Here is a 144,179-nt window from a genome sequence, read left to right on the forward strand (position 1 = left end):
TGCGATAGTGAAGGAGACATTCTCGCCCTTTATCGTCTTTAGATCTCTTCTTATTGTCCGAATCGTCATCTGGTTTTCGCTCCCCCGCAGCCCCAGCTGGGCCGCAGCGGACGCGAGGAGAAGGGTCTTCTCTGACCCGTCGTCAAGGACGGCGTAAGTGTCCATGACCTTGTCTTGGTAACTCAGTGTTACGCGGACCACCTTTAAGAGCACTCGGGCACCCCCGCTGCTGGCGGGGTCAATGTACATAACACTTGCCTTTGTGCTGCTTGAGGGTGCAGGCTTTCTTCTGTTACTGTCGTGTAGGACATCTAGGTGGGCTCCGTCACACCGACTACACCTCTTCTTTAAGCGGCAGTCGGCTGCCATGTGACTGCGCGCACATCGGTAACAGCGTCGGTTGGACTTTATCCATTGACCCACCTCGTCGGCGGTCATCTTCTTGAACGTGTCACATTGTGACAACCAGTGTTCTTTTTCGCAGTACGGGCACACCATCTTCCACTTCTCTTTCATCGAGGGGGTACTGTGGTTCTTGCTGCTCGGTACTGATTCTGATTGGTGCATGACGGTCACCAATCTTCGGCCATCGTTTGCTCTCCTAGGTCCCTCTCTGGAGCTTGGGGTGCTCCGCATGAACGTATCCAACCGTAGGCTGTTGACTTCTCTCGCCAGGAAGTCGGCTAGGTCTAGGAGGGATGGCTCGGGACCGTTAGGATCACGGTGGTCTCTTTGCCGCCTGAAGCGCTCTTGTCGGGCGGGCGGAAGCTTCTCTAAAATCCTCTCGACATTAGAGTTTGCGTACAGTTCGTGCATACCCTTTTCTCTTTGCGCCCCCAGCATCCCTACCAGGGATTGTACCCTGATAGACAGGTCATCTAGTGAGCGATTGTCTGTGGCTGGGGGTAGGCGGTCAATATGCCTTATCTCTTGTATTACGTAGTCCCATATGCGTCCATATCTTTGGTCGAGTGCTGCTAGAGCCGCTGTGTATGGGGTAGTAGAGGTGGCATAGGCCAGCGCTATATTGTGCGCTCGGGGCACCTTGAGGTGCTTCAGTAGGATAGCATACTTGTACGGTTCATCAGCTACATCGGACATCATTGTCTCTAAGCACATTCGTAGCTCCGTGTACTGTGCTCTGTTCTCGTGGGTGAAGTCCGGAAACGTCGGTGTGCCAATGTATGATGCCATGGATGGCTGGCACATCGGTGAGCGTTGGAAGAGAGGCCTCCTAGGCGAGTCTCCTCTTACGCCTCTTGGTGGGCTGGTACCTGCTGGGTACCATGGCCCGCGTATCCAGGTGCTATTCCTCGGGGCTGGTCGTGCGTCAAGCTCACCCGTGAATTGAGTCGGGGGTCTGTAGCGCAGAGCCGCGGGGGTAGAGCCTGGGCTGTACTGGACCTCCTGGTCCTGTGGAGTTCTGTGCTGCTGTCGGGCTTGACTCTCCTCCTCTCCCTCTTCTTCTTGCTCTGGCAGGTCCTCTAGATCCTGTAGTCGTCTATTTAGCCTCTCTGCGGTGTAGACCGTTTCTTCCTTGTAGCTGGTCCTCGCGTGGACCGGTCGGGGAAGGAGTTCGGAGGGGGGTATAGGCTCTCTCTGGTGGACGGGCTCAGGGTCGCTTGATCGGGTAGGGGAGGGTGCCCTTGACCCGTGTCTTGACGAGGCCCTGGAACCCCGTGCGGAGGGAGGGGGTGTTGCCCTGGCGATCAGCTGCTCCATTATCTGCGCTTGTAATCGGTCGCGCTCGGCTTCGCGCTTGGTGAGAGCGAGGTCGCGCTCCGCTTCTCTTTGGGCACCGGCAGCGGCGCGCTGGGCTTCGGCGGCGGCGCGCTCTGCTTCTCTTTGGGCACCGGCAGCGGCGCGCTGGGCTTCGGCGGCGGCGCGCTCTGCTTCGGCCCGGTCTCTTACCATATTCTCTTCCGCCTGAAGGCGTCTAATCTCTAGACGTATACGATCTTCGTCGCTCCGTTGCTGCGCTTGAAGGCGTTCTCTTTCCATGGAAGAATGTTCGCGCTCACTAAGCGTCTGTGCTTGGAGTCGATCGCGCTCTGTTGAGGCTGCTAGGCTGGCGAGGAATGCCTGTGCCAGCATCTTGTCCGCCTCGCTGGGGGAAGACGCTGGTTGAGGTGATCCGCTCCTGGCAGTACTCGTTGGAGATCTGTTCTCCTGTGGCGAGTCCTGGAGATCCATCTCCGGGGTGCTCTCCTCTTCTTGTAGCGGGTAGAGTTCCATCCCTGGAGAGCTGTCTTTATCCTGGAGCTCTCCGGGGACTACTTCTTCGGTCTTGGCGGGGGGTAAAGTCGTGTCAGGTCCCTCCTGGTCCCTACCGTGAGCTTGGTCAGTTACGTTAGAACCCACTAGGGCCTCTATTGGCGGGGTAGCCTGGGCGATAGGGTCGGACATAATTTTACTATCTACTTTTTCCGCGTTTACCGTCTGTAGAAGGCTAGGTAGTATATTGGCAACGTAATCCTCTAAGTACTGAGGTGTCTGCCGTCTACGCTGCGGGCGATCTACTTTAGGAGAACCGTTTTGTGGAGTGTTCATCATAGGCCATGTCAATATTAATACCACTATATTAATATTACACTAGTTACCATCCGGCTCGAAGGACCAATTGTAATTGAGGGGTACAATTCCCTGACTGTATTGATAAGTATGGTATCATTAAACCACTACCGCTTTATGTACTTTAATTACTGGCCATACAGTACACGATATATGAATATGATGAACACTTCCCACAATGAAATCGGTTCCAAACAAAGGTATAATCAAGTATTTAATGGAGCAAAAGGTACATAGGATACTTTACATTATTCTTTGAATGCACTTGTAAGGCAAAGGAATGTGCGTAGGCAAATCAACAACGAATGTCCATTCTCTGGTTACGCAGGAGGTAATTATACAACCTGAATCTTAGGGAATTATATCTATGGTACACTAGTAATATAGCGGGAGATACTGGAAGGGGTTCCCCCTGGTTGTAAGCCAGCAGGGGTAGAAGATCTGTCGGTAGTAGAACGTCTGGTCAACGATGACTAAGGAGACTCCAGGTACAGGAGCCGGTGCAATAGCCTCTTGATCCACAGACGAATACAGCTGTTCTCCGTAGACTGTAGCTCCACAGTGAAGAAAGCTAGTCGGCCTCAGGCTCTCTGAGGCGCCGACTCGACTTGACTCCTCGCGGGGTAAATCCAACACGTGCAGGCGTCGGCGATTATCCGCTCCATAAATCACAGGACCAAAGCAAATATATTCCAGCCGCAAAGGGCTATGTAGTCGTCGGGTAGATTAATCCAGTGTACATGTCCATACGGTTCTCGTCTAGGTCTCCTCGGGTGAAAGCGCCATGTGGTCAGCCCAGCCTGGATAAGAACTCTAGCTAATACGAGGAAGCGTTGGAGATGCTGGTCACTGTAGAACTTTAGCCGCACGATACACTATACACAGATAGACTATTAATGACTTAATAGAAATATGTCGCACTCGACGGTATAGCGCCAAACTCTGACAATTCAGTTATTAATTCGCACGCGGTCTCAATGCTCTATTCTGGGGCCAAACAGGCCATACTTCACCGCACGTTGTATCGTGGGTGAGGCTTCAACTTATTGGGTAACATACTAAGGCTAAGAAGGGGCTTCTATATTCACCTGCGCCGTATTTATACGCACGGTGAACAAACTAGTACCTATCTCATTTCTGTCGCGTATCCCTGGGCAAGGCCGGGCATGTCCAGACACGTCTTGACGGTGACTTTGAACCTGACTCCGGAGGCCGGTCCCTGGCGCCGGTGGACCGCTGTCCAATAGGAGAATGAACTATTATGGTCTGGGCTAAAGGGGTATTCCGTGTATATGTACAAGGAATATACAGGGGATATCAAACGATATACAAATACTATGCAATATATATCAATAAATAAATATATATATTCGGTTTAATCTGATCCTTTGTAACAGGGGGTGTGGCCGGCCTTGGCTGAGCGATGATGGGTCTGAGGTTGCTAAGTGTTACAGTACGTGCCAGGCCAAGTACTTTACACCCCTGCACTTTGGAGATGGAAGTATCTATTTTTGGTGGGTCTGAGTCTGACTAATAATGTAGTTATATCCTTTAATGACTGACAGTTAGGCACCTTCTGCCATCAAGCTTTTTTATATGCTGGTCTGCTGCTCAAACATGACCTCCACCAATCCTGCAAGAGGAATTCAAAGTGGGGCCCCCTCCTACTTTTGAGTGGTTGGACATGGCGGATCTTATTTTAATCTACCGCAGTGGAGATGGGGAGGGGATCTAGGCGAGCTTGTTCCATGCCTCGGAGAGGGAAGACAATATGGTGCTGCGAGATGTGGAGGAGAGAGAGAATTGAGCTCTCCCACAGCCAGCGGCCAGGCTTTCCAAGTCCTTCTAGGAAGAGATTTGAAGAGATTAACACACTAGCATTAGCTCCCATATACAAGCCGAGGATTGAATTAATTAAAGATTGTGTCGGTGCCTGTGCGCTTTGCTCACGTGGTGTGTAGTAGCATTGAAATAATCGTCCCTGTTGGAAGATTGGAACCTGTCCAGCTAGTAAGCTAGCGGTGAATGCTCTATTTTTACCTTGTTGCTGCTTGTTTCGGTCGAGCTCATGCTATAATGTGGTTTGCGAAATAATATCCAAAGAATTTATTTTTGGCCGGAAACTATAGTTTACACGTTCTGCTTGAAATACCACCAAGAAGTTAGTTTCACTCAAGCATTTGATTAAGAGGCTCCTGTTCTTGATCCTGGAGAACATGGTTTCAACAAGAAGCCTGTTAAATATAAACTGCAAAATCAAGAGCTGGAATTGATTAAAATTCAAGTGTGGAAACAGGATGTTGTAGCCTACGTTCGCATGTGATAATAATATAGAAAATGTGTGTCTCTCTTGATTAGATTATGACTGAAGAGGCTTTTGACGTGATGGTGGTGGGCTCCTGTATGACTGACTTGGTGAGGTGAGTAAAGTGAACACTTGTTTAGCAGCTAGTATCAACCATTATTTAAATAGTATCAACTCTTATTTTATTATTATCAACCCTTATTTAACTATTATCAAACCTTATTTAAATAGTATCAACTCGTATTGTATTATTATCAACCCTTATTTAACTATTATCAAACCTTATTTAAATGGTATCAACTCTTATTGTATTATTATCAACCCTTATTGAACTGTTATCAAACCTTATTTAACTATTATCAACTTCTATTGAACTATTATCAACCCTTATTTAACTATTATCAACCCTTATTTAAATAGTATAAAATCTGGGTGTGACTGATAATAGACCACAAACTCAACTGGAAACCTCATATCAAATATGTCTGGACTAAATTAGCATGGAGTGTTGGTGTTTTATGCAAGATAAGACACATTCTAAACCAAAAAACACTGTATACACTGTACTGTACACTCTTCCTACCATATATGAGCTACTGTGTGGAGGTGTGGGGTAATACCTATACAAAAGCACTCTACAGCCAATATGCACCATGCAAAAAAAAGCAATAAGAATCAACAATGTAGGATATTATGAACACACCAATAACTTATTTATAAAGCTATAAGCATTGAAAAAAAATACACATTAGAGAAATACAGAAATGAGTAATGAGGATAAACAAAGTTATGTTATATTGTGTTATGTAGTGATGTACTATATTCACTGCTGTCAAGTGAATAAAGTTTTTTTTTTTTTTTTTTTTAATATAAGTAAAAGTATATTCTATATTGTAATATACTAAATTATGTTATATCTAGTAAAATGAATGGAAGAACAAACATAAATGTAAGGGGGTAGGGATCAATAAGCTTAGCTTCCCTCTACTCCTTTTTTGGACATGTCTGCTAACCAAACACATTGCTCTTGACCTTTTGTTTATAATTCCTTTTTTTATGTTTTTTAATTTGTTGTTATGATTGTTTGGTTTGACGGAACAAGATACCGTGATTTGTTTGGAGAAATATGGAGAAGTACATGTTCAAAAATAAACTTTTCATTCATTCATTCATTCATTCATTCATTCATTCATTCATTCATTCATTCATTCATGACTATTATTAACCCTTATTTAACTATTATCCACCCTTATTTAAATAGTATCAACTCTTATTTAACTATTATCTAAACAACTTCCACTGTGTTCTCACAGGCTCTCGGGTCAAGGGGTACAGCGTTGAATAGCAAGAAATAATAAAATAACTGGGTGTATGCAACACAATGTGTTACTGTGTCAGTTTGGAAAATGTATTTGTGGTACTCGTTTGATACAGTGATGGGCTGTATGGGCAAAGGGGAATTACCCAATCAAAGAGGTTAAGTCAAGCCACTAACCAGGAAGCACTGTGACATTTTTGGGGGAATGCCCCCTCCTCTTTCTTCTGCATTCCACCACAAGGCCCCGTTTGTTATCTTCAGCTAAATCTGTGTTCAGGAAACTCATTTGCTTCCTCAGGTAGTTTTAACAGGAAGTAACGGACCGGACACACTGCACATTAGAACCTGTATTTGAAAAACAATTACCGGTAGTATACTATTGCTACCTATCTCATTATTAGCCAATTCATATCTAAATGTTCAGTATTATATATATATATATATATATATATGTGTATGCCCATATTACCACCATTAAAAAAAAAATAACTACTATAAGCCGCACCTGACTATAAGCCGCAGCAGCTAAATTGAACAATGTGTACATATATAAGCCGCGCTGGACTATCTTCAACCATTATCTGAATTAAAAAAGAAAAAAAAAAAAAAAAAAAAAAAATCTAACCCTAACTAACCGTACTGTCATGCACTTGTCCTAATAAACTAACCTACACTGTAGCACTCAACACTTTGATGAACATTGTTGCTCAGCTGATAGAGTTGTGCCCTTCCTGATGGCTTGTCGTACAGAACTTGTAAGTCGCTTTGGATAAAAGCGTCAGCTAAATGACTAAATGTAAATGTAAATGTATAAGCCGCAGGTGTTTTAATGTTTAATTACCATATGTAATTAACATTGGGACACAATACTGTCGGACAAATAACAAGAATTAACTCATTTACAAGTTGTATTAAGTTTAGCAAATAAGGTAACAGATAAATAACATTTCAATGCAGTCAAAAAAGCAATATTTAGATTTTTACATTTTCGGGTTTGGTCACGTCGAGTCACATATAAGCTGCACCGTTATATAAGCCGCAGGGTCGAAAAATGGGGGGAAAAGCCGCGGCTTATAGTCCGAAAAGTACGGTATATTGTTTTTTACTTTTTAACAAGCTTGTGGAAAATATGATCATATTGGCTTAAGGGTGTTTCCATCAGGGCTTGAAATGCCCATCCCTGTCCAGACAAGGATAGGGGAAGTGAGCTTGGCTAATGTTGCCACTGCCACTCACCATAGTACTCTCATGTTGTCTTGTCTGGATGACTTCAAGGTAGGCTCACTGGAGCTATGATGACCAAGGCTATATTATGCCAATGTTACAGTAGGTCAAACACCTTTATATGAATAGGCTCAATATATGTATAATATATATATATATATAATATATATCAAGACAAAATCATTTTTGGAAAACACAATGGAAAATAAGGGACATTTATGAAAAAAAATAACATGGAAACCTTTGAATAAATCATGTGGAATTGGGGTATTGTAGATCCCTCTCTCCAAAGTCTCAGGAGATGAGGAAAAATAAGTTACTTTTCAAAAAAATCTCTCCTCTAATGGATACTCCCATAATCCTGGCTCCTCCAATTACCAATGACGTCTGCCAATTAATCTTTTTCTATTTTATGTCATACATATAATGTTTTTTTTTTATTCACGTATTATGCCTGAATAATGTAGCATTATGATGACTACATTATGGACCACTACCGTAGTCTCAGAATTAACAGCACATTAGAATTACAGTAAGGGGGGGTGGCTACGTGGCGACCGTGGCGTAGTGGGCAAGCCGCTCGCCACAAATGCGGAGACGCTGGGCTCGCCTGTTCGAGCCCAGCGCTCCACATTGCTTTCAGTTTAGCTGGTCGTTCATACTAATACACATTGGCCGTATTAGGGGGTGGGAAACTGATGGGTGGGGATCGGGCGTTGTGGACAGCGACTCCTACAGGTTGGTTGGTGCGCCTGCGCAGTAGAATCAGGAAGTGTCGGGGGCAGCGTGAGCCTCCCACGCGTTACTCCTCGCCACTGAGAGATCGAGCTGCGCAGGTGAAAAGATGCGACTGCTGTTACCTCAAGTACCGGAGGGGACTTGTGCTATGTATGACTTAGTCCACATTGCAGCCGGCTTGTGGGAGGCAAGAAACAGCGTTCGTGACAGGGGAGGGTTGAATTGGATGATACGAAATTGGGATGGAAGAAAATATAGAAAATGGGAGAAAAAGTGGATAAAAAAAGAAAAAAATTACAGTGAGGGGAGGCTTTCAGGCTGGAGACATTGAGTATAGGTTATACTGTATCCTTGTGCAATTTGATGAGGAATGTTATGGAGAATAATTTCCCAAAGAGTGTGGGAACCCTATGATATCATGATTTATTCACTTTATTTATTTAATTGTTTCGTAAATGTATCCATCAGTAGACGCCCCCACCCCAAATACAGACCACATTTCTTTTCAACACTTTTATTTTAAAATTAATTGTATTATTATCCTTCATAATAATAATTAAATTCCTGGACTAAGAAACGGACCGTTGCGAATGGATTTTCGACAACTCCATCCGAGTCATCCTTACTTGTAGCATGCAAAAACCCCTAGAGCCTCCGGAGACCTCAGACTCACGGTTCCGGTGGTCGCTGAGGGCACGGGTGATGTTGAGGTGTGTTGTTGTCATCATCGTCGTCATCATGATCACACAAATAAATCCCGCTCAGGCTTCAAGGATCCCAAGCGTTTCAGTAATAATCCAGTTTAAAGACTGTTTACTAGAATGCCGGCATTGCATCACCACCCTCGCATGCGGTGAGATTCGTGGAGCCTGATATGATCCCTTTTTCCCACAAATCGTTAGTCATCAATCTCCAGTACAATGGCTGTGTTTAAAAAAAGAAAAAACGTGTCACCTATTGTGTATGTAGCGTGTGACCCCTGACCTCTGACCTTTGAAGAATGTACTACAGGTTCTTTACCGAGTGCATAGATTGCCAAATCATTGTGGAACCTGGCCAACGTAAAGGTAAGGTTCAGATTATTATTATTTTCTTTCTTTTAAGACATATTACTCTATTGATCCTTTTCGCATCTTTTGGCAATGCCAGCACAAGTAAAAAATAAAGCAAAAAGCATTTCTCTGCATTAATTTATCTCCACAAGCTGTAGTAACACAGAGAGAATACGGTAGGTAGACAGTTTGAGAGAAAATGAGGCTATTTTGAGAGAAAATGGTTTCATACCTCATTGATTGCACTGAGCATTGCTAAACAAACGCAAGCGGGAGGCCAGTGCCTCAGGAACATAAAATGCTTTGAACGTCTTTAGGACGGAGGGTTTTATCAATGTTTCATAGGATAGGTTTATCAAAATCCTAAAACCTTACTTGAACTTAGTCTAGTCTTCTATAAGCAGACAAAATGTATAACTATAAGTGAGTGCCAGAATAACAATTTTACAGAATCCATGCTGCGAGAGAACCTTTTAATAATCTTTTCTCGCAACAAGTAGTCAAAAAGTCCCTATAGTTATCAAAACCATATGGAGCACGGTCAGGGACACTTTGGGCAAGCTTTTATTTGGTTGCTCGTTAGGAATTCAATCATTGAGTTTGTGCTTTGAAGGGCAGGAGCTGTCAATTAGGGCCCTGGGCTAATATGCTAACGGGAAATGCTCTTTTTTGTGGGGAGGGGGTGTTTTCGGTGGGGGGGGGGGTGTAGATGGAGGAAGGAGTACATTCCCAGGCCATCAAAGTGATATGCATGGCTTTGAAGTCAGAAATCCAGTTGTCTCAAAGTACAAATGTTTGAGTGGCTGTGGCTGTGTGACAGTGGGACACAGTTCTGCCACCATGAGTATTTCCTGTCTCTTTCTCTCTCTCTCTCTCTCTCTCTCTCTCTCTCTCTCTCTCTCTCTCTCTCTCTCTCTCTCTCTCTCTCTCTCTCTCTCTCTCTCTCTCTCTCTCTCTCTCTCTCTCTCTCTCTCTCTCTCTCTCTCTCTCTCTCTCTCTCTCTCTCTCTCTCTCTCTGAATCTCTCTCTCTGACTCTCTCTTCTCTCCCACCACCCCCTAATAGATGACACATATGCATGCACAATGGTACTGTATATTGTTTATCCTACCATTTTACATTTGTGACACATGGTTTTACAGCGAGAGGGTTATCTGAACTGTCTCTGCAGTCCGAGCTCAGAGGAGAAGTGCTCTTCTCTGTGCTGAGAGTCTCTCGATGGGTGATGACGGGGCCAAAGCCAGACAGCACCCCCTGCTGCCACAGCTCCCAGTGTGTCTGACTGACTGCAATGCTTGCACCTGATCTGCTATACCGGTGCTTCTTATTAAACCATGGCTCAGAGCTACAGTTGTAGACCCAGTAGACATATTGTGGTATTTGTTGTTGCGATCATAGTGAACCATACGCTGACCAGCCATCAGGGGTCTGGGAAAAGGATTGCATTCTGATTTACCATACCTTGCTATGCTCGCTCATGCCTGTATTTTTTTACTGTTGTGAAGCACTTTGAACTGCAACCTCTGTATGAAAAGTGCTATACAAATAAAGTTATTATTATTATTATTATTATTATTATTATTATTATTATTATTATTATTATTATTATTATTATTATTATTATTATTATTATTATTATTATTATTATTATTATTATTATTATTATTCTGAAAAGGAAAATGTGTAGAAAAACCCTGCAACCATTTCACATAGTCAACAGCCTCATAAGTGGCCCTTGAAAAGAATGGCTACTTGAAAGTGTGCCTTTGTGCAGGTTAGGGAATTATTACTCTTTTGATAATAAAAAAAGATTATTATATTCTTTTAACACATTGGGTGCCACGCCCCTTCCGGGAAGTGCATCTGGCCTTGCCGTCCATTAACCCCATGTAAACGCTCACCTTGTTTGTAGAGCTAAACCTATATTTTATATTATAGCTATGGGTCTAATAACGCCGTCGATTGTCAGTGAGTTGCTTCTGGTCAATGTGCAAAAAACAGATAATTTTTTCATCCGTACATTTCCGTTTTATACCGTTTTGAATATGAATATAGTTTGGGTGCTTCTGAGTAATTCCAGAAAAAAAAACGCGAAAATTGCGTTTTTGTGTAATTCACTTATCACATTGTCATTTTTCGCCTGATTATCGAATCTTCCTGAAATCAACGCTAGATTATCATTATTATGTCTCCTCGTGCATACATGAAATGGGCCCTGGAGCGCGGCGCTCCCCCCCCCCTCCTGCACCCAACGGTAAACAGCCACACACAGCACACACAGATAGCTTCAATCGCGGGAGAAAGAAATATCAGATCAACGCAAGATTGGATTATATAGAGTCCTTACCTGGTCTCTGATGTAATGCAAGAAAAATAATCCAATTATCTGATTGCCATTCCAGTTACCCACAGCGATCCTGTCTCCGACGTTATTGGGCATTGCACATGAACGGGCGGGCGGGGTCAGTTGTCCAAGCTATCCCTACAAGCGCGTGTTTTGCCGGAGTGTTTAGGACCTGCCCCCACGCCGCAGCTCGGTAGAGAAACGAAACTACAACGTTTCGAATGGAGTGCAATAGCGGCCGAAGGCATTAGAGGGCGGTATAAGACCGCCTGCCAGCTCAGAACAGCATGCACAAGGTGCCCCGCTGAATTATGAATGGCAATAGCGAATAAAAGAAATACTGTGGGAAAAACGTAGATCTACGTTTCCGGCACTCAACCGTCGGGCGACAGAAACGTAGTTCTACGTTAACGGCACCCAAAGGGTTAATAGGGGAATTGTTTTGCCTTTGTGAAATTATTTTGAAGGCGTATCTCAACATTTATTTGACAATTTGACTAAAATTCTTGTTTAAAAACAAAAGAAACAAAAAGCCCCATGATAAATAATAATAGTTTATTGTATTATTGTTTAACACCATCAGAGTATCATAATACTCTTTTTTGTTGCACTTAGTTGTAATCCATATATCAGGGACGACTTCTGAACGTCCAGGAGTGTCCAGGGCTTCAATTAATTTCTTACCCTGCATCTGTGGTCGGTTTGTATTGGTAATGTTGCCTAGTTGATGACCATCTCAATTAGGCATTCTTGTGATTTATTATTAACAGTACATACAGTAGATAAAGGGTAGAGTGTGTTGTACACTAGTCTACTAACAATGTACACTGGTCTACTAACAGCGACAGTGAGGAGCAGTCGTCTGGTAATCAGAAGGTTTCCTCCTTCGATTCCCACTCCTCCCGGGCAGCGTGTCGAAGTGTCCTTGAGCAAGACACTTAAGCCCTAATTGCTCCCGATGAGAAGGTTGGCTCCTTGCATGGTTGCCTCTGCCATAGGCGTGTGAATGTGTGAGTGAATGGGTGAATGTGAGGAATCTTTTTTAAAGCGCTTTGGATAAAAGCGCTATATAAATGTACCATTTACCATTTACCACTTAACAAATAATCTCATGAACACAGTTACACAGAAGTGTACAATAGAGAGCATCCTGACTGGCAACATCACCTCCTGGTTTGGGAATAGCACTGCACAAGACCGTAGCAGACTACAAAGAGTGACACGTTCAGCCGAACGCACAATTGGAGGGGGGCTTCCCACCCTCCAGAACATTTACAACAAGCGGTGCAGGGGGAAGGCTAAGAGAATCATCAAGGACTCCAGCCACCCGAACAACTGCCTCTTTGAACTGCTGCGGTCAGGCAAGCGATACCGGAGTCTTTTTTTTTAAAAACTTTGACCAGTCAGCTGGTTCTTTTAGCGTTTATCGCTTTTTCTGGTCAAGCATGACCGACAGAAACAGGTTGAATGGGGTATAGATCGGGGGAAAGACACTCTGAGAAAATACGGCGAGTCCGGGAGTCGCACTCGTGTACCCCAGATCCGTGACGCGCACGGTTGTCCCCGACGCCGAAATAGCGTCCGAGGTAGGCGGTGAGCTACTGGAGCTCCCCTCGATACCGGAGTCTTAAGGCGAGCACAGAAAGACTGAATGAATGAATGAATGAAAACTTTATTTAACAGATTGCAGAATGGGTACAATACAGTACGGCTCAATACATACAATTGTTAAGGGGATGCAGACCTGAGAAAGACGTTTGTCTTGTTTCCATCAGGGTCCCCCATTTTCAATTCATATAGACATTTATGACATACACAACTTACATGACATTTATGGCATAGGGATATATAGGTATTTAGTACTGATACATTTGTGACATAAACGGTATTCAAATATACAGTACTGTTACCCCTAGATCCTGACAGAGTATATACATATGATGGGGAGGGGACTGTACATTAGGAGGGGGTGGGTGGGTGGGAGAGAAATATACATACGGCGGGGAGGGAATATATACATGCGGTGGGGAGGAGACTGTCTATTAGGAGGTGGTGGGGGTTTTGGGCATTTACGGTGGCCAGTTTCGAATTGCAGCCTCCCGTAGGTGCTCTTTAAGAGCGGTTTTGAATGTGGGCAGGGATTCACATTCCTTTACAGCTTTGGGTAGGGCATTCCACATTGTTGTGGCATAATTGCGAAACGTGTTTAGTCCCTTGTTTGAGCCGAATCTGGGTTTAACATGATTTGTTGAGCTTCCTCTGGTGTAGTGGTTGTGGTATTCACTGACCTTTGGGAAGTATTTTGACATGTACATGGGCACCCCGGTCGTATAGTGTATCTTGTAGACCAGGCCCATTGCAAGTTGCTGTACTCTGTCGTCTACTCTAAGCCATCCTAGGTTGTCAAAGTGGGCAGGGGTGAGGTGGGTTCTGGGGTTCAGGTCAAGTAGTAGTCTGACCAGTTTGTTTTGTGATGTTTGTAATTTTGTTTTAAGCGCCTTTGAGGTGCTTTGGTACCATGAGGTGCACGCATAGTCATAGTACCCTTGAATGAGTGCTCCTGCCAGAGTCTTCAGGGTATTCTTGTTTACCAGAGAGGAGATCCGGTACAAGAATCTAGTTCGTTGGTTGACTTTTTTTATTACATTGGATGCCATTTTGTCACAGGAAAGATTTGCCTCTAGGATGGATCCCAGGTAGGTAATTTCGTCTTTCCTTGTGACAATATTGTCACCCACTGTAACAGAGAAGCCGTCGGTCTTGCTGAGTTTGTTATTTGAACCGAAGAGAATGGACTCAGAAGAAGCTTCTATCCCCAGGCCATCAGGCTGCTCAACGAACAATAAACACTATGCAACAACCATCAAATGCACACAGCACACACATCCACACGCACACACTCACTTTAAACAAACAACTCACTGCAGCACCCACTTTACACACTTTAGAACACCTAAACACACTTTACACTTTATATTTATTGGTAAAGGATTTGCACTACAACTCGTACACCTACTGTAAATTGTACCTAAATTGTACCTCATCCCATTTCTGCTCTGCACTATATAGTATTGTATATTAGTACATTGCATAGTATATTGTATATTGTATGGTAACTCAGTTACTTCTATTCTGCATCGAACATTGTACATATGTCTATACTGAACACTGTGACCTCTATTTTTACTTCTATTTTACATGCTATACTATTTTATTTCATACTTATCTTGTCTAGCACAGTCTCTGGAGCGTAACAGTAAGAAGCATTTTGTATAAAAGTATTCTGTACTTCTGTATGACAACTATTAAAGAAACTTGAAACTTGAACTTGAAAGTGATACAACCACATAAAGGTTACCCAACATCCTACTCCTACTACTCTGCGCTTCATTATTTGATGACTCAGCTTGCCGTGCCCATGTATGGCCCTTCCTCCTTTCCTTCCCGACCTCCTACTTGTTAAGCTCCACCAGAGACCATGGAAAGCAAGACAAACCAAGTCCTTCTCACTACCACATGTCTCCTCTGTCTGTTTAGGGAGGGTGTAGACCACCACATGTCTCCTCTGTCTGTCTAGGGAGGGTGTAGACCACCACATGTCTCCTCTGTCTGTCTAGGGAGGGTGTAGACCACCACATGTCTCCTCTGTCTGTCTGGGGAGGGTGTAGACTACCACATGTCTCCTCTGTATGTCTATGGAGGGTGTAGACTACAGTACCACATGTCTACTCTGTCTGCCTGGGGAGGGTGTAGACTACCACATGTCTCCTCTGTCTGTCTATGGAGGGTGTAGACTACCACATGTCTTCTCGGTCTGCCTGGGGAGGGTGTAGACCACCACATGTCTCCTCTGTTTGCCTGGGGAGGATGTAGACTACCACATGTCTCCTCTGTCTGTCTAGGGAGGGTGTAGACTACCACATGTCTCCTCTGTCTGCCTGGGGAGGGTGTAGACCACCACATGTCTCCTCTGTCTGCCTGGGGAGGGTGTAGACTACCACATGTCTCCTCTGTCTGTCTAGGGAGGGTGTAGACTACCACATGTCTCCTCTGTCTGTCTAGGGAGGGTGTAGACTACCACATGTCTCCTCTGTTTGCCTGGGGAGGATGTAGACTACCACATGTCTCCTGTCTGTCTAGGGAGGGTGTAGACTACCACATGTCTCCTCTGTCTGCCTGGGGAGGGTGTAGACCACCACATGTCTCCTCTGTCTGCCTGGGGAGGGTGTAGACAACCACATGTCTCCTCTGTCTGCCTGGGGAGGGTGTAGACTACCACAGGTCTCCTCTGCTGGTCTGGGAAGGGTGTAGACTACCACCTCCTCTGATACATGTCGCCAGCCACTTCTTTTCACCTGACAGCTAGGAGTTTCCCTGGAAGAGTGTAACGCAGGGGTTCATGCTATCTCCCCCAGATCCCCTCCCTGCTGAACAGGCGCCCCACCAGTTGACCAGGACTCATACCCTCACTGGCTTCCCAGTTTCCACTCGCGAACACTGCCAATTGTGTTCATTGGAACACCTGGCCAAGCCGGAGGTACCGCTACCGGGAATTGAACCCAGGTCTTAGACCTCTACACCACCCACATGCTCTGCACACTACGCCACTTTCAACTCAGTCTGGTGTCAGTGCGTTATAATACTCACATGCATCTCATCTCATACTGTATCTCATATTCGATACAGTATAATCATCTCATGGTTCACTGGTCCTAATGCAGTACTGGACACTCACTACTAGGCTTGGGCGGTATCATTTTTTTCATACCGTCATACCTTGCTGACATAATACCCCGGTATATGACGGTATGACTTTCATTTTCATCAGCGGGGGGGGGGGGGGGGGGGGGGTGACGGAGCTAACAATATACTCGTTATCACCATAACGCTCGCTTATATTGAAACACGTTGAGATTAGGGCCGTTCTTTCAACCTGAAAGTGCACTTTCTTCAACCTCGAAGTAAACAAATCACAGAACGGTAGCCACTGCCGGCACCATCCAGGTATCAACGTGAGCTAACGGTAGCTAGTTAGCCGGCACCATCCAGGTATCAACGTGAGCTAACGGTAGCTAGTTAGCCGGCACCATCCAGGTATCAACGTGAGCTAACGGTAGCTAGTTACTGTTAGCCGGCACCATCCAGGTATCAACGTGAGCTAACGGTAGCTAGTTAGCCGGCACCATCCAGGTATCAACGTGAGCTAACGGTAGCTAGTTAGCCGGCACCATCCAGGTATCAACGTGAGCTAACGGTAGCTAGTTAGCTGGCACCATCCAGGTATCAACGTGAGCCAGTTGCATTAGGATTAAAAAATGTCAACACTCACTCACCCCGTTTTATATTACATTCCCAAAGAAGTGCCTCTGTCTCTCGTTGTGCTGGATGAAGTCACTGGCGAGTCGACTCGTGGCGAGGGTTTTGCTTAAATCCAAACAGAGTCCTTTAATTGTCCAAATGCGACAGTGTGTGCAGAAAAGTTTAGCTCTTGTTTGACATGCTGCCGCCATCTTGCTCAGCTCAGCTCTGTGCGGGAAAGTCGGACTGCCTCCCCTGCCCTCTGCTGGTGCGTGCCGTGTGTGTGCACTGTGCACTACAACCAATGCCGTCCCTGTCGAAACTCCGTTTCAGTGTAATAGAAATGGAAACCCAATGCCGTCCCTGTCGAAACTCTGTTTCAGTGTAATAGAAACTGAAACCCAACTGTGATTTTGACGGTATTGATTTTCAATACCGTCGGTATTTCTTAGGGATGCCCCGATCCGTAATACCGTCATACCGCCCAAGCCTACTCACTACACATCCCTACACAGCCACAGCCAACCGTACTGTATGCCCCACTGCTAAGACTAATGAAGATAGTACTGTGTTGAGAGTGTACATACTGTACAGTAGTAATACATATATGGAGAGTGGATGCACAGTGATTATGATACTATCTATCCCTGCGCTTTGTACGTGAGGTCTCATCCTATGGGATTGTGGACATTGTTGATGGTGATGCTCTTTGCACCATTCTCACAACATTGTCAAGACAAATCCCTGCACATCCACTGCACTCGACCAATAAAGTGTTTCTTCAATTCTAATTCATAATAAAATTTAAAAAAAAGGAGTGTGAGATGAGAACCATTCATTCATTCATTCATTCATTCAATCCTCTGAGATTATTGAGGGTGGACCAGGAAGCAATAAATGCCTATTTAAATAATCTGACAATAAGACACAAATATTAGCATCGGTTAAAACAATTGCATTCAAAATCATTTAAGCATATTTTAACCAGCCTCACAGTAAACACTCCTCGTCACTGAACACCTGTTATGGCCTTTCGGTGTGGTGGGAGAAGTCGTAGGGCGGTTGCACTTTGGCACGTAGCTGTGGTGCTGTTTGTTCAGCGCACTCAGACAGGCAACAATGACCAATGTGTCTTCCCTCAGAGAGAAAGGGGAAGAGAGAGAGGAGGCGTGGGCGGGTTTATCACACCTGTCAGTCATCCCGTCTCCAAGCTGGCTGTCGCCCAATAGCAGAAGCTTGATTCCAAAGCAGGTGGGCGGGGATTACAGTGCTACCGTAGCGACAGAGTTTGATGAGCTTTGCTGACAGCACTATAGTAAGAGAGGAGAGTACAACTATGTGTGCGTGTGCGTGCGTGTGTGTGTGTGTGTGTGTGTGTGTGTGTGTGTGTGTGTGTGTGTGTGTGTGTGTGTGTGTGTGTGTGTGTGTGTGTGTGTGTGTGTGTGTGTGTGTGTGTGTGTGTGTGTGTGTGTGTGTGTGTGTGTGTGTGTGTGTGTGTGTGTGTGTGTGTGTGTGTGTGTGTGTGTGTGTGTGTGCGTGCGTGCGTGCGTGCGTGCGTGGAAAGGTTTTCTTAACGGACTCTGAATACTTAGACCCTACTCTTGCAAGTAATAATAATAATAATGCAGGACCTGTTCAGAGGTCTTTAATTGGCATGCAATTATCCTCAATGTTTAGCGGTTAGCAGACACGGTTAGCACACACACACACCGGAACACACACGCATGCATTGTCCTTGTAGGATCGCCGATGCGATTCGTCTCTGCGCTTAACCCATCGACAGGGCCACCTGATTTTGCCACAAATACAATATGGCTGCCAAAATATCACTCATTTGAGATTTTCTGCAACCATATGCTAGACAAGTTGATGATATAGTGAGTTTATTGTCTTTTTTATTTTTTTGATCCACTTTTTCTCCCCATTTTCTATTTTTCTCCCATCCCAATTTCGTATTTCCAATTCTTCCCTCCCCTGTCTTGAACGTTGCTAGACTATGCCTCCCACAGGTCGGTTGTAGTGAGGACAGAAGCCTTGCAGCCTGTCGCATCTTTTCACCGCAGCTGATCGAACTCTCAGTGGCGAGGAGTAACGCGTGGGAGGCTCACGCTGCCCCCGCTACTTCCTGCTTCCGTCGCACCAGCGTCACCAAACCGACCTGTAGGAGTCGCTGTCCACAACGTCAAATCTCCACCCACCGGCTTTCCCACCCTCTAACACTTGCCAATTGTGTTAGTATGAACGACCGGCCAGCCGGTAGCAACGCAGAGAGCTGGGCTCGAACCCAGCGTCTCCTGCGTTAGAGGCGAGCGCCTTGCCCACTGCGCCAATCAGCCACCCTAGTTTATTGTCTTTTTGATAATAATGGCATCATCTTATTTAATAATGTCCACATTAGTCTGGCTAGAAATGACTGCAATCTTTATTCATATTTTAACAATGCATTTACAGTATGTGGCCATCAGTTGTACCACTGAAGATGGATCAGGCATATCGAGGTCGCCATATGTGGAGCTATCAGACCTCTATTTCACTCCATGTAGCATATAACAGTAGCATCGTCTTATTTAAACAAGTCAAGAAGAAACATCACAATAAATCAAGAACAAAACAAAAACACCATGAAATCCAAAATAAAATGTAAAATAAATAAATGAATGCAACACTCCCAGACATACCCCATGCGAAGGTAAGGAAAAACTCACTAAAAACCTAGCAATAGGGCGCCCTCGTGACGCACCACGTTAGTGCATCGCACACCTATGCGGCCGTCCCGGGTTCGCTTCCCGCTCCCGGTGACGGTTGTCGCGTGTCTTCCCCGCCTCTTCTCCCGTTCATCCTCTCCTCATCTGTCGGTCATGTCTGACCGTGAAAAAGCAATAAATGCACAAAAAAAAAAAAAAAGCACCACAGGCAATGTGGAGGGGAGAAACCTTAGAAGGGCCGTTCAAGGGGGGATCTCCCTTCTTAGATGTCGGTGATAGTAGTGTTGCTATGAAACAGGCGAAACAGTTGGTAAGCATGTACATAATACGTGTAATGAAACACAAATAAGTGCATCTAATAGCAACTGGGGTACATAAGAACATTTTGAAAGATTGAAAATAGAGCTGATGACGGATCCATTTGAGGTATGGGGGCGGCGTAGAGAAGATCACATCATCACGAGACATCCACTCACAGGGAGACGAGGAGAGGCGTTAGACAGTTTGCGTGTTTGTGATGGGCGGACATAGCAATAGATACATGTAGTAACCATATAATAATAATTTAGGACCTGCTCCGAGGTCATCAATTGGCACACATGCGATGCATGCATGCAATTCGTATCTGGGATTAACCCATCCCGTCGTCCTTCCCCCCCAAGGGCAGCCGGGAGCAGACAGGCGTCAACGTGAGCCGCGCCAGGGGACCAATCCAAGAGCTCCTGTCCGTCTTCGTCAAGGACGCCACAGCGTTAGCGATCTTGTTGTTGTGCATGTTTTTCCATTGGGTTTATCTTATCGGGGGGGAAACCCTTGCGAGCACGGGGAGAACATGCAAACTCCACACAGAAAGGCCTGGGAGATACCCCACCTGGGTAACTGGCATCATGGAAACCTGGTCCCCAAGCGGGAATCGAACCCTGGACCTTCTTGCTGTGAGGCGACAGTGTTAACCACTACACCACCGTGCCGCATGTATATGTGAATAGAATAGATACATGTAGTAAGCATATAATATGTGAATAGAATAGAAGTACTTAACCCAGCAATGAACTAGAACAGGCATGGTTTAGATAGACGTTGTAGGTCGGACAGAAGACGGTATGAAGCTGATCCATGACCTCAATGGTGCACATAACCAATGTGGGGGTAGAACAGGCACTGCAATCTTGGCCATCACACCGAGACATCCACCACCTTGGTCAACACTACGAGACTACCACTTAGAGAGATGGGGAGATGGGGGCAGGGGTTATAGAGTTCCCATGTTTGTAGTGGGCGGAGTTGGAGCAATAAATACATGTAGTGGGCATATATATGCATACATGGTGACAATAGAATCAAAGTATATAAGAGAATTGTGAAATTAAGTAATGGATAGAACTAAGAACTACTACAAGCGTATGTAAACAGGATGAGATACAAGACGATGGCTCAGGGCCATATGCCCCGGGGGGCAGGAGAAACCACTCAGAATAGGTCAAGGCAGAGCAGGTAAGGTTCAATGCTGCAGGCCAGACAGGAAGCGGTATGAAGCTGTTCCATGGGACCGGTGGTGCTCATGTCCAGTATGAGGTAGAAGGTCACTGGAATGTCTATATAGATAAATTCACTGTATGGCCTCATTCATTGTCCAGTCATTGTCTATGGAGCAGCCCCAGAATTTACATCCCACTTATATCACCGGGTAGAGGGTTCTCACTCTGCTTCCCAGCCTTGGGAGAGAGTGGTGCGTGTTCACAAATACTGGCTCAATTGTCCTGGGGCACAGGGAGAACATGATGTGCAGTCTTAAAATGGGTGGCATTCCCCTTTAAGCCACAGCTGAGCCGGCCACTTATCATAACCGTGCGAGCCTTGCTCTTTCCACAGCGTTTGTCAGTGCAGTACATTTAGCAGTGCAGCACGCAGGCTCACATCAGCTGACTTCCCACGTTTTTGGTGGGATCCCAACCCCCTCCCCCAACAACAAGCTCCAATGTTTCCATCAATGTCAAAGTTTACTGGAAGTTCTGAGGAACTTACTTACTGTAATGCCACACCTGCCATGCACATGCAAACACACACACACACACACACACACACACACACACACACACACACACACACTGACACACACCAACAGGCATGGACAGGCCAGAAGAAAGATCATGACCACATTTTGCCATCCGCAAAACCCTCTGTCATTGAGCAGTGCTGTTGGCCGGTGGCCAGACCACAGCCGTCTGTTAGACGTACAGAATAAAGACGTCTGGAACCCTGTTGTCTCGGTTACTCACCACCGCCAAACCATCTCTACTACCCCTGTGATTCGAGGGATTGAATAAACGGACAGCTTACACCCGAGGGCACCCACCTGTGGCATTTAGCAGCCCTGAGGAAAGGGGCGGGACTAAGACCCAACCCAGATGAGTCAGTGTGTGTGTGTGTGTGTGTGTGTGTGTGTGTGTGTGTGTGTGTGTGTGTGTGTGTGTGTGTGTGTGTGTGTGTGTGTGTGTGTGTGTGTGTGTGTGTGTGTGTGTGTGTGTGTGTGTGTGTGTGTGTGTGTGTGTGTGTGTGTGTGTGTGTGTGTGTGTGTGTGTGTGTGTGTGTGTGCGTGCGTGCGTGCGTGCGTGCGTGCGTGCGTGCGTGCGTGCGTGCGTGCGTGCGTGCGTGCGTGCGTGCGTGCGTGCGTGCGTGCGTGCGTGCGTGCGTGCGTGCGTGCGTGCGTGCGTGCGTGCGTGCGTGCGTGCGTGCGTGCGTGCGTGCGTGCGGTGGCACCCATCAAGATGAGGCAACTCTGGCATCGTCGCTGGTTGCATCATTGGTAAACTTGGAAAGTCACGACAAGTTTAATAGCCTTATAATGAAGCTTCAGCGTTAGTTCAAGCAAGACATCATAGTCATGTGCACAAAGTGGTCAAATATAAACGTTGAAAAGCCTTTGGCGTGAAAAGGTTGTTACTATGACAGAATGGAAGTTCTATCATTAGCATGTGAACTGCAGTTTAATGTCCCTTGTGAAAAAAGTGAGAGTGAATGGGAACCCACACACTGCGACGTATTTCTTTTTTTTTAACCATGCCAACCCCAAAGTGCTGTGAGTGAAAGAAGTGCTAAAGTGCAATTAAAAAGATACAGACATTCCAATCATATCATCACCACCATTGTACTGCCTAGACGCCTGAATTCTTTTACTAACGGATTTCCAGTTCCGTGTTCGCGTTCTGTGCTCTGATTGGCCACTGACGTTTCTGGTCGCACCAATCGTGTGACGGCAAGTTCTGCCACCGGTTAAGCTTAGGCACTCTTTCAAAGTTGGTTATGGTTAGAGTTTGTCTTAGAGCAGGACGATAGAACACCAGCCCTGATTCCAAACTCTAACCTTAACCAACTTCGAAAGAGTCGCCTAAGCTTAACCAGTGATAAACTAGGCGTTAGGTAGTTTGCTGCTGTTCGAGGCGGAAATGGGCGCGTCACGCGATTGGGCGCACATGTCACATGACCAGAAACGTCAGTGGCCAATCAGATCGCACCAGAAACGTCAGTGGCCAATCAGATCGCAGAACACCAACGCGGAACTGGAAATCCGTTAGTAAAAGAATAGACGCTACCTAGACAGACAAACACCCCTGCTTGTTGAGAGAATTAGCAGGTGTTTCCAATGGGCTTAATCAGAGTCCAGCTTAAGCCGTGTTTAAAGAGACATACGCTCAATAGTATAACCTTATAATTAGAATACATAGAGCAAAATATGTGTGACAATAATCTTACTATAAAGGAAGGAATCTGCATGTCTGTCTGTCTTGTGGCTAATCTTGGAAACCGTTCATCCGATCGACTTCACACTCGGTGGGTGTATTGCAGAGAGCCCATGGGAGTGCAGTGGCAAATCTGGTGCCATTTGGCCAGATGGTGGCGCTATAAGAACAAAGCTTGCATTTCACGCGTTCCGCATGGGCATACGCTCCGAACGGGCACATTATGAACGTCATGACTCTGCAAGAAGCACTTCCCCGGGTCCGAGCAATCGTCCAGTTCCAAATGAGTTCTGGGTGGTGTGGGAGAGATGAGTTATTCAGCTTCGGCTACTTTCCACCACAATTGCCACGTTTTCAACAGCAAACCTAATTCCAGAACTCTAATTCTCAACAATTCTCAAAAATATAACATGGAATAGGCCTGTAAATCTAAAAGAAATATACAATATTATGTGCAGAATAGATTACCCGACATATCTGCAAATGTCAGGCCAAATCAGATCAGATGCCAAATCAGATCAGACCAGTTCTCGTTCAAGCCTCCTGGCTGAACACATTTTAAATAGAGAATCCATTTGCACTCTTTTTGAAGGAGTTTGGTTTCCAAGTGTATACTGCTTGCACCTCTAGGTGCATTCCTGACTTGGTGGAGTGAGCCAGCTTCACTGAAACGTCTCGCTGTGGTGGATCTCTTCTTGTGCTCGGTGATGATACGCATTTTGACACGTCTAGACGTTGGAGAGCACCTCCGCAAGTCATCAGGTAGAATTACATCACAGGCTGCTGAATGGTATACTGCTTGTTGGATAATAGAACTTATATACACTCCTTTGATTTCTTGGGGATTTGGCACAAGCTGTCAGCCTGTCACGTCATCTAGGCAGCCACTGTGCTGCTTGGGCGAGGTGAAGGAATCTGATGCTTTGAGATATGTAGTAAGATAATAAGAGGAGAGTCTTTGAAGATCTGGGCACACCCAGGATCAGCTGACGAGACATACCAGGGTTTCTCATGATATCTCAAACTTGCTCAATCGTAATTGAAATTAAAACTTGATTAATCGCACCGGCCCTAATGTGTAGTGGCACACGTTTTTTTTTCTTTTGCTTATGAAAAAGTATCATAGTAGTTTGATGTTAATTTCAGTTTTACCATGGTGCATTTCACACCATGGTAAAAGTTATGTAGCGCCATGGTAGCATTTTTATTTAGCATTTTGCAGAGAGGACAGAAGAAGAAGAAGAAGAAGAAGAAGAAGAAGAAGAAGAAGAAGAAGAAGAAGAAGAAGAAGAAGAAGAAGAAGAAGAAGAAGAAGAAGAAGAAGAAGAAGAAGAAGAAGAAGAAGAAGAAGAAGAAGAAGAAGAAGAAGAAGAAGAAGAAGAAGAAGAAGAAGAAGAAGAAGAAGAAGAAGAAGAAGAAGAAGAAGAAGAAGAAGAAGAAGAAGAAGTCTTTATTTGTCATGATGCAGATTTAACACACAATGTCTGCATTTCTACTCATTGTACTTTAGGTTGTACTTTAGTTGTATATTGTATATTTGTAGTGTTGGGACTTTATTCTTCTTTTGACCTTTTTACTGTATGAAGCACGTTCTCAGGGGCTCATACAGAACCAAGCATTTCACTGTAATGTACACGTTATACTATGTGTCACAAATAAAACCAAACTTGAACCTGAACTTGGTTCTGTCATCTTTTGGTTGCAGTGACCAGAAAATAATGGAAATACCATCAAAGGGGTGCATCTGTAGTGTGTTTGACTGTGTTCAGTTAGTCTCTCTCTCTCTCTCTCTCTCTCTCTCTCTCTCTCTCTCTCTCTCTCTCTCTCTCTCTCTCTCTCTCTCTCTCTCTCTCTCTCTCTCTCTCTCTCTCTCTCTCTCTTCTCTCTCTGCTCTCTCACCAGGCGCCGAGGCTTCCCAAGGCTGGGGAAACCATCCACGGCCACAAGTTCTTCATCGGATTTGGAGGCAAGGGGGCCAACCAGTGCATACAAGCCGCCAGACTGGGGGCCAGGACCGCTATGGTCTGCAAGGTATTGGAAGTTCATACATTCAGATCCAAACCTTCATTTAAAGCTCGATAGATCATTGAGGTTATCCTCATTTACAATGATGTCGAGGGATATAGACAAAGAATAATGATCAGTTAAAACAGTTACACACTGAAACAGAGTGGTGTGATCACGGTCCTAAATTGTCCAAAGGTTATTCGAGTATCGATCTTTAGGGTGTGTTGAAGATCGTTCAATGAGTTTGGAGCACTAGAATTAAAAGCTGAAACCTAAATACACAACCATACAATGTTCCTGACATGTTTGTATGTGTGTGTGTGTGTGTGTGTGTGTGTGTATTTGTACTGTATGTATGCATGCCATTGTTGTAGTTCTTGAGACAGGTCTTTTCTGAGTCTATCCTCATTTCTGCTGGATCCGTCTTGATTTCAGACAGATTGATCTCCTGTGGTTCCTGTGGTCAACCTGTCAGAAGGCTCCCGTTGCCGTTCATTCGGACGTTTCAACCACATTGGCTTTTCTCAAGATTAAACGTTGAAATAATATTGGCAATGGGATCGCTCTGAATCTTGCATAATGTATATATTTTGTTTGGATGTGTGTGATTGAATTTTGTTTCCTGTGGCGATCAATGAAGCGTTTCTTCTGACACGATTCACGTTTCCCGCTGCTTCGAGAATGTATAAATGTATTCCCTAGTGGTGTAACGTTAATATTGCAATATTAAAAACTTGCGCTCCCTTATTTTCTTCTTTTGTTTTGAACTTCTCATGTTCTCTGGTCTTGGGTTTGGGGCTCGACTGCAGTCTTGATCTCACTGTAACAACGATGGCGGCTTGTGCGTTGTAGTGAAACTTTGTGCACGAATGGAGCGAGACACTTTTCACTTTTACCGCTGCGCTCCCAGTAACGCCGGCTCCGGATAACCCGATAGTCTACGCAAATGTACCGTAGTCCGCTAACCAAGCGAAGCCTCCCGGTGTAAACCCTCCAGCCCTCTGTAACCCAGTCAGTCGTGTAAGTACCACGGCACCTCTCTTGATCAATACTGTACCGCATGCATACGCCCACCCACGCTTCCCTCTCTTCAAACAGGCCTATTCCCCTATAGAGCACCGAGTCTCCCATCTGTAGGCACGGAGCGACCCCCCCGACCCGAGCACCAAAGCGCGAGAGCCCCACCTCTGTCAGAACAAAGAGGCCTGATCAATAGCAGCCGGCGCGGGAGTAGCTCTCCGGGCACGGGGAGAGAGGCCCAAAAATAGATGCCCAGGCTTGTCGAAAAAGATCCAAGACGGAAGGCCGCTCTTCAAAGAGAAACGGGGGCCAAGCAGCCACTAACCGAGCGCAACCCAAAACTTCACCGGCGGCTAGGGCGTCCTGCGTTTTGGCACGTTTTCTGGGAAACGTGTGGGATCGAAGCGGGCGCCCCGGAGCAAGGTGGGGACCCCCATCCCGCCACCCCGGACTCATTTTAGATGTGGACATCCTTGTGTGGATGAAGGGAAGAGGTTACTGGGGGTATGGCAGAAACAGCGGGAAGGTGGACCCGAAGAGGCGTTGGGGTGGGGTCATGTATCTTCAAGGCTTGGCGCAGCTTGGTCATGTATGTGTATGTGTACGTGTGTGCGTTGACTGTGTGTGTGTGTGTGTGTGTTCGTTTACACGTCTTTCATGGCGGCGGCACGGTGCCAGCATGCCGGGAGCGGTACCAGAGAGTCGAAGCCAGTCGAGAAGTTGCCGCTAACCAAGTCTGACCCCGCTTGACTGTTTTTCTTCCTTTTAATCGTTTTGCGTTTAAATTTTTTTGTTCTAGGTCGGTAAAGACTTCTTTGGAGACAACTATATCCAGAATTTCATGGCCAACGGCGTTCACACAGGTGAGACAGGCTGTTGTTTTCTCATCATACGCCAAAACAGTTGCCGTTTTCACTCTGAGCAGCACAAAGGTTATTTTGAACAAGAGCGAAGCCCCCCCCCCTCTCGAAAGATTTCCTCGGTACAAAGGGTACCAACGCTGGTAAAAGTTTCTTTGTTGATGAAATGTAAAAGAGCTAAATATTTTCAGGTTTCTTCAGGGGGGGGGGGTCGAGGTCTTTTGCCGAAAAGATGTTTCTGCGGTACATTTCAGACCGGAGATGTTTGAGGCCTATTCTATCTTCACAGCACTGACCTGAGGTGAAAGTGTATTCGCAGTGTGTCGATTTGTTGTCTTATACTCGGTGTGTCTGGTGGAAGTTGCATCAAAAGTTTTCAACTCTGAAATCACACAAAGTCTTGCCTTAACCCTTAACTTCCAAGAACAAGAAAGCAATGAAGTAATTTTGTTCGAAAGAAAAACAAATACACACGTTCAACTTATGCCGTCTGGCATCTCTCCAGTGGTGGAAAACATTGCAGAAAAAATTTTTACTTAAGTAAAAATAGAAAGACTAGATAATGTCTTTTTTAGATAGATACTATCTAGATAATAAACCTTTACTTTACTTAAAAGTCTTCCATTAAATTTTTTTTATAATTATGTAAAACTACTATATTATAGTAGTTTTACTCTGGTAAAAGTAAAGTAAAAGTCTTCCATTCAACATGTTCTACCCAAGGGAAAGTATAAAAGTATTTAATATTCACTGTTCTTAAGTGTCAAAAGTAAAAGTACACCTTCTGTATGACATTGTGGTATGTCAGTGCTTGGGAGCGTTCAGTCCTCGATGCATTGACCTCTAAAGGTCACAGGTCCAGTTACGCTGGTTCTCAACCGCTTGGATGCATTTCATGGAACTCTAACCTCATTCTCTTGACAGTGCCTCAAAATCCCACACCATTAAGGCAATTGGCCAAGGCATGATTTCACGTATCATTGTGTGTAGAATTCAACACACTAAACACAGTTGTCAGTCTAGATGAGCAATTCTCATTCCACTTTCGCATTCCAGTCAAAACAGTTTTTTTTCTTCCAATTGGCTATGTACATTTCCCATTCTCATTGATACAGTTGTTCATTGGGTAAATCATTGCATGCAAAATACTATGTACAACGAGCATTGCGTTTCTACAAAAAACAAGGCCAGCATGATGGGTGATTGGAGTGAGTAACCTCCCTTCAACACATTTGAAGAGTAACGGAGAACACATGCTGTAAATTGTGAACACTATATTCACAAACATATATAAATGCTAAGGATTCCAAAGCACTGTTTCTACGTGAAAAATGGAGCAAGAGGCAGGTGTCAATCGGGGATCGTGCAAGAGGTGTCAGAGTGCGTGGTGGTGGAGCAGGAGGGAGACGGGCGCAGAGAGGACGGGTAGGCAGGGGAAGAGGCAGGAGGGAGAGGGGCGCAGAGAGGACAGGTAGGCAGGGGAAGAGGCAGGAGGGAGAGGGGAGCAGAGAGGACGGGTAGGCAGGGGAAGAGGCAGGAGGGAGAGGGGAGCAGAGAGGACAGGTAGGCAGGGGAAGAGGCAGGAGGGAGACGGGAGCAGAGAGGACGGGTAGGCAGGGGAAGAGGCAGGAGGGAGAGGGGAGCAGAGAGGACGGGTAGGCAGGGGAAGAGGCAGGAGGGAGAGGGGCGCAGAGAGGACGGGTAGGCAGGGGAAGAGGCAGGAGGGAGAGGGGAGCAGAGAGGACGGGTAGGCAGGGGAAGAGGCAGGAGGGAGAGGGGCGCAGAGAGGACGGGTAGGCAGGGGAAGAGGCAGGAGGGAGACGGGCGCAGAGAGGACGGGTAGGCAGGGGAAGAGGCAGGAGGGAGACGGGCGCAGAGAGGACAGGTAGGCAGGGGAAGAGGCAGGAGGGAGACGGGCGCAGAGAGGACAGGTAGGCAGGGGAAGAGGCAGGAGGGAGAGGGGCGCAGAGAGGACGGGTAGGCAGGGGAAGAGGCAGGAGGGAGAGGGGCGCAGAGAGGACGGGTAGGCAGGGGAAGAGGCAGGAGGGAGACGGGCGCAGAGAGGACGGGTAGGCAGGGGAAGAGGCAGGAGGGAGAGGGGCGCAGAGAGGACAGGTAGGCAGGGGAAGAGGCAGGAGGGAGAGGGGAGCAGAGAGGACGGGTAGGCAGGGGAAGAGGCAGGAGGGAGAGGGGAGCAGAGAGGACAGGTAGGCAGGGGAAGAGGCAGGAGGGAGACGGGAGCAGAGAGGACGGGTAGGCAGGGGAAGAGGCAGGAGGGAGAGGGGAGCAGAGAGGACGGGTAGGCAGGGGAAGAGGCAGGAGGGAGAGGGGAGCAGAGAGGACGGGTAGGCAGGGGAAGAGGCAGGAGGGAGAGGGGAGCAGAGAGGACGGGTAGGCAGGGGAAGAGGCAGGAGGGAGAGGGGAGCAGAGAGGACGGGTAGGCAGGGGAAGAGGCAGGAGGGAGAGGGGCGCAGAGAGGACGGGTAGGCAGGGGAAGAGGCAGGAGGGAGACGGGCGCAGAGAGGACGGGTAGGCAGGGGAAGAGGCAGGAGGGAGACGGGCGCAGAGAGGACAGGTAGGCAGGGGAAGAGGCAGGAGGGAGACGGGCGCAGAGAGGACGGGTAGGCAGGGGAAGAGGCAGGAGGGAGACGGGAGCAGAGAGGACGGGTAGGCAGGGGAAGAGGCAGGAGGGAGAGGGGAGCAGAGAGGACGGGTAGGCAGGGGAAGAGGCAGGAGGGAGAGGGGAGCAGAGAGGACGGGTAGGCAGGGGAAGAGGCAGGAGGGAGAGGGGAGCAGAGAGGACGGGTAGGCAGGGGAAGAGGCAGGAGAGAAGACGGGCGCAGAGAGGACGGGTAGGCAGGGGAAGAGGCAGGAGGGAGAGGGGAGCAGAGAGGACAGGTAGGCAGGGGAAGAGGCAGGAGGGAGAGGGGCGCAGAGAGGACGGGTAGGCAGGGGAAGAGGCAGGAGGGAGACGGGCGCAGAGAGGACGGGTAGGCAGGGGAAGAGGCAGGAGGGAGACGGGCGCAGAGAGGACAGGTAGGCAGGGGAAGAGGCAGGAGGGAGAGGGGCGCAGAGAGGACGGGTAGGCAGGGGAAGAGGCAGGAGGGAGAGGGGCGCAGAGAGGACGGGTAGGCAGGGGAAGAGGCAGGAGGGAGACGGGCGCAGAGAGGACGGGTAGGCAGGGGAAGAGGCAGGAGGGAGAGGGGCGCAGAGAGGACGGGTAGGCAGGGGAAGAGGCAGGAGGGAGAGGGGCGCAGAGAGGACGGGTAGGCAGGGGAAGAGGCAGGAGGGAGACGGGCGCAGAGAGGACGGGTAGGCAGGGGAAGAGGCAGGAGGGAGACGGGCGCAGAGAGGACGGGTAGGCAGGGGAAGAGGCAGGAGGGAGAAGGGCAGTGATGTACGTTCAATGAACGATCGTTTATGAACTCGTTCATATTTTGGGCGAACGTGAACTGAACGTACTGTATTTCCGCTAGATGAACGTAATTGTGAACGCGTTCATTCTCGGCACTCTATCACAGTATAACTTTGTTCAAAAGTGTGCCAGATTTGGGACGGGCGCACACACACACCGAAAGGTTTCGGTGTGTGCATGTTGTGCGCGGAGAGAGAGACTCATTACACGCAACGCGGGCCGCCCCTTCAAGGCAATGGTAGGGGAAACACTGATAAATAATCACAGTGTGATGGAAATGCCAGTATTCTGATTGCTGTCTGTGGTTCTATATGGGTTGTGGCAATAATTTTGACAAATAATAGCTTGCAGCAACGTATTGAAAAAATAACTATAAACTAGTTCATTTTTGAAACCCTGAACTTTAGTTTTGAATTATGAACTATGAACTGAACTAGTTCATTTTAAGATTTGTGAACTGTGAACTAAACTAGTTCATGTAGAAAGTGAACTTTCCCAACACTGGAGAGGGGCGCAGAGAGGATGGGTAGGCAGGAGAAGAGACAGGGGAAGGAATATTATGTATGAATGTCTCTCTCTCTCTCTCTCTCTCTCTCTCTCTCTCTCTCTCTCTCTCTCTCTCTCTCTCTCTCTCTCTCTCTCTCTCTCTCTCTCTCTCTCTCTCTCTCTCTCTCTCTCTCTCTCTCTCTAGAATTTGTGGGGCAGACTTGTGATGCAGCCACCGGAGCTGCCTCCATTATAGTCAATGACGCAGGTAACCACTTCAGATACCAGCCTACTAGCCTGCTGAGATCCTAAAAGCCCTTTAAATATTCATTTCACACACACACACACACACACACACACACACACACACACACACACACACACACACACACACACACACACACACACACACACACACACACACACACACACACACACAAATTCACATGTACCTATAAACACAGGCTATTTCTCTCTCTCTCTTTCTCTCCATCTCACTAGCACACTCATGCACCCTCATTTCATTCACTCAACCCTGGTCTAAGTGACTGGAATAATCAGATGTACACACATACACATACACACACACACACACACACACACACACACACACCATTAGTACCATTTCACTGTGACATACAGGAAATGCTTTTAAAAGAAAAGCAAATAAAAGAGTAGTAGTACACTCACGCATGCTATAATTAGTTGATTTTATTAGATGTTTAATGATACAATTGTTAGCAGAAGATTGAATGACTTTAAGTAACTTTTGGACAGCATGTGTAGGAACGCTCCAACATTTTGGGAAATTGTTGTTGCTGCGTCCAGTACAGAGAGAGAGATCCGGTTGCACGCTAGCCTAGCTTAGCATAAGAACTCTAGGCACTAGGCAGGTTACCACGGCTAGCCTAGCTCCGTCAACAACTCCAAAACTGTCTTATTTACACATTGTTCTGTATGTTGTATCACGTGTAGAAATAACAAAGTAAGTTCCAACAAAGTTTGTAACAAACTTCCAAGCAGAAGCAGATACACGGTTGGAGCTATTTCCTCGACAAACAACCATTTATGTTTAGCTTAAAACAACAACAGAGGTATTTTTGGCCAACAGCTAGGCTAGCTGGTCCGTATCCGCTTCCATTAATTTGTGCTAAGCTAAGCTAGGCTAGCTTGCAGCCGGATAGCTTTCTACTGAATGCACAGAGAGGATTCTTGTCCGTCTCTGGAGAAGATGGTGAGCACATTTCCCATAATGTTGGCGTGTGCCTTTAAGCAGAACTCACAGAGACCTTTTCATTTGATTATAAAATATAATGGCACTTAAAGGAACACGCCAACATTTTGGGAAATTAGCTTACCGTCTTCTCCAGAGAGAGACAAGAAGATAGATACCAGTTTCCTCTCTGTGTGTTCAGTAGAAAGCTATCTGGCTGCATGTTAGCCTAGCTTAGCACAATGAATGGAAGCGGACAAGGCCGGTTAGCCTTCGGGAGAGGTGTTAGTTGGACAATGCCTAGGCTTACCGGCCATGTCCGCTTCCATTCATTGTGCTAAGCTAGGCTAACGTAAGCTAAGCTAGGCTAAGATGAGACCCCTGTGGCTCCATGCTCACCATTCATAGAAACAATATAAAAACACATGATAGTCTCTTACGTCATGTGGTCGTAATTAGTCTAATTACATACTCCTGCGTACTCTCACATCAGCGCGTTGCCAGCTGTTGTGTTCTCACCATTGTCCCGTTTTCGGTTTGTGTGTCCCCCGTTTCCATCATGGCAGGGGAGAATGCCATCGTGATCGTGGCCGGTGCCAACTTGCTGCTGGGCGGAGAGGAGCTACAGCGGGCACTGCCAGCCCTCCGTCAGACTAAGGTGCTGGTGTGCCAGCTGGAAATCAGCACGGAGACGTCCTTGCGGGCGCTCCGCTTGGCGCAGGAGAACAACGGTCAGTGTCTGTCACAGCATTGCCCTCCTGTGTTCATTCAACAGTGGTGTGAAAGCTTCTATCTCTATGGTATTTTCATAACTGAACGAACAACCTGCCTTCAATTGACAATATTGGGACCCTGGAACAGGTTTCAGGTTGGAAGAAGACGATTACTGGGTGGCAGGGTAGCGCAGTGGACTAAGCGCTCGCCTACCACCGCAGAGACTCTGGGATCGAATCCAGCTGTCAGTGGTACCTCCGGCTTGGTCGGTCGTCCCGACTAACACAATTGGCAGTGTTAGCGGGTGGGAAGCCGGTGGGGTATGTGTCCTGGTCGTTGTAAACAGCGACTCCTACTGGTCGGTCGGGGCGCCTGTTCAGCAGGGAAGGGATCTGGGGGAGATAGTGTGATCCTCCCACATGTTACATTCCCCCAGTGAGAGTCCTCGCTGTCAGGTGAAAAGAAGCGGCTGGCTGACTCCACATGTATCGGAGGAAGGCATGTGGTAGTCTTCTCCCTCCCCAGGCCGACAGTAGGGGGAAAATGCGCGCAACGACCAGGAAGGGAATTGGCATAACGACAAAAATTGGGATGGGAGAAAAATACGGAAAAAAAGGGGGGGGGGGAATAGATAAAAAAAATAAAAATAAGAAGATTACTTTGTTGTAATTGTACACAAGGCAATTCAAATGTGTCTTTTCGGCAGTGGTGGAAAGTAACTAAGTATTTTTACTTAAGTACTGTACTTAAGTATAATTATGAGGTACTTTACGTGAGTATTTTCATTTTAGGGAACTTTATACGTTTACTCCATAAATATTGTACGTTTTACTCCAGTAAATTTTTCTGAACCCATCAACTACTACATTTACATTTAGTCATTTAGCTGACGCTTTTATCCAAAGCGACTTACAAGTTCTGTACGACAAGTCATCAGGAAGGGTACAACTCTATCAGCTGAGTTGAAACTACTAGTTACTTTGAAGACAAATATTTTGCATAGCAGACCTGTCAAGAATTGATGAAGATGATATACTTTCAAATTTGAAGCCTGTCAACTTCAGAGTTGTTGAATGTAATCAGAGCAGCATAACTGGACCACATACCACTTTTACCTTTAGAGGTCAATGGTTCAAGGACTGCATTATCGAATAAAACTCGAATTTTGTAGGTGATTAATACCGAACAAAAGAAAAAAACGATGAAAACGATAGAAAACCAGACTATACTCGGGTTTTGGCGCTCAACGGTTGGCGAGATAACCCGACTATAGTCGTGGTTGGCCGTGAATGAGTTAATACCTGCAAAACTACTTTTTGGTCATTTTTGGGACAGATATTGGCGTATAAGTGACAATCAGTGCCAGACATGTGTGATGAAAGAACATAAACATCTATTTTCCCATACGTCGTCATTCTCTACCGTTCGGCTAGCCAACTCCAAGTTTAGTTTATCCTAATGTAAAGGTCCAGTCCGAATGCTCTTTTGTGATCTTTATTTCAAGCTGCAATACAAGTGCAATACAGGTCCATTGCAATGCACAGCTGTTACTCATTATCCTACCTAAGTAGGACCCGCATAGGACCCTGCAGGTGAAGGTCTGACTGCCTGAATGAAAAGTAACCCACATTATAACAGATTTCATGGGGCCTTTAACAATTTTCCAAACATTACCAATGTGTACTAACATATTACAGCCACAAAACACTGCAAATACAAGTAAGACTCATATTGCCCAGTGTTGGTCCTCGTATCAACTAGGGAACGAAGACGCATCTCCATTCTCATCTCTTATTTTTTGGGGTGGGGATACCCATTTGTTTACACATGAATCACTAACTCTCCCCATTCTTTTCAGAGAAGAGGGTCCCTTTGGATTCAGACACCCCGACTTTAATGACTATTTATTATTAGAAAACCCTCCACGTAAACTCAGAGCCTCCCGTCATCCGGCCTCGTTGTCAGGGGGGGGGGGGTCGTCGCAATCACGCGAGCGTGCGCGGCGGTGAGATGCCGGTGAGATGCCAGAGAGAGAGAGAGGGAGAGAAAAGTCTGCGGCGTGTGGCAGCTTTGCAGATGGGACACCCAGATGGTCTCGCGGAAGCGCCATATTCTCTCCAGAGATCCTCCTCGCTCACTGTACACGCCACACACACACACACATCACACACGCATCACACCGCCTGGACCGAGCTAAGACGCCACCTCTCTGTGTCACTGTGGCAGGGAGTTGCGTGAGCGGCACTCTCGGGAGAGAACGGGTGCTAATGGGTTTGGCGACAAGGGATTAATGACGTGAGTTTTTTTTTCCGGTAATGAGGAGGAAGTACCCGCCCACTCAGCTTACGCACAATGGTACTGCTACACTGTCGAACCACGGCCGCTGCAGAGAATGATTCCCCCAAAGTTACACAGTTCTTAAAGGAGATGATCCTGTTCTCATATTTGATGAGAAGACTACTGTGTGTCGATGTGGTTGTTTCTTCGTCTAGTGTTGGTCGTGTAGAACGGTAATGGTTAGGCCAAGTGGAGGTGTCTTTTATAGTTCTCACCAGATGCGATTAGAGCCTTTATAAACTCGACGGTGACTCATCTCTGTCATTGTGTGTGTGTGTGTGTGTGTGTCTGATGTTTATTTTTCCTCCCTCTCCTGCTCTCTCGTTTCCCCCACTCTCTTTTCTGAAGCTTCCATAAAAAAACAAGACAGCTGTCTGTCCTAAAAATCTGCCAGAGATCTTACTATACAGTAATTTCTGCGCACGTGTGTGTGTGTGTGTGTGTGTGTGTGTGTGTGTGTGTACACACATGCACGTGTGTGATTAGCCTTGTTGAACCCAGGATTGTGAGATGCAGACAACACACACCAGACGTGACTCAGAGCCTGCAGGATCACAGTGTCGCCACATCTGTTCCAACAGCTGTGTGTGTGTGTGTGTGTGTGTGTGTGTGTGTGTGTGTGTGTGTGTGTGTGTGTGTGTGTGTGTGTGTGTGTGTGTGTGTGTGTGTGTGTGTGCGTGTGCGTGTGTGTGGTTTCACTCACACCTGGAATGGGAAAGCAAAGCGGGGGGGGGGGGGGGGGGGGGGTTTGGTGGGGGGGAGGCTGGGACTGACACATCTATTAGTACAGTAGTAGCTTAGCACCTCACCAAGATTCAATCTCTTGTATATCACAGCCAGGCAAACGGAGCTGCTCTCACACTGCATAATCCTGCCCTGCACAGTGTCAGTAACCGACTATTTAATTTTTTTGTATGTGAAATGCACTGGGTTCGATTCCAGAACGGAGGTGGGGGGGGGGGGGGGGGGGGGGGGCAGTGCTTGTTACAGGATGTTCTTGGTTAAATATAAATGAATACAAAATTATTGCATCTATTAAAATTGTATTTAAACGTTTAAAAGCATAATAACCTTTAATTATCCATGGTGCGTATACATTTACATGCCAGCGAACCTTTTAGTGCTGCAAGCATCTAATTTGGCTAAAACACTTTCTCTCTCCCCCGTATGCATCGGGAAAAGAACGTAAGTGGAGTCGTCATTTCATATCGGAAGGCTGGTTTATTAATTCGTACAGATTTAAACAAATTTAAAGTCTTTAGAGGTCTAAGGAAAGCTAAGAAAATCATCAATAAATTAACCCCCCTCCTGTTAAAAAATTTCAATGACTCTCTGGACCGGGGGGCTCTTCCTCCAACTCTCACTGAGGCTTCTATAACCTTGCTATTAAAACTGGGTAAAGACCAATCTGATTGCAGCTCCTACCGCCCTATCTCCCTTTTAAATGCAGACTATAAAATCCTAGCAAAAGCACTAGCCTTTCTATCTCTCGTGGTTGTGTGCAGCCTATCTCTCCTAGCTCGCCTCCTCATGGCTTCCCCTCCCCCCTCCATCAGGAGGAGGAGGCCCTGTCTGCCTGATGATCTTAAAAAGCCGGTTTAGATGCCTGGATCATAGTGGTGGGGCAATGCTATATAGTCCCCCCAAAGTATGCCGGATCATTGTCCTGAGAGCCGGTATGCCCATGGATGTGGATCTGCATCCTGAGGAGCACGGAGATGAAGACCCCGACAGGAGCCACCTGCCCACCTGCCTCATGTGTGAGCAGATGAGGGCAGACATGTCAGGCAAAACATAGTCACACATCATTTCACATGATATGCTTTGCTGTCTCTGCAACAAAATTAAGTTGTCGAATTCCACCTCTGTGACCAACAATACAAATAGGCCAAATATTAAATGAAAAGTAAGAAAAATAACCTACGCACATCATTCCTTTGGGTGCTGGGTTAGGTAATAATCTCAATAAAGATAATAGAACCTGCACACTCATATGCTCCAGAATAAACTTTTAATTTATAACGTTTCGTCAGGTCCATGAGGAGTAGACGCTGGAAACACGGTCAATGAAAAGTTTATTCTGGAGTATTATGAGAATGCGGGTTCTATTCTCTTAACTAAACATTAAATACAACTTCACAAATAATATTCCTAAATCAGAAAATATTTTCACTGGCACAGTGCCTAACTTCGGTCTAAAGATTCAGCACCATGGACAGGTCTGCTCAAAATAATTTTGGGGGGATGACATGACAAACAAAAGATAGTGACAAAAATAAAGGATGCAATTGTGTCATGAAAATACAAATGAAGAAAGCGCATTCTAAATGGCGGATATTCGCTAATTTATGAAAAGACATATGAAAACTAATATTTCACTAATAACACTTTAACCTATTGGTAAACAAACGTATTGCTGAAAATATACACTATGACTGCTGTTTTGACAGGGTTAGTGTTGTGAAGGATCAGATTAAACCGAATATATATATATTTATTTATGGATATATATTTAATAGTATTTGTATATCGTTTGATATCCCTTGTATATTCCTTGTACATATACACTGAATATCCCTTTAGTCTACTAACAGCCCATAATAGTTTCATTCTCTCATTGGACAAGAACTTGGCGCCAGCAGCCAAGCCCCTTGGTTCAAGTTCAATCGTGCCGACGAACATGTCGTTACTAGCCCCGGTTCCGCGTAGGAATACGTCTGCCGAAATACGAATGGTACTATTTGTTCACAGCGCATATATATATGGCGCAAGTAAAGTAGAACTTTCTTTTAGTCCCTTAGCCCTTAGTTCTTTACCCTCCAACCTAGTGGCAAGACGTTAAGCCTCACCCACGATACACGTGTGGTGCAGTATGGTCAACTTGGCCTCAGAATGGCATTGAGACATCGTGTGGATTAATAGTTGAATTGTCATAGTTTGGCACTATACCGTCGAGTGGGACGTATTTCTATTAAGTTAATAATAGTCTATTATGTATGGTGCATCGTTCGGTTAGAGTTATAAAGTGAGCAGTACCCCCATCGTTTCCTCGCGTTATCTAGAGTCTTAACCAGGCTGGGCAGACCACGTGTGGTGCTTTCATCCGAGGAGTTCTGGGCTAGGACGAGTGGACCTGCACATTGGATTACCTTACCCGGACGACGGCGAGCCCTACACGGCTTGGATTATCTACTTGCTTTGGGTGCTTTGATTTATGCCATGGATAACAGCCAACACTGGTGAGTGTTGGAACTACCCCCCGAGAGGAGTCTAGGTGAGACGGCGCTCTACCCCGAGTGAGGTCGCCTCACGTCTCTTCGTTGTGGACCGGCAGCTACCGTCTACAAGAGGGCCCAACTGTATTCATCTGTGGACCAAGGTTCTGTGGGCACCGTGTTCAGCACTCTGAATTCTCCCAAGAAATCGTTGGCCAGATGGGATATCGCCAGCGGCTCTCCTAACCCCCCCCCCCCTACTGACTTACAACCAGCGGGACCCCCTTTAGTGTATCCAGCTATAATCATTGAGTACCATCGCTATAGTTCCCTAAAGAACCAGGTTGTATACTTGCTTCCTGCGTAACCAGAGATTGGACATTCAATGTTGATTTGCCTACGAATACTCATTTGCCTTACAAGTGCATTCAAATCATAAATGTCATTAAGTGAACGTTGTATATACCCTTTGCTATATATTAAATATTCGATTTATACATTTGTGTGGACTTGGTTTCATGGTGGGAAAGGGTTCATCATATCTATATCATGTACTGTGTGGCCAGTAGTTAAAGTACATAAAGCGGTAGTGGTTTAATGATACCATACTTATCAATACAGTCAGGGAATTGTACCCCTCAGTTACAATTGGTCCTTCGAGCCGGAGGGTAACTAGTGTAATATTAATATAGTGTTATTAATATTGAAATGGCCTATGATGAACACTCCACGAAACGGTCCTCCTAACGTAGAACGCCCGCGGCGCAGACGACAGACACCTCAGTACTTAGAGGATTACGCTGTCAGTCAACTACCTAGCCTTCGACAAACGGTAAACGCGGTAAAAGTAGAAAGTAAAATTATGTCTGACCTTAACGACCAGGTTACCCCGACCACAGAGGCCCTAGTGGGTTCTAATGTAACTGACCAAGCTCACGGTGGGGACCAGGAGGGAGCTGACATGCCTTTACCCCCCGCCAATACCGAAGAAGTAGTCCCCGACCAGCCCCGGGAGGAAGACAACCCTACAGAGAGAGAACTCTGCACGGAACAAGATGAGGAGAGCGCCGAGGAGATAGAGCTCCAGGACTCCCCAACGAGTACAGCCAGGAGCGGCTCACCTCTACAACCGTCTTCCCCCAGCGAAGCGGAGAGGATGCTATCACAGGCGTTCCTCGTCAGCCTGACAGCCTCTACCGAACGCGATCGACTCCAGGGTGAACGCGATCGACTTCAGGGTGAACGCGATCGACTCCAGACACAGCAACGGAGCGAAGAAGAGCGCATACGCCTGGAGATGAGACGCCTTCAGACGGAAGAGAATATGGCAAGAGACCGAGCAGACACCCAGCGTGCCGCTGCCGGTGCCCAAAGAGAAACAGAGCGCGACCTCGCTCTCATCCAGCGCGAAACCGAGCGCGACAGACTACAGGGCGAGCGCGACAGACTACAAGCCGAGCGCGACAAGTTACAAGCGCAGCTAATGGAGCAGCTGATCCTCAGGGCAACACCCTCTCCCTCCGCCAGGGGTTCAAGGAACTCGTCGAGACAACAGTCAAGGGCAGCGTCTCCTAACCGAGCAAGCGACCCTGAACTTGACCAACAGACCAAGCCTATACCCCCCGCACACCCCCTTCCCCGACCGGTCCAAGCGAGACCCAGCTACAAGGAAGGAGCGGCATACACTGCGGAGAAGCTAAATAAACGACTACAGGATCTAGAGGACCTGATAGAAGAAGAAGAGGGAGAGGAGGAGAACCAAGCCCGACGACAGCACAGTACTCCACCAGACCAGGAGGTCCAGTACAGCCCAGGCTATACCCCCGCGGCGCTGCGCTACAGACCCCCGACTCTATTCACGGGTGAGCATGACGCACGAGCAGCCCCGAGGAATAGCACCTGGACCAGCGGGCCATGGTACCCTGCCGGTACCAGCCCACAGAGAGGCGCAAGAGGAGACTCGCCTAGGAGGCCTCTCCCCCAACGCTCGCCGATGTATCAGCCATCCACGGCGTCATACATTGGTACACCGACGTTTCCAGACTTCACCTATGAGAATCGAGCACAGTACACGGAGCTCCGGATGTGCTTAGAGACAATGATGGTGGATGTCGCTGATGAACGCCACAAGTATGCAATATTACTGAAGCACCTGAAAGTACCCCGAGCGCACAATATAGCGCTAGCCTATGCCACCTCTACGACCCCATACACCGCGGCTCTAGCAGCGCTGGACCAGAGATATGGACGTATATGGGATTACGTAATCCAAGAGATAAGGCATATTGACCGCCTACCCCCAGCAACAGACAATCGCTCATTAGACGACCTGTCTATAAAAGTGCAGTCCCTGGTAGGGATGCTGGGAGCGCAACGAGAAAAGGGTATGCACGAGCTATACGCCAACTCTAACGTCGAGAGGATTTTAGAGAAGCTGCCACCCGCCAGACAAGAGCGCTTCAGGCGGCAGAGAGACCACCGTGATCCTAACGGTCCCGAACCATCCCTCCTCGATCTAGCCGACTTCCTGGCGAGAGAAGTCAGCAGCTTACGACTGGATACGTTCGTGCGGAGCACACCAAGCTCCAGAGAGGGACCCAGGAGAATAAACGATGGAAGAAGATCGGTGACTGTCATGCACCAATCAGAATCAGTACCGAGCAGTAAGAACCACAGTACCCCCTCGAGGAAAGAGAAGTGGAAGATGGTGTGCCCGTACTGCGAGAAGGAACACTGGCTGTCACAATGTGACCTGTTCACCAAGATGAATGCAGAAGAAGTGAGTCAATGGATAAAGTCCAACAGGCGCTGTTACCGATGTGCGCGCAGTCACATGGCAGCCGAGTGCCGCCTAAAGAAGAGGTGCAGTCGGTGTGACGGAGCCCACCTAGATGTCCTACACGACAGTAACAGAAGAAAGCCTGCACCTGCACCATCGAGCAGCACAAAGGCAAGTGTCATGTACATTGACCCCGCCAGCAGCAGCGGCGCCCAAGTGCTCTTAAAGGTAGTCCGTGTAACATTGAGCTACCAAGATAAAGTCATGGACACTTACGCCGTCCTTGATGACGGGTCAGAGAAGACCCTTCTGCTCGCGTCCGCTGCGGCCCAGCTGGGACTGCGGGGGAGCGAGAACCAAATGACGATTCGGACAATAAGAAGAGATTTAAAGACGATAAAAGGCGAGAATGTCTCCTTCACTATCGCAGCAAGCGGGCAGCCAGAGCGACGGTATAGGATTACAAATGCTTTCACCAGCCAAGAAATAGGACTATCACAGTACACCTACCCCATCGCCAAACTGATGGATAAATATGTGCACCTGCGTCAACTACCTATCCCGCTCATAGACGGCGCCACCCCGACCCTGCTGATAGGCTCCGACCATGCAGACCTCATAGTCCCGATAGACCGGGTCCATACAGGACCCAGAGGCTGTCCTGCAGCAGTCGAGACCCGCCTAGGATGGACACTACAAGGCCCCCTCGCTAAATCTCTCAACCGAACAGCAGCCACTAGCTGCCTCCACTCCAGAGTGACAGAGGAAGACACCACTCTCCTGCAGCATGTCGAGAGGCTATGGACACTAGAGACAATGCCCTTTAAGAACGAAAAGAAAGACATTCGTTCTAAAGAAGACATTTACGCCATAAACCTCCTCGAGCAAGGGACCAAGAGAGTCACAGTCGGCGGAGTGATGAGATACGCAACTCCACTCCTGAGGCGAGAGGGAATGCCCACCTTTCACGCAAAGAAAGACGCTACGGAGCGGTATCTATTGAACACAGAGCGGCGCCTAGCCAAAGACCCCGCTCAAGAGAGTGTGTACCGCGCTGAGATTGAGAAGCTAATCACAGCGGGACACGTGACAAAGATTGACATTAAAGAGGCCGATCAGACGACCGAATCATGGTACGTGCCGCACCACAAGGTCCACCACAACGGCAAGGATCGCATTGTGTTTAACTGCAGCTACCAGATCGGATCCCAAAATCTGAATAAAGAGCTCTTGCCCGGCCCCACACTCGGCCCCTCTCTACTAGGCGTGCTACTACGCTTCCGCCAGGACAAGGTGGCTATCAGCGGGGATATCAAAGGGATGTTCCTGCAGGTGAGACTAGTGGAGGAGGATAAGCCCCTACTGCGGTTCCTATGGAGAGAGAGGACCGGAGATGAGCACCCAGCCATCTACCAATGGGAAGTCCTCCCCTTCGGAACCACATGCAGCCCGTGCTGTGCTACATTTGCACTACAGAAACACGTCGCAGAGGACCCAGCAGCAGATGAAGAGGTCCGACACAGTGTGAAGAACAGTTTCTACGTGGACAACTGTTTACAAAGCGTTTCGACTCAAGAAGAAGCCGAGGTTCTCCTACTCAAGCTACGCGTCTCCCTGATCAAAGGCGGCTTTGATCTCAGGCAGTGGGCCAGCAGCGACCCGCACGTATTGCGCAGCCTCTCCCCCGCGGACAAGGCTGCCAGCAGCGAGACCTGGATGGCGACCATCCCAGGAGAAGCCCAAGAAATGACACTAGGACTAGTCTGGCGCTTCAAAACAGACTCGCTCCACTATAGACACAAACCCCTGACCACGGAGCAGGGAAGGTCGACGGCGATACCGACCACCAGACGGAGTGTGTACAGAACACTCGCCAGACAATATGACCCGTTGGGATGTATTCTACCTTACACCACCAGGGCAAAGATGATTGTACGAGCACTATGGGACAAGGACCAGGGCTGGGACGACCCAATACCCGCACCCCTTGCCTCCACATGGAGAGAGTGGGAGACGGAACTCCGCTCACTCCCAGGCGTCAATATACGCCGCAGTTACTTCCCACCCACAGTGAGGCCAGAGACATGCAAGATGGATCTACACGTCTTCAGTGACGCCTCCGAAGTAGCCTATGGATCGGTGGCCTACTTGCGTGCCCAAGAGAAGGGAGGAAAGATACACACTGCTTTCATCCTGGCTCGCTCAAGAATAGCCCCACGAAAGCAACAATCTATCCCGCGTCTAGAGCTCTGCGCAGCCCTAGCAGGAGCGCATCTAGCCACGTTAATCCAACGTGAACTCACCATTCCGGTGCACAGAACAATCTTGTGGTCAGATTCCACGACAGTACTCACATGGATCAAGTCTGATTCATGCAGATACAAAGTCTTCGTGGGAGTCAGAGTCACCGAGATTCAAGAGTTAACAGAAACAGCGAGCTGGCGGTATGTGGACACCAAACACAACCCAGCTGACGTCATCACCCGGGGAATGTCCCTAGATGACCTCACCCGTCGCAACATCTACAGTGACGGACCAGAGTTCCTCAAGCTCCCGGAAGAAGAGTGGCCTACGCCCACCCCGCGGGAAGCGAGTAAAGAGGAGGCTGAGAACAAGAAACCTATGTTCTGTGGACTGAGCACAGTCGCCTCCACAGACCCCAACATAGATGATTGCATTACCCTACAGAGTGCGCAGCTAAAGACATTCCTGTGGCACCACCCAGAGATTCAGCCCACCACTGACATTTCAGCAGCTGACTACGAAGAAGCAGAACTTCTTCTACTACAACGAGCCCAGAGAGACTCGTTCCCCGATGAGCTAGACTGTCTACAGGGAGGAAAGCCCGTCCCATCAGACAGCAGACTGCTCCACCTGGCACCCGAGTGGGTGCCAGGTGTCAGAGTGGGTGGTCGTCTGCGGAGAGCCCCCGATCTACCGGATGACGTTAAGTACCCGATAGTCTTGAACAGCCGACACAAGGTCACAGAGCTGATCATAAAGAAATACGACGAGGATGTACACCACGCAGGAGCAGAGAGAGTCTTCGCGGAGATCAGACGTCGCTATTGGATACTTCAAGGGAGAGAAGCAGTGCGACGCTTCCAGCGAACCTGTCTAGACTGCCGAAAGTGGCGCGCGCAGCCCAGCATACCCCGGATGGCTGACCTACCTCCCTGTCGCCTCCGACTCGGCGACAAGCCATTCCACTCCACAGGCATGGACTGTTTTGGCCCGTTGTATATAAAGAAAGGAAGAGGAACCGAGAAGCGGTGGGGTATTGTATTCAAATGCATGACCACCAGAGCGATACATATCGAACTCCTTCCAACCATGAGCACAGACTCATTCCTTATGGCCTTCCGAAGATTCACATCACGGAAAGGAAAACCGTCTACATTGTTGTCTGATCACGGGACAAACTTCAAAGGCGGAGAAAGAGAGCTGAGAGAGAGCTTCCAAGCTATGGGCCCAGAACTTAAGACCCACCTCGCTCCATCCCAGATTGACTTCCAGTTTAATCCCCCGAACGCACCCCACTTCGGTGGAACCTGGGAACGAGAAGTACGTTCTATAAAGACAGCCCTGTACGCCGTGCTTGGGGCCCAGACTGTGGCGGAAGAAGTCCTAATGACAGTCCTCACGGAGATCGAGGGAGTATTGAACTCCAAGCCCCTCTGCTACGTCTCCAGTGATATAGCAGATGTCGACCCAGTCACCCCCAACACACTCTTGATGGGGCGGCTGGACCCCGCGCTACCCCAGACAATGTACAGGCCTGAAGAAGCGAACGGCTGAAGAATGTGGAGGTACAGTCAAGTACTAGCTGACAAGTTTTGGAACAGCTTTCTACTCCACTACCTACCGTCTCTACAGACCCGCCAGAAGTGGGTAAAAGAGAGAGACAATTTGACAGAAGGAACAGTCGTCATGATTATCGACCAGTCACTACCCAGAGCTATGTGGCCGGCTGGCCGCGTAAGCAAAGTGATCACCGGTGCCGATGGCAAGGTCCGAGCAGCTGAGGTGCTCGTCCAAGGGCGAACTTACACACGACCCGTGGCGAGGCTAATAGAACTGCCCAGACTCCCAGACACTATCGATGACGACCATGACCCCATGACTTTGTGAGTTGACTGACCCTTACAGCGGACCTTGAGTGGTAGACAGTGCGGTTAATCTGTCTCTGCTTAGCTAATTAGGTGGGACTAATTAGGCGGCGGCTGTTGTGAAGGATCAGATTAAACCGAATATATATATTTATTTATGGATATATATTTAATAGTATTTGTATATCGTTTGATATCCCTTGTATATTCCTTGTACATATACACTGAATATCCCTTTAGTCTACTAACAGCCCATAATAGTTTCATTCTCTCATTGGACAAGAACTTGGCGCCAGCAGCCAAGCCCCTTGGTTCAAGTTCAATCGTGCCGACGAACATGTCGTTACTAGCCCCGGTTCCGCGTAGGAATACGTCTGCCGAAATACGAATGGTACTATTTGTTCACAGCGCATATATATATGGCGCAAGTAAAGTAGAACTTTCTTTTAGTCCCTTAGCCCTTAGTTCTTTACCCTCCAACCTAGTGGCAAGACGTTAAGCCTCACCCACGATACACATGTGGTGCAGTATGGTCAACTTGGCCTCAGAATGGCATTGAGACATCGTGTGGATTAATAGTTGAATTGTCATAGTTTGGCACTATACCGTCGAGTGGGACGTATTTCTATTAAGTTAATAATAGTCTATTATGTATGGTGCATCGTTCGGTTAGAGTTATAAAGTGAGCAGTACCCCCATCGTTTCCTCGCGTTATCTAGAGTCTTAACCAGGCTGGGCAGACCACGTGTGGTGCTTTCATCCGAGGAGTTCTGGGCTAGGACGAGTGGACCTGCACATTGGATTACCTTACCCGGACGACGGCGAGCCCTACACGGCTTGGATTATCTACTTGCTTTGGGTGCTTTGATTTATGCCATGGATAACAGCCAACACTGGTGAGTGTTGGAACTACCCCCCGAGAGGAGTCTAGGTGAGACGGCGCTCTACCCCGAGTGAGGTCGCCTCACGTCTCTTCGTTGTGGACCGGCAGCTACCGTCTACAAGAGGGCCCAACTGTATTCATCTGTGGACCAAGGTTCTGTGGGCACCGTGTTCAGCACTCTGAATTCTCCCAAGAAATCGTTGGCCAGATGGGATATCGCCAGCGGCTCTCCTAACCCCCCCCCCCCTACTGACTTACAACCAGCGGGACCCCCTTTAGTGTATCCAGCTATAATCATTGAGTACCATCGCTATAGTTCCCTAAAGAACCAGGTTGTATACTTGCTTCCTGCGTAACCAGAGATTGGACATTCAATGTTGATTTGCCTACGAATACTCATTTGCCTTACAAGTGCATTCAAATCATAAATGTCATTAAGTGAACGTTGTATATACCCTTTGCTATATATTAAATATTCGATTTATACATTTGTGTGGACTTGGTTTCATGGTGGGAAAGGGTTCATCATATCTATATCATGTACTGTGTGGCCAGTAGTTAAAGTACATAAAGCGGTAGTGGTTTAATGATACCATACTTATCAATACAGTCAGGGAATTGTACCCCTCAGTTACAGTTAGGGTCTTTACTCTTGGCTACATTTGGAAAAAAAACGCAACATTAAATTCATACAGTCTGTAGAGATGGATTTATGACGTGATGTCATTTGGGCTTGGGCTAAAGAGGTTAAGGACCTCTAATAGATACCCCCACTCCATCCTATCAAACGCTTTCTCCGCATCCAAAGAGACCACCACCTCTGGTGTCTCAGTGGATGCAGGAGAGTGAAGAATATTTAGAAGGCGCCGAATATTAGGAGAAGGAGTGGCGGTTTTTCATAAACCCAGTTTAGTCTGATGATATGATACCTGGCATAACCGAATCTAGCCGCATGGCTAGTGCTTTTGCTAGGATTTTATAGTCTGCAAACTCTGCATTTAAAAGGGAGATTGGGCGGTAGGAGGGTGCAAGGTTATAGAAGCCTCAGTGAGAGTTGGAGGAAGAGCCCCCCGGTCAAGAGAGTCATTGAACATTTTTAACAGGAGGGGGGGTAATTTATCTATGAATTTCTTATAAAACTCTATTGGATAGCCCTCTGGGCCAGGGGCCTTGCCACTTTGTATCAGCTTAATCGAGTCTGCTATATGACTAAGTACTAGAGGTTGATCCATCTCGCTCGCTTGAGTGCGGGTTACGGATGGGAATTCCAGGTTGTCAAGAAACCTTGCCATGCCTGTCTCATCCGCAGGGGGTTGTGAAGTATAAATCTCTGAGTAGAATGTTTTAAAGGTCACATTAATAAGAGATGGGATGACTGTGAGTTCACCAGAGGGAGTCCTTATTTGTTAAATTTGTTGGGATGTCGATCGGCTCTTAATTTGGTGTGACAGAAGACGTCCTGCCTTCTCCCCATGTTCATAGAAAAACCCACGTGATCTTAAAAGTAGTTTTTCAGTCTCACGAGTTGAGAGTCAATTATAGTCCATTTGGAGATTTTGCCTTTCCTTGTCTAATTCAGGGGATGGGGATACTGATAATTTGCTGTCTAATTTTGCAATACTTTCCATAAGCTGTTCCTGCTTTTGTTTTCTCAGTTTGTTTTGTGTCGCAAAGTAGGATATAATCTATCCTCTAACTACCACCTTTAAAGTCTCCCAGAGTAGGGATGGGGATATGTGGTCAGGGTTATAAGGAAATCGTCAATCACCTTTCACATTAGGATCTAACATCCCAACAGGCCACCTTGTTTATGGTCTTATGTAATATTCAAACTTTCTCAGATACAGAATTTTGGGCTGTAAGCCATAATCATCCAAATTAAAACAAATAAAGGCTTGAAATATTTCACTTTGTCTGTAATGAATATATAATCTATGAGAGTTTCGCTTTTTGAATTGAATTACTGAAATAAAATAACTTCCACAATATTCAAATTTATTGAGCTGCACCTGTACATACACATACATACGCACGTTCTAATACAAAGATAATCATAACTCAACTCAACTAAAGGATTCCACTTATGCCTTTATATTTTTGGTCTTTATTTGAAAAAGTTTAATTATAGTGAGCTTATCCTTGTACCATTTGATAGAGCTCATCGAGAGCTTTAAAATTATATATAAAAATAAATTCGCCCGAGGTGTCACCCCCCCCCCCCCCCCCCCCCCCCTTTATCACACCCCCTTTATTCCCTTTTGATAAAGAGAGCTCTTCACGGCTTTGAACGCGGCTCGTTTTTCGGCTAGAGCAGCGCGGGTATATTCTTAACACGCGGCCGCCGTATTCCAGTTTACGTTGTTTAGCCCATCTTAGCATTTTCTCTTTCTCTTGCAAATGGAGGAATTTCTGCTTTATATGGCTCATTGTACCGCAGTACTTTTATGCAACAGTGCATAAATAAATCCAAGACGGTCATAAACGTCTAGGTTGTTCGATTTGGAAAGTTCGATTTAGAACGTTTTTTTTTTTAGACAAGTTTAGACAGATCCCCTCATTTGCAAAACCCTCAAAAACCACTTGAGTTTGGCCCCATAATTACCCATGCGATCCGGATATGGCGTGAAACACAAAAAAAAAATCCTAACCCACAAAAATGGCACAATCACACTCCCTTATTCAATAACAATGCACTCTTAATTGAAAAACGTCCTATAAGATTCCCTATATGGGAAGAGCAAGGCATACACTCATTAGGGGATGTTTTTAACAACCAGGGTTTTTGTAGTTATGGAGAAATATGCACAAAATGTAATCTCACCGAGTCCACATGGCTTTTTTACATACAGTTACAGCTATGTTTGAAGTCTCACGGTGTTCCATTAGACATACCAGTTGAACACCACAGATACCACAAATTCTTCTATGAAAGAGAGACATCGAGAGGTTTTGTATCAGGTTTTTATTATCAATTACTAACGTCCTCGTATGAAACCCTCCAACTAGACTCTGTCTGGAGGAGGGATATACCAGACCCGGAAAGTGACTTTGATTGGCAAGGAGCATGGGCAAATGTCCGTCTTACATCAAGGAACCCGGACCATCAACAAATCAATCTTAACTATATTCACAGGACATACTTGACTCCTATAAGACTGAACAGAATGGGTCTCAAACAAGACTCAAAATGCTCCCAATGTACAAATGGAGACGAAGGAACATTTATGCACATGTATTGGGACAGCCCACCAGTTAAGGCATTCTGGAAAGATGTGACCCATCAATTATCAAAACTCGTATCTTGGAATATACCAGTACACCCCTCTGTATTACTATTGAATGATGTTTTTGAGTTTGCAGTAAATCCACAGCTAAAGAGATTGGTTTTATCGGGTATCACAGTAGCTAAAAAACTGATCGCATCACACTGGTTTCAACCGGAAAAATGTGCCGGAAGGTTTGGTTTCTTACATATCTCGATGTGATTTATCAAGAAATATCTACAGCAAGAATTCTGGGACTCAACGAATCGAAAATGTCAATGTGGTTAGAAGTGGTGGAGAGAATAAAAGCTAGCTTATAATGGTGGTGTCTGGTTAGGAGTGAGGGATAATGGAGGTACTATCCAAGGAGGGGTCCGGGAGGGGGGGGTTCGAGCTGGAGCATATGTGTGTAGGGTTTTAGATAATAGGTATTAGGAGTATATCCTGTATAAGACATTGGTACAATTGGTAATTTCGTTGGATATACACTGTATACGGTAAAATATTATTATATACTTTTTTTTTGTTTTCTGTTACTGTACTTGCATGTCATTTTAGCCACCTTAATTGTTAGTTTCATTATGCATTGTGTGTTGAGTACTGACTTTTAACAATTTTGTTTTGCAATAAAAAAAAAAAAAAAAAAAAAACCACTTGAGTTCAGTTGAAACGGTGAGTACTTGAGTAATCGATTACTCACACCCATCCCTACCCTACCAGCTATAGGAAGATCAGAGAGAGAGAGAGAGAGAGAGAGAGAGAGAGAGAGAGAGAGAGAGGTTGAGGAAATGGAAATCGTCTTGGAAACTGGACAGACGGAGAAGCTGAAGTGTGATCAGTATCCAAAAGAATGATGTGCCATCTCTCTTTCACACCCATCTGTGTGTGACGGGGTCTACAGTAGGTCATCTGGATGTATGTGTCATTCCATTTCCACTTTTACCCATAAGAGGTCCACCTCAAAGTGCCAGGTGGCTTAAGCCCTGCGCAAACCCACGCAGCTGCTCTCTCTCATGTCAAAGCATTGAGAAAAATGTATATATAGTGTATATTCCTAAGAAAAATATATACAGCAACCAGACATGAACACAAACATACATGCACGCAGGCACACACACACACACACACAAAACACACTGCAACCAGGCGCGGACATAAAGACAGTAGACTTCATGTCACATATTTTGTTAATATGCACAGGAAGCTATGCTTCTCCTCGTATGTACACAATATGGAAAACCAGTCAAGTCAAGTAACATAAGGTATACTTTTTAGACATATTTGGTTGCAATGACACTGGTATGATAAAAAAAAATTCAAATTCAAACTGTTATTTAAGGCTTGAATGGGAATATTCAGGTTGCCCTCATTTGCAATGACGTCAAGAGATACAATGATAAATCTTAAATAAACAAGACAAAACACAAAATCAAAAACAAAGAATGATAAACGATTACACTCTGAAATGGAGTGGTTTGCGATCCTTCATTCTAAACTGTCCAAAGGATGCAAGAGTATCTTTAGGGTATGTTGAAAATCATTCCATGTGTTTGGAGCACTGAAGCTAAAAGCTAATTTTCCCAGTTCAGGGGACCTGAAGCATTATCCAGTCATTTGAGCGGGTTAGATAGAGATAGAGGGTTAAATTAGGACTTTATAGATAGGTATAGACAAATACCAATGTTTATTACATCTCTCGGCCAGAGAAGACCAACCACCCTTATCTTACAGGGTACAATGATGAATAATCAATAATCAATGATGAAAAACCATAATCATCATTACTAAGTCTAAGGGCGTGGAAGCAGTAGCATGTCCATAAATTACATCCTCATAATCCAATATGGATAGGAAAACTGATTAAACTATCCTCTGCCTACTAATCATATAGGAAGCTGGTTCTGTTTCTGTACAATAAGCCAATTTATGTCTATATGGTATTAAAATGTATATTCCTCATCACGTCAGATGCCAATATATTTATATTCTCAATGTTGGATCTGTTCATGGTAAATATTAATTATTGTAATCAATATTTCTGGCTCTGGGTCGGCTAAGTGGCGCAGTGGCCAAGGCGCTCGCCACTAACGCAGGAGATGCTGGGTTCGAGCCCAGCTCTCGGCGTTGCTTCCGGCTTGGCTGGTTGTTCATACTAATACAATTGCCAGTATTAGGGGGTGGGAAAGCCGGTGGGTGGGGATCGGACGTTGTGGACAGCGACTCCTACAGGTCTGTTGGGTGACGCCTGTACAGCAGAATCAGGAAGTATCGGGGGCAGCGTGAGCCTCCCACGCGTTACTCCTCGCCACTGAGAGATCGCGCTGTACAGGTGAAAAGATGCGACGGCTGCCTCCTCGTGTACCGGAGGGGACACGTGATGCAAGGCTTCATCCACATTGCAGCCGACCAGTGGGAGGCATGGTCTAGCAACGTTCGAGACAGGGGAGGGAAGAATTGGATAATACGAAAAAATTGGGATGGGAGAAAAATAGAAAAATGGGGAGAAAAAGTAGACAAAAAATATATATATATTTCTGGCTCTGGAAGACAGCATGAATTGTGTTTTATTTGCATTAAGTACCAGTTAAGATGAATATGTCCAGAGCAGTAATGGAAAGTTGCAGGCTCTCAATGGTTAGTTGTACAGAGCCAGCAATACAATACACAATAGTGCCATCTGCATAAAGATGATACACACATACACACAAAGTTCAGTATTAGATGCATACCTGTCATGAATATGCAAAGACAGCGATGTGCAACATTTATAGCTTCACGCTCTCTCTCTCTTATACACACACACACACTTGCGTTTACAAATGCTTGCGTGCACACACACACAGGCACGCACGTACACACACACACACACACACACACACACACACACACTTGGTCATAGCTCACTCACACATTAATGCACTTCTTCATACACATATAGGATTTGATACCCTATGAAGGATACTTTTTCGCACTCTCTCTCTGTCCCTCAATCACACACACACACACACACACGCACACACACACACACACACACACACACACACACACAAATATATTCACTCCCTCTCTCACTCACAAACACAGACACAGAAACCTGAGAGCTAGTGGAGAACACAGGGTGAGAGAGGTACATCTCTAAGCATACGTAAGGCCATGTCCCTGGGCCTTTTCTTGGATGTTTTTTTTCCACGGAATGCTAATTTGATCTTTAAAAAGGCTTTTCTTTTTATAGAAGCCTATCCACTTTAGCCTTTCCCTATGAGAGCAATCCCTCACGGTAGCCCTCAAGTGTTTGTTCCCCCTCTAAGTGTAATTAAGGTAATGCCAGACCTTGACGACAAAGCCTATTGAATGGGAAAAGCCAACGCTGCGTATAGAAAAGTAATGGTAAGACAAGGCGTGGATTTATATAGCATATTTCATATGCAGAGGTCATTCAAAGTGATTTATATAAGGATTAAAAATAGATACAAATATATCATAAAGAGCATTACAAAATAAGAAAAAAAGTCAAAGTGCTATTTTCAGTGCACTGACAACTACATTTTCATTAAAGGCAATGGTGAAAATAAGAGTTATTAGACTGTTTTTGAAAATCTGAGATCTTATGGAAGTTTGTTCCAAAATTTGGAATCCCAAATTTCCAAAACATAATAACTGAATGCTTCTTCACCATGATTTGTTTTAACTCTAGGAACAGTTAGCAGACAGTTGGGATTTCATCGTAAAATCTTTTAAACCAATCAGAGTGACTGATTTCCCCAATTGTAGCCACTAATATGTTATATATATTAGTGCTGTCAAACGATTAAAATATTTAACTCGATTAATCGCATGATTGTCCATAGTTAACTCGCGATTAATCGCAAATTAATCACTTTTTTTTTTTTTTTACCTTAAACAGATCTTTTTCAAGTTCCAAGTTTTAATACTCTTATCAACATGCGAGTCAACAAATGCTTGCTTTATGCAGCCATTTAACACAAAAGGATGACCCTCATGCATTGCAAATTTGCAGAGTCTGCAGAGTGATGCACAAAATAACTTAAAAGAAAATAATAATTTAAAACAATGAATAAAGTGTGCATGAAATAATAGGGGAAAGAAAACGTTAGGAACTTGTTACATTCACCCACACAAGGGCTGATTAATCACACACACCCCTCTCTCCCTCACACACACACTCTCACAGCTCTCTTTCTCTCTTGCCCCTTCCTCATCTCTCTCACCCCCCTCTCTCTCTATATCTCACACACACACACACACACACACACACACACACACACACACTTCAGAAACAAACATAGTATAAATGAGAGCATCAATAATACACCTGAGTGAAGTCTAGTAAAAAAAAAAAAAAAAATTATAGTTAATCTTGAGTTAAAAAAATTAGTGGCATTAATAGAATCTGGAGTTAACGCGTTAATATCGCGTTAACTTTGACAGCCTTAATATATATATATATATATATATATATATATATATATATATATATATATATGAATTATATAATTATTATACTGTTACAACCAATAAAGGTACATTTGTATTAAAAAAATGTACTTACATTTTTATTAACAATTAAAATCATACAACATTGAAACAAGAAACAAAAAATTGAAACAAAAACAAACATAAAACAATACAGTGACATGGTGACATGTGAGCTTTTCTTCCATTTCTACATGTGACTTCATGTTCTGGTTACCAGTCTGTGGTGTCGTTCCCATTTATTTTATATTCCTCCCATTTTGACCCAGATTTCTCCTACTGTATCCTCAATATGTGTGTAAATTGTTCCATGTCATATATTTCCTCTACTACACCCAGCCACTGTTCTTTTGTAGGTGGATCCACTTTGTACCATGCTCTTGTTATTGTTTTCTTACTGGCTACCAGTAGTGTCTTTACCAGGTATTTGTCCTCTCTTTGTATGTTTTCCTGTGTCAGATTCCCCAGATATAGCACCAAGCCCGTCATGGGCACTTCATAACCCAATATCTCCTTTAATGTCTCCCATATTCCTTCCCAATACTCCCTTATCTTTTGACACTTCCAAAATACAGTGTGTGTGATTCGCCCCCTCCTGACCTCATAGCTTCCAACATGCTTTCTGTGTTGGTACGTATCTCCCCTTCATCTCTGGTGTTATGAAGTATCTAATAATATTTGCCCATCCAAACTCCCTCCATACCCTTGAACCAGTGGCTGAGTGTTGTACCTTACATACATTGTACCATTCTTCCTCCGGCATCTCGATCTCTAGTTCCCTTTCCCACTTTTCTTTTATATACATTGTTGAGTTACCCCTACATCCCAGCAGAGCCTGATAGAGAGCTGGGATCACCCTACCTTTTCTCCCTTCATATGCATTAACCATTATCTTGATTACTCCATTCTGTTCATTGGTCTTATCCGTTTTTATTTCCTTTTTTATAGTAATCCCTAATCTGTAAGTATATAAAGTGATCTCTCTCCAGACCAAACCTATCTTTTATATATTGGAAACTCTGCATCTCCCCTTTTTCTACCATCGTGCATATTGCTGTAATTCCCCCCCGTTCCCATCTTTTGAAACCATGATCATCTATCCCTGGTTTGAATTTACTGTCATGTGTTAACCACCTCAGAATTTTAGTCTCTTTTCCTAGTTTGTATCCCTTTACTATCATGTTCCAAATGTTTGATTGATTGATTGATTGAAAATGTTATTAACAGATTGCAGAATGGGTACAGTACAGCTCAATACATACAATTGTATGTTTAAGGTGAATTTGGTAATTGGGTCTAATAAATGTTCCTGTCTTCTAAATAATTCCGTATCCCCTACTAGTGCTTGAGTGTGGTACCCCTCCCCCTTCATTTCAATGTCTTTCCATCTGGCTGTGTAGTTCACGTTGCACCAACATGCCACAGCTCTGAGCTGTGCTGCGTAGTAGTAATCCTTGAGACTGGGCACTGCCATTCCTCCTCTCTCCTTTAGTAGCTGCAGAGTCACAAATCTGATCCTTGGCTTCTTTCCCCCCCAGATAAACCTTGATATCAATGTATTCCATTATCTAAATTGGTCCTGTGGTATTGGTATGGGCAAAGATTGGTATAGATACAGCATCCTTATATGTAATATGTTCATCTTGATCATTTCAATCTTTGAGCTGAAGTCCAGGGGAAGTACTGTCCACCTTCCTAGATCCCTCTTGATGTTCTGATTGATCTGTGTATAGTTTGCGTTATATAACTTCTTCACCCCTTTTGTAATGTTCACCCCTAAGTATTTAATCTTGTCCGTGTCCCATCTGATTTTGTACTTCTCTTTAATCTCTATCATTGGTGTGTAGTTTAATGCTAAAGTCTGTGTCTTTGTCACGTTAAGTTTATACCCGGAATAGTGTCCATATTCTTCCAGTAGGTCCATTAGTATCTGGAAGCTTGTGTCTGGTTGTCTCATATATACTAACACGTCATCTGCGAATAGACCCAATTTGTGTTCTGATCCCCTTATCTCCACCCCCTTGATTCCCTTGTTCTGCCTAATTAGTTGGGCCAATGTTTCGATGAAGACGGCGAAGAGTGTCGGTGAAAGATAACAGCCCTGTCTGGTAGCCCTCTCTAACCTAATAAAGGTAAATTTTTGACTCAATCTCAATCCTCGACCAATCACAAGAGCACAACTACAGTACTTTGATATTTGTGTCACTCTCGTCGGTTTTCATGGCATTGTTTTCATTTTAGCCATGAATAAAACGTGAAAACTACAGCGTTTAAAAACAAACAAGTCAGGTAATCATGAGTATATAATTCCAACAGGGTGTGAAGTATAGCCGGAAGGAGAAATATGTAAAAAAAATTATAAGCCTTTATTGTGGCACATATCATTAAAACAATTATTTGCTTTTTATCCTCTTATCCATCGGGCAAGCATGGGGCTAGTTTTGCATAAAACACCTGTCGATTGCATACCCAAAGTAATTTGAGATTTATTCTTGAACCACTTATAGCACATGCATGAGTCTGGTCTCTTTTGAAAGGAAACATTCATAATTTTCTTGCACAACAGGAATAATCACTCTGAGTGTGAATGTAATAGAGTTATAGAGGTTTGAACACACTGGAATAAAGGTTTTGTTTACTTACGTCTGAATTAGTTTGCAAACAGATGCCTGCAAAAGAGTTCCAGCTGAGAGGTATGAGCTAGAAAACACAATGGGTCCAAAACCATGAAGTCTTATCTAGTAGACATAGCTACGTTAGTGGACAACATATACCATAACATTAGTCACTCTTCCTTTGGAACGAGAACCCGTGGAGTTGCCATAGTCGTTAAACGGAAGTTGAATATTGAATTGAAGGGAGTATGGTCTGATGCAGATGGTCGGATAACTATAGCTAAGATTGTACACAAGAACAGGAAAATAGCGTTGGTAGCGGTATACGCCCCAAATTTGTACGAAGCTATTTTCTTCACTACACTTACCAGAACAATGTTAGACCTTCCCGAATGCTCATTTATAATTGGTGCAGATTTTAATGCCATTTGGGATCCAGGGATGGATAAATCTTATCCCTCCTTTTCCAACGAACAGAAAAATTCATCTAATGCGTTAAAGGATTGGTCGAAGAATACAGGTGTAAATTATCTATGGCGATCACTCAACCCCACGACCCGGAAGTACTCTTGTCGATCTGCAAGACATAACACACTATCCAGAATAGATTATGTTTTTGCATCCCCGAGACTATTTGATAACTATGATGTGGAAATGGTACCCAATGCATTATCAGATCACTGTTATTTACTCCTAAAAGGATCATTTGGTATACTGTCATCCCGAGCCCCAAGATGGCGATTTAACTCGATGCTGCTTAATAACAAGGAATTCATTACACAACTCAAAGAAGCTCTCTCAGTATTCCTACTGGAGAATGCGAATTCGGTGCAGGACCCCAGAATATTATGGATGTCGGTAAAGGGAATGATCAAGGATTTCACCGATAGCTTTTCCTCCAAAATACGCAAAAATCGATGCTCAAAACTGGCGGAACTGGAAACGCTTTACTCTACGTTATTTACTTCTTTACAATACAACGACTCGGTTCGACTGGAAACTCAAGTTAATGTACTAAAAAAAGAGATTAACGCCATTTATAAACAACAATCTGAAGTACAAATACGTAGCACAAGACAACAGCATTACTCTCAAGGTTCTAAACCAAGTCACCTACTAGCTATGCGATTAAGAGTTAACGCAAAATGTGCAGATATAACTACCATTAAAGCACAACAAGGACTTGTTACAGACCCTAAAAAAATAAACGCGACATTCAAAGAGTTCTACTCCAACTTGTATAAATCAGAAACGACCTTCGACCAAAACAAAATGGACACATATCTTAATCAAATTAACCTCCCCAAACTTTCAGAGGATGACGCTAAACAGTTAGAAACACCTATCACACTAGAGGAACTCAGGAAGGCCATATCCGAAATGCAAAGTGGTAGGGCTCCTGGAAGAGACGGTATCCCACCAGAAATGTACCTCTCATGTTGGGACATAATTGGACCACTATTACTTAATATGATTTTATACTCAGTCAAGGAGGGGAACTTCCATAAGAACGACAATATTGCACTCATAACAGTCCTCCTTAAAAAAGACAAAGACCCCACCGAGTGCGGTAGTTATAGACCCTTAAGCCTCCTCGGAACCGATATCAAACTGTACTCTTCTAAGGTATTAGCCATCAGACTTCAAAAGCATATGACGTCTTTAGTTCATCCGGATCAAACTGGCTTCATAAGAGGCCGCTTGATCACTGATAACATAAGACGGTTACTACACTTACTAGATGCCAACAAGGACGACACCACACCTAAGGCGATGCTGTCCCTGGATGCAATGAAAGCTTTTGATAGGTTGGAATGGTCGTATCTATGGGCAGTATTAGAAAGGATGGGGTTAGGAAAAGGATTCATTGATATGATTAAAGTATTATACAAAGACCCATCGGCCATGATTACAACAGGTATAATCACCTCCGAAATTTTTCCGGTATCACGCTCTTCTAGACAGGGTTGCCCTCTTAGTCCCGGACTATTCGATTTATCATTAGAGCCTTTAGCACAATATATAAGACAATCCCAATCCATAGAACCAATCGTAATCAAGGGCACACAACATAAAATTAGTTTATATGCGAACGACGTAATACTGTTCATGCAAAACCCCAACACCGCAATGCCTCATCTTCTCAAGTTGATTGATGACTTTGGCGATCTATCGGGATTTAAGATAAATTGGCCGAAGTCGGCTTTCCTTCCACTTAACGCACCTGCAAAAAAGAATATACTCCTTCCAGGAGCGATACCAATGGTTAAACACTTTAGATGTTTGGGAGTTGAAGTATTCCCTACCATAAGTCAAACGGTGAAGCACAATTACATAAAAATACAAAATAAAATCAAATACGACTTTGACAGGTGGTCAAAACTTAAAAACTCAGTACAGGCACGGGGATCAATAGTTAAGATGGATGTCCTACCTAGAATCAACTTCATCAGCTCAATGCTACCGTTACCCCCTCCAGATGGTTACTGGAAAATATTACACTCTTCCGCATACACATTTATTTGGAATAACAAACCACCACATATAAAAAGATTGCACAGAGAAACACAGCCGACGGAGGTATGGCATTTCCAGATTTTTTCCACTATTTTAAGGCGTACACTTTAAGACCACTGACAACCTGGTTTGATCGCCAAGCATCAGTATCCTGGAGAAATTTAGAAGTAAATATAGTAGCACCACATAGACTGCAGGACATAGTATACACCAAATTATCAATTAAGCAATGCGAACTGAAATTTGGCCCCATTATTACTCATGCGATCCAGATATGGCGTGAAACACACAAAAAAATTCGAACCCACATAAATGGCATAATCATACTCCCTTATTCAATAACAATGCACTCCTGATTGGAAAACGACCTATAATATTCCCTAGATGGGAAAAGCAGGGCATACACACAGGAGATGTTTTCAACAAACAGGGTTTTTGTAGTTATGAGGAAATACACAAAAAAATGTATCTCACCGGTTCCACACATTATTTCTACGCACAGTTATTGTTATGTTTGAAGGCTCACGGTGTCCCATTAAGGATACCAATTGTACACCACAGATACCACAAATTCTTCTATGAAAGAGAGACATCGAGAGGTTTTGTATCAGAGCGAGAGCATTTGTGTAGGGTATTAGATAGCAGGTATTAGGTGTATATCTTGTATAAGACATTTATTTAAATGGTGATTTCATTGGATGTGCACTGTTAATTAATGCTTGTATATCTAATTTTATGTTGTCAGGTTTGTTTATGTGTTTGTTTAAAAAATTATAAAAAAATAAAATACAAAAAGAAGTCTTATCTAGTACAGGTCCAAAGTTGATAACAGTCCCACGGAAAATTTGTTTTATCTTTATGGTATGGTATGGTTTATTTCTTAATCCCAGAGGGGAAACATGGTTTGCCACCAGAGCGAATACAAATATACAAACATGAAAGAAACAATTACATGATACAATACAAGATACACAACACAGTAAGAAGAGAGCCTCTCAACACAAAGGACCTTCTCAATCGCTCAGTAGAGCATTGAGGCATCAACAACCTATCACTGAATGAGCTTTGCAGAGCATAAAAAATAATGAACAGTGAGTGGCCTTCAAAGGATAAAATGGTGTTCAGTTTAGTCCTAGTTCGCTTGGCAATAATGATCAGGAATCAGGAGGGAGGCCAATCACTGAGCCAGCCTTTTTAATGATTTTATTTACACGTTTTTTGTCAGAAATGTTTGTCAGAAGGGCGGCTAGGTGGCGCAGTGGGCAAGGCGCTCGCCACCAACGCAGGAGATGCTGGGTTCGAGCCCAGCTCTCTGCGTTGCTACCACATTGTTTATCATGTTTGTATTGGTAATAATTTGGTATGCTTATCCAAAATGGCCGTCCGGTCCAATACATTTCGACGCGCAAGCGAGTAATTCTCCTTTCTTCTCTTTTCTTCGTCAATCATTTTCACTGTCAGAGGTGACTGGTCCGTCCAGGGCCAGGCGAAACCGGACGTGGTCACTTGTCCGAAACCATTGGTTGTTTGGTCTTGTTCACGGAGGAGATAAAACTGGGAACGAGGTTAGTTGTTTGGTCTTGTAACCCAAGATTGGAAGCATCTAATAGGTCGAATAGGGTGTCAATCAAATGGCGGACATTTTAGCTTTCAAACAATGTGTTGGCCGTCGATGCTTAATAACAGGTTAAATAATGTCGCCATTCCACAATAAATAACAAATGTCTCCTTCCTGATATACATTTTAGAGTCTTTGGGATCCTTGCTCTTGACGACTTCTCGTTTTAAAACATCGCACTCATTTGAGCGCCTAGTTGAACTCTCTTGCTGCTTTTGAATTCCAATAGTGAATTCTGTCTGTTGTTTTGGCTATTTTGTGTTTCGTAACGTGTTCCTCTCAGCTCTGCAGCGTTCGCTCAAGACTGATCTTCAAATGCCAAGGCGTATAGGTACTGTAGCCGTTACCATGGAAACGAGTAAAGATTTTTTTTGTTATTTCAAGTTTGAGTTTTTATGGTTGTTCGAGATAAATAAAGATCAAATCAAATTAAAATGAAAGATCTCATGTATTGTAATTATGCTCACCCCTGCGCCCATCAAATGTCAGACCAATTGAAAAAGTGGAACCATATAAACCCTCTACCTTGAGAAACTCAAAGATTTGTCCAGGAATTCATCTACAAAAAAAGAAACACTGGACTCTGCACCAGGTCAGACACCAGATGTAACTGAGGGGTACAATTCCCTGACTGTATTGTTAAGTATGGTATTATTAAACCACTACCTCTTGTACTTTAACTTCTGGCCATCCAGTACATGATATAAATATGATGAACACTTTCCCACCTGATGAAACGAAGTCCACACAAATGTACAAATCGAATATTTAATATAGCAAAAGGTATATACAACGTTCACTTGTTTACACTTATGATTTGAAATATGCACTTGTATGGCAAATGAGTATTCGTAGGTAAATCAACATTGAATGTCCAATCTCTGGTTACGCAGGGAGTAAGTATACAACCCGGTTCTCTAGGAAACTATAGCGATGGTACTTAAATGATTATAGCTGGATACACTAAGGGGGGGGGGGGTCCCGCTGGTTGTAAGACAGTAGGAGGGGGGGGTTAGAGAAGCCGCTGGCGGTATCCCATCTGGCCGACGATTTCTTGGGAGAATTCAAAGTCTTGAACACGGTGCCCACAGAACCTCGGTCCGCAGACGAATACAGCTGGACCCTCTGGTGGACGGTAGCTGCCGGTCCACAACGGAGAGACGTGAGGCGACCTCACTGGTGTAGAGCGCCGTCTCACCTTGCTCCTCTCCGGGGGGTAGTTCCAACACTCCGCAGTGTTGGCCGTTATCCATGGAATAATCAAAGCACCCAAAGCATAATCCAAGCCGTGGAAGGCTCGCCGTCGTCCGGGTAGAGTAATCCAATATACAGGTCCAGTCGCCCTGGCCCGGAGCTCCTCGGATGCAAGCACCACTAGTGGTCTGCCCAGCCTGGTTAAGACTCCAGATAACGTCAGGAACGATGGGGGTACTGATAACTTTATAGCTCTAACCGAACGATGCACCATACATAAATAGACTATTATTAGCTTAATAGAATACGTCCAACTCGACGGTATAGTGCCAAACTATGACTATTCAACTATTAATCCACACGATATCTCAATGCCTATTCTGAGGCCAAGTAGGCCTTACTGCACCACACGTGCGTCGTGGGTGAGGCTTCGCGTCTGTCACTCTGTTGGAGGGTAAAGAACTGGACTAAAAGAAAGTTCTACTTTACTTGCGCCATATATATATGCGCTGTGAACAAATAGTACCATTCGTATTTCGCCAGACGTATTCCTACGCGGAACCGGGGCTTGCCACGACATGTTGGGCGGCACGATTGAACTTGAACCTAGGGGTATGGCTGCTGGCGCCAGGTTCTCGTCCAATGGTAGAATGAAACTATTATGTGCTGTTTAGTAGACTAAAGGGATATTCAGTGCATATTGTACAAGGAATATACAGGGGATATCAAACGATATACAAATACTATTTAAATATATATATATAATAAATATATATATTCGGTTTAATCTGATCCTTCACAACACCAGAGGTGACTGCATGGTCCAACGTAGACTGACCACGTTTGGCCAAAACGTCCTGTCCATAAAAGGCAGTCAAACATGGAACAGTCTCCCCATTTCCCCACCCTTGCTTCTTTTAGAGGGCAAATTTTTTTTTACTGTTTTTATGTGTCCTGTTTTTATGTATTTGTACATTTCTTACTGTTTCTATGAGTCCTGTTTTTCTGTTTGGGGACAACGGATGGAAATTAGCCTCGTGCTAAATCCGGCAATTTTTACACTCCACAGTGTTCATTAATTTAGCATTGTCCCGTCCAAATAAACAAATTAAATAAATAAATAGAACCAGGCAGGTCTTAAAATGATCATGTGACTCCCCAGGTTTTTAGCCATAGCCAATAGTTGGAAATTGTCTTGAATTACCTCGTCTATCATGATGGTTGACATCAACACTTTCCCTGGCAATTGATGTATTAATTTATTGTAATAATACTATTCTCCATTGTTTCATCACTTCTTTTTTTTATCCACTTTTTCTCCTCTTTTTCAATTTTTCTCCCATCCCAATTACCCGCTGTGCCAATTCTCCCCTCCCCTGTCTTGAACGTTGCTTACATATACCCCCCACTGGCCGGTTGTAGGGAGGATAGAAGCCTTGCATCGCGTGTACCCTCCGATACACAAGGAGGCAGCCTGTCACATCTTTTCACCTGCCAGCACGGACTCTCATTGGCGAGGTGTAACGTGTGGGAGGCTCACACTACCCCCGCCATTTCCTGTCTCTGCTGTGCAGGCGTTCCCAACCGACCTGTAGGAGTCGCTGTCCACAACGTCCAGATTACCACCCACCGACTTCCACCCGCTAACTCTGCCAATTGAGTTAGTATGACGACTGGCCAAAGCCGGAGACAACGCCGACAGCCGGAGTCGAACCCGGTGTCTCTTGCATTGGTGACGAGCGCAATGTCTGCTGCGCCACCCAGCCGCCTACATTGTTTCATCACTTTGTGTGCACTATCGAATATCATTCTGCACTATCTAATATCATTCTGCACTATTGTTATCCTTTCTTACTCCAGTGAAGACGGTATTCAACCCTGCGCCGGCCGTTCCAGATCTGGACCCAGATTTCTACAGAATGTCTGATGTGTTCTGCTGTAATGAGCCTGAGGTGATGAATCACTGCACGTGCACACACACACACACACACACACACACACACACACACACACACACACACACACAGACACACACACACACACACATAAACGCTGATTGCCTATACTACAGTATGTCTCTCATACACACTCTCATACTAACACACCAGTACACACATGCGAGTGTGTACACAGTATGTGTGAGAGTGTGTGTGTGTGCGTGTGTGTGTGTGTCTGCATATTTGCACCGTCAGAATAGCCTATCTATTATAGGGAATATTTTGTGTTTGTGTGTACACACAGGCACACATACACAAAGGATTACCTACGGTATATAGGCTATTCTGGCGGAGCAAATATGTGCGTTTGTTTTGAATTATTTTAAGATAAGCCGGTTAACCCTTTCACTGCCACACGACAGAAGGTTAACCCTTTACTATCACACAACCGACGGTCGCGTGGCAGTGAAAGGGTTAATATCCGTTTGTTGGACAGGGCTCACGACGTGTCTGTCTCTGCCACATGTTGTGTTTTGAGAGGATGAACTCTTGGAACTGAGGGACGTGTCTTCGTCGGTTTAGCAAAAGCTGTTATTTCTGCCAGTCGCACAATTATACTTTAGGTTCAGATTCTTTTTCATTATTTTTTATCAAATCTTTTTATTGTTTTTCTTTTTTCCTTCCACATGACAGACAAAACACAATACAGTAATAATAATAATAATAATAATAATAATAATAATAATAATAATAATAATAATAATAATAATAATAATAATAATAATAATAATAATAATAATAATAATAATAATAATAATAATAATAATAATAATAATAATATTATTATTATTATTATAATAATAATAATAATAATAATAATAATAAACAATACTAGACAGGACTTCACATGACAATAACAGTAGTAATAATAATAATAATAATAATAATAATAATAATAATAATAATAATAATAATAATAATAATAATAATAATAATAATAATAATAATAATAATAATAATAATAATAATAATAATAATAATAATGACAATGACAATGACAATAATGACAATAAATAGAAATAATAAAAATTATAAAAAACTGAATATAAAATAAAACTAAGTTGCCACAGACATTACAAAAGATGTGTCCTCCCCCACTCCCACCCCAGGACCCCTCAGGACCAACACCCCGACCCCACTTCGCTGCTAGATCATGGCCTTTACTTTCTCGGCCGCTGAGGCCCATAGTTGAATGTTGGATTGCCCAACTCCAATCACCTGAGCAGTGGAACTTTAGGTTCCGATTTAAAAACAAACCGGTGGTCGGCAGTACCTTCCAAAACACCATCTGTCTCCTCTCTGCTTTTATGACGGATCTACTGTATGTAGCCGCACACACACACACACACACACCACTGTTCACAGTCAGTTAACTGTATCTCCTGGGTCGTGACCCCCCTGCTACATCAATAGTTCCTCTGTAGCCTTCAAACATCCAGGTAAACCCCTCCGGCATGACGGGGGGGGGGGGGGGGTAACAACGATCCCGTCTCTTCACGCCCCTTTTCTTTTTTTTACGGTTAAGACGGTGAATCACCAGTGTCATGGAAACCTGCTGTCTTGTCTGTCTTGACGATGACAGATGAGCGGCATGGGGGCCGTGATCCATGGGAATCATAGTGAAAACAACAACAGGGGAGATGTGTTCAGTGTGGTTGAGTCACTAAGACCCCCCCCACCCACCCCACCCTCCTTTGGGGTAAAGTGAAGGTGATGTGTTTGCGCGGTGCCTCCTTTTGATGTGGTGACAGAAGGGGGTGGACACTACAGAGGCACTCTAGCCAGGTGTGTGTGTGTGTGTGTGTGTGTGTGTGTGTGTGTGTGTGTGTGTGTGTGTGTGTGTGTGTGTGTGTGTGTGTGTGTGTGTGTGTGTGTGTGTGTGTGTGTGTGTGTGTGTGTGTGTGTGTGTGTGTGTGTGTGTGTGTGTGTGTGTGTGTGTGTGTGTGTGTGTGTGTGTGTGTGTGTGTGTGTGTGTGTGTGTGTGTGTGTGCGTGCGTGCGTGCGTGCGTGCGTGCGTGCGTGCGTGCGTGCGTGCGTGCGTGCGTGCGTGCGTGCGTGCGTGCGTGCGTGCGTGCGTGCGTGCGTGCGTGCGTGCGTGTGTGTGTGCGCGTGCGTGTGTGCGCGTGCGTGTCGGTAAGGAGTTTGACATGAAAGCGAGAGTTTCTCTCTCTTCTCTTCTCTCTCTTTTTCTTCAAGTGTCAGGTCAAGGGCATCATATACAAAAAAAAAACATACAATCTTTTCTTATTCTAATATAAAAAAGGGGACAGGATCAATTCGGTTAGTTTAGGGAGTGGATTTTCTCCAGCACGTTGCTACCTTACCCTCAGTATCGGGGGGGGGGAAACATAGACTGAAATTAACTGCTACCCCTGGGTGACGGTATGTCATGTAATTTTATTTGACTTACTCAGACGCATTTCATAATGACCTACAGATCTAGGCCAAACTTGAGAAATGAAAGTGTGAAACATAGAGATAGAGGACATTCATAAGTCTGAGAATTAATTTATATAAAGAGATGCCTAAAAAGGTGAGGAGAAGGAGGACGGAAGAGAAGGAGAGGGACCACGAGACGTCGAGACGCGCCGAGAGCCTCCATCTCCCGTTGCCAACGTGACCGAGTGGGAGAGCGAGCAGCTCGGGGAAGTGAGTGGAGGAGAGAGGGTAGGATGTACAGAGGAGAGCGGGTAGGATGTACGAAGGAGAGAGGGTAGGATGTACAGAGGAGAGAGGGTAGGATGTACGAAGGAGAGAGGGTAGGATGTACAAAGGAGAGAGGGTAGGATGTATGGAGGAGAGAGGGTAGGATGTATGGAGGAGAGAGGGTAGGATGTATGGAGGAGAGAGGGTAGGATGTATGGAGGAGAGAGGGTAGGATGTATGGAGGAGAGAGGGTAGGATGTATGGAGGAGAGAGGGTAGGATGTATGGAGGAGAGAGGGTAGGATGTACAGAGGAGAGAGGGTAGGATGTATGGAGGAGAGAGGGTAGGATGTACGGAGGAGAGAGGGTAGTATGTACGGAGGAGAGAGGGTAGTATGTACGAAGGAGAGAGGGTAGGATGTATGGAGGAGAGAGGGTAGGATGTATGGAGGAGACGGTAGGATGTATGGAGGAGAGAGGGTAGGATGTATGGAGGAGAGAGGGTAGGATGTATGGAGGAGAGAGGGTAGGATGTACAGAGGAGAGCGGGTAGGATGTATGGAGGAGAGAGGGTAGTATGTATGGAGGAGAGAGGGTAGGATGTACAGAGGAGAGAGGGTAGGATGTACGGAGGAGAGGGTAGGATGTATGGAGGAGAGAGGGTAGGATGTACAGAGGAGAGAGGGTAGGATGTATGGAGGAGAGAGGGTAGGATGTATATAATATGTATTATGTAAATACATGTAACAAAATGATGTATTTGGAGGAAAATGCCGCTCTGGGCGAACCTACGACCGCCCTTTCAAGTTTCACGATTGCCTAATTAACGCTACATTGGACAAATCCTGTATCAAACAAATACTTTTATTAACTTCTATTACTATTTTATTACTTCATCTTAGTGTATCTGACTGAGAGAGTGATAGATAATAATACAATAATTTAGCCTCCTCATGCCACCCTCAACAAGATGGGCGGCTGCCCATGCTGCCCATGCCCAAGTCCGCCACTGACGGAGGGAAAGGTTTGAGGAGAGGTGGGGGAGATGGCTGGAGTTGGTGTGACTTTGTGTAGTTTGGATGGAAAAGATCGGTGAATGACCCTGTTTTTTGTTATTTAAATTTATTTTGTTTTCTTTTTCACAAGTGTTGTTTTTGATTGTAAAGTGTGTTTGTAATTTTTTTTATAAATAAAATTTTAAATCTTATTTGACCCTTAGTCTGAAACATACACACGACACGACACACTGGCACATACTGTATATGGTAAACACAACATAACAGGTGCTCACTCAGTTGACGATAAACCCACAAACACTCAGACAACGGGAGGCTGCAATTCGAAACTGGCCACCGTAAATGCCCAAAACCCCCACCACCTCCTAATAGACAGTCTCCTCCCCACCGCATGTATATATTCCCTCCCCGCCGTATGTATATTTCTCTCCCACCCACCCACCCCCTCCTAATGTACAGTCCCCTCCCCATCATATGTATATACTCTGTCAGGATCTAGGGGTAACAGTACTGTATATTTGAATACCGTTTATGTCACAAATGTATCAGTACTAAATACCTATATGTCCCTATGCCATAAATGTCATGTATGTTGTGTATGTCATAAATGTCCATATGAATTGAAAATGGGGGACCCTGATGGAAACAAGACAAACGTCTTTCTCAGGTCTGCATCCCCTTAACAATTGTATGTATTGAGCCGTACTGTATTGTACCCATTCTGCAATCTGTTAAATAAAGTTTTCATTCATTCATTCATTCATTCATTCATTCATTCATTCATTCACACACACACACAGCACGAGGGCAGAGAGATGACTCAGTCGTCCTGTGCACAGAGACAGAGGTAGACTGATCCCCCTCCACCCCGTCTTGATGACTAAGAAGATGCTCTCTTCGACTCGCTTGGCACCGGGCCGCTACACGGGTGGCACAGGGCTCTGGAAGCTGCCATACACTCACTGCAGCTTATTCTTCAACTGTCAAGGGGCCATTGTTCACTTTGACAAATCACAGGAGCGGGGGGGGGGGGGGGGGGGGGACTTGGCGCCCCCATTCAATGTAACTGTCACCCCTGCTTTGACCTTGCAATGTGGGGGTCGCCCAGCGCACATTCCGGACAGGTGTGTGTGTGTAAGAGAATGTGTGTGGTCTCTCTGTGAAACATGCTAAAGCCAAAGGGGGCTTTATGATGACAAAGTGCGAGCACCCTTTGATCCACAGCCCACATAGCATGCCCAAGTGTTTTGTAGTGAAGGGGATTATCTTTGATGTCCACCTAAGACCTTGCACGCCGCGCCGGGATCTGCATTCCTTCTTTATCGTCCCAATGTGTCAATTGAGATCTCGCGCACACTTTCATACACCCTTTGCTGCATACTCTTTTTTCTTTTCCCGTGATGTTATTCCTTTTGAACGTGGAACGTTCTACACTTTGTGATCTCTTTCCTATAAGCTATAGAACCCGGAGACATCAAGGGACACGTTGTGCGGAACTCCTCGGTTGACAGAATAAATACGATGCATATCTGTACTTTGTTGGCTTATAGAATGCTTGAACCTTTCCAACCAAATAGACTTCACTTCAAAGCATTGCTTACCGTGGTGAACCAACACAATATGCCAATATGCACCACTACATCTACCCACCATCATCACCAACACTGGAACCCCCCAAGGCTGTGTTCTGAGCCTGTTCCTATACACCCTCTACACCAATGCCTGTCTCAGCCCCTCTTTAGTATACAATACTTCAAATCTTCAGATGAAACAGCCATACTTTCACTCCTCAAGGATAATAACTCAGTCATGGCCTGTCATCACTCCATCTCCCACTAAGAACCACCTACTCCTGAATGTCACTAAGACTAAGGAACTGGCCCACTGACGCATCTCCATCAACAGTGAACCAGTTGAGATGGTGGAGGGCTTCAAGTACCTTGGAATCACCCTTGACGATAAACTCAGCTTTGATCGTCACACTACCGACATCCAAAACAGAGGCTCTCCACCATCTGGGCACCTCTACAGTATCTCTCTATCTCTCTATCCATCTATTTATATCCCTGGAAATGTACCCGGTGCTGTCACACAGTGTCCATGAAATAGCCTATTTATCCTATTGTTGGAATGGAATTCCTGTGATGTTTTTCCTTTTGAACGTGGAAAGTTCGACACATTGTTGTGAACTCTTTCCTAAAATCCTAAAGGCTATAGAACCCGGAGACATCAAGAGACACGTTGTCCGGAACTCCTCGGTTGACTGCAGTATGAATACGATGCCCATCGGGAATTTGGCTTATAGAATGCTTGTTGAACCAACACAATTTGTCTATATCCATGAAAATTCACCCCCAGCACGGGTACTTGTGACAGTGTCCATGAAATATCCTATTGTCAGTGCTCCAGGAAGTGTCACTTGAAGATGCCACAGAACAAGGAAGTTCACCCAAAATACAAAACAAAAAAAATCATATTTTTCCCTCTTCCCCCGAGTGCTATCTATATATCCATCCAGATTGTTTTGGTGTGACTTGTTGAGGTTTGACATTTTCAGCTATAAAAATGTGTGCCATCACTCAAATACAATGGAGCACCACAAAATAATTGCTGTTTAGCTCCATTGTATCGGAGTTAGGGCATCTCTACGGCTGAAAACTCCAAAACTCAGCAAGTCACACCAAAACTATCTGGATGGATCAATAGGCACTCTGGGGTAGAGGAAGAATATGTTTTTTTGTTGTTGTTTTGGGTGAACTTCCTTTAAAACTTGTTCATATTATTCAGTTTTTAATTAGTTTTTTTAAATGAATTATGCCCCTCTCAAGAGGCCCTTTGCTGCACTGTGTTTGTCAATAATAATTTGTACTTAATAAACCTAACCTGCCTGTTCAAAAACTCATAGAAGAAAAGGCCATGGAAATAGCTTCCAATTAGCATGTAATTGTCATATTGTAGTGGGGACAGGCTGGAACAGGGACACAGAGAGTGGGTGCAGTGTAACAAGATTTGAATCCTACAGTATATGGAATCTATGTGGTGGACCTGTTTAATATTGAGGGGAAGGTGGGGGTCAGTGAATCATGCTTCTGACGAAGACTGTGGGGGAAAGGGAGCAAATGTAATTTTCCTGCCACATGAAGTACGCACACAGGTATGACGTATTTTCCGGCAGCTCCCAAGTCTTCAGTCTTTGTTGCATCTTTAGGAAAATGAATGACTATTAATAGATCACTCCTAACTTCCTTTGTGGCTCATGCAGGCTGTCATCCCATGAACAAAGCCTTCTAATATACATTTCTCTCTGATAAGGCAAGGGATTTCGAATTTTAAGCTGCAGTTTAAAATTGCTAGCCAAAACTAGCTTAGTTGTAGATCAAGTCACCCAACGCCACCAGCGTCAGTGCATTCTCTGCAACATCCGGTTAGCAATTTGGATTTAAAAAATCGGAACGTTACCAGAACATAAAATCGCAATCGAAACGCAATTTTCCCATTAACCCCCAGCATCAAGGACACAATTACTGGTAAACGGGAATTTCTGCCATAGGCATAGGAAAAATGCACTGGGGCTTGTCATAATGACGTGAGCGTGTGAGAGGTCTATTGTTTAAATCAACACTGGCTCTTAGATAGGCTTCCTCCAGTGTCTTATATCCATGTTCTTCTGGTGGTCTATCTCCTCTCAGGCAGAGCTTCTGACTGGTTCCCCTGTCGCTAGCGTGGAGGATGCAGGTCGAGCGTGCCAGGAGCTGTTGAGGCGAGGCTGTGGCTCGGTCATCGTCACTTTGGGCCCCCAGGGCTGCGTGGTGCTCAAGGCGCAGGAATCCTCCTGGCACCACGTCCCCATCACGGCGGTCACAGCGGTGGATACCACGGTAAGGATGACAAAGATGAGGTTAAGTAGTCTTTGTTTTGTGCGTGAACCTGATAGCGGAGTCAAAATGCCACCTTGAAAAAACTGAAACTTTAAATGAATGAATATTCATGCAAAATTCACTGCAAAAATCTTTCTATATATATTTTTTAGCAATATATTTAGATGGCTAATTACTGTATGTAAACAATACTTCCAATACCAGTGGCCTAATCATTGTATTAGTTATTTTGGAACTCTGAATCCGGTTATAGCATAGAACTACATCATTAAAAGCAACAGTGCTACTATAAGCTAGCTCACTAGCTCTTTGCCCATCAGTTTCCATTAGCTTTTATTTCTTTTCTTTTTACTTATTGGGGACATATTATGGAAAATGGGTTTCGCTTAGTCTTCATATGGATTTGGCAGCCTGAACTGTTATTGGCTACGCCCATTTTAAGAATTCATACATTCCTATGGTCTAAGACGGTCTAAAGAATATTAGTGAACACACAACTCTCCCAGATCTGAAAGCTAGAGTTATAAATCTCAAATGTGTGATGTCATCGGTTTAAAGCTGCTCCATAGACCCAATCAAACATTCCGTGGGTCCACAAAACAACTATCCCAATTCATTGTCAATGGAAGAGCTGTTATACGTGATGAGATCGCAAGTTGATTCTTACTTCTCTGGTTTCTCTGCCTTGGGAGGAATCATTTGTGTTCACAAATACTGATTGAACTTTACTTGGCCGTGGAAATAGCATATTGGAATTCATCATTTGGGTGTTCCCATTTAAGTGCTGGGGAAAATGACATAGTAGTACTGATTGTCGTCGGGCCAGGGTTTGAAGTCTGCACATTGACAAGCCTAACCAAGCCGTTCACATTGCTCATCCCTCGATGATGTCACAGTGGGATGACTTAGCTCCGATTAATCAATTCGCTGTGCTTTTTGAAGCCAGGAACACTGCTAATGTACTGCCCAGTCTGTAACCTAAATGTTTTACCCCTGGGTGTGGGATAGCCCGGCAGTGAAGGAAATAATTCATTTTAAATTTGGTGTGTGCGAGGAAGTCATAGAATTGTTGAAAAGATACATAATATCTGCACAAAACTTTTACCAAGACCGTGACGATGAGCAGTAGGGACTGGATCAAACATGCAACCTGTGGGAGTGATGACGCCATTCTCCTCATAGCCGTAGTTGAAATGATGCAACGTCTCCTCTTTGTTTTGTTGGAAAATCTGTCATCGCCTGAAATCTCCCCTGTCAAATATGTAGACCTTTGCTTTCCACCACCGCCTTGTAAACTTTCATCAAATCGTCCTCTGCACCCATGATGTCAATCATTAACACAACCCTGGCTCAGACAGTCATAGCTGAAGAAAACATGCAAATGGCTGAATCCATTTCACAGGCAAACGCCTCATATTACACATGCCTGTCCTCCAAAGCAAAGCTAACCCGCAATCGCTGTGTGGTGGAGAGCTCCTTATTAAAGGTATATTTCACTTAAGTCAAAGGTTTTGGCATTTGATGTGCTGCCTTGCTGGAGGAAATATTCTAAACATTCTGTAAAAGGTTTGACCAGCTGAAACAGTTGGTCAAACTATACCTCAAGTGAGAAATATTTCCTTTATTGAATATTTTAGAAAAAGGCAAGATTAGCTAAAAAAAATTCAATAAAATAAAAAGTACCTTTGACCCAGAAAAATAGGCCTATACAGTATTATGCTGTATAGTTTGTTTATACTTCCGAAGTATTATTTAGACATGGTCCTCAAAATAAATGGAAGTGACTGGGTGAAATGGTGGCATTGACAGCGGACAACAGATGACTTTAGTTTAGATCAGACTTGGGCATTGTATCCGGCCCGCGGGATGATTCTGACCGGCCCGCGAAAGATTCCTTTTTTTTTTTTACTTTTTTTTTTCCATGTCAACGTTCACACGCACAATATACGCTTACCTAGGATTTGACTTGATTCAACAACAAAGCAGTCAGGGCAAGCCGAAAACGGTCGAAAGTGTGGTTATTTGAAGTTTGGATTTTTTTTTCACAACTGAGGTAGGTAGATTACATTTTTTGAGACTAAGGTACAGAAAAAAGGTACCGTTGGGTACCGGTATCGATTCACAGGTACCGGTACCGTATCGGTTCAAATGTGAACGGTACCCATCCCTACTGAACACACAACTGCAGGGCAAGGGCATTTTTGCTCATGAAATGCATAGCCATGTGAAAGCCTTTGTTATGGTTTGACACCGACCCCAAACGCAACGACACAAGAGAGTAGGATTCAGAGTTGCCAAATACGAGGGCTTGTTTATTTGGTACTAAGAATAAGAGAAACAGGGAAAGCAGGTCAAACAAGACAGGTACAATGATCAAGGGGCAAAGTTCTGCTGCTCTGCAGCTTCTCCCGTGAGGGTTGTCTTGGGAAGCAGGTGTTGACTTCTGAACCGCTCTGCAGAATCCTCTCGGTGGGTTCTCAGATGTTGTTGCGAGACCGAGAGAGGGAGAGAGGGAACGAGTCAGTGACAGAGCAGTCTTAAACGAGCAGGAGAACAGGGTGTACAATTCTTCGTGTTAACAACACAGTGAGCACAGTTCCAAACACAGCCCAAGTGAATCTCTTCGTGTTAACAACACAGAGAGCACAATTCCAAAAACAGCCCAAGTGAAAATCTTCGTGTTAACAACACAGTGAGCTAAATCCAAACACAGTCCCAGTGAATATCTTCATGTAAACACACAGTGAATATCTTCATGTGAACACACAGTGAATATCTTCATGTGAACACACAGTGAATATCTTCATGTAAACACACAGTCCAATTGTGAAATAATATCTTCGGTGTGAGCAAACACACAGTGGATATCTTCATGTAAACACACTGTCCAATTGTGAAATAATATCTTCGGTGTGAGCTAGCACACAGAGGGAGATGGTAGATCCCAAAATATCATTCCATAAAGGAACAAGCAAAAATAGATAATGGCTGGGTGAGTGACTGTTTGACAAAAAGGTGGTAGTCTTCAGTGTAAGTTTACACACGAAAAACGGAATAGGTCAAGAACAGTCAAATAGATAACTCACCCAGACGAGATGCGTAATTGGAACTGGAACAACAGTGGAGGCGAGCGCGCGCCACGGGAGCAGGTATCCAAGCGAAGGCTTCTAGGAATTCCTGGAGAACAGCACAGAGAAAAAGGCAGCAGCAGCAGCAACGGGGAAAAACATCCAGAGACAAATCAAGGCGACAAAACAAGACGATCCAACAACTTAGGGTGGGGAAAAACGGGGTATAAATAATGAGGGATCGATTGATTGAAAAGCGTGGGGAAGTGAGAGAACCAATCAGCGACGTCTCTGATGACGTCAACGGGGAGAAAGCAGTGACAGCTGGGGAATGTGATTGAAAAGCGTGGGGAAGTGAGAGAACCAATCAGCGACGTCTCTGATGACGTCAACGGGGAGAAACGTGTGAACGAGGGGATAGAACCAATTGACAGAAAATGAATGAAAACAAAGCGAGGGTGGTTAAAGGAACAGAACGAGTGAGAGCGCAAGGACAGAAACCTCACAGCCTTCATGACAAAGTTGCAATTAATTTCAAGGCAACTAGGCAGCAACAATCTCAAACACATGAAAACCCTGAAAGAAGTCAAACCATCAGCTGATCACCGGAACAGGTACTCATCCATGTTGGGAGCACTGCATGATGAATTTTCAAGGCGTTTTCAAGATTTCAAAAAGGTTGAGGATGAAATGCAGCTGGTTTCCTCTCCCTTTACCTGCAGTGTTGATAGTTGTTCAGCTTGAACTCATTGACCTGCAGTCTGATTCACTACTGAAAGAGCACTTTAAGTCAGCATCACTGCTAGAGTTCTAATCTGCTCTCAAGGAGGAGAACTTTCCAAACATGAGGAGACATGCTCAGAAGATGTTGGTTCTCTTTGGATCCACCTACATATGTGAACAGACATTCTCAGTCATGATGACGTTTACCAAGTCCAGGTACAGATCCTCTCTCACTGATGAACATCTGGCAGCTGTGCTTCGCATCTCCACCTCAGACATGCAACCTGACTTTGATGGACTTGTTAAAGCTCAACAGAGACTGGATTTCTCACACTGAATGAAAAAAAAAGAACTGAAGAACACTAAAATGTGGAAATATAATAAGTGAAATGGGACACTTGATCTTTTTTTTCTTTTTTTTGCACAGTTCTGAAAACATTAAATGTTTAATATAGGCATGTAAAGTAAAAAAGGCTACAAACTGGGACACTTTTCTTTACACAGTTCAGTGACATGTCTTGTTTATTTTTGCTATAAGATGATGTGATGTCTTTAGAAAGCTAAGAAAATCCTTGTTTCAATAGTATATGAAACTCAAAATGCCCTTTGTTATTAATGTTTCACATTTTGTTTATCATTTTGGAAATAAATTCTATTTGAATAAATGATATTTTTGAAAGCTAACCTCACCTTTTAATTGCCAAATAATAACATACACTCTTACCAAGGGTCAAAACAATGCCATTTACTGCTTTTTATATAGAAATAAAATGTATATTATGCATAATTGAGTTTGGAATTTTGGCCCAGCCCTCCAACATATTTTCAGTTGCTCATTCGGCCCCCTGGGAAAAATAATTGCCCACCCCTGTGTAGCAGGGTGGATTATCCCTACTTCGTGGGAACTGTGGTGCACGGTCACTAGGTAGCGAGACACAGTAGAACTCTGGCTAGCTGCACCTCCGTCTTTGGGGTCAGGAGCGTCAACTGAAGGCTGGCAGTGGGGGTGTATGAGGCCCAGGATTTACAAACCTAGTCCGGTACTCTGGTCTTCCTCCCTCTCTCTTGGGCAGTCAGCAGTACTCCCCAACACGCCCTCACTCTCCCCATTGTCCCCTTAGCACCCCCCCACACCTAATGACCGAATGGTAAATAAATAACTTGGTTCCCCCCGCAAGCAGTACCCTCCCTCATTAACACCAGAAACCTTACAGTGGAAAAGGGAAGGTTGAATAGGAAGGGGTTAATAATAGATATATTACCTGCATCAAAGGGTTAGGATTAGGCTCAATAAAAGACACACACACCGTGCTCCCATTCAGTCTGAGTATTATTATATCATTGGCCTAGTTACACCATAGCTACGTCTGGTGATTATTGCACCATGGTTATTGTTACACAATAATTACAGTCTGATCATTAGATGATTACGCTCTAGGCACCAAGTGCTCTCGTTGTACCCAGACTAAGTGCGGCCCACGTCTGGGCTAGACACAATATCAATACCAACTCTTGAATCTTGAAAAGGGTTTACATATACTGCTCTACTCCGTAATATGGGGAAAGAAGGGAGGACATAGGGGAGGAATAACAGGGTTCACTGAATGGGAAAATATTATTACACCAACACGGTATCACACTCAAAAGAAATAATCAGAAAACGAAAGAGTGGGCCCACAAAATACCAGTAAAGTCCTATCTTAATGCCGGCATATATTGTTTGGGGTACCCCTATGGAATGGTAGTAGCAACGTTACTTTCGCCCGCAGGCTGCACCACACTGTATACTGTATAATAACTCGGGAGCATCAATGCCCATTTGTACTCATCCGAAATGGCCGCCTCGCCACGCCACTGTTGTCCGGAAAGCAAGATGGCGTCGAACGCTCTCGGTGAGGATGTTAGCAGGCGGAGCTGGCAGAGAGGCAGCGCCGGCTGAGAGCGTGTGCTGAGCGATGACGACCCCTGCTAGACGGGACAAACTCCCGTAGGCTGCAGGCAGCCGGGTGCAGGTCTGATTGAAGGCAGCCGGAGCAGACTGATTGCAGGCAGCCGGGTGCAGATCTGGTTGAAGTCAGCCGGAGCAGCCCGGTTGTTGGCCCACGCTCGTCTCGGGGCTCGCACTCTATACCGCACACAGTAGCTACTATAACTCGATTGTTAAGGACTTTGATACTTGGTTAGCCGCACGTTACTTATACCGCACACAGTAACTATTATAACCCGATTGTTAGTGCCTGGCTCTGCACTAATTGTTCACACACTATCGCTGGTACTGCTAGGATATCGTGTCCACTAGCAAGTACTTCCTATCACCCGTTGCTATCTCACGGGGCCCTCTGGCATAACTCCTGCAACAGGGCTCTCCAGAGCCCCCGTCCGTTGCGACCGCTCGTGTTCAAGTTCACTGCCGAAGAGGTTCTCTTTCCGTCTTCCGCTCCCATATCACGTTCCATCTCTCTCCAACACTCTCTGTCAGACACCGCCCCCTGCTGGTCCCGCCTACTAGTCACACAAGGAAGGATGTTGATCATGGTCCAGCGATACTGTGTATAGTCCATACTTCAGTCGATAGAAGGAAGAGAAACTCATATCATTGCTCGTGGGAATATCAATGATGTCTTTGTGTACAAAGGGAATATAAAACACCAGTCAGCAGTCCTGAATAATATACAATATTTTCAGACTGCTACACCTGGTTTAGATAGAGGCAAGACCTCTGAATTGTGACACATTTCCCGACGATTTTGATGAAGTTCTATGAAAGTGAAATATCCCTTTAAGGACTCTTAGGGTGTTTTCACACCTGTAGTTCGTTTGCTTTGTTCCGATTCAGGGACTATTATGATACAATTGTTGCACTTGATTCTTAGTTCGTTTGTGTTCACACGACTGTGTTCACACGGACCAAAACAAACGCACGCGCGAGCAAACTATCACTCATTGGTCAGATTTTGGGGTGTGCCCCCCCCCCCCAACCCTGAATCTCCGCGTTACATTGAAATCGGGGAGGAGAGAGCGGGGGAGCAAATGAATGAATGTGGATGAGAGCCGTGATGTAAGTGGTTGCAGATACGGCTGTGGGGGTGCTAGAGACATGATCGAATAGTCTTTTATGCGCCTCAATCTCCTGAACACGGCGCGAGCCATTCCTAATCGATCAGAACTAAATCGGCAGCGAAAAAGCCCATTTTAAAGCACCTATTATTACCCATGTACATGCGCAGATTGCCCACAGAGTCTGGAGACGCGAGATGACGCACGAATGAATGTGGACTGTTCCATCAGAGGGGGGAGCTTCGGTGGCCAGTGTCCTTTCAGCCGAACAGGATAATGAAACAATGATCCACTAAATGGCCAGAAGCGTCTTATGGCGACATCTACAATTACCTCATTGAGTCTCCAGGTAGACTAATGTTTATATTTAAGTGCAGCGGTCTGTAGCCACTCACATTACCACCGAAGCTCCCCGATGGAACAGTCCACATTCATTCTCTCTGTGAGAGAGAGAGGGAGAGAGAGTCAGTGAGAGGGAGAGAGAGAGAGGAGGTGTTGTCTCGCACGGTGCTGCTGTTGCAGCGTCACTACAGTCACTAAACTTTCTGTACACTTGCGTGTTCTCCAGCATCTGACGAATGTGATCGTCTGCCCAAATATCAACGAGGCAGTGTACCGAGTCATCGCTGCTCTTGTGTCGGTTTGCTAAATCGATTGCATTCTCACAGCATACGAGTCGCGTCGGGTTCGTTTGGAAATGCGCCGAGACCACCCTCTCTAGGTGGTCTCGGTCCGCTTGTTTTGTTCCGCAACAGAATGTGATTGCTGTGTTCATATATGCCCAACTGAACCGAAATAGTGGGTAAACGCTCCAGGTTTCGGATCAACAGCTCCAAACGAGCCAGGTGTGAAAACGGCCTTAGTCTCAGGCTTTGCACTCCTTTTCACTGGCATTTCCCCTTAGCAGGGCTAATGATCTGGCAGTTTGTCAACTGGAAAGGGGTGTAAGCAGCCATTTTCATTGGGGATGTGGTGACCACTGGGGTTTTACTCTTCCTGATTGTAATTTTTCAAAGGAGGCTGAGTCATTTCACACCGGCATCGGCGGGGCCATGGTGTCGTCACCGGGGGGGCTCTGCGACGCGCTCTAGCTTCCTGTCTGCGTGAGTTTAGCAGCTAAAGCAGATAAAATGAAGACGTCATCAAGAGGAAGCACTTTTAGCACCTTGAGTAAATATTGGAAAAATATCTATATATATATATATTTTTTTTTAAGATTATTTTGCACAATAGTTCCTGCAGTATTTTTGACACAAGAGATATGGTTTAGGAACCTATCAGTGGCTGTGCAACAGGTAGTGGAGGTCTCTGCATCACCACAACTATAAATTAGTAGTGAAGCGAAAAGGCCCAGAGTCTCGAGTTTAACAGCAAACTCGGTATGTTAGTGTGAATGAGATCACCGTAGTTATAAAAATTGAATTAAAATAAAAACTGGAATCTCTATTAGAAATAACAAAAAAGAAAAAGAAACATTGCTGCAGCATCGCACACAGTAGTACACGGTAGTCCTTTCCGAAGACGGAAGTGAGAGACCTGTCTGCACTGCCCCAAAAGTAGTGTAATGAGAACGCTACGTTCCGTCCCCGGTGACGGATTATCGGGACCACTTGAAAAGGTGGTTTGGGGAGCGAATCGGCGTCCCCGGGCACGGAACGATTGCAAATGTGAGCACAACTGTGGTACCAAAACACGGAAGAGGCTTGCTTCTGTCTGAGTTTTGGTGCTAACCTGCTTGCCCAGAATAGAGTTGTATTCATACTTCAATTTTAAAATATTATTATAAGAAACAAAACACACTTTCCTCAACTGCAGTTGACCCCCCCCCCCCCACTTATTTTGTACAGATACTGTACACACGCACAGACACACACTCATGACAACACACAATCACTCTCTCCAACTATATAGCCCTCTGGAGAACTCCCCCCCCCCCCCCACCTCTCTCTCTCTTCTTTTTCTTCTCCCGTGACTCACCTCTCAGGCCTGCACCAGTCAGCAGAAAACTGTACAGCCATGCTGTGGTCGGGACTGTTGTACCCCCCCCCCCCCCTCCTTTTACACACACACACACACACACACACACACACACACACACACACACACACACACACACACACACACACACACACACACACACACACACACACACACACACACACACACACACACACACACACACACACACGTTATACACACAGACTCTACCCCTCCTGCTCTTTGATGGCCCCCATAAATTCAGGAGTGTTTAACTCGTTTGGACGAACTAATCCCCCTTCCAGTAAGTAAGGTTTTTTTCAGACTTTTTCTGAGAAGAGAGAGAAAACCCACCAGATTGTTATCAGGACATTAAACAAAGAGAAACGCTGGTGTTTGTTATGCCTTCTTTCTTCAGGGAACCGCTCTCCTAGCGGATGCCTCTCGGCTGAGATTGCTTCTTCAGGGAAAACACTGTTTTGGCTCCTCTGCTGGCTCCTGGAGTGGCAGCAGTAGTAGTAGTGTGTAAGTGGTTGGTACTGCGTTTGGCCCTAAGCTGGTCAGTAGCGGGCTTTGCTCACTGTGAATTTTCTATGGCGTTTGTTTTTTCTGCGGGTTGGCGGAGGCCCCGCGAGCCTGATGTGAGGCCGCTTGGTGTCAACACTGTGAGTCACCTGCGGTCTCTCTGCTGGTTCGGCTACCGTTCAGTGCACTCCCCTATGAAGCAATCACACTCAAATATATTCACTATATTCCAGGGTCACTTGGATGCATTTGGTCATATTGATCAGACTGGGGTCAGATGGCATTTGAGAGATTTCATTTATTTTCAATTAGGGCTGGGTATTTTTGATCAATCAGTTATTTGTATAGCACATTTAAACATGACACTTGAAGTGCTTCACAGTGAGTCGCGTAGCAAAAAAAACAACTTGCTCCTAAAGTATAAATAAACAGAAAATATAAACAACCAACAGACAAACAAAGAAACGGAACAACACGTCAAAACAAACAAGGCAAGAGTCAATATATATATTGGGGAATATAGGGGAGTTTTGAGTTTAGATTTAAAAGACTCGATGGAGGGGGCGATGGAGATTTGATGGACGTGGGGATGCTGTTCCAGAGGTCAGGGGCTGCGGCAGCAAAAGCACCCCCCCCCCCCCCCCCCCCCTAGACTTGAAATTGGACCTACAGGTGGTTAGGAGACCCTTATCAGCCGATCTGAGGACCCTGACGTTGGTATAGGGGGTGAGGTCTGCTAGGTAAAAGGGGGCCTTACCATTAACACATTAACTGCCACAGAGTTTGCCCGTCTCATACCACTCTCTGCCACCACTCTAAGCCTATGGAGATGTTTACCTTCTTTGCAGGGCTATGACTTTTTAAATTGTATTGCTAAATTGACATTACTATGGCCCATTCAACATCGATTATCTATCGTTCAGGATGTAGGAACGTTATACTTTTTCATTCATAGATTCATACGAAAATACCGTCTAGAATATAAATATGTTTTTATCGTTTTCTGCAGTAATTCCTAGAATGTGAGTTATAGGCATAAACGCATATATAGATTAGATACACGCTATATAAAAAATGTCAACTGTACATGATCCTAAACATTATGACTTATCATGCGCGGATGAACGGGGGGGGGTCGTTTATAATTCCATGATCGTCAGTAAATGCTTTATGTAGTATGGGTGATATATTGATCAGAGCAGTTTGCATTAATAATAATAAACAAACACGCTGAAAATGACGTCAGCGTCCTCTTACCATTCGCCGATGAGACTGGAGGAAAAAGATCCCACTTATTTGACGCAATCTACTAGATCCATTTCCGGTTTGTATAATAATAATAAACGCCCAAATCATATCGATTATTGAGTTATGGCAGCGATCGATATACACGGATGTGTGTCTAGAGTCCCGCAACAATATGTGAGTGCCGGACGCATTTGCCAGATGCACGGAGATCACCAGAGATCCATTTCCGGTTGTAACTCGCCGATCATCCACCAGGCGGCACTATTGAAGCGTTGCAGAGTTGTGCAGGCTCCCACTGTATCAGCCGAGGCTGGGTGAGGGAATTATGAATACCATGGTGAAAAAATGAAATATGACATCAATAACGTCGTACGCCGTGGTTTGGCAGAATTAGCATGACCTTGAAACACGTTGTACGACGTTATTGGCGCCCAATGTGTTAAGGGCTTTATTTTTTTTATTTTTTATCAACTTTTTCTCCCATTTTCTATTTTTCTCCCATCCCAATTTTGTATTGTCCAATTCTACCCTCCCCTGTCTCGAACGCTGTTAGGCCATGCCTCCCACTGGCCGGCTGCAATGTGGACGAAGCCTTGCATCACGTGTCGGGGTAGCTGGAGGCGGGCTATGGTCGACTTATTAAGCCCCAGGTACAGGGATTTGCAATAATCTAATCGTGAGGATATGAAGGCGTGAATGACTCTCTCAAGGTCTGAGGTCACTGTATGCTTGTATGCCGTGACAAATAAAACTCTTGACTTGACTTGAGGGGGAGAGAATGGCCTTGATCCTAGCTATGGACCGAAGCTGGAAAAAACACCCCTTCACCACAGAGTTCACCTGCTTATTGAAACAAAATTTGGGGGCAAAGAACACACCCAGGTTTTTCACGAAGGGGCTGAACTAGGGCAGACAGGTTACCCAGGCTGCTGGCGATGACACTGGTTTGGTTTGGGGGGCAAAAAGGAGGATTTCACATTTAGAATGGTTAAGTTGTAGGAAATGTTGTGCCATCCAGCATTTTATGTCGTCTATACAGGATCGGAGGCTGTCAAGATTGGATTTGTTATTAGGTTTCATGGGAGATAGACCTGAGTGTCGTCGGCATAAAAATGGAAAGAGATATTATGTTTTTGAATGACCAGACCAAGGGGCAGCATATATAGGGAAAATAGAATAGGGCCAAGGATGGAGCCTTGTGGGACCCCGCAGGAGAGAGAGGCAGAGGGGGAGGAGCAATTTCCGATGTTAACGGAGAAGCTTCTATCACTGAGGTAGAAAATGATGGGTTTGAAGATGGGTTTAGAAATGTAATTGTTGATGCCAATACCAGTACCAAAACGCTACTCCCCCCCCCCCCCCCCCCCCCCAATACCGTACTTTGAGTTATGTGTGTTGCGTGTGCTGTGTGAGCCAATTGGGGGCGTTGTTACATTTTGGATGATTCTGGATTGTGGTTGAACAGAAGAAATGTTATATCTTGGAACGAGCTTCTTGCTTATTTCATTTTCATATGTGCCAGCACATTGTGTTAATGACAAATACAATTGAATTGAATTGTATTGTATTGGCTCACTGACACCGATCAGATTAACTACTTAGGTATCATTGTTTGATACCACAGCATTCCCGCTTCTCCCTGGTGTGTCGAAGTGTCCTTGAGCAAGACACTTAACCCCTAATTGCTCCCGATGAGCAGGTTGGCACCTTGCATGGTTGCCTCCGCCATCGGTGTGTGAATGTGTGAGTGAATGGGTGAATGTGAGGAACAAATTGTAAAGCGCTTTGGATAAAAGCACTATATAAATGCACCATTTACCATGTATACAAATGAATGCCACAACTTAACATTCAAAACATACTTTCTTTACATTTTTTACAACACAAGATCATAAGTGTAAGTCATAAACTCCGGGTTAGGGCCTTTGTTCAAAGCAACACAACTCTTCACGTTTTCATCTTTCTCTCCTGCGCTGACTCTTTCATCATCAGCCCTCCGCTCCCCCTGCTCCCACAGCCTGAATAACACATTTTACACGGCAGGAACTAGTATGGGCTGAGTCAGGGTCGGCTGCGGAGCTGGACGAACAACAAAGCGAATCCACACTCGTCTACTGTGGGTCTACCCCTTCCCCCCCCCGCCCCCTCCGATCCCTCTACCCTGACGATTGTTTGCCTTCTGTCTTCAATTGACTACAAGCTTTCCTCGTTCACATCAGAGGCTTGGCTTGTTTATGCGTGGACAGTTGGATGAGGCTATGGCACACATGCAGGCTCACACACACACACATAAATACACACACACACACACACACACACACACACACACACACACACACACACACACACACACACACACACACACACACAACATGCATACACACACACACACATACATACACACAAACATGCACATATACACACACATAAATACACACAAACATGCATACACACACACACATATACACACACACAATGTCCACAGCCGGGACTTGGGTGGCCCAGGTTTCCACTGCCCCGGGAGGTCCACTGAGTAGGGGGTAGGTACTGTAGACACCACGGTCTGAACCAGACATTACAACTCTACGGCGGGTCTCTGCCTGGACAGTGAAATCACTCCCAGCCTCCCGGCCGTGTGAGTGGAGACGGATAAAAGGGCCCCACTTGAACGCTGCCTTCCTGGAAAACGTGAAGGTAGGGGAATACCCCTGAAGAGCATTCCTCACCTCTGCAAAAACCCTGGGTCAACAGGACCACGTCACTGCTAGACACACTCACTTAAGACCTAGCGGTTTCCAGCATCCCCTGGAGCACACGGGTCAGCACCTTTACGCTAACAAGGCCGGAGGAGATAGAGAGCAAGACGAACCAAAAAAAATACGACGGATGGATTGAAAGACGCGTTCGCTTGGAGACTCCCGACCGGGTTCAATTAGAAGCGGTTTTGATCTCTGTGTCATCGTCGTCCTCCCCTGTTACTTCAGAGGACCCCCCCTCCAGTTTTGCAGCCTCACTGGACGCTTCTGGATGTGTAAGAGCCGCGTGAGTCATCATCACTGCCCCCCCCACTCCCGGTGGTCTGTGTTCTTCCCGGGGGGTCTTTCATTGACAGAGGCCCTCGTTATCGGGGGGTTAATCGTGTCTCCGTCCTTCATAGCGGGGCGGGGCTACTCAAGATCACACGGGGCCCCTGGATGGAAAGCGTTGCCAGGAGCCTCTGAAAACCGACGCACGGTTGAATGGGCACAGTGTTTGGTCCAGATGACGGTTGTGTGCCGGACAGTCAAATGACATGCCGCGGCACCGCGATTGGAAATTATGTCAGGATCAATTTGGTTGTGACACTGGTCACTATTCACTAAGTATACTTTCCCATGGTTGCATACAACCATATGCAAATTATTTGCTGTGCTGACTGAATTCTCAGGCATGAAGGATTTGGAATCCAGCTAAATCCTTCAAGACCAATATCTTTTATGAAAGTTAACATCTAGTAGGTACAGCGTATGTCAAACACGTTAACTCCCGTTAAATCCCATGCCTTGTTTCCACTAGGCAGGGCTGTGGCCTCTGTCTGGCACACAGTAAGCGTATCCATTGTCTTTAGAACCCGGCCAAACCTGGCTGGCCCCCGGCTGAGACGGCCACCTTTCACTACCCTGCCAGACCTGGCCAAAGCCGGCTGTTTTATCATCATGGTTTAGGTTTGTGTACCACAGTTGAATTTTGAATTCCGGTCAGTTAACCGGAGAGTTTACAAGAAACGCAACTGAGACACAAACACAACCAAACCATACCATGCTAGACCATGCCTAGCCCCGGCCAGGCTGAACATAGCTAATGGAGACGAGGCGTGCATTTTTGCTAAGCATCTCGCGGAAGCATCAAAGAATGCCAGCTTAATTTCAAACTTCAGTCTGAAGCACAAGCGGAGAGCGGCGCAGAAGAGCGGCGCAGAGGGCAAGATGCGGCGGACGGAGCTGACCAGGCGAGGGCATCACCGCTCGTCCACGGCAAGCGCTTCTGTCGTTTGACTGACAGGCCTCCAGATCTAACCTTCGCCAAAGTGTGTCGAGGGCAGCGGTAGCGGGGGCTGAGGGGCATAGCGCTTGTCAGCTCCGTTGAGCCTCACTCGGTAGATCCCATAACCATCACATGCCAGTCTAAGGCAACGAGGCATTGTTTTCAGCACAGGGGTCGGGACGCCGACTCGCACGGCACCAGAGCTCAGAAAGAGAGAGATCGGAAGTTGTTAGTTGTGTTGTTAGTTCTAAAGCGTGGGGGACATCTTTAGCAGGGGAAGCCATGGGAGGTGGTTTAAGAATTTGATGAGGTTTTGTTCATGATCATTTTGGTTATGTTGCTTTGAACAAAGCCATGACTGGAAAGCATAATAGGGACACTTATGTTTTGCAGGCAGAGTAGATTGTCGACTGGGCTTGCGGGGTACATGCCCCAGGCCCGGGACCACCAAGGGGCCCCAACAGATTGGTCGTAGCCTCGTTCACTTGTAGATCAATTTGCGATCTCACAACCCGGCTAATACTGTATGGAATAATAGAAAATTAAATGTTGGCGTCCTTGTCACTCTCATACTGTACTGTACATTTGCATACCACTTTCACAATCTTCAGTGGTTGTAATATCATTTAGGATCATTTTCATAATCTGGGGGGGGGGGGGGGGGTGGGGGCACTTGTAAAATGGTGATTACTGGAAGGGGGAGAGGGTGCCCCAGGGTGCCTAGGAAGGTTAATCCATCCATCTTCATAAGGAATTTGGTGGTAAATTGGTTGAGGGTCAACGTGATAATTATAACATGAAGAAAATGTAATAAAGTAGACAGTAGATAAAGATACAATCCGAGACTCACTGGAACTGTGTGTGTGTGGGAGAAACGTTCCTTTCACTGTATACTGTGCTCCATCATCAGTCTAGCGTCAAACCTCCTCCACCCAAGGGTAGTGTCATTGTTTCAACCAGGACTTGTGAACCGGGAAACGGGCCAAAGCCAAACCAGAATGGGACTGCACCACCAGGCAGTATTTCCAAAACGCTCGCTTTGTATTATAGCCCAGCCCCGACGACCAGACAGAAGACATAAACATGGAAACCAAGCAGGCTTGTGAGATTTTTCAGCTCTGATCTCACTTTTTCCTACCTCCCTACCAACATCCCAGAGTCAAACCATTGTGCGACCTATGACCCCCCCCATGCCAAGTCTCCTAGTCGCTACAGTAACGGGCATATGATGAAGGGTAGCTTTTAGCTCAGGGGTTGTTGGAGGGGAGGTGGGTGGGGGGGCATCTGAGGTGTTCAGAGGAGAGTGTAGTGAGCTCTTCTTGAAAGCCGATGTGGTGACTAATGGAACGGGCTTGTGAGAACCAGCGGCAGGGGCCATTTGTGGTTAAATCTGAGCGTAACGCCACATTCCTCCATGCCATTTCCCATCAGCGATGCTCTCCGTGATCCCCCCCGCCCCCTGCCCTCTTCTCTCCCCATCCCAGCCTACCCCCCAGGGCCCGGAGGGTACATTCCATTGCTCTTATCAATAGATGAGGTGGGGGGATTGGGGCTTCGTGGGGGGGGGGGGGAGCATATGCCGGAAGATATGATTTATCTCTTGGTACAGCTAGGCAAAACATAAGAGATATTGGAAGTTATGGTTGGGAGTTGCGGAGGGGGTGATTCACAAAGTCAGCTGACTTCCAAGAGGGATCAAGACATGGCCTGTATCAATTTGTGTGGTTCGGATGGTTAAAAAGTGATTTCCGAAAAGATGAAATGGTGACTTTCAAGTTTGTTTAACCATAATTCATATTTTGAATCATCCACAACAATGTCAGCAGAGGGAATGCCTAGAGCTCTTTTTAAACTTTGCCAAATCAACAGATCAGATGATTCTTTTAACAAAACTCTATTCCTCAGTGCATTATAAATATTTTCCTCAGTGCATTTTAAACATGTTCCTCGGTGCATTATAACGTTTTTCCTCAGTGCATTATAACTTTTTTCCTCTGTGCATTATGAAATATTTTCCTCAGTGCATTATAACCTCAGTTCATATTTGAAATGTTCCTCAGTGCATTATAACTATTTTCCTCCGTGCATTTGAAATGTTCCTCAGTGCATTATAGATCTTTTCCTCAGTGCATTTGAAATATGTTCCTCAGTGCATTTTAAATATGTTCCTAGGTGCATTATAACAATTTTTCTCAGTGCATTTCAAATATGTTTCTCTGTGCATTATAGATATTTTCCTCTGTGCATTATAGATATTTCCCTCAGTGCATTATAATCTTTCCCTCAGTGCATTATGAAATATGTTCCTCCTCCTCCTCCTCAGTGCATTATAAATATTTTCCTCAGTGCATTTTAAATATGTTCCTCATGCATTATGACATATTTTCCTCAGTGCATTATAACTCTTTTCCTCACTGCAATTTAAATCTGTTCCCCAGTGCATTATGAAATATTTTTCTCAGTGCATCATAAATCGGAAATGCCATCGAGTCCCATCCCCCTCAACTCTTTAGACAGACTTGTCTCCAAAAGCTGAATTCCTCTCACACAGTACCCCCCATTTAACATGTACTGAGCTGATGACCACTAATGTGTGATGCAACCGTCTAATTATGTCATTATGTCATGTAGCGCTAGTCATTCTGTCTTCACCGGCTAGCTCTCCCGGTGTTATCCTTCAGTGGCTGAGTTACACTTGCAATACTGGGAAAGAATGGACTTATCTCAAACCCTGCCCTCTCTTCTTTATCCTCCAATCCCAACTGTTGCTTCCCAGACAGGGTTTGCGATAGGTCAATTCACTGGGTCATTTCAGATGAATAGCTTGGACTTCTAGGGGGCTGCTGCTGGGAGCTGTACAAAGGCCATGAATAACAGCTCCACACACGCTATTTGACAAATGTCATAGCACCCCCTACTGTTGCATTGGATTTGAATGCAGCCTTTTCCATTCCTCCTATAACCTGACATGTGACATACTGTATATTATTCTAATTCTAATTTAAAGCTGCACTGTGTTTATTTGGGAAGGAAGAATGACTCATAGAACAATATTTTTAGAATGACATGAGCATTGTGTGTAGATGTACCTCCTATCCCCATAGGATTTTATTCTGAGCAGTGCCACAGTTACCTTTTCCATCTCATGTAATTCATTCTCTATCATGGGTTTCTTGTTCACCAACATTTATAGTCGCACACTTAGCCAGGGGGGCAATGAACACCACTGCAAGTCACAGCTAGTGCACAATTCTGCATTGTGGCAGATGTATATTTCTACTGGTATCTTGATTTGGCTCAGACTGAGCTGCTTGCCATAATAATTAGTATGCAGCAATGATGAGCAATTACCGAACACCTCTTTTGTTCCAGATCATGAACGGATACATACAATTTACTGCACAACAAACCTTTTTTACTTGTTTATCTTATGTCGACCATAGCTTTCTAGGATTTCTATTTCTATTCTATTCTATTTCTGCCCCCTGGTTGCGTGCAGAGGAAAGAGGGAAACTAATCTGGAGCTGTATTGGAATGACATCACAGATTATGGGGTGGTGCAGACTTTTCCCCTATCATTTCTGCCTACAGGAAACCATAGTGTATGTTCACAAATGCAGATCGGGCCTTCCTAGGACAACAAGAATAACATCTTTAAATGTCAACATTCAGTGGCATTCCCCATTATAGCAAACTCTTGTTTGATATCCAGTTGCTTGGTGGATAGAATGTCACACAAACATTAGCCAATGTGGCCCATATGGTTGCTGACGCTTTTATCCAAAGTTCTGTACGACAAGTCATCAGGAAGGGCACAACTCGTATCAGCTGAGTAACAATGTTCATCAAAGTGTTGAGTGCTACAGTGTAGGTTAGTATATTAGGACAACTTACAAGTGCATGACAGTAAGGTTAGTTAGGGTTAGATTATTATTATAATTATTTTCAGATAATGGTTGAAGAAGTGCGTCTTTAGTCGACGGCAAAATATTGGATGGGTTTCGGCTGTCCTAATGGTGGGCAGTTCGTTCCACTATTGCCCTTCATACACTTTCCATCATAGCCCACTCCTGTATTCTACACCCAGCCTCTCTTAAGAGCAGGGGACCATTACCCACACTGGAATCGTGTACACCATATAGGTTGTGAGACGTATCATAGCACTGTTGTAATGGTACTGGTGTTAATGTGCACTGCATTATTCCGATTAGTGACCTTATTCCAAATAAGACCATATCCTGAACTATTCCATTCCCTTTTTACATGCAATGGCGTGACCGTCCGATAAATGGCTTTAAATGCTGCGACAACTCCGATTGAGTTATAGTCTGATTAAGGTGTGTACATATATAAAATACCTTTACTAATCAAGACTCTACAACTCTTAAGACCTCATTCAGGATAAGGTCATCAGAGAATGCAGTTTACGTGACCATTTCTTATGGTCTTATAGTATTTTCTTAATCTGGTTAAAGGTGCTATAGATAACATTTGTATGTAATCATTAAAAAAATACATCCAGAGCTTTTAGAGAGGTGCGGAATAAAAGTATTGCCCCCCCCATACATCCAGAGCTTTTAGAGAGGTGCGGAATAAAAGTATTGCCCCCCCCCCCCCCCCCCCAAAGTATTGCATGTATCCCTATTTCCCCACGTGGAATGCACCTGATTTGATACATGACATGCTGGTGCTCTAGTGTGACATCTAGCGGCTGAATGTCATCTATAGCACCTTTAATATTGCAATGCATATAAACATAATCACTGTCTCTTCCCAGGGTGCCGGGGACAGCTTTATTGGAGCATTGGTGTTCTACATGTCTCATTATCCCACAATGACTCTGGAAGAGATGGCCAGGAGAGCCAATCAGGTGGCAGCAGTGAGTGTACAGAGCATCGGCACACAGGCGTCTTATCCTCGTAAGGACGGCCTTCCGGCTGAACTGTTCTAAAGGCCAGAGGTCGACTTCCAGAGGTCATAATGCTCAATGGACCAAGTTTGGACTCGGGAGTGGAAGGTCTTGACCTCTTTAAAACTCTACGGTCTACTGAGAATTCTACTGATCTGTGCAGTACAATAAAATATAATGCAATTGTTCTCCTTTGAGATCAGTAAAGTACAGTGTTGTATGAAGGGAACGAAGCCATCTTAGGCCTAATTTATGTCATGAGAAAATGTCAGTGGTTCTATGCTAATTAAATAATGACTGGTGTTTCAATAATCTGCTGAACCCAATTTAAATGTAATGCTTAATCTATCATTTATGAGAAGTAGCACTATTAAATTAAAATTAAAAAGATATATTTCATCTACAAACCACATTATGCGTGTTCATTTTCCCACCAAGTACTGCATCTTAAAAGCATGAAGTAATCATTTTATTGTTAAACAGTTACACCATCACCTAGGCAAAAACAAACAGTCATTTCTTCAACAAAAGAAAAGTTGCTTTATTTTATTACATAAGTCAAGATAAATAAAATTACTTGAGAAAACAAGTGAAACACTACTCTTTACAACTATGTTCACCTTATTCATATTCCATTGCTGAAATCTTGGTTGGCAAAAAAAACAGGCGGTACTGGCAGGTGATTGCAATCATTAAATGACCAATATAACTATAATTATTAACTCAAATATTATAATTACAGTATTTCATGACTGACAATATAGAATTTAGTTATTATGGAACAAACATGACAAAGCTTTACACATGGAGTAATAGTGTGTCCCGTCTATGGCTGCGTCAATGGAGATTTGCTTGAAGATCTGCTGTTTGGGTCATCCTGGATTTTTGCAGCAAGGCGTCTTAAAGCCTGATACAGGAAGTAATCCTCTGCGGATGTGTCAGCCAATCAGGACTTCAGGTAGACTACACACTATATTTAAAGTCCATGGTGATTACGTCATCCGTTTAAATGTAAAATGTACTGTATATAGTCTTTTAGTTGTCCGATCTGATGCGTCGCTATATCGATCTGATCTTCCTCTTCTCATAGAATAGTACGTGCTGGTTCACTGCAACAGACAGAGAGAAGATTCCAAATGTAGATGGAGGCTCAATACAGATGATAGAGGCTTTGTTAATATATTATAGACCCATATTTAAGATGATTCACTACCCAAGTCACATGACCATATAACCCCCAATATAACTGAACTGAAATTTGAAGAACACACATGGACTGCAATTTATCCAATGACCCAGATCAAATGTGACTGAATAGATGACCCCAACGTGATTGTCAAGTTCATGATCAGGTCATCTGCTGGCCTTTTTAGTGTGTCTGTGATGAGCTGGATGTCCAAAGACATGAGCCAAATTAACCGTTCTGGCCATGCATTTACTGTACTGTATATAGTTTACCAACATTATTTTTATCCAAAGTGCTTTACAACTTATGCCTCACGTTCACCCATTCACACACACACAACAGCAAGAGGCGACCGTGCAGGGTGCCAACCAGCTCAGGGGGAGGCACATATAGAAACTGTTGTAATTCATACACCGTTGACCTGATTTGGATGTAAATACCCTCGACTTAAAGCTGAAAGTCTGCAATTAAAGAACATATTGATAGTTTAATTTAAAACCCATTGTGGTGGTGTACAGAGACATGGTGGTGGTGTACAGAGACAAAATTATGAGGAGTGTGTTGATGAATGAATATGTATGAACCTGACTGTATGTTGCATTACCCCTGGCCATTTCTCCTGAGCATCACTTGATCATAAATCACTTGATTTATAAGTGTTTTCTTTGGTTACCCTTTTCAGAAAATGTGAACGTTATGATGATGAACTCGTAATTATAGCAAAAAAACCTACCCAGAAATTATCTCCTGGCCATGCTTATAAAGACAGTCATTTAGAAAATATGTTCATCTCTCTCTCTCTCGCTGTGCACTTCCTTGATTACATTCAGAAGTTGTTGTTGGCGTGACCAAGAGATAGATTTAAGGGGCACTTCACCAAAAAAAAAACAATGCTGATTTATTTTGCAGATAATATTAAACGCATCCAAAAACTCCTAAACGTTTTGCACACATTAATTTAGTGTGACAGTTATTGAGAGTAAATTATTTTGATTATAGCCACCAGTGATGTCATTGGGCGGGATTGTCACCAGTGCTATCCCGCCCAGTGGATGTGGGGATATGTTGCCAAGGGTTTTACTTGTGGCACTAGCACCACCATGATGGTCGAAAATAAATGGTGCATTTATATAGCAGCTTTTATCCAAAGCGCTTTACAATTTGTTCCTCACCCATTCACTCACACACTGACAGCGGAGGCAACCATGCAAGTTGCCAACCTACTCATCGGGAACAATTAGGAGTCGAGTGTCTTGCTCAAGGACACTTCGACACGCTGCCCGGGAGGAGCGGGAATCGAACCGGGAACCTTCCGATAACCAGACAACCACTCTACCTCCTGAGCCACTGTCACCCATAGGAGAGACGACCTCTCCACAAAGCTTTCTGAAAAGTATCTATATTTTATTTATTTTTTTATCCACTTTTTCTCCCATTTTCTATATTTTCTCCCATCCCAATTTCGTATCATCCAATTCAACCCTCCCCTGTCACGAACGCTGTTTCTTGCCTCCCACAAGCCGGCTGCAATGTGGACTAAGTCATACATAGCACAAGTCCCCTCCGGTACTATGAGGTAACAGCAGTCGCATCTTTTCACCTGCGCAGCTCCATCTCTCAGTGGCGAGGAGTAACGCGTGGGAGGCTCACGCTGCCCCCAACACTTCCTGATTCTACTGCGCAGGCGCACCAACCGACCTGTAGGAGTCGCTGTCCACAACGCCCGATCCCCACCCATCAGTTTCCCACCCCCTAATACGGCCAATGTGTATTAGTACGAACGACCAGCTAAACTGAAAGCAATGTGGAGCACTGGGCTCGAACAGGCGAGCCCAGCGTCTCCGCATTCGTGGCGAGCGCCTTGCCCACTACGCCCAAAAAGTATCTATATTTGTATGAAAGATTACATGTATCTAAAAAAAATTCTGGGGTGTCAATTTGCAGTTATAGCTGGACTGTAATTATGACATAGTTATAACTGACATAAATGTATCATTTAGATGTCTAGGATTACTAAAGAATTAAGAAACTGTAGTCTGCACCACTGTTCCTATCCGGCTACGTCAGCTACACGTTCCTTGCATTGAGGGAACTCAACTGGAGTTTAGTAGTCTGAATACTTTAGATACGTTCCAGACTTTAGTCTTTGTTTATTGTTATTCGCACTTACAAACATACATTCTGGGATCAAATAAGTAAAAAGAAGAACAGTTAAAATGTGCAGGAAAGGTCAAAAAACCCAAGGGTTTATAAGCTACCTCCCCTCTTAAACCTATATAGGATAACTACACGCACAAAAAAATCCCCCCCCCCCCCCCCCCACCCCCCCACATTATGCACAAACACATGCACATATCCCTCTCTCATACACACAGATACATACAATACAGCATTATACAACTATTATAATGTTGGGAATTTTTTTTTTTTTAAAGACTTTACACAAATACACATGGATACTATAGACTACAGGGTCTGTAGTTCTTTTTTAAGCTTACTTTTAAATATATTTAAAGTGGAACATGTTTCTATTAGATTTTGTATATCATTCCACATCACTGCACCTTGATAAACAAATGACTTTAGTCTGTGCAGTTTTGCTAACTAGTCCAACAGGTCTTACCAATGGGATCGTGTCTGCGAAGCACCAGCTTCTCCCTCAGTCTGTTCCTCTTGGTGTTGAAGGAGTAGCCCGTCCCTGCAGCAGACAACATCTGCACCAGGAGGCTCCTGCATGTTTCAGGAGCATGAATTTAAAGGCAAACCAGTCAAACAAATACAATGGGGTCAAGAAAGTAGGACCAATCCTAAATATCTTTTTAAACAGTTTACACAGATGCAATGCTTCGGCTAGTCTCCTATGTCTTACTATATTGTCGGCTGTATAATCTTTGTGTCATAACATTGTCTACTGTCCTATGTCATACTGTATCGTCTGTTGTATACTCCTAGTGTCTATACGTCCATCCTGTCTTTTGTCATGTTGTATTGTCCTGTTACACTGTACATTTTGTAGTTACTGTACAGTACTTTGGTCGGCTCTTTGAGCTTTTAAATGCGCTATATAAATAAATGACTTTACTTGCTTACATTGACATTTAAAACATGTCCGACATTAGATTAGATTAAAATGTATTGTCATTATACAGCACAAGTACAGTACAACGGAAATAAGCATCCAACCAGAGTGCAAATGTAGCAGTAAAGTGCAATAGTAATATACAATGTAGATCTGATTAAACTGGATATAAAATATATAAATTAGTATGACATGGTCATGGTGTAGTGCTAATGAGATGTACAGATTTGTAATATTAATATGTACAGTGATACAAGTATAAAGGCAGTGTGGTAGTAGTCATACTGGCCAGCAGCATAACTAGTAAGAGTAGGTAAGGGATATGTACAGTACATATATATATATATAGAATCTACAGATATGTAAAAGGAGTATGTGCAGGTATGTACAGACAGGTGGGTATATATACAGCATTATTGTACATGCTGTCATACAGAGACAAAGGAATCTCACTTACTTTGACTTGGCCTTAGCCACTGATGCATGAAAAAGAGCAGAAAAGATTATCAATACTAGGGAGACAATCTTGTGATGTTACAACATGAACTTGTAACTAACGTGTAGTTAGCTAACGTTAGTAGTAGAATCAGTAGTAGTGGGCCATAATAAACTAAGGTGATTGATTGATTGATTGAAAATTGTATTAACAGATTGCAGAATGGGTCAAATACAGTACAGCTCAATACACACAATTGTTAAAGGGCTGCAGATCAGAGAAAGACTTTCGTCTTGTTTACATCAGGGTCCCCCATTTTCAATTCATCATAATATATGATAGCATAGCTAAACATGGCTAACGTTAGCAGACAATAGCTAACCAACCTGTAAACACAGCTTGTGGTAACCACAATCAAATGTAAACGGTAGATAAGCACGACTCGAAGCCTCAACAATAATGCAAGAAAGATAATCATTGTGAGATACCAATATTGCTTATTGCATTATTGCTAGATGACGTTAGCGTGTCTCAGTGTCTGTTAGCGTGATATGAGACGTGGAGCAAAAACAGCCGACTATCCCCCCGCTCAGTTTGTTTACAAACCTGTATAGTTGAGCTTACTAAAGGTAATACTCACAATTTACAGTTGTGAGAAACATTCTGTTTGTGTTTAATCGGTTCAAGATACTGTCAAGCTAGGTGTTGGATAAGTCACATTGACGCGTGCTTACGACACCAAGCCGCATTTCTCGGAGACGCTCTCTGATTGGCACTGACTGACGCTCTCTGATTGGCCACTGACGCGTTTGCCCAATCCGTGACGAGCTGTGTCTTTGCCCATTTCCACGCCAAACAGCCTGCAAACTACCTGGCGTTCTATCGCCATGCTCTAAGACAAACTCTAACCTTAACCAACTTCGAAAGAGTGCCTAAGCTTAACCGTCGAAAGAACTTGCCGTCACGCTCTAAGACAAACTCTAACCTTAACCAACTTCGAAGAGTGCCTAAGCTTAACCAGTGTTACCAGGCGTCGGCCAATCAGAGAGCGTCTCCGAGAAATGCGGCTTGGTTTCGTAATCACGCCACATTGACGATATATACTTCCGGTTAATAACCACACTGGGTCACCTTAAAGTGATAGTCCACCGATTTTAGGAGCCAGTCTTATTTCTGTATTTGTTTCTGTCCATCCTGACAGCATTATTGGAAGTAAATCAGATATAGGCATCTTAAAATGTGGACACTCCCTTTAGTAGTGTAGGCAGATAATCCGAGAATTATACATTTGTAACTAAATGCTCTGGCTGTTGAATGTACAGTATTTATTTATTTATTGTTAATTTTTCTTCCACAGAAAGAGTATTCTGCACAGTAAATCTCGATAAAACATGTGTTATCATAAACCAAATTGGTTGAATTGTAATATTGATATTTTCTTTGACCTGGTTTCCCTTTACATTCGGACTAAATCTCCAAGCAAGCCTGCTGACTGAGCTCTCTCCACGGCACACCGCTGTAGGCAGCCACTGGCCTATGATAGCATATCATTACCTAGTGTTCCCTACTAATTTGAGAGTAACATATTTTCATGAAAATGGAATCGGCTAAAAAGCAGAAAATAGGAGTTAGTATTTAGTGGTAAACATTAGGGGGAGGGGGCGGGCTCAGCTCCCTCTAGGTTAGGCTATTCTTTTTTATTAATGATTAATTTTGAGTTATTTGTGAACATGAACAAATATCTTCAACTATACATTTTTGCTAAAATGATTAAAAACAAAAGCTCATAAGGGGTCATTAACCACTTAAACCCGAGTACTGTTTCAAGGTGGTTCCAAGGTCAAGGTCAAAGTCAGCAGTAGGTACCACATGCAAATGCTATACACCATTGGAGATGCAACTCTATGTGTAATTAATGATAGCCATTGCCATGCTTCATTATGTCTCATACGTTGTTGTAACAATTTTGGGGTTGATACCATGTTACACAGATTTTTCTTAGAGAGTGAGCACTTTTGTTGAGAATGGATCAGAACCCCCCCCCCCCCCTCCCTATTTTCAATATACCTAGGTATGCCATATATTTGGCCCAAGTGTCTAGTTTGTGGTTGTAAACTGTCATGAGGCTGTAATTATCCTAGAGTTCATAATAGGTCATGTCATTTTATACATCAATGTCAAGTTTAATAAATGGTCTCACTACATTGAAATGGCTACTATGGGGGACTAACATCATTGGATCCATAAGAGTCCCCGCTTTCCAGTCATAACCAATTCATGCAATTTCACTGTTTAGGGACCACGGTATAACACACACACACACACACACACACACACACACACACACACACACACACACACACACACAATAGTGTTTAACTCTTCTTCTTCTTCTTCTTCTTCTTCTTCTTCTTCTTCTTCTTCTTCTTCTTCTTCTTCTTCTTCTTCTTCTTCTTCTTCTTCTTCTTCTTCTTCTTCTTCTTCTTCTTCTTCTTCTTCTTCTTCTTCTCCTTCTTCACATTTGTACTACATGCTTGGTTTTGCCCAGCATTGCATGGGATTATCTTAAACTGGGCATGTCTGTAATTTAGTTTAGTTTAGTTTACTCAGTTTATTTGATCAGGGACAGTGCATATCAATCAACAGTTATAAATGAATACAAATTTAAAACTGTAAATATGCCAACATTAGCAGGGTTGCTAGTTTTCAGTTGTAGTCCCTGGGCTAGATGTTTAAGCCAGAAAAGAAACAGAAAAATATTAAAGCTAATATAAAAACAGTTTAAAACATATTCTGTACATTCACTCTGTAGGCATTCGTGCATACAAAAAAATGTGTTACATTCCATTCGTTGAGGCAATTAGGCACTGTCTTTAGTCTGTGCTTATGTGAGGGAACATTTATGCGCATGCGTGCGCGGGAGCCTGTGAAAGTCGGTTATATGGGGCTATGACTATTATTATTATTATTTATCTATTTATTTATTTATTATTTTAGGGGGGGCTAAAATAATTCAGAGGCTATAGGTCTGGAGACACCACTGCTTATTATTTATTTCATGTTATTCAGTACCGTCCAGGAGACAACATTATTTCTTACAATGCAAATTGTCTCCAAATAGTAAGGAGGAATGATTTTTTTAAATGTTTTTATGACCCATCCTCTTAATTATCCTCATATTAATTCTAGCCCGCCTCTCTCCTGTTCCCCCTGCCATTCAGGAAATGAACAGGAGCATTATTGGGCAGACCCAGTAGCGTTGTAACCAGGCAGCCGGGCGGCAGCTGTCAGCATGTGTGTGGAGGAGCTTGCGTCACAGAGGGCTACAGAGGGATAATTCTGAGAAGGCTGTAAAGACTGTAGGAGACCACCAGCTCTCTCTCTCTCTCTCTCTCTCTCTCTCTCTCTCTCTCTCCTCTCTCTCCTCTCTCTCTCTCTCTCTCTCTCTCTCTCTCTCTCTCTCTCTCTCTCTCTCTCTCTCTCTCTTCCACCCCACCCCACCCACTCACCACTCTCAACCAGCCTGCCGGTGAGGAGGGTTAGGTAAACTATCTCTTTCTCCCTCTCCCTCTCTTCCTCTTCCCGCCCCCTCTCTCTCCATCTCCCTCTCTCTCCCCTATCCCCCTGCTCCCCCCTCTCTCTCCAGTCCCTCTCTCTCCCAGTCCCTCTCTCTCAATCCAGTTAAATCCAGTAAGCTTTATTGGCACAAAGTGCAGTTGAGTGTTTATATTCCCACGATTTCTGATGATTTGTGATACTACAAGTTATAAGTTATAAGATATATAGATCTATCTATCTATCTATCTATCTATCTATCTATCTATCTATCTATCTATCTATCTATCTATCTATCTATCTATCTATCTATCTATCTATCTATCTATCTATCTATCTATCTATCTATCTATCTATCTATCTATCTATCTATCTATCTATCTGTCTGTCTGTCTGTCTGTCTGTCTGTCTGTCTGTCTGTCTGTCTGTCTGTCTGTCTGTCTGTCTGTCTGTCTGTCTGTCTGTCTGTCTGTCTGTCTGTCTGTCTGTCTGTCTGTCTGTCTGTCTGTCTGTCTGTCTGTCTGTCTGTCTGTCTGTCTGTCTGTCTGTCTGTCTATCTACCCATTCATCCTTCCATATAGCAATGTCAAGTTTAAGAGTCTCAGCTTTCCAGTCATAACTAATTCATGCAATTTTAAGACTGTTTAGGGACCACGGTATAACACACACACACACACACACACACACACACACACACACACACACACACACACACACACACACACACACACACACACAATAGTGGTTAACTCTTCTTCTTCTTCTTCTTCTTCTTCTTCTTCTTCTTCTTCTTCTTCTTCTTCTTCTTCTTCTTCTTCTTCTTCTTCTTCTTCTTCTTCTTCTTCTTCTTCTTCTTCACATTTGTACGACATGTACTACATCTACCCATTCATCCTTCCATATCTCTGTCTATTCTTTCATCCATCCATATACATTTGTGAGTTGAAATTTACATTGTGTAGGTCTGACATGTGCATACAGAGACAATGCAGACAATACAAGAATGTTCAGACACTGCTAGAAATAATAGTAATAACACCTATACAACAACAGCATACTTCAACAGTGCAGAATGTAAAATACAGTAACAGTGTGAGCAGCACAATGATGTTTTTAGCAACTCTTCCAACAATAGTGAGAGGCCAAAAGCAGGCATAGTTGACAGAAGTTGCCTTGTGCACTAATTTCAAAGTCTATAGTGATAGACTACAGACTGATACTGCTGATAAGTCTAAACCTAACAAAAGTTCTGTTAGGTTTAGTTTTGTCCAGTTAAATAAGTATTACTCAACCTCAAGGGTTATCTGACTATAAGGCAAGTCACATATCTGAATAGATGGAAAGTGTAAATCTGACCTCACTAATTTAATTAACAAGCAACACAGTGTTAATTACTTCCATTGCTTGGTTATACAATTAAATGTCTCTACACAGAGGCCAAGTATACAGTGTACAACACACACACACACACACACACACACACACACACACACACACACACACACCACACACACACACACACACACACACACACACACACACACACTCTCTCTCACACACACACACACACACGCACACACACACACACACACACACAGGCCCCAAACTATCATTACTGGCTGTCACACAACAACTTGCTGTTCTTGTAACTGAACAACCCTATCGCAGGAGGTGACATGATGACTCACTCACACATGCAGAGAGTCACAGATACACACAAACAGTCACACATATATATATATATACACACACACCACATGCTGATTCACAAGTCCCTGACCTGCGTCACCGCATCTCCCTATTATCTGTTACATAAAGGGAGGTTAGCGGCAACAAAAGGTGAACCCCCCCCCCGGAGTGCGTTTTTCCACAGCTTCACTTCACCGCATTTCACCAAGTCCTTGCGCTGCTCTCTCTCTCTGTGCCAAGCAAGCTGTTGTTTGTTCCTTTTGAAGAGCATCTACTCTTGACAGGGCTGAGGGGGTGGGGTTATGGAGCGTATAGGCACCAGGCACCAGCTCTGGGGTAATGTTCAACTTAAATAAAGATTTATCTCTAGGACGGCGAATTATACTTCATACTTATTCATGAAATGGTTTAACATTTTTGCTCTGACATTTGTTTACATTTCTGAGATGCTGTTGTCCCGAGCGACTTCAGACAAGTGCAAAAGAGTAGAGTGAGCTTGTATTGACGCATCACGAGACAACCGTATAACAATTATTGAACCATTTGTTGGAGTTAAACAGGGGCAAAATATATGTTTGTTTGTTTTGTTTATATAAAAAAAAGGGGAAGGTCCAGTGTAAAACAGAAATCTAATATTTTATGACTCCAACTTATGATGTCATCAAGTGAAACCACCTGGGGCTGCTCCATTGCTTCATTGATAAAGTATGGGTGATGGGGGGTGTTGAGTTTGTGGATTCCTGGAATGTCTATCCCTTATCTATCAAGTGAGATTTCTTTCTGTGTAGTGCTAATAATTAGTAGTGGTAGGAAATACAGAATTGTTACCGTCAGTGAAGTGAAATGTCAAAATGTTTGACATTGAGCAAGGCACTTAACCCCCAACTGCTCCAGTGGAGTTGCTCAGTGGCCAATGGTGTCAGACTGTGGTTGTACTGGGCAGCTCCCAGGTATGAATGGAACTGTGTGAATGTGAAGCAGGGCGTAGCTGAAAAAGAGCATCTGTGCTCAGCGAACCTACCCTGGGTAAATAAAGGTTAAACAAACTTGTACAATCTTAATGGAACCGTAGATCATGGGAATTAGGCCAAATTTATCTCGACCAAAACAAAAGATGAAATAAAAGAGTCTGTTATCTTTCTTTGATATAAGCCCAGTGGTTCTCAATAGGGAGGCCGAGGTAGTGTACTTTGATATTATATTATTATGGGGGGGTGTACTTTCATAGGAAATAGTTCCCAAATGAAACTGTTCACAAGTTCTGTTCTTGAGTAACCGGGTCACAACTTCTGGAAAGTGCCATTCAGCTCCATCGAGTGAAGTGTCTGCAAACCAATCAGTTACTATATTCTGGGTTTAGAGTGCATACCCCATTGGGTCAAATGGTAGCTAAAATTCCAGCTTTGCTAGACTGATGGGAGGATGGGAGGGTTTTTGCATGACCCAGATTCAAGGGTTTTCCCAATGTTTACCCTGCAATGAACAGACCATTTCTTCTTTACACACAGTTAAACAGATAATGTTCCCTCTGTATATCCAACCAATTGCGTTCACAAGTATTATGGACCTATTTTTATCTCCCATTCAAAGAACATAATGTAGCAAGGGTCTTATGCAATACTCACGTGACTCATGATTGAGGTACTGGTGGTGCTCGCATCAACAGTGAGACCAAAAAGGTCTGAATTATCTCCCCACTTGCGTAAGTAATGAGCGGATTGTGCCGGCTATGATGTCACACGCTGATATGCATCAGGTCACTATGGTTACAGCAATCAGAGATAGTGAGCCAGCTCCACAGGTCTGTGGAGTTGGTTTTGATTCAAGAGCTGCCCCTCCCCCTAATGCTCTTTGGAAACACAGAGGAACCAACATCCATCAGTTGTAGGGGAGCTCTGTGGGTCCATTACCTTGATTATTCAGCTCTATATCCAGCGGCACGGCAGTTATGAGTACTAAACATTGGTTACAAGAGTCTCGATACTGCCTGGTTCAAGAATTCACGGTGAACAGGGAATTTGCACATCCTTCTAGGATCCCCAAATCAATACAAACCTAATAAAATACTGTATGTTAAATCAAAAGTCTTAAAGGGGCACTTCGTCAAAAAAACAACGCTGATTTATTTTAGCACATAATCTGACACACATCCAAAAACTCTAAGCAGTTTGGCAAACATTCATTGAATCCTTGTGTTGTGTGTTAATTACAGCTCAACGAAATGATAAGGTAGCAGTCCCTATAAGACAAGGTATTGCTATTTCTTCATCTATCTATCTATGAAAGAAATAAATAGTAATCCCTTGTCTTATAGGGACTGCTGCCTTGTCATATCATTGAGCTGTAATTAACACAACACAAGGATCCAGTGTCCCCGATGACATCACTGGTGGCCATTATAGGGGTGAAGTCGTGCCCCTATAACTTTCTGGATAAATATACCATAATATCCTATTTCTTTTAAATGCTTTTTATTGTCATCTTTATACATCACCAATCATGACTCATAATAATACGAACATATTTGTTAACAGAATTCGGCTATAGGGCGACAATAATGTGGTCAAGAGGCATGGTTTCTATCTTGAGCCTTAACTGGCGTGGTTTATTTATTCACATGAAGAGCAGCAGTTCTACAGGTCTTCTCTCACTGAGAGACATGGGGGGAGAGAAAGAAGTGGGAGGAGACATAGCTACTTATACTCGCCACCTGGTAGTACTCCTGAGTGTCTCCGCCTAGGGCGCCCTCTAGTGGACACAGTTATATATGCAGGTAGACAGTTAATAGTGTGAACAGTTATATATGCAGTTAGACAGTTACTAACAATCCTACACAGAACCTCTGCCTTCAACAGTATTTGATGACGACAACAGGTTATTTTAAAAGATCAGCCTATTTCTACATCACTCCTTCATATAGACTACATAAGTGGCTGGAACAGTGAGCACAGTGGTGTAAGAGTGCTGTTATAAAACGGAGAGACACGCGTTCTCCCCTCCATCTGTTCCTCCTCTCTCTCTCTCTCGCTCTCTCTCTCTCTCTCTCTCTCTCTCTCTCTCTCTCTCTCTCTCTCTCTCTCTCTCTCTCGCCTCTCTCTCGCCCAGGTCTCTGTGTTCCATGACGCAGAGCTGAGTGGGAGTGGACGAGCCTTCTGCTCCCTGAGAGAGCTGAGTGGGCCGCCGCCAGCCGCTGTGTGCGTACCAGCTGAGATGGAGATATATACGTAGATGGTAGGTTGATGTAGGTATGAAGGTGCACTGGGGAGGGCGATTGGGGGGGGGGGGGGGGGGGGGGGGGGGGGGGTGGCAGAGCAATGTCCACTGGAACAGTAGTCAACATACTACGGGGGAATTATACGTAAAAAATTTGTCCAGCTATCATTAAGTATAATTTAGGCTGTGATATTAACATCATTCTCTCTATGATGTAATTACAGTGGAATAGCCTGCTTTGCTCACATCTACAGCACACGCTATTTGAAATGAGAGGAGAGGTTGCCATTGTCTGTGATTATGATACTGAATGTGCCATGTGAGCTAATGTGGATAATAAGGGAACTTTAAATATGACATCCAGATTTTCAATGTAATGGCCTCCTGGGTATTAATATATATTAATAGATTGCTCACGACAGACATGCTACAGCTTATTATAATCAGCAGATAAAGAATAATGTGTGCGGTAGTGACCTCAGATACAGATCACTAACTTTAAACCTGCGTATTAAGGGGGACATTTAAGGGGGAAGTTAAGTTATGTGGGAGTTTAAGTGATTCAAAGGTGCGAAAACCAACACATTTAACCTTTAATCCATGCGCACATGTCAGTCTCATTTTGAAGATATCAGTATAAATGTCATAGATTACTGAGGAATTGCATAGTTTTAGGTGTGGAAATCAAGGGATTCTATTTCGTAGAGAGAGAGAGAGAGAGGGGGGGGGAGAGAGAGAGAGAGAGAGAGAGAGAGAGAGAGAGATAGTAAGAGAGGGGAGTAGGGTGGATTGGTTTATTAGAGGGAGAGAAGCAGACGATCAATGGGGGGGATGTGGAGAGAGGGAGTGTACGCGGTGGGGTGAAGGAGAGGGGAACAAGAGGCTAATAACAGGGGCTATAAATAGGGGTAGTGGGAGGAAGCTGGTGAAAGACAGAGCGACAAGAAAAGGAAAAGGATGATGGGGTAAAAGTATCAGGAGTTGTGAATATGAATTGAAGTGGTCATTCTGGTTCTAGTTCTGATTTGTCACCTTTTTTAGTTAATCCAAAAAGTATGTCTACCACCACCCACCCTACCCACAGCCGTAAAAGAAGGTGAATCCCTACCCACCTTCAAAACCGCCCTCAAAGAGCACCTACGGGAGGCTGCCATTCGAAACTGGCCCCTGTAAATGTCCAACCCCCCCCCCCCCCCCCCACCCAACCCCCTCCTATTGTACAGTTTCCTCCCCCTCGAATGTATTTATTTTATTTATTTTGATTTAAGTACTGGACTGTCATTATTGTTATTATTGTGTCAATCATAGTCCTGTGATTTATTGTGGATTTCCATTGTTTATGTATTGTGTGTCTGGTTTTATGTAAAAAAAAGGGGAAAATAAAAAACATTTGTTAAAAAAAAAAAAAAATTGTGTGTATTGAGCCGTACTGTATTGTACCCATTCTGCAATCTGTTAATACAATTTTCAATCAATCAATCAAACTTCCTACTGGTCGGTCGGGGCGCCTGTTCAGCAGGGAGGGGATCTGGGAGAGATGGTGTGAACCTCCGTGCGCATTACGTTCTCCCAGTGAAACTCCTAGCTGTCAGGTGAAAAGAAGCAGCTGGCGACTCCACCTATATCAGAGGAGGCATGCGGTTGTCTACACCACCCAGACCTACAGTAGGGCAGCAGAACGACCAGGAAGGGAATTGACGTAGCGACTAAATTGGGAGATGGGGAAAAATGGTAGAAAGGCAGTGGTTTTGTTTTTGGAAGCAGAAGTTCAAGTTCAAGTTCAAGTTTCTTTATTAGTTGTCATACAAAAATACAGAGTACTTTTATATAAAATGCTTCTTTCTGTTTTGCTCCAGAGATTGTGCTAGATAAAAATAGATATAAAAAGTATAAAATAAGTATAATAAGTATAAAATATAAGTCAAGTACGTAGACAAAAGTGTTCAATGTACATATATACAATATACAATGCAGAGTAGAAAAGTTACTGAGTTACAATACAATATACAGTACAATGCAGAAATGGGATGAGGTACAATTTAGGTACAATTTACAGTAGGTGTGATGAGGTATGAGTTGTAGTGCAAATTCTTTACCAATAAGATGTTGGCTTTCTTAACAATGGCAGTGGACGTCGACAGGAGGCATGAAGTACGTCTCAACTTCCAAAATGTTTCATCACACAAATGTATAGAAGAACGTCAATGGGATTGGAGCATGTTCAGAGGGAAGCTTCATGTCCCCATTGACTTAAGTAGTGCCAATAAATGGCAACAATTTCAGGTGGACTGAAATTACTTTCAGTTCACGACAAATAAGAGAGGACTTTTAAAAAGCTGACACCTATATATATATATATATATATATATATATATATATATCAGTGCCGTCAATCAATTAAAATATTTTATCTGATGAATCGCATGATTGTCCATAGTTAACTCGCGATCAATCGCAAATGAATAAAAAAAATTGTCTACCTTAAACAGATCTTTTTCAAGTTCCAAGTTTGAATACTCTTATCAACATGAGAGTCAACAAATGCTTGCTTTCTCTCTCTCTCTCTCTCTCTCTCTCTCTCTCTCTCTCTCTCTCTCTCTCTCTCTCTCTCTCTCTCTCTCTCTCTCTCTCACACACACACTCTCCCAGCTCTCTTTATCTTGCCCTTCCTCATCTCTCTCACCCCCTCTCTCTCTCTCTCTCTCTCTCTCTCTCTCTCTCTCTCTCTCACACACACACACACACACACACACACACACACACACACACACACACACACACACACACACACACACACACACACACACACACACACACACACACACACACACACACACACACACACTTTGAGTCAGAAACAAACATAGTATCAATGAGAGTATCAATAATACACCTGAGTGAAGTCTAGTAAAAAAAAAAATAAGTAAAAAAATTATAAAAATACGCATTTTCTAAAAAGTTAATTGTGAGGTAAAGAAAATACCGCGTTAACTTTGACAGCCTTAATATATATATATATATATATATATATATATATATATATATACTGTATATATATATACCCTAGAAAATGGTATGCAAAGTATGTGTATATGTGGCTTTGTTGCTCCGGTTTGCCTTCACAGGATGGAGTTCCCTCTACATACAGTATACAGTATGTGTGGTAGTGTGTCTGTTGCACTTCTACATCCTATGTAGGTATGTATGTATGTATAGCCTATGTATGTATGTATGTATGTATGTATGTATGTATGTATGTATGTATGTATGTATGTATGTATGTATGTACTATGTGTATGTATGTATGTATGTATGTATGTATGTATGTATGTATGTATGTATGTATGTATGTATGTATGTATGTATGTATGTATGTATGTATGTATGTATGTATGTATGTATGTATGTACTATGTGTATGTACTGTGTGTGTGTACATATGTTATGTATATATGCCGCTGAGTCAGTCCTGTCCTGTCCTGCAGAGGCAAGCTGTGGTGGCTGATGACGCTGCCTTTTTTATTTTGTATTTATTTAATTAATTATTTTCCCTTTGTATGGCAATATGTATGTATGTATGAACTGGATAACGTATACGCAAGCATGTTATGGACCTTATGGAAAAGGAAAGAAGAGAAAATAAAAATAAAAAACGAATAATAAATGTATAATAATAAAAAAAAAAGCTGAACTATCCATTTAGGCTAATAATACAAATTATTTTGGCCATGGTACGCAGCCAGCCAGTGACTTACATAAAACTAAATTATAATATTATTATGCATCCACCGCCCCGCCCCCGTCTCTCTCCCTCTCTCTCTTTCTCTCCATCTCTCTCCCTCTCTCCCTGTCTCCCTCTCTCTCCCTCCTCTCCTCTTCCGTTCTGCTGTTATCTTTAGTAATTCAAGCCCTCTGCTGACCCACCGGTGGCTATTTTACTATTTTGGCTAAATCCAGCTCTGAGGTAACGACTCGAGTGACACCTTCTGTTTCCATGCTTCCCGTCGCTAGGCAACCTCAGCAATTATGCTACTGCCAAGGGTAGGCAGGAAGTAGCGCCATGCAGGCCCCCTGCCTCCGCTCGTCTTGGCTGTGATTAGTCAGCTGCTGGGGTTCGTCTGGGCCGACCAACCAATGACGAGGGCCGTTTGTACCATGCTGTGCATTCCACTCTACTCCACTCATTAAGTGGCCTCTATTCGCCGATGATGCTGGCAGGTTGGCTGTATGTCCATAATAGGCCTGTAACTCAGAATATAGTGAAAGACTCTGCTGCCCTCTATCGTTCCCTGATGGTCATTAATGAGAGATTGTTAGCTTCACTTCTCCACCTACCGGATGCGTGTGTGTGTGTGTGTGTGTGTGTGTGTGTGTGTGTGTGTGTGTGTGAGATTTATTTGTGCCATTGTGGGGACATTAGCTGAATCCCACAAGGTAAAGCATTATGGGCAGTGATGCAGTGGTGGTAACACTCGGTACCACGCCGTCCTAGCAGTTCGCTGAGCAGAAATGCGCGCACGGATGTGTGTGTGTGTGTGTGTGTGTGTGCACGTGTGCACGTGTGTGTGTGCATGTGTGTGTGTGTGTGAGTGTGTGTGTGTGTGTGTGTGTGTGTGTGTGTGAGTGTGTGTGTGTGTGTGTGTGTGTGTGTGTGTGTGTGTGTGTGTGTGTGTGTGTGTGTGTGTGTGTGTGTGTGTGTGTGTGTGTGTGTGTGTGTGTTGATGGGGCCACCTACCTAAAATCCAGTTTACCTCTGAAGGTCATTATGACCTACTTACGGTCTCACACACACACACACACACACACACACACACACACACACACACACACACACACACACACACACACACACACACACACACACACACACACACACACACACACACACACACACACACAGACACACACACACACATAAACACACAGACAAACACACACACACACACACACACACACACACACACACACACACGCGCATGCATCCACCTGCATCCACTGTTGTTATTGCAGACAGAGATGGGAACACAGCATATATTTATTCATGTTTTGAACTTTTGAAACCAAACCAGTTCCCGGACACAGCTCAAGGTTCACTTCCCAGAATGCACTTCATGTCCACAGTAGCCTATGTTTTTTCCAGTCCGATTTCATAAACATGAATAAACATGAATGGAATTATACTCAAAAACAACAACATCCATACAGAGGAACATGTCATTGCAGCAGCATCTATATGGAAAAGGTTGTTCATGTGTGTTAAGGCTCTCTCACATGAGGCCCTTTTGTATTGGAGGTAGATATACTATACACAGGTTTATTGGTCCTTTGGTTCCAGAATGAGCGGATCATTATTTATTATTCATCACACATCCAGATCATTACTCATGACATAAATGCCGGGTCACATAAGGCAAATCTTTTTTCTTTTCCTCTCTCGTTCGCCATCATTTAAAACCACGCAAAACTGTGACATCACCATTCGCCCTCGGGGCTGCGAGGAGATGTCGCCTCACTCGCCTGGTGAAAGTTCAAATCTGTTCACCTTGGACCTGCACACTAACGTGACTCACCAATGCTCAACCATATGCGAGCACGGCTGTGAAAAGATTTCGGGTGACGAGCGTTGCATGATATTGACTCATATCCAATACAGCCCATTTGCTCATGCGAGGAAACTTGGCAAAAGCGTTAATGTAACCTTGCCATGACTCAGTACTCATGATATACTCATGATGGCTGACATGGAACATCACCTCATTATGGAGCATCATCAACATCACTGGGTCTCTTACAGAACTGTGATATATTTGATGATGCATTCATCTGAAATGTATCTTTCCCTAGTGATTTTAAGTCTTTGTTAAAGACTCAACTCACCAGCCGGAATCCATGGGAGGTCTCGGTCTCCCCAATCTCCAATATTATTTTTGGTCAGCCCAATTAAGAAATGTACTGTCATGGACGTTGGGAAGACGGGACTCACAGTGGTTTCAGCTAGAAGCGAAATTTGTAGATCCGTTACCATTGGACTCTCTCATATTTATAAAACAATTTAAAAAGATAAGAAACATAGGTAATTGTTTCACTGATTTTAACACACTATGTGCTTGGAAGGACTGCTAAAAAAAACTTGGTACTGTATCACCAATTGTACCTCCATATACTCTCCTATCTATCACAATCCTGATCTAGATAAACATCAATTAATATACTCAAATGGGCTCAGTTGGGGATAAGTCAATTCAAAGACCTGTTTCACACAAATATGCAGTTAAAATCATTTATGGATTTAAGAACAGAATATGCCATCCCAAATACTGATTTCTTTAAATATTTACAAATGGGAAACATTATACATACACTTAGAAGAGAAAATAAACTAAGACTAGAATTACATGAAATAGAAGAAATACTAATGTCATCGACCACAATTAAAGGTAAAATTAGTGAATTGTTCTTTTTTGCCTTTGTTGAGGATTTGGGAGACAGACCTAACCATGAAATTTGATGAAAATACCTGGCTAAATATTTGTGATAGAATACACTTTCCATTTACAAGTAACAAAATCAAAGAAGCTAATTTTAAATGTATCCATAAATTGTATCTAACTCCAATAAAAATGCATAACATTTCTAGAGATAACTCATTAAACTGTAGATGTAAAACTAACGAAGGAACATTTCTACACATGTTTTGGCACTGTGAAAAATTAAAACGATTCTGGAATTGTATTAATTCATTTACAAAATCTGTATTGGAAACGGAATTTGACTTGTCTCCATGTGCCTACTTACTAAATGAATTACCTGAGATCCAGATGGATCCAAAAATATATAGATTGCTGATTATTATAGCATACTTTGCCAAGAAATGTATTCTCCTGTTTTGGAAAAATGACTCTTCGCCCCCACTTTTGAGATGTTTCAAGATCAGATATCCCAGCTTCTTCCACTGGAGAGATTGACCTTGGAGGAACATGGCCGGGGGCGGATGTTCCGGGACCTTTGGTCTCCGCTGTTTTCTCGATTGAGCAGGGGGGCTGTTGATTGATATGGCTAGTGACGGTATGTGAATATGTCCGCATACTGTCGCTGGCCGTGTCGATTGGTGGTTTTGCGGTTTGGTTTGGTTGGGGAGGGGTGGGGGCCGGGGGTCTTGGGGTGTCTGTCCACGGTTGTGTTTTTTGGAGGTGGGTTTCCCTAGTGGAAGAAGTTGTACAACAGACATATAAGAGGCCCGTCTGTTGTACAACAATGATGTTGTTGTTGTCATTGTTGTTATTATTTATTATTGTTTATTTAAATTGTATTATTGTCCTGTCTTTATTTAGTTTTGTGGGGGAAGGGACCAGAGGGTGAGATAATTGCCGTGTGCTGTGGGGCATGTATCTGCTGTACACCTGCTATTCAAATAAAAATAAGTTCAAATAAAAAATTAAAAAAAGACTCACCTCTTCTCACTGGCTTTTCATTCATAGTTGAGCCGTACATCCGTGCTTCTATTTAGACTGTATTCTATATTGTATTTTTCTGTTGTATTTGTATTGTTATACGTGTATTACTGTTTGCAGTACTATTTCTGTTTGTGTAAATTGTGCACCTTGTATTTTTATTACCATTGTATTTACATGACTTTTGTACTTTGTATTGTGCAGCACTTCGGCTGTCAACCTTGTTTGTTTTAAAATGTGCTATATAACCTTGACCTTGACCTTTCCATTGAGTTCCTCCTGTGTACACAGCAGACTATAGCTACATCTTTCCAATTCATGTAGATTATTGATAGATTCAGTGTTGGTTTTTGAACTGTCCATGTGAATATTTAAACTGTATAATCAAAACCCATCTCCCCTATTTTAGACGCAAAGCACCTGTATGACCAGCAATGTCACTCACTCACTCACTCACTCACTCACTCACTCACTCACTCACTCACTCACGCACGTTCACTCACGGTTAGCTGCTCTGCCCCTAGTGGGGGCTCACAGGCACTGCACTGTGTATGAGGCGGGTTTGCTGTGTCCATGTTCTAACGTGGGGGGAGGGGGGGGGTCTCTTTTTAGACTTGATTTGGTTATTCGGTGATGTCATCGGGTGTGGTTTGTCATGATGTAAGGTCAACTGTCTGACTTATGGCCCACACAGTGTGGCCTTGAGTAACATGGGCTCGATCAGCTGTTTTGACATGCAGCTTCTAATGACATCACTTCTCCTTTTGTCTCGCTTCCATCATCACAATTCTCAAGTCTGTTAACATATAAAGACGTTAATGTCCACACTGTCTCATTTCACACAGTTTCACACGTTTCTCATTCCTGCCTGTGGTGGTGTCGAAGGATACTTCAAGTCATGGAAACAAATACAGTAACCCTTTGGAGTGGACTCTTGAGTGCCAGCAGGGGGCGCACGATTTATCGCTTGAATGCCAGCCATTTGAGACTGAGGCTGCGGTTACACTAGGGCCAGTTTCGTTTTCAGTTTTCAGTTTCAGTTTCATTTTTCAGAACGCTACGTAATGGCAGGCAAGTTAGACGTTTTGTCTCCTGACCACCGAGTGATGTATATACATGTTGGTGACAGGTATAGACAAGACGGTTTGTTATGGTCACGTCATTCACAAATGGGTCACGTGGTGTAGTAGTATGAGTAAAAGTCAGCTGTTCACCGGCGGGTTTCAGGTATTGAAATGATGAGGGAGTGAACGGGGAAGTCATACTTTGCTAACCGCACGTTACACAATATCCAATCAAGCTGTGATTTGCTTTTAATGACGTTACTATATCAACTGCTTTTAATCGCAATAAAGTAACCAAACGCAGTATCCTGGAGCAGTGATTTCATGACAATCGGCGCGTCTGGCAGGTAGAATTGTTTCCCCGGTTTAGTCTCTCGGTGACTCCATAAATGTTTGGATAGTCGCCATACATTTGTTAGCAAAAGCGACACTGAACGAAGGATTGGATCCACGAAAGGTCCCGATAAGTCAGACATTATTGGACGGAGCAAAGGAGCAACGCGCGCATGTAAACAATGGGATGATCGCACGCACGCACAAAGGACCGGACCGATCCAGACCAGCATACGTCAACGGATTTGCGGTAATGTAACCCGACCCGTTGCGCAGTGTGGACCCATGTTGGTTCGTTTGGAACAATTTTGAGCTGGTTCTACCTAACTAACTGTTATTATTATTATGCTGAAACACGCTGTGGATGTGTGTGCGCAGCCCGCCGGGCAAAACTTCTATCATGTGTGTGTGACAACAAACAATTGACGTGCGCTGCACTGCTCTCTTGCCGTGGCTGACATATGTGGCGGGTTTTGCAAATGCGTTGAACGTTGGAATTGGATTCTCATGGCTTGTGATAACTTTCTTGTGCTTTCAAAATGAGTGATTCAAATGTTGGGAAACAGGACAAAGAAAAGAGAAAAATAACTCTCACTGCAAAAGCTCTTGCAAACAAAGTCGAATCACTCAAAAAGAAATGCAAAGGGAAAGTGGAGGAAATAAAACGTCTGATAACCTCTGTCAGAGAGCTCATGGAAAATGAGCAAAATGTTGCACTGGTTGAAGCACAACTTGACGTTTTGATGCAGGTGTCTGACAGTGCTGATGAACTTCATGGCTGTTTGGTGCCTCTTATTCCACTCGATGAACAGGAACGGCAAAATGACTGGTTCTCAAAGGTCAATAAACATAAAGATGGGTTCATTAGCGATGTTAATGCCTGGTTTTCAGTAACCAAAGGAAACACACCTCAGTTAGAGGCTCATAACAGGCCTACTGAAATACAGCAGCATGAGGTTGCAGAGGAGGAAAATGGAGAGCATGGGGGTGTGGGAAATGTGGAAGTGACGGGGCCTCAGTTGCACAGTACTCGTTATGCTCAAGAGGATGTTCAACCAGGGGACAGCATATCCAACCATAGTAGCAAGAATTATGGTTCAAGATCTTCTAGATCAAAGGTTTCCTCTAATGCATCCACACGCCTCAGAGCCGAGGCCGACATGGCCGCCTTAATGGCTCGGCAAGAGTTGCTTGAACAAAAGCATGCTCTTGAGGACCAGGAAGCTCAAATAAAGAAACAAGCAGACATAGCAAGGCATGCTCTACAGGACCAGGAAGCTCACATAAAGAAACAAAAGGAACAACTTCAGTTGAAAGTGGACATAGCTGCATCGGCAGCAAGGCTAAATATTCTGAGAACCTCTGGGTCAGGGGTGTGGAGTGCTGCTTCTCGTAAATCGGATGGAATGGAATCCTACTTTGAAAAGGGCCTCAACATTAATGCAGAGACATTTGTATCACACAAGGATGGAAGAGGACAACCTGCATATGTTGGAGGCACACGACCAAAGCAAAGGCAATCTGACGGAGCCAAATACCTCCAGAAGCCCTCAGCACTCACACAGACCCAGACTGTGATCTCAAACGCTACAGAGTACCCAGCGCTCACACCGAGACAGAGCACGGTCCCAAAGACTACATGGCCTCCATTGTCTGTGCATAGAGACATACAACCTGTTTCCAGGAACAACAGCAGTGAGCAGAACAACATAATGTCTATTATGCAAAAACAAAACGACCTCACTTCCATGTTGGTGCATCAGCAATGCATTGCTTCACTGCCTAAAAGAGACATCCAACCATTTGAAGGTGACCCTCTGCAGTACCATGGCTTTATACAGTCCTTTGAACAGACTATAGAAAGGAGGACTGACAATGCTGTTGATTGCCTGCACTATTTGGATCAATACACCAGGGGGCAGCCTAAACAACTAGTCAAAAGTTGTCAACATATGACTGATGGCACTGGATATGCTACGGCGAAGGCTTTACTCCAGGAACACTTTGGGAACGAGCATGTCATAGCATCCGCTTACATGGACAAAATCTTTGCATGGCCAGCTATTAAGTCGGAGGATGGGAAAGCCTTACAAACATACAGCCTATTCTTGCGCGGATGCTGCAATGCCATGAAAGACGTACATAATCTATGTGACCTAAACACATCTGCAAACATGCTTGCTGTCATCAAGAAGTTGCCCTACAAGCTGAGGGACAAATGGCGAACAGAGGCATGTAACATCCAGGAAGGACATCGCAAACGTGCTACGTTCACAGATATTGTGATTTTTATTGAGCGGGAAGCGAGAATCGCTACAGACCCTGTATTTGGAGACATACAAGACGCTCCAATGACGGGGGCTTTCAAGGAAAGTGGCAGAGCTAGACCTGTGCCTCGTCTTCAGGCTAGAGCGAGTAGTTTTGCCACAACGTTCTCCACAATTGAAAGGGATGCTCATTGGGAAAACAGAGAGGATGGATATGAGGAAACTTGCCTTTTCTGCAAAGAGGGTGGACACACACTGGAGTCATGTACTCTATTGGAGAGGAGAGCTCACAGTGAGAAGATGGAGTTCCTGAAGGAGAATGGAGTTTGCTTTGGATGCTTGTGCACTGGGCACATTAGCAGAGAGTGCAGGGAACGTCTGTTTTGCAGGACATGTGGCTCACGACACCCCAGCTTGCTTCACATCCACTCTAAGGAGAATGGAGATGCAGAGAAAGGCAGGAGCAACTCAGACAGAGCAGTGGACAGAACTCTAGTCGAGATCCATACCGGTGGCCTTACTGGGGCCGGTGATCAATATTGCAAGCTTGCCATCGTACCAGTTAAGGTTAAATCAAGCACAGGTCAAAGGTCAGTGGAAACCTATGCCTTTCTAGACCCAGGGAGCTCAGCGTCCTTCTGCACAATGGGTCTGATGGATAAACTGGGACTATCTGGGAGTAAAACAAGGATCCTTCTACATACCATGGGCCAAGAAAAGGTGGTTGACAGTTGCACTACATCTGACTTGGAAGTCGCTGGATTGGACAGTGACCGATACTGTAAAATACCAAAAATCTTTGCACAACATCAAATGCCTGTCAATCGAAGTAACATCCCACAACAGCAAGATCTGGAAAAATGGCCTCATCTGAAGCATGTTTATCTGCCACAGATAGATGCAGACGTGGAAATGTTGATTGGTCTGAACGTTCCCAGAGCTTTAGAACCACTGGAAGTCATCCGAAGTGTGAATGGAGGGCCATATGCAGTCAATACGATGCTTGGATGGACTGTAAATGGACCAGTTGGAGGAGACGACAGTGTCATGGCAGCGTTCGGAGCTAGTTCTGAAAGCTCCAGCAGCACCAATAAGATGGAGTATAAACGTAAAGCTCATCAGAAGGTGATCGACGAGGCCAAGCAGGAGTTGAAGACACAGAGAGGAGAGAACACATGGCGTCTCCCAGAGCTCGACCAACGTCTTCATCAGATACAGCAGGAGACCATCTTCAAGACCAAGAAGAAGAAAAGGTCAAAAAAGATCAAAAAGGAGAAGAAGAGACAAGAGGAGGAGAAAGCCAAAGCAGAGGCCATCCAACAGGCTGGTCTGCATAAGCTGGAGTTGAACCCATACTGGAAAGATGGAGGGAGTGGTCTTCCCCCAGTGCATAAGACTGGTACTGCAGCACATAAAGCCTCAGTAGAGAATATTGGAGGTGTTGGTTGGTTGAGGAAGAGTTTGAAGAGGATGAAGGAGCAGGCGGAGAGAGAACAACGCAGCCTCAGTGACGTGGTGTCTCAGATATATGGATCCATGGAGAAGTTTCAGAATCAACTTGCAGAAGCTGAGAGAGCAGCACATGGAGAAAGAGAGGAGAGGATGGCAAGAGGAGGAGGAAGAGAGGACAGAGAGAAGAGAATGGAGGAGGAGAGGAGAGGAGGATGGGATGGAGAGAAGAGGATGAGGAGGGACTCCATACAGTACTCGACGAAGTGGAATCAATTCTCAACAGTAGACATCTCACATACCTGCCACAATTACAGGAACGACAGAACAAAGATCAAGCAGAACTTCATCCCCGGTGACATAGTGCTCAATAATGGACGATTCCGTACCACGGAATTCGTGGATCATTGGGAGGATTACAGAGACGATGCCAGACGAGATCGGACTTGTGCGACAGGTCTGGATTAAGACGCGGACCTGCAGTTTTCTCTATAGACCTGTGACAAAGATTTGCCTTATTCAGGAGTCAACAGTCATGAAGGCTTTGTTTCTTTTCATGATTTTGGATTATTTTGACTTTTTTGTGACTTTGACGTTTGAATTGACTTGACTTTGGGGGGGGGGGGTTCGATTTAAGAAGAGTATCAAGACCTTATGAACTATGAACTCCTTGCGCACAAAAAATCGAAAGACAAAAAAAATTTAACGAAATTTGTATTGTGGTGTTTTATATTAATTGAAGTGTTAGTAATTATTACTGTGAAATGAGATTATGTAATAATTAGGGGCCGGGTTGTTGGTGACAGGTATAGACAAGACGGGTTGTTATGGTCACGTCATTCACAAATGGGTCACGTGGTGTAGTAGTATGAGTAAAAGTCAGCTGTTCACCGGCGGGTTTCAGGTATTGAAATGATGAGGGAGTGAACGGGGAAGTCATACTTTGCTAACCGCACGTTACACAATATCCAATCAAGCTGTGATTTGCTTTTAATGACGTTACTATATCAACTGCTTTTAATCGCAATAAAGTAACCAAACGCAGTATCCTGGAGCAGTGATTTCATGACAATCGGCGCGTCTGGCAGGTAGAATTGTTTCCCCGGTTTAGTCTCTCGGTGACTCCATAAATGTTTGGATAGTCGCCATACAATACATGTAGTACAATGCCAAAGCAGTAGGTGGCGATGTAGTTCAAACATGAAGGCCATTTTCAACCAATCAGAAAGGTTGAACGAGTCACTCCACATCCTGCTCAAAATCTCAGAGAGCCACCATCTTTATACCTCGCTTGAGCCATTTAGCTACATAGCATTTATTTTTCAGCAAGAAATAAAGTGCAATAAACAAAAACGGATACATTCACTGTGTGTTCTGCCTCATTTGTTGATGATTTGTTGATGAAACAAAACTAACATCAACACAATTGACCACAATTGAGTTTAGTCTCACAAAAATATCACTTTTGTTAGCTTACATGCTAACGTGATTGGGATATGCCATTATAACAGTATAGCATTGTGGCTAGCAGCATAGTAACGTTAACACATTGACGGCCACGGGTAATAGACGGACCCACTGTACACGGCCACCTTATCATAACACGTATTCATTGTGCGTGGGGCTGTTTGTAGAGCTAAATCGCTAGGTTATGACTATAACCAAGTTCTGTTAGTTAGAGGTGACGCTTGGCATCACACTGCACTATCTCGCGTACGTGCACGCGTACTGAATAAATTCCACAAATGTACCTCTAATACCAGTATTAGTCTGACCACACCCCTCATCAGCTTACCTTCATAAGCAGGTGTGTGGTCACCTGCTCTCCTCCTTCCCAAGCTTTCACCACAAGGTGAGGTCAAGGGCTGCAGCGGCCGTCTGATGCCAAGCGTCACCTCTAACTAACAGAACTTGGTTATAGTCATAACCTAGCGTTCTGTGCCGTTAGAGGCTCTGCTTGGCATCACACTGCACAATGGGAGGCCAAGCGGAGCCGCTGGCTGACAAATACACCCCGCTGACAGCCCCCCAAAACCATCAGAACAGGGAGGGCCGAGCCCCCCCGACCCCCCCTAATGGAGGGTATCCCCCCTATTAGGGGCTTCACGGGAAGGCGACGGACCCGACCGTGCGAAGAGGCACTCAAGCAACTCAACGCACAGGGTGAGCAGACCGTGGCTTGACCCCACGACTACACACACGCACAACCCGCATGCCACCCGGGAACGAACGGAGGAACAACCTCGTTACCGCCCCCAGAATCACGGGGTCAAGGGCAAACCCAACCCCGTGGCAAGGCCGTAGCAGCGGAGCGCGAAGGAAGACCCAGACCCACCAAAAGGACTGGACTCCCTGGAATGGGGGCCCGGAGAAGTCCATGATGCCAGCATCAAGACCCCACCAGGTGGGCACGTAGTGCCCCGCCCCCCACATCGCCAGCGTATTCGGACAAAGGCCCCCCAGTTACTGCACCTGGTAATCCCAGGCGGTATCCCAACCAAGTACTAACCAGGCCAGAACCTGCTTAGCTACCGAGATCGGACGAGATCGGGCGTGTTCAGGTCGGTATGGCCGTAAGCCGAGCGGGCCCCGTCCCCCCAATAGTACACCGCCTGGCACACTGACCCTGCAGAACAGGCAGTCAGCATGGCCGTAAGCACACAAAAAAGGTTAACCAACGGAAGCAGGCAGCGCACCGGGGAAAAACCAGGCAACAGGCTGTTAACCCTAGCCTGGAGACTGCGGACGAGACAGGCGCCAGAGGGGACAGCTGAACACAGCTGCCCCGGCGGAAGGGGCGTATGCTGGCGTTGTTGCATGACCAAGCCTCCATTTAAAAACCCCCACCCAGAGGGGTCGAGGCAGAGAAGGCTGACACGATTGGCAGACGTCATGAACGTGCAGGGGCACCCTCAACCGGTGAACCCGGGAGTTGACACTGCTCCAACACACCAGGGAATCAACCACCTCGGTGTTACCCAATGCGGTGGTTGTTCCTATAACCCCTCAAGAAAAAACTCCAAAACACACCTGCGGGTATACACCGGCTATACCGCAGTACAAGTGTTTCAGTTTTCAAAAAAGGGTTAACCCAGGCCTACGGGTCGCAAACATCACTTCGGACCGGGCCTGGCGGTACGGGAAGCACAGGGTCACCAGAGGAGGTCAAAAAACCACCCCCACAGGCCCCTCTTCGCCATGCGTGAGAGAGGAGCGAAAAATAATAGAGAACCAGCCCCTAAGCACACCGTACTTGGTATTCCCAGGCGGTCTCCCAACCAAGTACTAACCAGGACCAACCTGTGTAGCGGCCGAGATCCGACGAGATCGAGCGTGTACAGAATGGCATGGCTGTAAGCCATTACGACAGTGCTGAGTAAAAACATACCCAACCAGGGTCTCCATAGCGCTTAACCCTGTGACACCCAGACCGACCTGGCATTTTTCCCCCTGAAAAAAGCCCAAGTCCCTCAGGGTACCAGAACAGCAGATCTGCATCCCCGGCGGACAACGGGTTCAACTGATCTGGACCAGCGTGACCAGAACCAGTCCCGTGCCCTAACCACGCCGACATGCCTACTCCAGGAGAAGGGCAGATATGCGTGTCGATCTTAACATGAAAAGAAGGCGCCACCCAGACGTTCGGGCGAACCGCGCCTGGTGGCCCACCCCAAGGGCGTGAGACCCCTCCACATATGTTCAGATCCATTCCGTCATCATCCCCCAGACATGAACGAGAATCCGTCGACAACCCACCCAGGTCATGGGATGTGGTCGTCGGAAGAGGAAAAACCCCCATCTCAGTTGCTTTATAAAAACGCTGTTTCAACCACAAGCAACCAAGGCGTGCCAGTCAATCGCCTGTTTACAGCGAGCTAGCACTATACGTGCGTCGGGACACACCCCCATCAATGAACAGGCTATTTAGACCTGTCATTGAATCCCCAAGGCGCCCAGGGGAACGACAAGAGGGGTGTGACACTCCCTAACTCCAACACTTCTGGAATAGAAAAGAAGGAAGCATCAACAGTATGTATCCCAGTCTACACAGCCGGGGTAAAAAATGTTCACATTTTTACATCCCACCACCCTCCCATAGGAAGGAGACGGGGATCCCCAGAGAGACTTCCCACGCGAGCTGTACAGATTGAAAAGAATATATTGCACCTTGAGCCATGTAAAAAACTGGTTTTAGGGCTCTCCGGGGAAGAGGCACTGAACCCATACACACTCAATAAACGAATTGAATCGAATACACACACAATAGAAAAGGACCCTTCTAGAGGGTCCACTCACTTTGACAATCTGAGGAGGAAGGCTCTGTACTCTGATGGAGGCTTCCTCACATGGAAGAAGGAGTCCGAACTCACAGAAGGCCTGAATAGGCGCTTGGTGAGGAGGAGCCCTGACCACCCCCCCTGAAAACAGATCCATCACATGGACCTGAACAGCACACGGAAGTCCTACCAACAGAGACGCGCACGGTGACGTACTCTATGGCGGGGGAATTCCTGCGGTGCACACGCCCAATATACCAGGCCGTGGGACCAGGAACTCCCTCCCCCCCCCCCGTAACGTGCCGAACCGCCACGTGACGGGAACCTTGAAGGACAGGGGGTGTACCCCTGACCGACAGAAACAATGGGGAGAGGAAAGGTTACCAGTTCACCCCTTTACGACCCCACACCCATGATACGATGTAATGACAAAAAGAGAATATGACACAGTCATAGTCAACTCTATGAAGCGTTTTACAGCTCCACACAGCGCATGAGCTAACCTGCTATCTGATTTTTACTAAGGAAAAACACAGAATAGAGAGGGCTCTAAGAGCCCCGGTCCAACATACACATGTGCTTCTGTGGCCAGTCCAACCCAGTTGTAGGTCACATGACACACACAACCCATCATCACCTACAAAAAAATGGCAAAAACACTCAACAGAGGAACGCCGTTTTTTTCACAATGAGAGAATACATCATTCTCGATTAGTATCGGCCACAGGCCTTGCTAAGCACACATGACAGCAACCAAACCATTTTCTTTTTTTAGGAAAATAAGTCTCTCCAGCAGATTTAGCACAACCTCAGCAATCAAGCTAAGAGTTACATCGCATCCCTACCACACAAAAGACACAAATAGTGCACAAACATGTCTGATAGGAGGATGAAAAAGTCCCCAGGGAACCGGGGGGGAAAACACAATCCTCCTATTTTACCCTCAATACGGCCAGTTAAAACAGGAAAACCTGTTAATATGTGAACACACTGTTCATTGTCATCACAGTCTGAGAAAGAACATTCTTTTACTCACTTGTCACCAAGCATAGCTTCATAGGTTAGTTACCTTAGTTGTGAGTACACGGTACATATAAACACCATGATGTTTCTCACACAACAACCAGATCATTACATCCCGATTTGCACGGAGAAGCTAACTGCCAGTGACAAAAACAGCTCACACATAACCCGCAACGTATCCTAAATGCATTGTAGCAACACACGTTTTGGGAAAAACACCGTTATTCACAATACATTTAGCAAAGTAAAACCAGAAGACGTGTTATGAGGTCTGGTCAACCCCGTTCCTACCCGGAACGCAGATCAGCGAAGTGCAGTCACAGACACCGTAGGAACACAGCCGCTCCTGTGTTGTCCGAACTGGGCAGCGTCACCGCCCCAACCCGCACTACAGTCCCCTGTTGATGCAACCTTGCCGTCCTGGCTCAGGGCAGGGTCGACGAAACATCCCCTGTCAAGGATGACGTCGTGGTCAAGAGTGTAAAACATGTTAAAATCAAAGCACGTTCAACAGAATAGCATCAAGCTAACGGCCGCTCCAACCGTTCGGGTGCTACTGCTTCTGCTCGCGAGACGCCGAGCTAACGACGCACGCGATCAGAAGCGAGCTCACGGTGGCGCGCGAGAAGCTAAGCTACCCCGCGCCAGGCCATGGCCTATAGCAGCAAGCTAACGTTACCTAACGACCACGACATGCTAGCCCCGCAGCTAACAGCTGACTGGCTAATAGTAGGCCCAACCTAAGCAGGCCATGCAGCGATCCAGCAGGCTAACGCAGCAGTTAACAGCTGACTGGCTAACCGCAAGCTATGAACATGTAAACAATGACATAACACTCACCCAGACAGGCCGCCGTTCTGAACCTCTCCTCACTTTTTAAGAGAAAAGAGAAAACAAGATGTCAACACCGCTTCACAGCGGTGATTTTACCACACCCGACGGAATCAGCACAATACCAACTGGCCTGTGTAGCTGACTTTGAACATGAATCTGCCGCTACCGCACATTCATGCACATATCCCCTCGTGAAGGAATACTCTCATTTGGATATGAAAGATGGGGCCTTAACACGGTGACAGAGAGAATCCACTCGTCCAAAACACACAGGGATCACCAGTGTCAATGGTCGCGGCCCACTAGTTAAAACTATAATGGTCTTCAGACCAAGGTCTCCTGTCGCCTAGGTGGCTGAACAAAGGACCCTAGCCTGGGGCCGGTTTCCATAAACATTGTCAAGTAGCCCCCATAGCACTAACAGACAAGTGGAGCCTGCCAGCAAACACTACTCACCCAACCTGGAACGCACCGCTTCTCACAACAGCGGCATGTCCGACAGTTCAGCTGTGGCCTGACAGGTTTCACCCCAACAAACACAGCAAGGAACTGCAGTTGAGAAGCATGCAGCGGCGTGCTCCCAATACGAAAAACCGGTGGAGGGTTTTTAGAATGATCATCATCTTCTAGACACTCCAGTACGAAGACAATATCGCCGTATTTTCTCGAAAAATAGTGAGAGAGAAAATAAAGATATGATGTCAACGTATCCTTGTTTCCCAAAGCTGTTCCTAATCCAATTTCTTCCATCATGGTGTCAAGTGTGGGGATCTACCGAGGCACTTATTCCTTGTGGTGAAAGCGAGAAGGAGGAGAGCAGGTGACCACACACCTGCTTATGAAGGTAAGCTGATGAGGGGTGTGGTCAGACTAATACTGGTATTAGAGGTACATTTGTGGAATTTATTCAGTACGCGTGCACGTACGCGAGATAGTGCAGTGTGATGCCAAGCAGAGCCTCTAACGGCACAGAACTATACTTTATATTATTGCTATCTGTCCATTCTCATTGTCAATTGAGACCATAAACCGTCCCTTCAAAATGGCTTAAAGAAATAATTTTTTCATCAATACGTTCTCATTTTATAGCGTCGTGAATATAAGCGTTATATGGGGTTTGGTCTAGTATATTTCCTGGAAGGCGAGATACAGGGCGCTAAGCTAATAACATTAAATCGAACAGTGTTTCGGCCCTACAGAAGCTAGAGATAAAAAGCTAAATGCATATTGTCGGTATTCATGGTCCACCATGAATGCATGAAAGGGGGGGGCGGGGACGTCGTTTCTGATGATTGATTACCAATAAAGGCATTAGCCTCATTAGCCACATTCGCTGATCGGCTGGTTGGCTATCAAAGCAAGGCCCGATCAGCGTGTCATTTACGTGAAAAAGATCTTACCGTGGGCCGGTTGGATCCCCAAAATGATTTCCCAGTTATCGATCGCCATCTGGTAGATCGATATGTCCATTGGCTGATGATATATTCCTTTACTGCATAGTGAATTTGGCGTCGCAAAAGGTATTCCAAGCTACAGGCTACACATATAGAATCCAGCTAACTGGAAACTCCATTGAAAGTAAAAAAAAAAACAAGGCACCGTTCTGCCACAGGGAACACTGCATTATCGAGACAGCGCCCCTACGAGGATCTGGCCGGTAATGCACTTTTCAGAATTCCAAGAGTGGGGTAAATCTGCAGTGCCGCTCGGTGACATTGAGTAGGATATTAAAATGGAATAAAAGCCAAAACAACCTTGCCGGCCCTTTAACACTTTGAGCGCCACGCCGTGTTTTCCTTTTTACCCCCTTGAATGCCACGGTCCACTCCCAATGTTAACGTTAATAGCGCCTAATCTATGTTTTAAATGTGTCTAATCTGCCCGTCGCTTATCAAAGAATCATTTTCCAGTCAGTGTTGTCAAGGCAGATTGGTTTTTTATCGCTTCATTTCCGTTTGAGAGCATTTTGAAAAGCACCCGTGTTCAGGTGAAAAACAACCTATTCTATGATAATCGCCTTTTACTGGAATATTCCAGAACGTTGATATTTGTCTGCCTATTTATGAATCGTTTTCAAATAAACGCTAGATGATCAATAGTATACGTGCACGCACGCACGTTCGAGCCGCGTGCTGATAATAGCTGCTTTCATTTCCTCATGGATTTTACAGTGAAACAGCTAGAGCACATATCACAAAAAAGCTTATATCTCCTCGAAAACGAGTCTGATTATCCTAACACTGATAACATAGATTCCTTACCTGACATCAGATGGTATCCAAATGGTATATTTCAATTCCTGATCACCATTCGAAAAAATCGATAAGTATATTGATCCAACGTGTGTACAGTATAACCCATGCTCGCCGCGGCTCAGAGGATCCAGAATGAACTCTGGTAACTCCGGCTGCATCAGTGGACTGGAAAATGTGGACTGGAATATTTTTTTTTTCCCATCCATTTTCATTGAGTCCATTCCAAAAGGGTGATTTACCATCTGGGAGACGATATGGGGCGCTTTTTTCACATCTGATCGCCGGCGGCCCCTGGATTTCCAACGGTAATGCAATATGATTTCAGATCGCTAAAAAAAAAAAAAAAAAAAAATCAGAGAAAAGCCGTGACGTGGCTTTCAACGTAACTATCGTAAACACGAGATTAGCCGTGAGTGGCGCTCAAAGTGTTAAGCATGGCGCCGAAACACGGACATGTCCGTGGTCGGGCGGGAATGTGTTAATGCTAGCAGAATAAATGGATGTAAACGTTATTTAATAGATTGCAGAATGGGTACAATACAATACGGCTCAATACAAACAATTGTTAAGGGAATGCAGACTGTTGTAGTTTGGAGTACTGGGTTCCTTATAACAATAACTTGACAACACGTTGGTAGCCGCAGCTACTTGGGACAGCTCTGCTGTAAACACAGGAAATAACCGTGCAGGTCTCTACTGCGCATGGGCATTGGGCAGAACGGCTCCGTATCCGGCTCGCGCAAATTACATGGCACCATTGTCGGCGAGTTTCGGCGAGTTTCCAAAACGAAAACACCCTTTCAGCGTTGCCGCTAGAAAAACGCGTTCTCCTTCCAAAACTGCGTTTCTTTTTAACTTGGACTTGCAAACGTAATCATTCGAAAATAGAACGTTGCTGTTTTACACCAGTGTAACCATGGCCTGATTTTCCGATATTTCATGATTTTCGCAGAGCTATTTCTATATTCTATATTATGGCTATGTGTCTAATACGTCCGTCGCTTATCAATGACTTACTTGAAGTCAACATGTACGAAACGGATAGTTTTTTCATCGGTACATTTCCGTTTTATACCGTTTCTGAAAAACGGAAGTTTTTGGAAATGTCTAGGGGAAAAAAAGATTCCGTGATAATAGCTCTTTACTGGAATACACAAAACATGTTGTAATTTTTCGGCCTATTTATGAATCGTTTTCAAATAAACGCTAGATTATCGATAGTATATGTGTACTTATGCACGCTAGAGAAGCGGGCTGAAAATCGATTATCTATTTCCTGGTCAGCGCTAACATCATACACACACACACACACACACACACACACACACACACACACACACACAGACACGTTGAGATATATGTGAAAAATACATCTGATTACCCCAAGACTGGTAACATAGATTGATTGATTGATTGATTGAAAACTTTATTAACAGATTGCAGAATGGGTACAGTACAGTACAGCTCAATACATACAATTGTTAAGGGGATGCAGACCAGAGAAAAACTTTCGTCTTGTTTACATCAGGGTCCCCCATTTTCAATTAATCATAACATATATGACATACACGACATACAGATAGACAGTACTGCTACATCTATACATTTATGACATACCAGATTTGCAAATACAGTACTGTTTGTGATACAAAAAGAGTCCAGAAAAGAGAGTATATACATTTGACGTAGAAACTGTACATTGGAGGAGGTTGGGTAGGTGGGGTGGGGTTGGGTGGGTGGGGGGGGGACTGTACATTGGAGGTGGTTGGGTGGGTTGGGTAGGAGGGGTGGGTGGGGGACACTGTACAACTGTACAAGAAAAACTGTACATTGGAATATTGACAAAACCATACTTCGTAATTTGCTGTACATTGGAGGGGGTTGGGTTGGGACATTTACAGGGGCCAGTTTTGAATTGCAGTCTCCCGTAGGTGTACTTTGAGAGTGGTTTTGAAAGTGGGTATCGTTTCACATTCCTTTACAGCTTTGGGTAGGGCGTTCCACATTGATGTGGCATAATTGCGAAACGTGTTTAGTCCCTTGTTTGAGCCGAATCTGGGTTTAAGATTCCTTACCTCACATCAGATGTTCTGCAAAAAGATTATTCCAATTCCTGATCGCCATTCCAAATATCGATCGCGTTTATTGATCCAACGTTAGGTACTCGAAAAATGAATGGATATCGCTAATAAAAGCAATAACGATTAAATAACGAGATTTCTCGTCCCTGGCACTCAACGCATGGCTTGAAATAACGAGATTTCTCGTGGCTGGCACTCAATGTGAAATAAATGCCAAAAAATTCTAAATGTGAATATTATCTTAAAGGTGCTCTATGCAGTTTCGGGGGAAGGGGATCTGCAGAACCATGTGACACTGGCACAATTGTGCAATATGCTGCACTGGTCTAACTGGAACTCTGCACTTTACACTTCATATATATATCACTGCAGTGTTTTGAGTAAGCACAATCTTGTCACGTTTGACAATTTTGTGATTTTCTGTAATATTAGACTTGTTTTTAAATGTTTGCACAATCGTGTATCATCATTATTTTCTGGACTGGTGGTTAGACGTTGGAGCTCTAGCAGAGCAAACACACAAGCTTCCAATAATGGTGACTGTACTGTTCCCATGTGCGGTCTGTGCTGTTGCCCGTGGCGTGGGAGATCCGGGTCACGGTACCAATGTAACAGTTGTGACATTGTCACCTTAAACTTCGATGCCCCAAGGGAGCTTCGAACCCGGGTCTCCCACGCCGCGGGCAACAGCACAGACCGCTATACCAAGAAGTGAACTCACTGCTTTGTAACGTGTCTATGTGTCTTTTGAGGGTGAGAGTGAGTTTAACCCATAGCACCGCTACTCGCCCCAGTCACTTCACAACATCGGAAGTCCATCATGACTGCGCTTCGTGGTACCATCCGTTACATATGTACAGTACACCATAAAAACATTAATCTAAGGTTGTCTCTATACTTTCTTTTAAATATGCGTTTTCATGCGCAAGAGGGTGGGGCTGCATATCCTGCGTTACTTTGGAGTGTACATTGTGCACGTCCTCAGAAATTAATGCTACGCGTCCGCAAGATGCAATGAAGCGCGTCCACAAGATCCAATGAAATGCGTCAACAGTGGGATGTGACAGGCTAAGCGCTAAAACTTGCAAACTCAACATAACCTCCTCGAGTGTCGCCACATGTTTTTACGTTGCAAATCCACATTGTGGATAGTTCACAAGGAAGATATTGAGCAGACTAGTGAATTCACTTTTGAATCCTCCAGGTAAAATATGTATGTGAACAATGTCATTCACGACGCGGACGCGGCCGCTTGTCTACTCGTACACATGGTTAAAAGCAAGTATACCAAGACCCTAAGATGGAAAACACCTAAATCAGCCCATGTCTATATTTGACTCTGGATAAGCTTCCTGTGAAGTCTAAATTGCCACAGGCCAAGTACACTATTGTGTAAACAAGACAAGACTCCGTTGTGAAGCAACAGAGACAGAGACAGCGATAGAGGGCGAGAGAGAGATAGAGGGAGAGAGAGAGAGAGGGAGGGAGAGAAAGAGAGAGAGGGAGAGAAAGAAGAATTGCGTAAGTCCGCCTGCTTTGCTGAAAGCGGTGAACAGAAAATAGCAGCCCCAGTGTTTCTAAAAGCGGCCTCTCCGCCACAGATGGCCCCCACGCTTTCCGCCAGTGGGTCAGTGGGTAAGGGAGGAGAGCAGTAGGCCTGGAGGAGAGGACAGGACAGAGGCTGTAGCCAATTCCATACGCCGCTAGCGAGGGGGGGAGGGGGGGGGGGGGGGGGGGGGGGGGGGCCGGGAAGGGTGGGCGTCGTGGGCAACGGGGCACCGGGAAAAAAACACAGGGATTTCCAAGGCCAAGTGGGCCGAGGTTTACAGCACGTGGCTAAAAACAGCAGCGATGACGGCAGAAAAGGTTGGCAGTTTGTCACCAGCTATTTCGGTAATGTTCAACAAGAGAGAGAGATGAGGCAAAGGGAAAAATGTTGACGTCATCGGTGTACCGTATGTCCCCCCTAACCCCTCCATCCTTCACGCCCGCCTACATCCTCTTCTCACAGCCGGCAGCACCACCGGCCTGGCCTGCCAGTGCCCATGCCCAAGAAAATAAAATACCTCGCTCCTGAATTCAGTTTCGGGGGCCATATTTGGTCAAGTCGAGGCTAATGCTGAGCGCTCGTTGCCCTTTACGGAAAAGCCACATGAATTTGAATGAAGTTCTTTTGTACGGTATCACATAACATGCGTTTTCCAGAGTGTTTTAGAACATGTGCGACTGACATAATCCCATGTACTGTACGCTTACGTGATTTCACATGTGTTATTCAGTAGCGAGTCCCAGCATTTTCGGCACTCGCGCACACACACACACACACACACACACACACACACACACACACACACACACACACACACACACACACACACACACACACACACACACACACATTTGAATACTTTATTTGGTTCCACAAATTATATCTCCTTCTCCACGCAGCTAAGCTGCAAATAATAGCTGAGACAGTGCAATATTTAGCTATTTGTTTGGCTTTTCTTTTAGACATTACAACAATTCTCAGACCGGTCATGGTGCACGCACGCACACACACACACACACACACACACACACACACACACACACACACACACACACACACACACACACACACACACACACACACACACACACACACACACACACACACACACACTTCAAATGATTGATGTACCAACAAGAATGAATAATCGTGCAGGATCAGTCTCATCGACCTGTATAGACCATTGTTTTACGAACGCCCCGAAAACGTTTCAAAAGTTGTATCTGTGCCTGTGGGCTTCAGTGACCACAACATTATTGTGTTAACCTTAAAGATGAAGGTTCCTAAGGTAGGACCCAAAATAATTTATAAAAGAATATATAAGAAATGTTCTGAGGATGAGTTTATTAATGGTGTAAAAAATTTACTCTGGAATACTGTGCTAGAGACAAGGCATACAGAGGCTGCATTAGAGAAGTTTATGGAATTATTTACAGATGTCTGTGACAAACACGCTCCTGTAAAGAAGCTCTCCGTCAGAGCAATCAAAACACATGGCTGGATCCTGAATTGAAAAACTGCATGAAAGAAAGAGACCGACTGAAAACAGTAGCTATTGCATTAGATAATCCAGAAGATTGGAAAATTTACCGCTCATTGAGAAACAAAATAACCAAAATGAATAGGCAGAAGAAAAAACATTATTATCAAACCAGATTGGAGGAGTGTAAAGGGGACAGTAAGAGATTATGGAAAACATTGAATGAAGCTATGGGTAGAAATAAAATGGGCAAAACGCCATCATTTATTGAGTCAGATCATGGTATATTCATCACTAAACCATTTGACATTGCAACCCATTTCAACAACTACTTTGTTTCCAAGGTAAACACAATTAGAAATCAAATGTTGCCAATGACTGGTAAGCTGTCAGACTCTGTAATTAAAAAACATATTATGTATGACAAGAAATGCCGATTTAAATTCAGGAGCACAAGTCCAAATTATATTGAAAAGCTCCTCCTAGCACTTAAACCAGATAAACCTTGCAGTGTTGATAATCTGAATGGAAAACTGCTACAAATGTCTGCTAAATGTGTGGCTAAGCCACTATCCCATATATTTAATTTATGTTTTGAAGAGAGGGTCTTTCCTCAGCCTTGGAAAATAGCTAAAGTAACTCCACTACCAAATAACTGTAAAGAGCCATTTACAGGTTCAAACAGTAGGCCCATTAGTATTTGACCAGTAATAGGTAAGTTATTGGAAGGAATTGTTTTAAAGCAGATTCAAAAGTATTTCAACGAAAACAACATTAATTCTGATTTCCAGCATGCATATAGAATACAGGAACTGCTTTAACATCTCTTACAGATAGCTGGCTACAACTGATTGATAGGAAGTTAGTTGTGGGTACAGTGCTCTTGGATTTCAGTGCAGCTTTCGACATCATAGATCATGACCTATTATTATTGAAATGATACACATATCGGTTTGAAGACACTCACTGCCATGGACTGGATGAGAAGCTACTTGTCTAATAGACAACAATGTGTTATATTTAATGGTTCCATGTCAAATATGGTAACACTCCAGTGTGGTATTCCCCAAGGAAGTTGTCTTGGACCCCTCCTTTACTCTATATTTGTAAATGATATTCCTTATGTATTGAAAAGTGCATAGGTATGGCGATTTATGCTGATGATACAACTATATATGCATCCGGTGAGAGCACAGAACAAGTGAATAAGATACTTCAGTGAATTATTTATGATTTCGAATTGGATAACTGAAAACAGACTAAAATTAAATGTAGCAAAAACAACATTTCTTATACTCTGCTCTAAATATGCCTTAAGGTCGGAGCATAGACTGAGTCTCTCATTACAAGACACTGGTATTGAACAAGTGAAGGAGGCCAAATTGTTGGGTGTAACTATTGACGAGACATTACTATGGTCTATACATAACATGGTTACCAGGATGAGTAGAAACATCTCCATAATAAGAATAAATGCTTGCCTCCTAATGAATACAACAATTAAAATGATAGTACAATCTTTAGTCTTGTCCCATCTTGACTACTGCCCAGCAATTTGGTCTAGCGCGTCAAAGCAAGAGCTTAGTAAACTCCAGCTCACTCAAAATAGAGCTGCCCGACCCGCTCTTCACTGCTCTATAAGGAACAGTGTGGAGGGAATGCATGCTAGACTGTCGTGGATGAGGGTGGACGAGAGACTAGCATGCAGTTTGATTCGGTTTTTAAAGAACATTTGTACCTTAGGTAAACCCACTCAATTGTATTCTATGCTTTTATCCACCAATGATAGTCATGACCATAATACCAGACATGCTTCAAGTAGTCGCTTTACCCTACCTCTGCCTAGAACCAACGCTCTAAAGAAAACTGCAATGTATAGAGCCATAACATATTGGAATAGGATCCCATTACATATTATACGGACGGAAAACAAGGACAGTTTCAAAAAGAAACTTAACACAATGGGGACGAACAACGTATTTATCCGTGTTTCGATTCCACCCGTTGTGGACAGAAGCACGGATAAATCCGTGGCAAGTTGTTATTGCTTTTATTCCATTTTAATATTCAAGGTCGCTGAGCGGCACTGCAGATATACCCTATTCTTTGAATTTGACAAAGTGCAATACCGGCCAGATCCTCTTAGGGGCGCTATCGCGATAATGCAGTGTTCCCTGTGGCCGAACGGTGGACTATTTTTCTTTTTACTTTCAATGGAGATTTCAGTTAGCAGGATTCTGGATCTGCAGCCTGTAGCTTGGATTACGTTTTGCATCGCAGATTTCACCATGCAATAAGGGGATTTATCATCAGCCAATGGACATATCGATCTACCAGATGGCGATCGATAACGGGAAAATGCTCGGGGGGATCCCACCGGACCACGGTAAGATCTTTTTCACGTAAAGTACATCCCGATCGGGCCTTGTTTTGATAGCCATCCAGGCGTTTGGCCTATGAGGCTAATGAGGCTAACGCGGTTATTGCTAATCAATAATCAGAAACGACGCCCCCCCCCCCCCCTTTCATGCATACATGCGTGAGGATCGTGCCGATCATATGCAGTTTGAGTTTTAACTGGAGCGTATCTATAACCGAAATGCCATTGGATTTAACGTTATTAGCTATTAGCCCATTATCTCGGCTTCCAGGAAATATACTAGACCAAATCCGGTATAAAGCTTATATTCACGGCGCTATAAACATTTTGAGAACGTATTGATGAAAAAAAAATTCTTTAAGCCATTTTGAAGGGACGGTTTATGGTCTCAATTCACAATGAGAATGTACAGATAGCAATACTATAAAGTATCTATGCTCTACAAACAGCCCCACGTCTGTTTACATTCCCCGGTCCTCTTGAGATTAATTAGACTCATCCCAGTGGCCGCGAAAGTGTTAAAGGAGCCATAATCCGGAAGGAAATCAATATATGTCATGCATGAGTGTAGCTACAGCCATGTTATCCAAACTTCTTCTGTTTACTTTGCGTTTTTTTTTTAAAGGTATGGTGAAATGGATTCACCTATGACCTATAGTTTTACTCTCTATTGATTATGTATGTATGACTGATTTACACTGAATGTTTTATATTTGTATGTGTATATCTGTGAGGACCCCAGGAAGAATAGTCAACACGTTGATGATGACTGATGGGGATCCTAAACATAACATAAACATAAACACACACACACTTCACAAAAGAGCCAACAGAATAACAACTAAGATATCATCGGCTCATTATATTTTCTGAGCTGCCAGAATGCCTGATAATGCAACAGGTTCAAATTTTTACGTCACAAGGGTCGTCTCAGTTATGGTGTTACGTGTGGGGTGTGTCTGTACCCTGATCAGGTGTTCCCAGTGTGTGATGTGTTATGTCTAGTTGTAGTTCCCTGTTCTGGTCTTGTAGTCCTTATCGTTTTCCCTCCCAGGTGTATCCATTTGCAATCAACCCAGGTGTGTCTTGTCTCGTCATCCCCTCCTGTAACTGTTCTGTTCTTCCCTGTGTGAGATGCTGATCCCGTTTGTACAGTTCTGTGTTTTGTTTGTCATTATTTTATGTTACTCCTCGATTACAAAACCATGGTAATTATAATTAAATATCTTTTGTTGGTTACTTTGGCTACCATCTCCTCATTATGTTACCGTAAGGGTCCACCTGTTCTAGGACCCTCCCCTCCTGTCTGTACTCCTCAACAACCCCCACCTTTGCACATACTCTTCCATGGACTTCCTCCACCTGCTGGACAATTCTCAACAGTTCACCTTGTTCATTTATATCTGCTCAATATCTTTACCACCTTGTTTGCCTTGTTTACCTCCTTAGTGTTCTTGCCTGTAATTCTGTTGTCTCCATTGTTTCCCCTGCCTTAGTCTAGTGTTGTTGTGGGTATTTGTATTTCAGCCCAGTGTTGTATTGTGTTCTAGCCTAGTTTATTCCCCAGTGTGTTTTAACCTTGTGTTAGTTCTGTTTTGCTCCCAGATGTGTCTTGTTCCAAATTACCATCTTGTGTCAATCAGTGTGTGTATATCTGCCTCGTTTGCCAGTCTCTCTTTGTGGGTTCATTGTTTCGGTCCCTGCTTGTGTTTGGTGTTCATGTTTCGGTTCCATGTTTGATGTCCACGTCCTTGTTCATGTGCTGTTCTCCTGTGTTCTAGTAAGTTTCTGTTTATGCCTCAGTAGTACTATAAGTAATGCCAGGGAACCGCCAGCAGAGGGCATACCAGGACTTTGACCATACGTTCAGTTTGATATGCACTATCGTCGTCATCCTTACTGAGTGATGTCAACTATAGCCCCCCCCCCCCCCCCCCCCCCCCCCGCCCCCCAAAAAAAGAAAAAAAACATAAATCTGAGGGCCCTTCCTGCTAGACTATGAAGGCCGCTCACAACTAGCCTGTGTGCATGACACACAAACACATACTGTGCACTTGCACGTGCAAACACACAGACACAGCCACTGTTGTTATTGCAGACAAAGACGGGAACACAGCATTATTCATGTTTTGAAACCAATTCCTGGACGCAACTCAAGGTTTGCTTCCCAGAATGCACTTTGTATGTCTCTTATTATGCGTCACCATAGCAGTGCTCAAAAAGGTTTTATGACCATGTTTCTCTATGTGCCCTGCATGTGCCCTGCATGATGCATCCAAGACAAGGCTGATACTGCCCCCCTGTGGAACAAAATGGAAAATCAGGAACTCAAACAGCACTGCAAACCTTTCAGAGAGATCCATTACAACAAGTCTCTTCGAAAGCCACACACCATGAATCATACATATATATTTTTACCTGAATCCTATCGTTGAGGAGGGCAGGTGTTAATCTGACATACGGTCGGCCACATTGACCCCCTGCCCCCCCAGATGAGGTCACCCAGAGGAGAGCAGACCTCTAGCCCCCCCAGATGACGTCACCCAGAGGAGAGCAGACCTCTAGTGAACTGCAGACGTTATCTCTTTAAAGGAACCGGCCAACATTTTGGGAAATTAGCTTATCGCCTTCTCCAGAGAGAGACAATCAGATAGATACGAGTTTCCTCTCTGTGCGTTCAGTAGAAAGCTATCTGGCTGCATGTTAGCCTAGCTTAGCACAATGAATGGAAGTGGACATGACCAGTTAGCCTTCAGGAGAGGTGCTAGTTGGACAATGTCTAGGCTAACCGGTCATGTCCGCTTCCATTCATTGTGCTAAGCTAGGCTAACGTGCAGCCAGATAGCTTTCTACTGAACGCACAGAGAGGAAACTGGTATCTATCTTCTTGTCTTTCTCTGGAGAAGACGGTAAGCCAATTTCCCAAAATGTTGGCGTGTTCCTTTAACTAGGCCCAACTGAAGGAAATTAGAAGAAATACTTGAGGAAATACTGTCAGGGGGGGGGGGGGTAACAGAACATAGGATTACGTTTGAAAATTGGCGAAAGGCCCCTTTAGTGCACATTAAATCACACAGTCTATATTTCCATACATGCAACATATGGACTATGTTTTAAAAGTTGATTTGTGACACACACACACACACATGCACACACACACACACACACACACACACACACACACACACACACACACACACACACACACACACACACACACACACACACACACACACACACACACACACACACACACACACACACATGCACACATACACAGTCCAGAGAGAGTATTGCTGACAATACCCTGTGGCTATATTAGGTAACAAATCAGGTTCACAGCAGGCTTGACCTGGGGCTGAGCCACATGTTCCTCTGAAAGTTTACTGGGTTATTGACCCCAGGTGTTAGCAGAGGAAGCCTCTTGCACACAGCAGCCTTTTAAAGGTACAGCCCGCTATTTATGCATCCGAGACAGCAGTCAGCAGCATAAATAGGGATACAAATATAAAAGAAAAAAATACTAAAACAAACTATACAAAAAGAGACATACATTTTGCCATTTTATGCAATGTAAATGTAAGAGATGTCTCAACTTGGTCTTTCGGCCAAGATGCAGGAATTGAAATCACCCAGTAAGGGAGAAAAAAACTGATTGTCTTGGAGACTGATGAACGTTCTAAAGGAATGTTGTTTATTGATAGAGTTAAAACCATGTCGGTCAGACAGGTGGTCCAAACGCCTTGTTTTTTTTTAGCAAAGAACAAAGTGAAACCATAAAATGACATTTCATACGGTTACCAACAAACATCATGTCCTTAGATATAGCCAACAAATTATATTAAATTACTTTTACTTAAACATACAATTAAATATATTCCTTATTCCATTGTTTTGATTCATTGAAAGATTAGAAATATTTCCACGCTCAACGGCCTGGCCTGGGGAGGGTGTAGACTACTACATGCCTCCTCTGATACATGTGGAGTCGCCAGTCGCTTCTTTTCACCTGACAGCTAGGTGTTTCACTGGAAGAATGTATAGTAACACGTGTGTGGAGGTTCACACCAGATCCCCTCCCTGCTGAACAGGCGCCCCAACCGACCAGTAGGAGTCGCTGTTGTTGCAACGACCAGGATTCATATCCCACCATGGCTTCCCACACACGAACACTGCGAGTACAGCTGTCGGGAATTGAAGTTGAACCTGGGTCTCTGTGGTGGTAGGCGAGTACTTACACCTCTACACTACTCAGACACCCCTCATATTCTTATCTTAATGGGTGTATGATCTCAGATTCGAATTTTGAAAACTAAACAATGGCATGGTGTTCACAATCAAAAGCCAAGGAAACTACAGTATAATAGTTTATAGTTTCCTTATTGAAAGCAATAGACTGATATAATTGTATGGTGGAATTCTGAGAAAAATCTATCTATCGACAGCAGCCACCTCCAACCAATATCAGTAAGACCAAGGAGCAAGAAGCAAGAAGAGGCCCCCTACTCCCATCACTATCCAAGAGGAGGAGGTGGAGATGGTGGAGAGACTTACCATCCTGGGAGTACACTTGAACAGAGAGTGTACTCCCAGAGATCAACTCAAGAGATGCTAACAAACTGAACAAGCTGGTGAGGAAGGCTAGCTCAGTAGTGGGAGTAAAATTGGTCAAACTAGAGTTGGTGGCAGAGAGGATGAGGAAAAAGCTGGACGCTATACTGGAAAATCCCTTCCACCCCATCTAAAAGGAGCTAGCCAAGATAAGGAGCATGTTCAGCCATAGACATACCCCCCGCAACACACCACAAATTGCCTCGGCCAGTCCTTTGTGCCAGTAGCCATCAGACTACACAACCATGGGCATGGACTGCTATCTATCTACAGTTGAGGCCAAAATTATTATCCCCCCAGGAATTATGGAAAATTTTCCTAAAATTCGTCCCAATGTTTGCAGCATTGATACAACTTGATATAATAAAACATTAACCAGTTATATTTAGTAGCTTTTGGTACATTTTGGGATATAAAATAAGTGTTTAGGCTTGCTTTATATCAAATATATGTGTTGGTGAAAAATGTGTTGGTCAAAAATATTAGCCGCCATGTGAATTCTTGCTTTCAAAACACCTACCATCAACCAATGAGCTTTCAAACCACACCTGTACAGTCAATTGGCTTCCTAATAATACTTGAACATTCAATCAGCATAAAAGGACTCCAAGAAACAGGCCACTTGAATACATTATTGAGAGAGACTATACCACTACTCTTACTCACCATGCCAAAGACAAAGGAAATCACTCTTGAGCTCAGAAAGAAGATAGTGGAGGCTCATGATAAGGGGGAATAGAATAGAATAGAATAGAATAGAATAGAATAGAATAGAATAGAATAGAATAGAATAGAATAGAATAGAATAGAATAGAATAGAATAGAATAAATTGGAATAGTTTGGAAGGCTATACTTGTTACAGCCACAGCCAGGGCTTTTCTCTCCCCTGTGTGTGTCAGCAGGTTCCCAAGTCCATACATGGTCCTTCCTGTCCCCACCTCACAACCACTGTCTACCTACACACCTGAGAACCCTACACGCCTGATGGCCTACACACCTGAGAACCCTCACATCATCAAGGAGCCAGGATAAAGAGGCCTGCACTCCTGTCACTCCTTGTCCGAGTGTTGTTTTCACCTCCTGTGGTATAGGACTCTATTCAGACCTCAGCGCTCCATACTAACTCTTGTTCTCTGATGTCCAGGATCTCACCTCTCCGGACTACACCTCAACCACGGACCCTCACCAGCGTGAACCATCATGGACCTCACAGCTCACACACACACACCCACCCAGTCTGTCGCTCCTCCACTCCTTGACCCTTGTCTCTGAGCTCCTCTCACCACCTTGGACCTTGCTTCCCATACTCATTAAATATTCTAAACCGCTCTATTCTCCTGTGCCTGTGGCCTGCTCCTGGGGTTCTACAAAAGACACCTAATCATAACAATACTGCCATTTTCAAGCATTTCACAGTGTCTAGAACTGCTGTACATTGCATCATTGCTAAGTACAAGGAGACAAATTCTGTAAGAAACAAACCTGGGTGTGGTCGAAAGCGCATGTTTTCAAGAATTCTGGAGAAGAAATTAGTCAGAGATGTCAGCAAGAAGCCCCAGACATCTGCCAAGATGATTGTTGCTGACCTGGTCCCCGTTCCCTGTACGTGGCTAACAGAGTTAGCCGGATAATCTTCAGGATAACTTGACATACAGTAAGTCAGGCTTTTCGGTTCCACGAAGCAGGTTTGTCTAAATCACTATGGCAACAGATCGAACATAGTTATGTTAGCTGGATAAACTGGCCACTCCCTTGCAAAAAAATGCCAACTCCCTTCCTCAGAGATCCCATTATACCATTCTGAATTATGTTTTTGTGCTTAGTTTTTCTAGAGGGGGCATTTGAAATGTAAAATAAATTAATAGACCTAAAATGCTGATAATAAATCATATTCAGCCTATGGATTTACTTTGTCCTAAATAATGCACGTCATAGCTATACGGCGCACGCGACACACACTATGTGGTTATTTTAATGACGGAGCATTGCAAATGTGAATCCCGCAGGGATATTTTTAATGAATGAAACTTGGATCCTATCGGGCGTTTGGCTCTGATTCGTTTCATATTCTCATGTATTTGCTGAACTGGAGCGCCAGGATTGTGTTTCATTCAAGCATAAATTGAAGCGTCTTTACGCGTGGATTGTGGATGTGAATTACGAGGAATCTGAATCTGTGGATTGTTGAATTGTATCACTGTAACTGGGATTAAAATGTCTGAGGAGATGCGCTGTTTGATGGACTTGATGACGTGGACGTGACTTGAGAAAAGTGAATGAGCAATTGCAAGCCTTTGACGTTTTGATGAATGAATTTGAGAAAATGCATTTATCTGTTCAAGCACTGTTATCTGATGATGAAAAAGAGGGTGATGACTGGTATAAACCAAAGGTTAATCAATTCAATGCATGTATGGATGATGTCCGAAACAGATTAAAACCTGATTAATAGTGAAACTGTTAATAGCCTCCAAGTCTCTCTGACACCGTTATTTCGGGGGTCGCGCCTTGAAAACTTTGGGAACCATGTATTTATATAGTACATGATACCTGAGTGCATACAGTACAGATATCCTCATACGTATCTTTTAATTTGTATCAATTAGATTTGGGCTTGTTTTTATCTACTTATTCTGAAAGAGTTGAAATAATAAATAATATACATTTGCCCAACACTTGCCCGCATTTAACTTGTCTGCGATATTTTGCCATGCTTCTTGTCTTGCTCTCGCAGCGGTGGCAGTGTTTGATTTTGCCATGATTATGGTCTTATATTCCTCATAAGCGTTCATTATCATCTCCCGCTCGTCAGCGTTGAAAAAAGACGCTCTTGCTTTGACTGGAGTTGCCATTATGCCGTTAGAAAATCAGGATTTCGGGCGGCTAGGTGGTGTAGTGGGCAAGGCGCTCGCCACCAATGCTGGAGACGCTGGGTTCGAGCCCAGCTCTCCGCATTGCTATCAGCTTGGCTGGTCGTTCATACTAATACAATTGGCAGTATTAGGGGGTGGGAAGCTGATGGGTGGGAATCGGACGTTGTGGACAGCGACTCCTACAGGTCGGTTGGTGCGCCTGCGCAGCAGAATCAGGAAGCGACGGGGGCGGCGTGTCCCTCCCACGCAGACCCTCGACGCTGAGAGATCGCGCTGTGCAGGTGAAAAGATGCGACGGCTGCTTCCTCGAGTACCGGAGGGGACACGTGATGTAAGGCTTCGTCCACATTGCAGCCGGCTTGTGGGAGGCATGGCCTAACAGCGTTCGAGACAGGGGAGGGTAGAATTGGACGATACGAAATTGGGATGGGAGAAAAATAGAAAATGGGAGAAAAAGTAGACCAAAAAAAATCAGGATTTTGGCGATCGACACCTCCCCCTTTTCTGGTAAAACGGCCACACGCAATTGCTGAAGTCTGGTTCGAATTAATGAGACCGAATCAGCCTTCGAGAAACCGAGAGCCTGACTTCAATCATCGGGTTCATTTAATTAAGCTGGGACTTTTGATCGATTTAGTTGAACCAGGTACAGGGAATGGGGCCCTGGCCTCTTCTGAAGTTGATGTTTCAAGGAACACAGTTGTGAGGGTTCTTCATTCAAGATTTCAAGATTCAAGAGTTTTATTCATCACATACATACCAGGGCATACAGTGAAATGCGGTTGGCCATGCCCGCTTCGATTGTGCAATAAAACAATAGTAATAGTAATAATAATAAAAAGATAACTAGAATAGACATGCTAAAATAGACATGTTAATAAATCGCTTAAAGGCACTGGATCCTATGTACATTCCTATACAATGTGCAGTTTTTCTTCTATGTCTATATGCTATACTTGCTGTTACTAACTATACTATACAACAATCACAACAAGTTATTTTCTTAAAGTGTCCTTTTCCTTCCTTTGAAGTGTCCTTTTCTTGTGTGTTTAAAGTGACCTGTGGTGCGTTTGTGTGTGTGCGAGTGCAGAATGTTGTGTTGTGTGTGTGTATGTGTGTGTTCATGTGTGTGTGAGGAGGGGGTTTTGCGGAGCCCAATAGCAAACACAGGAGGAGAGAGAATGGAGCGGTTTAGGGTGTTTAATAGTATTTCCCCAAGCAGACAGTTTACAGGCAAATACAGGAATGTACAGGTACGTGTTGTAATAGGCGAGAGCAGGAGCACCCCTTGTGCAGCACGGGACAACAGGTACAGGGATGTACGATAGACGAGAGCTGGTGCACTCCTAGTGCAGCACGGGACATCCAGGTTGGAGGTGTACTGGAGCGGTGATCCTGGGCACAGAGAGAAACAGATTAGGACAAGGTATATCAACGAGGACAGGGTTGCAAGGCTTTAGGTTCGTCATCGTACCTAGGTAGCTAGTTTAACACTGCGACGAGGGACGACAGGATCCGTCAGGTGATATAGGGGCTGCTGATGAGGGAATCCCTCACAGCCGCGGTGATTGATGCTCGTCTGGCAGCGTGGGAATGCTGCAGCAGGAAGCTGCCCATATATGGGCACGGCAGGATGGGGGCAGAGGAAGGCCCGAGCCCTGACCATGACAGTGTGCTTAAAGCATAAAGGCAGAGTGTCTACAACACCGTTGCTTTGTCGATGTTGTGTTGCAGTTGCTTTGAAGTTTCTGTAGCATGCAGAGGCCTTTAGTCTCTCTGTTCTTGTTGCATGTATACGGAGGCGCTTACCTGAAGCTGTTATTGGGGTGGTGAGGGTCCTTCATTATTCTACAGGCTCTGGATTTGCACCTCCTATTGTATAAGTCCTGCAGGGGTGGTAGTGCAATACCCCCGTAGTCCATTCTGCTTAGCGCACCACTCTCTGTAGGGCCTTCCTATCCTGGGCCGTGTTGTTTCCAAACCAGGCAGTGATGTTCCCAGTCAGAATGCTCTCTACAGCCCTGGAATAGAAGGAGTGGTGTATCTTCCCTGATACTCTGAACTTCCTTAATTGTCTCAGGTGGTAGAGGCGCTGTTTCGCCTTTTTTATCACAGTGGCTATGTGAGTTGACCATGTCAGGTCCTCTGTGATGTGGACTCCCAGGTACTTAAAACTGCTCACCCTCAATCAATCAATCAATCAATCAATCAATCAATCAATCAATCAATCAATCAATCAATCAATCAATCACAATCAATCAATCAATCAATCAATCAGATTTATTTATATAGCACATTTAACATGACACATGGGGCGCCCTCGTGGCGCATACCATAGTGCCTCACGCACCTACGCGGCCGACCCGGGTTCGATCCCAGCTCCCGTCATTATTTGTCGCATGTCCTCCCCACCTCTCCTCCCGTTCGCCCTCTCCTCTGTCGGTCCTGCGTGGCCAATAAAGCTGTAAAAATGCAAAAAAAAAAATATTAAAAACATGACACATGTCAACCAAAGTGCTGTACAGAGGGTAGATACATAGATACATATAGACAACAATCACAACCCTGTCTAGGATAGCCCCATTTATCCACAGTGACTTGTGTGTCCCCTGCTGTATTCTCCTAAAATCCACAACCTGTCATAATCACGGCAAGAGCCTTCTTCACTCCTCCTCATCCTCCCTCCACATTCACCACACACCTTCTTCACTCCTCCTCATCCTCTCCCACATTCACAACGGAAGCCTCACATCCTTATATGGGCAGCACCCCTTCACCCCCTGTCAAGCTCCTCACTCAACACGGCTGCACATCATCTCCTGATTCACACGCTGCCAGGCACCTCACTCCACACAGCTGTATCTCATCCCCTGATCAGCAAGGCACTACATCTACCAGCAGATTCTGACCAGACCTCGTCGTGGTGTTATTCTAGTTACCTAGGTACAACGACTCAGCCTGAAGACCTGCTAGACCTTCTCTTGTGATTATTCCCTGCTCTAATTTTGTCTCTCTTGTGCCCAGGACCCCAGCTCCAGTGAACCTTCCAGCCTTGACACCTCCTGCTGCACAAAGAGTGCCCCTGCTCTCTCACGACACAGACCTGTGTCTTCTGCCCACAGCTGCACTGGAGTGCACCTGTCCTCATTTCCCCCAAGAACATTCTAACCCTGTCTGTTGCACATTCCTGATGTCAAACTTGTCTGCTTGGGGAACAATATTAAAATACCCTAAAACGCTCCATTCTCTCTTCTCCTGTGTTCAGCGATTGGGCTCCACCTAAAACCCATTCTCACACAATCAGCTCCTTGGTTTTACCAATGTTAAGGAGTAGGCTGTTATCCCGGCACCAACGTGCCAGTACATCAACCTCCTCCCGGTAGGCCTTCTCATCATTGTTAGAGATCAGCCCCACCACCACTGTGTGATCCGCAAACTTCACTATGGAGTTGGAGCTGAACCTGGCCACACAGTCATGTGTGTACAGTGAGTACAGCAGAGGACTGAGAACACAGCCCTGGGGGGACCCGATGCTCAGGGAAATTTAGTTGGAGGTGTGTCCACCCACCCTGACCGCCTGGGGCCTGTCGGTCAGAAAGTCCAGGATCCAGGCGCTCAGGGCGGTGTTCAGACCCACATCAATCAGCTTGTCAACCAGTTGGTGGGGACTATGGTGTTGAAAGCTGAACTATAGTCAATCAACAGCAATCTCACATAGCCGTCCCCTTCTGACTGTCAAGGTGAGAAAGGGTGTTGTGCAGTACCTGGGAGACCGCGTCGTCAGTGGACCTGTTTGTCCTATGCAAACTGCAATGGGTCCATGTTACTGGGGAGGGAGGCACAGATGTGATCCTTGACCAGCCTCTCAAAGCATTTCATGACCACAGAGGTGAGTGCCACTGGTCTGTAGTCATTTAGGCCTGTGTGGTGGGCTTCAGGGCAATTGTCCCATAATAACCCTTTTACTTAAAGAACATTTGAAAGGTAAAGATTAG

The 144,179-nt window shown here is 44.6% G+C and overlaps 2 protein-coding genes across 2 annotated transcripts; one reads left to right on the plus strand and one right to left on the minus strand.

Annotated features, from left to right (window-relative positions):
* The first annotated feature begins 25,194 nt into the window (after positions 1-25,194).
* On the plus strand, positions 25,195-91,415 carry rbks (ribokinase). The gene is made up of 7 exons (XM_084310074.1): positions 25,195-25,325; positions 27,121-27,184; positions 31,288-31,350; positions 32,862-33,026; positions 63,894-63,985; positions 71,381-71,569; positions 90,968-91,415. Exons 1-7 carry the CDS (start codon positions 25,314-25,316, stop codon positions 91,139-91,141), a joined length of 759 nt encoding a protein of 252 aa, XP_084166200.1. The 5' UTR covers positions 25,195-25,313; the 3' UTR covers positions 91,142-91,415.
* Positions 91,416-91,630: 215 nt separating this feature from the next.
* Positions 91,631-96,577, minus strand: mrpl33 (mitochondrial ribosomal protein L33). The gene is made up of 4 exons (XM_084311666.1): positions 96,441-96,577; positions 95,822-95,840; positions 94,909-95,015; positions 91,631-92,208 (listed from the first exon to the last, which is right to left on the minus strand). Exons 1-4 carry the CDS (start codon positions 96,460-96,462, stop codon positions 92,159-92,161), a joined length of 198 nt encoding a protein of 65 aa, XP_084167792.1. The 5' UTR covers positions 96,463-96,577; the 3' UTR covers positions 91,631-92,158.
* Positions 96,578-144,179: the final 47,602 nt, after the last annotated feature.

Source organism: Notolepis coatsorum, assembly GCF_963971535.1.
Source record: "Notolepis coatsorum genome assembly, chromosome: 3".
Classification (NCBI taxonomy): domain Eukaryota; kingdom Metazoa; phylum Chordata; class Actinopteri; order Aulopiformes; family Paralepididae; genus Notolepis; species Notolepis coatsorum.

Bases quoted from the DNA above. Each gene is read 5' to 3' on its own strand.
- mrpl33 (XM_084311666.1), bottom strand. From the start codon at position 96,462: ATGTTTCTCACAACTGTAAATT. The intron at 92,209-94,908 runs GTAAGACCTGTT...TGTCTGTTGCAG, and splicing joins TCGCAGACACGATCCCATTG to TGAACCAGCACGTACTATTC.
- rbks (XM_084310074.1), top strand. The intron at 27,185-31,287 runs GTGAGACAGGCT...CTCTCTCTCTAG, and splicing joins GGCCAACGGCGTTCACACAG to AATTTGTGGGGCAGACTTGT. The intron at 63,986-71,380 runs GTGATGAATCAC...ATCTCCTCTCAG, and splicing joins TCTGCTGTAATGAGCCTGAG to GCAGAGCTTCTGACTGGTTC.